We start from the raw sequence: 131,748 nt of genomic DNA on the forward strand, positions 1-131,748 counted from the left end.
TTATTGTTTCATCTTCGCATACACTGAATTTAGGAAATCCACTGAGAAGATTGCTATGGCCCTTGTTTTATCTGCGAGCCAGATGTACCGTATTTTCCGCACGACAAGGCGCACCGGGTTATAGGGCGCACTCCGAAAAAATAGTTTTTGGTCCTATATTTGACATACAAAAGACGCACCGGATTATAAGGCGCTACAATGGGAACATCGACAAAACAGTCAGATAGTTCAGTCCAACTGATTACCCCCTTAACATTCCCAAAGCTTGCAAAGATGCAAATACATGTCGAGAACACGTGCGGATGCGGTGTCCGTACGATGTCACTCAAATGCATCGTTCCATCATTCGGCAGGTTAAAGTCTTGGGATTCAAGAAATGCCAACCATTCCTTAGTTTCTATTTTCGCTCGCAACTTTACTGTGCATATGACAATAAACACTTGGAATTGAGTTTAATTTAAAAATAGACACTCCATTCCATCCATGATCTGCACCGCTTATCACAGAAACATCGAGTTCAGTCTGAAACAAGATACAGGGAAAATATATAGCCGGAGTAGCTCACCGAAGTCGTTGTGTTCAATAATAATGTGCAGCCATGGTCCTCTTATATCCGTGAGTTTAGTAAATCCAGGAGAATAAAATATTTACAAATACAGAATAGTAAAAAAATGCTTTCTGTATGCCGTCAACCATGTGCTATACGCATTCATCTTTTTCGGCCAATTGCAGGCTTTGTTTTGCCGCTTCAGCCAATGCCAGCCTGTAAATGATAAAAAGGATCCACCCCTTGACCTCCGAAAAACTTTAGCCAATAGTGATCGATTCAACTGATGATTGACACATCTTTTTCGGCCAATTGCAGGCTTTTTTTTACAGCTTAAGCCTATGCCAGCCTGTAAATGATAAAAAGGATCCGCCCCTTGACTAACGAATAACTTTAGCCAATAGTGATCGATTCAAATGATGATTGACACATTGGTTAGCCAATGAAATGCCGGTAAATAAATCCCAGCATACACCGCAGACTACTTGGCGTTCGGGGGAAAATCGAGTCGGCGGCTGCAAGTTAGACTTTGCGATTTAATATTGATCTATAAATAAGGCGCACTGTATTATAAGGCGCATGGTCAGCTTTTGAAAAAAATTAAGACTTTTAGGTGCGCCTTATAGTGCAGAAAATACGGTACTCATTAAAAGAGCCATGTCTGGTTCGCATTCCATACATTCCCAACCCCCAATCCAGGAGACGCAACTGGCCCCTAGGCCTCGACTTTGAGACCCTTTGTCTAAATATTGAGTCCGTACCACTCCTGGTGATGATCGGTCCAGCGCTTATGACGGCATTCCCGCTGGCAGCCGGGGACAAACCGAGGCCAGCCACTTCATCCCGTCTTCGCCGCCGTCCACAGATCTACCCAAAAACACATAACCCATTATCCCTACAAGAAGGGCAACATTGCTCTCAGTGCCCTACCGGCATTAGCGTGACGCAATCGTCGCTTTTGCACAGCTTGGTGACGCAGTGCAAGAAGACGGTGGACATCTTCTGGTGGCGATGCTTGACGAAACGGAAAACCTCAAAGGAGAAACGTCCCATCTGACTCCTGCCGTTCTCGAAAACCGTGGTCTGGGGGTCTTTGTAGCAGCTGCGCCCGGATAAAAAAAAGCGTTCAGAAAATCGGCGCTTTCACTGAATGAATGGATGAAAGCTCCCCTTTTGTGGTCGGGGGCAAGTGGGATTACCCCAGAAATAGGTCGTAGCGGAGTTCATCATTAGGATTCCCTGAGGGGGTCGTGTAACAGTAGTCCATCAAGATGTTCCAACTGCAAGGGACAAAACTGTCAGATGGAGATACCAGATAGACGTGCCGGGGCACGTGGGAAAATTGGAACGGGCCTTTCTTTTCCCGTCACGGTCTGGCGCCTCCGCGTCGCGTAATATAATAATGGCGGCGGCGATGCCGACAGACTTTATGAGTTATTGACCGATCAGACGAACCGTTTGTCCAGGTTTGTGGCTTTGACGGCTGCGAAAATTCGCGTCTTCAGGGCCAGGCCGGCCATCGGGATGGACAGCATTTGGTTGTACGTTGAATCCTAGAAACACACAAGAAAAATAAATAATTAAATGTATAATTTTTTTATAAATTATATTAGAAAATACCGCAAATTCCGGACTATAAGCCGCTACTTTTTTCCCAAATGTTCAGCCCTGCGGCTTATTCAGTGAAGCGGCCAATTTATGTAATTTTTCTAACAGCCACCAGCGGCGTTGGAGTTAAGATTAAGACCAGTAGAATATGTGCGCCAAGAAAGACTGCAACCTCTAAATTTATGCATACCTTGTCTGTAAAGTTAAGGTACGTTCCGATAATGAGGAAGGCGCCCTTGATGGCGATAGTTGTGAGGAGGAAGTTGAGAACGATCTACCATGAATTTCACAATTACGGTATGCTTTCTTTTAACAGACACGTTCGATGCATTGCGAGCGTGATCCTACTAGCGTGTTGGTACCTTTCAAAGGAACGGTTTGGGATGAAAGTTAGATTATTATTATTAAAGCTTTGAAAACTCTCTCGGTGTACCGTCTTTCTTCGTAAATATGTGTAACCATGTATAATATGTATTTGCAACTGTATATTTTTGTAATGTATTTATTTTAGAGATTTATTCTGTTATGTGTTCTAGGGACGAATCAAAAAGAAGGGGCAGAGCAGACGCGGGCTGATGGGAAGTGGGGTAAAGCTGAGTTACCGATAGATCTGTCTGTTGTCGCAGCGGACAATAGTGGATATATATTTTTCCCACCCTTAACTTCGGAAATATACGTTTTGTTTCATTGGATTACTTTCAACGGGACCCGGACTTACAAGTCTGCATCATACGTTAATTACGGGTATCATTTTCCATTCATGATGCTTATTGTGGTTCTAAGATTTTCTACTATTTAGTTAGTTACGATCGTGGAATTTACACCCTGGTCTGGGTTAAACTTGTGATTGTGTCATAAATTTTAATGTGTGCGCACGAGGCTTGTACAGAGCTGCGGCTTGCGTAAGCACAAAAGCGGCAAATCACTTAAAAAGTGGTGGGTGCGGTGTATAATCAGGTGTGCTCTATAGTCTGGATTTTACGGTATTTTCTACAACATGGTGCTCGTTGGACACCAGGTAGCCCCCCAAGAAAACCGGAGTAGCCCGCAGACAGGTTGATGGATCGTAGTGATTTTCAAGGGAATTGGATTTCAAACTGTAATGATGTTTTAGTGGTTGACTGACACTATTTTAAAGCTGAGCTGCGTCCTTTAAGGTGAAGGATTTTATACATTTGACTATAAAGGATTTTTTAACGATCAAATACAAATAACATTTAAATTAAAAGATATTCACTGGCCGAGCTGTGGGGCGAGGTCAATGCAACCTAGTAAAGATTGATGTTTACAGGAACAGCGGGGAACTGGGACAACGGGCTGATAAGATAATCAGCACTTCTCGACGCAGACGGCCCTGGTGACGTAGAAACGCTCGGGGATGTTTTGACCATTTCAGACATCAAGGCAAGGGGGCTTTACTGGCACGTCCATGGGAGGAGCCGGCACACCAGAAGATTGAAGAAGATCGAGAGAGAAGATCGAAAGAGAATGCTTGAGACTTAAGCGACACTGATTCGGCTGATTCGAGTTCACTTAGTTAAATTGTTTAAGAAATTAAATCTGCCCCTGTGTGGAAATGCCGGTTTCTTGCCCATATGCCGAGGCTTGAACCAGCGACCTCCCAGTCTCAGAGCGGGCGCCCTAGCATCTAGGCTACCGAGCTGGTGCGGGCAAGAGACTGGGAGGTCGCTGGTTCAAGCTTGGCCGAGTCAGACCCAAGACTTATAACATTGGTACTCATTGCCTCCCTGCTTGGCGCTCAGCATTAAGGGTTGGAATTGGGGGGTTTGGTCACCTAATCACTAAAATGGCTGCGCCCTGTCTGGCTGCGGCTGCATCGGCTCGCTACAGTTTAACTGTACGGGTCAGGTGTATCGACATTTCGTTCTGTGTGCATTGTTACAAAGAATGACAATAAAAGTAAATTCTATTTTATTCTATTCTATTCATATTTTCCCATCAAGAAATGAGCGCGCATTGTTAGGAGAATGAAGGTTGTGTTTGGTTAATGGAGCCAGATAACTAATTCGAACAATTTGGTAAACGGTGCATTTTAATATTTAATTCCTAACAAAGGTGTCCTTAAAAATTTGAAAGCTAAAAAATGTTTCTATTAAGTATGCGTTAACTAAGCCTAACTGGGTTCAAAGAGCCCTTAACTTTTATATTCCATTTTCATTTGAAAACGCACACAAATCATGTTACTCTGCCGCCATCTACTGGCATATAGTCATGATTGCAGCCTTAAGTATTTAAATCCCGCACCCCATCTTTAACTCAACTTATAATGACAACATGTAATAAATTAATAACAACATAGTAATAACATGATAAATTGTCGTTTTACAAACTAGTTGCCCTTACTCCCAATTACAAACAAAAAGTGTTTCTCAGCTTTCAAAAGGTTGGTTACTCTTGTTTTACTATAACTATGCTTCACTAAAAACGCTTATTTAACATGTTAAAACACAGAAACTGATATTGCTGCTGTTGTGTGGAACAATGAAATAGAACATATAATATTAATATATATAATATTAATAGTATAATATTAATGACGGATTTTAATGACAGATTCATGAATCAGTTACTCTTTCAATAGGACTTAATCTTCTGAATTATCTTATTTTCCGCACTGGATCATAAGGTGCTCCTTCCCAAAAAGCCTTTTTTCATAATTATTTTCAGATATAAAGTGCGCTGGACTATAAAACACATGGATTTAAAGCTACAGTAAGAGCTACCGTAGTGATTCTTTGCGCATTTATTATACATCACCCTTGTCCTTCAGCAACTCCACAGGCTCCTAATCTTCCTTAGAATCCATTACAAAATCCCTACCTCTTCGACCTCCTTCACACTGTTGCGCCATCCTTCACCCTCAGATCATCTTCCTCCCTCCATCTCACGATACCCCCTGCCCGCCTCAGCTCCATGGGGAGCTGAGCTTTCAGCCGCTCTGCCGCCCCAGCTCTGGAACTCACTGCCGCCTGACCTCCGAAATTCTGCAACCCTGTCCACCTTCAAATCCAGACTCCAAACTCATCTCTTCAGACTTGCCTATTCTTGACCATCTGTGTTACATACCACCCCCTTTTAATTCCAATGTGTTTCATTGGCTATTTATTACTTGCTTGTGTTACTCTTCGCTTATTGTTGTGTTCTACTTATATGTAGCAACCTTAGGAATCCTGAAAGTCGCTTCGAAATACAAAGAAATATTATTATTAATATTATTATTATTATCATTACTTCTGACATATAATAGTGCTGTCTTGACTGCTGATTCGGGTCACCTGCGAATGCCCCGTTGGCACCAACAGCCCTGGGCGCTGATTGGTTTCCTGACCCTTTTTAAATCCCCGGCTTCCAAGAGGAAGCTGTCTGACCGCCCTGCGAACCTACGCTTTTGCTAGGCAAGCACCGTACCCTCCGACAATCTCCTGCTCTGTTTTCTCCTGCCTGGTTACCTGTTGCCGACCTGTTTCTGGACCCATTTCCGCCCTGCTCTTCCGTCCCGGCCATCGACCTGTTTTGCCCTGTTTCCTGCCTGATACTTGGTGCCAACCTTTTTTCTGGACTCGATTACCGCCCTTGGTCCCCTGTCTTAGCTACCAACCAGCTTTCCTGCCACCCACGACTATTCCCGCTCAACACGGAAGTGCCACGTCCGCGTACCTGCCATCAGCTACCCGTGTCCGACGATTATCGGATCTTGGAAGCAAGCACTGCTCTCTTTTTCAATAAAACTGAGTTAAACGAACGCTATTGGGTCCTGTCTCCTTTTCTAGCTTGTGACAAGTGCAATGATTGATGAGTTGATACATTTTCTTCACCAAGATTGCAAAACACTGCATGCAACGGGAATCGAACCCGGGTTTCTGAAACTTAACTACGAGATGTCACAGTGTGAGGTATTCGATTTTATCTGATTTTACTCATGGTACCAGAAAAGAATGTTAGAGAGTGGAGAAACAGAATGTCCTGAAAAGCTATCAGCAAAAGCAAGAAAAGTACCACGAGGGAAACAACTCTTTCCTCTCTCTGATGAGGAATCGGACTTTCAGGACGACTTTCCGTGGCACTTTAAAAATATTGTGAAAATGACAAAAAAAATCAAATGCCTTTCTTATGTTGTCCTTTAGTTTCAGTGCTCTCACTGCTGCTACCTGGGTTTTAGTTCCCGTTGCAACGAATAACTTTGATCAAAGATGTTTTTAGATTTACACAAATACGAGAGTACAACGTAAACCCACGTGAAGTACCCATACCTGTCAACCTCCACGTCATACCTGTCGTATTTTCCCTCACAGAATACAAAATAATCGTACACCATTTTTCTTTGAATGATGCATGATGGGAAATCCCCAGGTGGCAGATGCATACGTACAGTAGCATCAAACCGCTCCCTTTGTTTGCAACGGAAAAAAAAAAACAATACCGAGATAGAGGCTACCGCGGCGAACTCGTTTGACTTGATTGATTTGCCGTCGGTGTATACCGGATGGTACCCATAATTGACAAATTTGCGTTTTTCCGTACATATTTTCTTGTACGTCGTGCACGTCTTAAAATGCATAATAAACCTACTTTGTACGGCAAAAACATACAGGTTGACAGGTATGAGTGCCACAGACAAATATATATCTTTTGCAGTTGTATCCAACATATTTTCAAGTATTTGAGGCACACTGTATTATAAGCAGTGTTCTCGTTTGCCCGCGTCCCTGCGTCCTAGACGCATTATTTTTGCTGGGGACGCATCGTGTCAAATCAACGTGCGTCCCCGGGACCTTTTTTGACACAAAATTGTCATTATCATTTAACAAAGATTTACCGCACTCCAAACTTTTCGTGAGGCAGATCCGCCATCGTTGTTTTGGTCTCGCGGTTCGAGTTTTCGTCTGCACGCCGATCTCCAGTTCAAGTTGTGTAGTTAAAGTCCGTTTCTTTTTAGAGAACCGGCTTTTTCGGCTCAACTCATTAAAGAGAGCCGGCTCTCAAATGGCTCACTTGCTTTGATGCATTATATTACGAAAGATTATGTTATATAAAGACGCTGAGAAAAAAGGAAGTATAAAAGGAGAAAATGAAAAAAGACAGGTTTATCGTGATCCCTTTTAATCAGTATATTACCAACAATAATTTAATGCAGAAAATGAATTCATAAGTTGAATAAGAAAATGCATTATTCCACTTAATTATATTTGCATGTATTTTTTCCTTCTACAGTGAACGTCCAAGCGACTTAATTTTTGAACTTTTTTTTATAATAAACCTCATTCATGTCGAGCAACTCAGTGTCTCACAACAAAATGTTCATTAACAATATATATGATATAAGGAAACACATGTACAATATAACATCTTAAACTACATAAATAAACATGTAGAAAAAAAAACGGTTTTTTTTGTATTTTGTAAGGGAAAATACGACAGTTTGTAAGGGCATGGAGCACACTCAATTTTGGGGACCCATAGATCTCTGTTGGGACCCATAGATTTTTGAGCATGCGAGTCCCCGGGACCCATCACTTTTCACAGGTAAAATGATCACTGTATAGGGCACGGTTTCTGGCCAATTTGGGGTTTTTAGATGCGCCTTATAGTCCAGAAAATACGGTATTATCAAGCACACATTTCATGACAAATAGATTTTTCAACTATCCTTTTAAAGAAACATTGTTGAACTGGAAAAGTCGAGTTATGAGGGATGAAGCAACTCACGTTGTAGAGCATGAGACTGAGCGTGCTGACGAAAGTGCCGTTGCTGTCCTTGACGGAGATGGCGACCGACGAGCTGTGGAAAAAAAAGGGGCAGCGTGTGAAATCAAGCGCCACGTCGTTCATAAACACCTGCCCCGGGAAGAATCAATACGACTTTACAATCTCGTCTCACCTCCGGGCTTTACGTACTTATACAAATAGCAAGTCGTAATTAACTCAATAGCCCTTTTCTTAAAAGGTAATTCCATTAATCGATGCTCGTATATATGTTAAGCTGTTCACTTGACAGTGTGAGATCTTTTGAAGTTAGAATGTAGGCGAGCAGGAAACTTCAATGCCGCTACAGGTACAGTGTTCTGGTTTGCCCGCGTCTCTGTGTCCTAGACGCATGATTTTTCCTGGGGATGCATAGTCTCAAATCAACGTGCGTCCTCGGGACGCAACTTTTTTGACACAAAATTGTCATTATTACCCGATTAAATTTTTTTTAAACAAATATCTACAAGTATCACTCCAAACTTTTCGTCAGGCAGATCCGCCATTGTTGTTTTGGTATCGCGGTTCGAGTTTTCGTCTGCACGCCGATCTCCAGTTGTGTGGTGAAAAGTCCGTCTCTTTTAGAGAACCGGCTTTTTCGGCTCAACTCATTCAAGAGAGCCGGTTCTCAAACGTCTCACTTGCACTTTGATGCATTATATTACGAATGGATATGTTGTATAAAGAAGTTAAGAAAAAAAGGAAGTATAAAAGGAGAAAATGAAAAAAAGACAGATTTGTGGTTATCCCTTTAATCGGTATATTACGGAGGCAGATGAGATCGAAATCGGACAGGACAGACGAGATCGATACTGGATACAGCAGCAAGATACTGGACAGGACGGGACAGACAGGATCGATACCAGACACTGGAAACACGAGCAGGATACCAGACAGGACAGGATGGACGGGATCGATACCGGATACTGGAGCAAGATACCGTACAGGACGGGACAGATGGGATCGATACTGGATACTGGAGACTGGAGCAAGATTCCGGACAGGACGAGACGGACGGGATCGATACCGGATACTGGATACACAAGCAGGATACCGGACAGGACAGGACAGACGGGATCGATACTGGATACTGGAGACTGGACCAAGATACCGGACAGGATGAGACAGACGGGATCGATACCGGATACTGGAGACTGGAGACTGGAGCAAGATTCCGGACAGGACAGACGGGATCGATACCGGATACTGGATACACAAGCAGGATACCGGACAGAGTCAAAATACACGTCTTGCAAGTGCAGAGGTTTGTTGACAGACTGACAAGGAGTGAATGAGAGCTTAAATAGGAGGGAAAACCAATCAGGCAACGAGCAGCAGCTGGCCCCAAACGAGCGGGCCCATCTGTCTGTCTGTCTGTCTGTCTGTCCGTCCGTCCGTCTGTCTGTTTATCAATAAGGAGCTCTTGCAGCAATTAGAAAGCACTTTTCTGTTTTGAGGGCTGTCGAACCTTGAATGCAACAAGTTCTAACTCCTGATTGGTTGGAAAGTAGAAAAAAGGCCAACTTACGATGCCATCTGTGAGTTATTGACCAAGTACTCCAGTGGGTAACTGCAGCTGAATTTATACAACAAACCAGGGAGGTAACTGATGATAGTGGGCGGGTCGGGAGTGTCCACGAAACCCGAGACGTTACCAATTTGGACCAGCGACAGGTTCCCATAGGCGTTGGGCCCCAATGCCGTGCTGACCTGCAGGAAAAAGCCCAAATGGTGTTGTTGTAGTCTCAAAAAATAAATATACAACATACCGTAACTTCCACACTAAAAGCCGCTACTTTTTCCCTACATTTTTAACACTGCGACTTGTTCTTTTCTTTTTTGCGAGGCACAAGATTGTCACTGTATCTTCTCAGCCGACCCAGAGCATCTGGCTTAGAACTGCCCAGGGAATCTGACTGTTCAATCAAAACGTTCCATTGCAATTTCTGCCAAGTACTTTGAATGTCAAAGTGAAGTAATTTAATGACTGCATGGGTAATAAACGCAAGTAACCATCACTAGCCTTATCCTCGTCATCTAACTTATGACGCACATGAAAGGATCACAATATTCCCACAGTCCTTATGGTGTAAGATCTCGCCAGAATCAGCGGGGAAATGTCTAAGAAAAGTCACTCATTGTGCTGTAATCAAGACACACATTTGTGTGGATGGATTGATACCAGCTTGGTGGCCTTGGGGTAGGGCGCCCGCCCTGAGACTGGGAGGTCGCTGGTTCAAGCCTTGGCCGGGTCATACCTAAGACTTACAACATTGGTACTCATTGCCTTTCTGCTTGGCGCTCGGCATTAGGGGTTGGAATTGGGGAGTTTGGTCACCTAATGACTCCCAACACATCAGTTGGGTTGGGCGAGGGGGCTGGGAATCCCCTCCTCTGTATGGATTTCCCAGAAAGAGTCAGAGAAAGACATTAGCCACCTCTCACTAGGGGGACATGGCTCTGGTATATGATATGATGGATGGATTGACTGATAGTCTGCAAAGGTGTGTGGCACAATGTGTTACTTTCCCGATTCATTTTAAAAAGTAGGAAATGGTCTTAAATGAGTTCGTTTTTATGGCTGTGTGAAGCATGCGGCTTAAAATCTGGTGCGGCTTGTACAAAAACAAAGTGGAGTTTCCCTCTCAAATTTGCGCATACGGCTTTTAATCAGGTGCGCTCTTTAGTCCAGAAATAATAGTAATCTATTGGATAATAATGTGTTTTCTTGTATTTTACCTCCAGGCTGTTGCCACAAGCTTCCAGGGTGCTGAGTCCGATGCTGAAGAGCACCACGGTGGGAAAGGTGTTGTTGTTGATGAAGCCCCGGCACTGAGTGTCGCTATGGTGACCGTTGAGAGCCAGGTCGGTGTCGGTGTAGCCGGAGAACAGGACCGGGCAGAAATTGATCTTCACCGTGATGGTTTGCACGCCACAGTACACGCTGATGTCACGCTCGCCTGACAAAACAGTCAGGCAACATATTGGTTATTGTCTTCACGGTAAAACATGAATTCATTTTGGACTTTTAAACAAACCGGTGCATTTTTAAACCATCTAGTGATTGATTCATATAAATGATTCATTTGAATATACATACAAAAATATGCAAAACGCAAACTCCTTTTCTGGAAAACGAGCCATTGAGCCTTTAATGTGTCACTACCAGGGTTGGGTAGGGTTACTTTAACTGGATTACTTTCAATGACTTTTGGATTACTCCAATACCAAATATGCTAATAAAAGACAAAAGAAACTAAATAGGAATAAAATGACTAAATTTTGTGCAGGCTTGGAAGACATGGAACGTCAAAGATGATGTTGGCAAGCTGTTTGGATTTATTTTCATTTTGTTTCTGTCGCATTTTACGTTAGTTTTGCCGGAGATCAAAGATATCAAAGCCAGGAGAGGCAAGCTTACCACGTGTTGTGAGTCATCATTTTATTCATATTTAGTCTATTTCGTCTTTTATTAGCATATTTGGTATTGGAGTAATCCAAAAGTAATTGAAAGTAATCCAGTTAAAGTAACCCTACCCAACCCTGGTCACTACAGAGTAGGACGTATCGTCATTGCCGCAAAGTTTGATTTTCAAGAAAAATATGAAAGCCTCAAGGGATTCTATGCGTATTGTATGATGTGAATATGAACAAATAGACCCTACTCTCATCCATCCATTCATTATCTGTACCGCTTATCCTCTGTAGGGTCGCGGGGGTGCTAGAGCCCATCCCAGCAGTCCTCTGGCAGTGGGCAGGGGACACCCTTGAACTGGTTGCCAGCCAGGCGCAGGGCACACCTAGGGACAATTTGGACCGGCCAATTAACATGCATGTTTTTGGAATTTGGGAGGGAACCGGAATGCAATGCAAGCATGGGGAGAACATACAAACTCCGCACAGAAAGGCTTTTAGTTGGATTTTAACCCATGACCTAAAAACTGTGCCGCAGACACACTAATCATGCCATGCCGCCCAGCCTACTCTTAACTTCGGCATAAAATTGTTTTTCCCCTGTAATTTAGGATCTGGTATCAGTTTTGTCACACCTTTGCCGCTGCCGGCTCATCGCCGAAGAGCGGTATTTTCAGCTTTTAATTTTTTTTTCAGAATACTATTGTTTTTTCCGGACTATAAGACACACCTATAATCTGCCAGAAACTTGAAAGTGTGCCTAATAATCCGGTGTGCCTTATGTACCTGGATAAAACTGGAGTTATTCATTACAATAAATGATATTGCATGTGTGAACTGTTCTATCTTTGAGTATGTAGTGAAACCAGATGTCATAATTTATGCTCTAGGAAATTACTGCATTTTCTGGACTATAAGGCGCACCTACAAATCCCAAATTGGCCATAAACTTGAAAGAGCGCCTTATACACTGGAAATACAGTGGAAAGATTGACGTTTCTGCAAGTGTCCAGCAGATGGGACTAATGCACGATAATTAACCAATGAAAATGCATAGTAAACTATCGTGGTGTCAAATCATAAATGATGTGAGGTCCCTTCTTAAGGTTACTTCACTTTCCTCATGTTGAAGTTTTTGAGTTTTTCCTTGCCCTCATGTAGGTTTTAGATCAGGGGATGGTGTGATAATAGTCTTTAGTTTGCAATAGTCTTTGATCTGTGCAGCCCTTGGAGGTTAAGGGCTATACAAATAAACACGACTTGACTTGACTTGACTCTTTATATCAAGGGTGTCAAACTCATTTTAACTAGGGGGCCACACGATGCAACAAACATTCTCTAGGGGGCCGGACTATTAGATTAGAGAGAAAGAAAAGGAGAGAGAAAGAAAGAGAGGGAAGGAAAAAGAAAGAGGGTGGGACAAAGAAAGAAAGAAAGGGAGAAGAGAGAGAGAGAGAGAGAGAGAGAGAGAGAGAGAGAGAGAGAGAGAGAGAGAGAGAGAGAGAGAGAGAGAGAGAGAGAGAAGGTGATAAACAGAAGAGATAGAAAGAGAAATAGTGAGACAGGGGGGAAAGGGAGAGAAGGAAAGAAATCTAAAGAGAAATAGAAAGAGAGAAAGAGAGAAGGGGAGTAAGAGAGAAAGTGAGAGAAAGAGAGAGGAGAGAGAGAGAGAGAAAGGAGAGAGAGAAAGGGGAGAGAGAAAGGAGAGAGCAAAAGGAGAGAGAGAAAGGAGAGAGAGAACATGATAAACAAAAGAGATAGAAAAAGAAATAGTGAGAGAGGGGGAAAAAAGGAGAGAAGGAAAGAAATCCAAAGAGAAATAGAAAGAGAGAAAGAGAGAAGGGGAGTAAGAGAGAAGGGGAAAGCAAAGGAGAGAGAGAGAAAGAAACAGATTAAAGAGAGAGAAAAGGATAAAAGAGAGAGCAAAATAAGGTAAAAAGACACAGAGCGAAAGAGACAAAGAGGAATAAAGAGGGAGAAAAAGAGAGACAGGGAGGGTGAAAGAGAGGGATAAAGAGTGAGAGAAAAGAGAGTAAGAGAGAGTAAGAGAGAGAGAGAGAGAGAGAAATAGAAAGAGAGAAGGGGAGTAAGAGAAAAGGGGAAAGCAAAGGAGAGAGAGAGAAAGAAACAAAAAAAAGAGAGAGAAAAGGATAAAAGAAAGAGACAGCAAAATAAGGTAAAAAGACACAGAGCGAAAGAGACAAAGAGGAACAAAGAGGGAGAAAAGGAGAGACAGGGAGGGTGAAAGAGAGGGATAGAGAGTGAGAGAAAAGAGAGTAAGACACACAGAGAGAGAGAGAGAGAGGGAGGGGGGGAGAAATACGATTACAGCATTTGTGAGAGGCACTTGGCTTTGGCAACATCAAGTGGACATATTTCAACCCGCTGCTCGTTTTTCTCTTGCGCTTCTCTCAGCATTGTCTCTCCTGATCCGGCCCACTGACCGCCTGTTTGACACCTCTGCTATATACCAAAAAACAGCAGCGACCGGCTGATGAATTTGCTGTATTTGAGTCAGATCAGGAGGCTTCTCCTGCTACTGGTAACTATGGAAACCAGTACTATCTGGTTCATGTAGGAGAGCAAACCCCTTTCCCTCAAAAAACCGGCCTGGAGATGGATGGGCACCGCTAGGCTGTACTTGCCCAAGACACACCACAGAAAGTGGGCCCGACAACCCAAAGTTTTTAGGGATCCGTGAACCGGGAAATATTTATACAGTAGACACCCGGGGTACAGAGACCCGGTGTGTAATAAGACATTTCATAATACTACATTGACAACATCAACCACCATTTTTTTTTTATATTATTGCCCCAAAACTGATCAAACTTTGTGTTTGTGTGTTATGTCTTAAAGATGTCTGTCAAGATGTCTGCCTGCTACTGTTCTATGTCATAAATTATGCTGGTTTGTTATTGGTTTGCATTGCTTGGCATTATAAAGATAGTGATATATTATTGGAAGAACTACCTCCCACAATGCTTTTCTCTTCATTCAGTTCAGAATCTTGTGTGCTTTGTAGAGAGTAATGAAATAATTTATTTTCTAGCATATTTATTACCTTTTGGTTAAAGGCTTGCTAAAGGGAGAAGCAAAAATATGATACGAGGTTTGGGATGATCAAGAAGTATGAAGAGGGTACACGAATTGCTACCCTTGCTAGGTTGCATAGCCTCAACCAAAAAACGATTGGGACTTTAATTGAAATTAAGGAGGTAATTATAGCAAGGACATTTTCTAAGGGCATGACAATCCTCACAAGTGGGTAGTTTTATTCTAAATCCGCCGTCGCAGTCTTCTCCCCCCCTCCGCAGCCACCTGCTACTCCACTTAACCAGTTCAAGTCCCGTCACACTTGAAATTAAAAAAGGCGTTTTTTTTCACTAATTGTATATTTATTTCTAATTGTATTCAATTGTACCCGCATATATTACACATAGTAGTACTTAAGATATACTATTTGGAGTACTGAGGGTTTAAGAGCATTAGCTAAGCATTACCATAGGTTTCTCTTCTCCTCCATACAGCAACTTCCCTTTGCAATCCCAACCTCAGAATAAATTAATGTCCTATCCCAGGAGTTTGCTGTAATAGTTGTTTTTTTCTATAACAAATATAGAAAATATAGAAGCATTTTGCTCAAAATTAGATGAATAAGTATTAGCTTTTATCATTTCTGGTGCATACACTGCAAATATATGAATTCTCTATTTTTTACTGTTTTTACTTTTTTAGCTGTTTTTTTTCTAGTAAGATATAATTATTCTATCTACAGTTTGATTTTATTATTTTATCTAGAATTTCATTCTGGAAAATGTTCCCTAAAATAAGAAAAAGTATATCTTTGTCCTTATTGTATTCAAGAAACAAGATTAAATATCTTAAAATAAGAAACAAATGTGCCATGCTAATTGGGATTTGAGTAAGATAGCTCATGAGGTATGTCAAATGTCAAATTAGGCGAAAATTATTTAATTTTTTTGTAATTAGTATCAGTATTTATGTTTCCTGTCCAATACACGGTAATATGTATCCCTAAAATGGAAATATATTGTATGTATTGTTATCTTATCCTGGCTGGAACATTTTACAATACTAGGGTTGTGATTCCTTCCTGACATTTTTTGCAATGCAGATCTCAAAAGTTCCGATTCCAAACTGCAGGATGTAATGAGAGTCGGTTTGAGCAGCAGCACTCCATCACACTGACAAGTGTGTCTTCCCATTTTCAATATTTTAATAAAAAAGGAGTGTTGGACCATGTTAAATTATTTAGTTCATTTTAATGGAATCTTTTCTTAGACATACCTGTCAGTGTGAAGCAGAGTAGTTACGTGCATATATCAAGTATTGCAATATGACTATAAAGTGTTTTTTGATTAAGGCTGACTGAGATAAATAAGAGAAAAATACTACCCACTGGGAGCCAATTTTGAGAATTGTGGGTTTTTTTTTACTATTTTTTTTTAAACCTGTTTTTCTAGTCTGTAGCTTAAAGCATGTAATTTTGGTCATTTTTAGTATTTTTTCTTAATCCTGTATATATTTGAGGAAAACAAATAATATAATTTACATTTTCTTTCTTGACTTATTCCTTAATAACCTCCAGTTTCAATATGTATACGTACTTCAAAGAGCTTGCAGAGTATTTTGTTGGAAGACGCTCAGTTTTATGTTTCTGTCTGTCAGGAGGCTATAGACGCACAGCTTAAGAATGGACTGTTTAATCAGAATGCAGAACCAAATCCACTGGGCAAATCAATGTGTGTTCTGGTACTGTGAGTAAAATTTAGTATTATGATGAGATGAACTCTGGTGCCTTTTTGTTTGTCATCTGTACAATTAGCAGTGGTAAAGTGGTTGGCACCCTCACCGCAACAATCCAAGTTGAAATAATTTCAATATGAGCAAGCGATGATTCTCTATTGATCATTGCTCAAACATAGAAGTATACCGTAGAAAATAGGTGTCTAACTCACAACCTGCGGGCCAAATCCGGCCCGGCGTACAACTATATCCGACCTGTGAAATTAGTTTATATACATCTACTATGAAAGGCTAAAATTTCAAACTACAAATCCCACAATGCAGCTACAAGACTTCTCGAAAATGTTCCTTCATCAATCGAGTTAGCTGTAACCAGACGAGAACGGCCAATTTTAAATCTATCTACTGAGAAACAACGCGTCGGCCAGTTGAAAAAAAAACGACAAGTGCATTTTTAGTCATTCTTTGGTGCGATGAAGTGGAGACGTAACGCCCAGGGACGAACTTCTATCCATCGCGATGTAACCGAAGGCTAAATGGAGAAAAGCAGGGTGACGTTTCTGTGGGAAATACGACAGTTTATAAGGGCATGGAGCCCTGGAGCTTGACAGGTACGAATAAGCAATGCATTTCCTATCTTATCCATCGTATTTTATATTATATAAGGCGCCTTTTCAAATTTTCTGCCAATTTGGGGTTTTGAGGTACGCCTTATAGTCTGGAAAATACGGTATATTAGACAGCGAACGGTCCTGAAGTTGCAAGCGATCCTCACCAGGGAAGCGGCTGTGCTGGGCAGCATCGCAATTGTATCCGTTAAACTGCGCCGAGACGGAAGCGGCACCGCTCATCAGGAGCAGGACCAGTAGGAACGACGACGTCATTCGGGCGAGACGTTTGGCCGCCGTCATCGTCTTCACTGAGTCGTCATGGCGCTCGGCGGCGTACCCCGGGTCCGGCGCTCCAAAGTGGCCGAGAGTCCGGCGGCGAATGCCCTCTGTGACCTCGATCAAAGCGATGTCTCCCCGCCCTCTCGATTCATAACGGACGCCCACCTGCCCTCTCTTCAAGGCATTTTTACGCCAGGTAGCGCCTCATTTCACCTAAAACACCCCCCCTCCCCCCAAACCCCAGTCTTTTCTGCACCTGTTTAACCGCTTCCTAGTGCCTTCAAAGCAAACCCCACCAGGGAGAAGGTGATGGGGATGAACTGGAGGGGGGTCATCACCCTCTCCTGCATTTTGTTGCAGGAATAAAATATGACGGCTCCTATTATCTCGACCGGGCTCGGTGACGGACGTGGGAACCTCGACAAATCTTTTGACGGAGCCCCGAAACCGGAGCCGGCCGGGCCCTTTCCCACTCGCCTCCGCCGTTTGTGATCATCACCTGTCAGCCGGCACAAACGGTGAGGGGGGGGAGTCGCTTATGAGTCGGACCCGGGAATTAAGCTGTCATCGGCCACCTCGGCGGCCCGCATTCACATGCGCATAATGGTCCAATGCGGAGCTGTCTGTCGGTGATCCCGACCCACAAAGCGGAGCTAAAAGGGTCTGCGAGGCCTGCGCACAAGAAAAATGACGACCAAGAGTTCATTTTACACTTTTGTCCTCTTGGCCTGGAGGTAATGTGCTTCTTTTTATGCGGTAAGATGGTAGCAGGACAAACCCTGTAGAAAGACGGCATTGCGAAAGGAACCAAAATACACTGCTACTTTTCCTTAACAAAAAAAAAACGCTCAATGGTTTGTAATTGAACTTTAGAACCTGAAGTTGCCAGGATACTTTAGAAAATCTTACCTTCACTACCAGGGTTGGGTAGGGTTACTTTAACCTGATTACTTTCAATTACTTTTGGATTACTCCAATACCAAATATGCTAATAAAAGATAAAAGAAACTAAATATAAATAAAAGTATTACTCACAACACGTGGTAAGCTTTCTCTCCTGGCTTTGATCTCTTTGATCTCCGGCAAAACTAACATAAAATGCGACAAAAACAAAATGAAAATAAATCCAAACAGCTTGCCAACATCATTTTTGCCTTTCCATGTGTTCCATTACTTCCCAAGCCTGCACAAAATGTAGTCATAGTATTCATATTTAGTTTCTTTTGTCTTTTATTAGCATATTTGGTATTGGAGTAATCCAAAAGTGATTGAAAGTAATCAAGTTAAAGTAACCCTACCTAACCCTGTTAACTACTATGTCACTCTGTTATTTTTTAATTTGGATCTATTCTATTTTTATTTTTATATTATCTTGTGTTGCCTTTGGTTTGTTGTCCTCATCCATGTCTCATTCATCTATCTATCTATCTATCTATCTATCTATCTATCTATCTATCTATCTATCTATCTATCTATCTATCTATCTATCTATCTATCTATCTATCTATCTATCTATCTATCTATCTATCTATCTATCTATCTATCTATCTATCTATCTATCTATCTATCTATCTATCTATCTATCTATCTATCTATCTATATATCTATCTATCTATCTATCTATCTATCTATCCATCCACCTTGATCATATCCCTCAAGAGGGGTGACCGACAGCAAGACAAACACAAACAATGACAAAGAAAATAAAAAAGGGAAAAAAATAGCAAAAAACACACACATTTTTGGACCATGGCCAACCCAAATGTCCAAACACCCAAACAAGTTAAGCACCTCGGCACCCAAATCGGTCATGCTTTCGTCCCTCCAGATGAAACAGGACACAAGAAAGCGGCCATGTCACTCGGGTCAGGGTGACAAAACACACTTTTGTTCAACAGCAGGGCCCGACAGCTTTCACTGGTTTACCCCTGCCGCATCATACGGGTGCCCTACCCATCCCTTAGAATGCGTCCAAACATCCCACTATTCTTTTACAACACCTCTCCACTCATTCCTATCACCAACAATCATTCATCTATACATCCAATAAACCCGATTGGGAAGTTTTAACTTTAACAGTCTCCCTCCCGTAATTACTTAAAATCGTTAAGGCTAATTTTGACCATCATTTTGTCCATAAATAATGGTTTCAAAACAAGGTGCACGCAGAGTTGTTTTGTAAGAAAAAAGCGGCAAAATACTAAAAAGGAGGATACTGACGTATTTACCTTTGGTGTGGACGCGCTTAGCAGAGACAGGTGGGCTGTGTGCATAGCTCTGCCCATCCCTACCACTCACCCGATCAAATTGCTCTGTGGGCTTGGCTGGTGTTTCTGGCTGTTTACAGTTGTTCTGTGGGTTTGCATCATAAAGTGTCTCAACTGTAAACCTAAATTGTTCAATGATCTTCCATATAAAGGATTCTGTAAACTGTCGTGGGACGTATGCCCTTTATATACTGGACCGAACCATTTTTACAATTAGCGCTACGTCAGGTATGCATGCACTACACTTGACTCCATGCTTATCAAAATTGGAATGCTATGGATGACATTTGCTTGAGTATATTTTATCTCCGAGCTATATGTATATGGATGCCTGGTCCATTGGTCAACATTTTGGAGCAAGGCAAATAAACAAGACTTGACTTGGCTATGGACATTTTGTTGTTTTGTGAACCCTTGTTTGTCACTTTGTACCTCATTTTGTTATCAAATACCATCCCTCTTTTTGAGAACACTTGCCTCTAGTTGCTGCTTTCCCCACATGGGTCCATCCTCCGCAAAACCTAACAGTACTGCCATGATACATGATCGTTTTATTGGCTGTATCCAAACTTTAAATTGGTACGCCCACTTGAGGTAGACGCCATAATTTCTGTATGTTAGTGCTCAAAATGGAGACGTTATTACACATGAGCAACTCACAGCACAGATTATGTTCATGTAAGATGCCTCACTCTATTTGAGAAATGTGTCTGGTGACACAAGTCAAGAACAAAATGTGTTGTCAGCTATGTTTATTTTTGTCCACAATGTCGGCGAATCGTTGCAGCCGGACTGCTGACGACGATGTAGAACCGAAATGGAATCCGAGCAGTTTCCGAGCAAACAAGCGAGCAAACGGGATCAGATGGCCGCGATCACATAAAATGAATGCATATGGCGAGCCCGTTAGCATCTTTCTTCTTTTACAACTCCCACCCGGCTAATGACCCATTTAGGGCCATGTGCTCTACTTCTGGGCTTGTCTTTCACTGCTTCCATGACATCAAATTACTCTTTGTTATTTGTTGTTTTAGTAGCCCTTTTGCAAGCATCTTTTTGTAAAATAGAACATTTTTACAACGTTTCTTTTCCTTCTTGAAATGTTTTCAATGTGTATGTTAAAGGATTTTATATGATTCCCTACAAGTTACATGTATTCAATTTAATGCAATAAAGATATTCACTGACTGCTTCAGTTCAATGTACAATAAAAGGTCAGGACAGGCTGTGTGGAATGCATAAATGGAAGTTGTTTTGTCTAGGACACTTCTGATAACAGGAGGCGTGGGTGTGCTGACGCAGGACGACCAGAGATTGTTGGCCTTGGCACGCCCATGGGAGGAGCCGACACACCATCATGCGGGGAGAAGATAACCAATAAGAGAAGGCTAAAGTTAGCTGCAGATGACACATAGCCAATAGCGGAATAGTAGGATGTCTATGCCTTGTTTGTTGAAATGTATAAATTATCCCGGGCAACTTGGATGGGGGCCGTCTCCTGTTTACACTTAGATCTGCTGTTAGGAATAATAAAAACCCGCCCCCGCGTGGTCCTTCCTGGTCATTTCTCTCTCAAAAAACGAGCGCACATAATTGTTGGATGAATGTAGGTCGTGTTTGGTTAATGGAGTCAGATAACTAATTTGAACAATTTGGTAAACGGTGCTTTTATAGTTAAATCCCAACAATGTTTACATTGAGGCAGTAATCTGATCAGAAAGGGAATATACCAGTATTCTAATGATGTAAAGCCATGTAAAGGTTTACAATAATCTTATTGGGGTTTTAATCCGACTGCAGTTTTTTATTGCAATGGTTGGGTTAGTTAGTTGTATCGCCAGTTCATAATGGATGTCACAGTTGTATCCATCTATGTATAGTGTTATACTATGCTTTTGTTGAGCCTAATACAAGCACATTTAGTCGACAACAGTCCTTTAGTCCTTTGATTTGAATTTTGAGGGGTGGCAGGATGGTTAAGGGACAGCCCCATGGTGCAGAGGTTCAGGGTTCAAGTCCAGCTGCCGCAGCCTCCCCGTGTGGAGTTTGTATGTTCTCCTCGTGTCTGCGTGGGTTTTGTCCCTAGGTGTGAAAGAGCGAGTGAGTTGTCTGTCCCTGTGTGCCCTGCGACTGGCTGGCAACCAGTTAAGGGTGTCCCCTGCCCACTGCCCAAAGACGGATGAGATGGGCTCCAGCACCCCCGCGACCCTACTAAGGATAAGCGGTGCAGATAATTGATGAATATACTAGGTGAGCGTTTCATGGGTTTTTTTCACAACACAGGATTTCTAGTTGTTATGCATGAATGGTGCTATAAAAATGAAAAATGAATTGTTTTAAATAGATTTGATGTTTATTGCTAATGTAATAAGAAATGAGAAAATCTTGCTTCAGGCACACAATTATTTTTAAAGGTGCAGCTCAATTGCATTTAACGGCCCATTGGTATCGAGAACCATTAGGATATTATTCCAACAACTTATCAGGCCTATGTATTATAAATAATAATCATTTTAGGAGTAATATTTTAAGCATCCTCTAAAATGTCAAAGGTTTGTTACTTTTTTACTAATACATTTACCCAAGTACAGATTCAATATAATATTTAGTTTTTTCCCTGCAAATGTGCCACAAAGATTTTACAACTTAATTCTTTTGTAAGATTTTTTCATTTCAATATGCCACTTTACGAATTCAAATGTTTATTTTCTAAAAAATATTGCCACTTGATAAAGTCACAAGCTTGGGACTTTATTCCTCGTATTCCCTTTTGTTTGTTTTCGCTCGCAACTTTAAAAAAAATGTACAATATGCCAATTCTGTGTAAAATTTCAATTTTTTTATTGTAAATTTGCTACTTTAAAAATTCAAAAATTGTTCAGACTTAATTTCCCTTAAACCCAAGTTTTATTAAGCACATACTGTAGGTGCCAATTTAAGATTTCAAATGTCAGCAATTTTTATCTATTTATTTTTTCACAGGATTGCAAATATGTTCATTACAAATTTGACATTTTATTTTCATATTTGCCACCTTTTTATCCACAAATGTGTTACTTTATGTCTCGTGATTTTGTAAAAAGGAATAAATAAAAGTATGAAAGATTAATCACTTCAATTAGTATTTTTTCTGAGAGAATGTAGTCTTTACAAAAGTTTTTTCTGGACAAAATATCCACCGGAAAAGGAATATAATTCACCAATTTATATATCATGTATTTGAGATTCTCTTTAAATTTGCAACCTAATAAATACACAAATTTTATTTTGCATACATTTGAATTTTTTAATGAAAAAATAACCACTTAAAATTCATTTTTTTCTTGAAAAAGATAATTCTCTCATCACAAATGAAAAATTAGCTACATTTTCTCATATGTTTTCTCATATATATTTTTCCAAGCAAATTATCCACTTGAAACAGTCAAAAACTTGTCAATTCATTTATCACAAATTATACATTTTCTTTCTAATTTGCCACTTAACTTGTGACGTGATTTTTTTTTTCTGAGCAAATTATCCACTTGATAAATCGACAGTTTATTCGTCATAGAGTTGTAACTTTTTTCTTCTCAAATTTGTGACTCTAAAGTTCAAAATTTGGAAGAAAAAAACTCAAAAATTCTAGTTTAGTAGTCATATAATTATGAGCTTTTTCATCACAAATTTTTGACCAAAAAGTAGAATAATTGCCAGGAAAAAAACAGCCTCCCCGTGTGGCGTTTGCATGTTCTCCCCGTACATGTATATTGGGTCAATTGTCACTAGGTGTGAATGAGTTGTCTGTCTCTGTGTGCCCTGCAACTGGCCGGCAACCAGTTCAGGGTGTCCCCTGCCCACTACTCGAAGATAGCTGGGATGGGCTCCAGCACCCCCGCGACCCTACTGAGGATAAGCGGTGCAGATAATAGATGGATGGATCCAAGAGGTTGTTTTCACTTTCTTTGCCTGCTATATGCCCCCCCTAGCCTGCCCCTTAGAAATAGGAAATCTCATATCTAATAATTTAATGTGTAACCCTTCTATGCTCAACATCTGGAGCCGGAAGCTGTCAGCTGGACATTATTTTCTTACATACAGTCAGTGTTTATTTGTACCTGTGAAAAGTGATGGGTCCCGGGGACTCGCATGCTCAAAAATCTATGGGTCCCAACAGAGATATATGGGTCCCCAAAATTGAGTGTGCTCCATGCCCTTACAAACTGTCGTATTTTCCCTTACAAAATATAAAAAAATCTTTTTTTTTTCAAACATGTTTATTTATGTCGTTTAACATGTTATATTGTACATGTGTTTCCTTATATCATATATATTGTTAATGAACATTTTGTTGTGAGACACTGAGTTGCTCGACATGAATGAGGTTTATTATAAAAAAAGTTCAAAAGAAGGAAAAGGAAAAAATACATGCAAATATAATTAAGTAGAATAATACATTTTCTTATTCAAATTATGAATTCATTTTCTGCATTAAATTATTGTTGGTAATATACTGATTAAAAGGGATCACCACAAACCTGTCTTTTTTCATTTTCTCCTTTTATACTTCCTTTTTTTCTTAACTTCTTTATACAACATCGTCATTCGTAATATAATGCATCAAAGCAAGTGAGCCGTTTGAGAGCAGGCTCTCTTTAATGAGATGAGCCGAAAAAGCCGGTTCTCTAAAAAGAAACGGACTTTCACTACACAACTCGAACTGGAGATCGGCGTGCAGACGAAAACTCGAACCGCGAGACCAAAACAACAATGGCGGATCTGCCTCACGAAAAGTTTGGAGTGCGGTAAATCTTTGTTAAAAAATGATAATGACAATTTTGTGTCAAAAAGGTTGCGTCCCTCTCTCCAAATGTGCTCGTATTAGGCTCGACAAAAGCATAGTATAACACTATACATAGATGGATACAACTGTGACATCCATTATGAACTGGCGATACAACTAACTAACCCAACCATTGCAATAAAAAACTGCAGTCGAATTTGACACGATGCGTCCCCAGCAAAAATAATGCGTCTAGGACGCAGGGACGCGGGCAAACGAGAACACTGCATACATTTCATGTTAAAGATGTCTGTGGATTGACTGTTGACATTTATTGCAGCCTGGTCATCCTGAAAGGGGGATTACCTCAGGTGCGACCCCTCTCCAGGTTTCTTCATTTTCCTCATCTTGAGGTTTTGGAGTTTTTCCTTGCCCTTGTTAAGATCAGGGGGTATTGTAATGGTGGTCTGTGCAGCCCTTTGAGACTTTTTGTGATTAAGGGCTATATGGAAAAACATGACCTGACATCAAACATCTCACAACTCTGAATCTTTTTTTTTTTGCTCCTGCAGAAAAATCATTTCAAAATCAATTGCTCCCCGCAACTTCAACAGATGTTATCGCCGACACGGAGATGGACAGGGATTTTCCTTCTCGCTCAGAACGTCATCGAAGCCACCTCGGGCCTTGATCCGTTGAACCCGACCTGCCAGTTCTCGCGCCATTGCGCTCGGAGACCCTTTAAATGCCAAAAGTCGATATCTGCGGCTGCTTTCAAGGTCTGCCGGATAACTTCACCACTCGGCGTCCCAAATCTCGTGAGAGATAACCAGTAATCTGACGCGCTGGTTTCAACACAGGAGGGAAAGCGAAGCCATCATCAAAGGCCCTGATGGGATAAAATGCTCAGTAAGCCAGAAACCTTTTGTTTGCTTGTTCTACCTTTGAGTTTTAGGAGGTGACGGAAATAGTTTATGGGTTCTCTCTATGGGTACACTTACAGGTAGGTAATCAAAATGGAAGCGGACTATTGCCAGATTCCAATTATGTGGAACCATGTTAACACACACAGTCATCCAGTTGAGGTCTTAGTGCAAGTTCTCCGAATGCAATGGGTGGCCTGGACCAGTGCTTCTCAATTACTTTGTTACGCCCCCCCCTATGGAAGAAAAAATCGTCTTGCACCCCCCATCTTTTTTTTTAACTGATCACATAATATTGGTGGAGACAAAACAACAATTTCTGTTATTGGAGGTAACATTTCACCCCAGTCCACGACCAAAATACATTTTTCGGGACATTTTTGCTGAAAAATAACTCAGGTGTCTTGTTGGCATGATTTGGTTGTAATGTCTTTAAGGTCTAGCAGTGGCTCAGGAGGTAGAGCGCCCGTCTTGGGATCAAGAGATCGCAGTTCGAATCCCGGCTCCTCCGTGTTACATGTCGAAGTGTCCTTGGGTAAGACACTGAACCCCTAATACCCCCAATAAGCAGGTTAGCGCCTCACATGGCTGCACGGCCGCTATTGGGAAATGTGAAGCACAATGTAATGCTTTGGGAAGTCTTGACTTGAAAAGCGCTATATAAATGCAAATCATTTCATTTCAAGCTTAATTTATTTGGTTATGTGCTGTCCGCTGCCAACATGTTTAACATAGCAAGCACATTGCTTGTCTCCCTCCGTGGTTGCAGTGAAGTTAAACTTCCATGTCTTAGCTTGTTTCTTTATCCTATCTATGTTTTCCTGTCACTGCATCCATGTTCAATTTTTTATATGTGCTTATTTAAAGGGTCTGATACAATTTGCATCTACACTTCACACTCAATGCCTATACTCTGTGCTTAATGCACTGCATGGACACTGAATGTAAACAAAACTCTCTGCCAATGAGACCACCACTGCGCCCTAGTGTAGTAGAGTTGCAATTTAACTTTATTCTGGGAACGTGCCTGCGGCTTCAAATGCGATGCATAGAGAAATTAGCTTATGTTTTCGCCAACAGTATTCAGAAAATACACAACAGGAGCAAAACGAGAGGGCTGACAGTAACTTTTTTCAATATGTACAACATACTCAAGATATTTCAACTTTTTCACCCACAAATCAAGTACTGAATTTATACATTCAAATTGAACAGCAGTGGAGGGTATCTATCAAAATGCTTCACTTCTTTTTCCATATCATCTGAGTCATGGTCAGGTTGTTGAAGTTTCCTTTGGTCTTCGAGGAACGATGACAAGAGAATGCAATTTGGTCCATTACCGTGGCAACCACCAATGACAGTTACACAAATAGACACATCTGTGTTGCAATCTGGTACTATTGTACAGTATGGTTGCCCTGGTGCTGCCGTTTCACGCAACACAGCGCTTATTCGTGTTTTCTTTGGCCATCTTGAATGGTCACATGATCTTAAAACATGTGACATAAACAGAACAGGGCAAAACTGAAAATGGTGCAACTGAAAATTGTGTCAGGGAGTATGGTGCTGCACGGTGTTCTGCAAGTAAAGATGTCAAAATTCCCCACGAGGTTGCCGCCAGGTGTGCGCCGGTCTTAAATATTTTTATGGCTCTTTAAGCCTCAGGCTTTTAATTCGGTACGGTTCATACAAAGACAAAATTGAGCTTCGTTCTAAAATTTGAGCATGCGGTTTTTAATCAGGTGTGCTCTGTAGACTGGATTTTATGGTATATCGCTGATTGATTGTGCAAAGGCGTTGTTTCCTTCATGCGGGATATTTCCATTCCACAAAGCACTCTGGGACTTGTAGTACAGAGAAGAATTATCCACGCAAACTCCGGTTTACCCGCAAAAAAAAAAAACCTTGTGTATTGGTTGATGTCTTCGGGGCGTTTCCCTTTCAATTTATACAACAGTTGTATCTATCCATAAACATTGTAAGTCTATGTTTTCAGCAAGCTACGTTTGGGACCATCTTGTCAAATACTTTATGTAGACGTCCAACACTGTAAAATTCGTTTCCAACCAATTCTGCGTTACCAGGGCAACAATTCCAAAGAGTTGTCAACACAGTTCAAGCAAGTCACTGACGGAATTACAAACTATTACACAGTAGTACTAAATAATAAATAAGATAATGTAATTTAAAATAAACAGAATCCCATTGTATAGTAAATGGTAATTATTTGTTTCTCATTTTTCAAGTCTTTTTGCTAATTATAGTCGACAATATTTGTTAAAGGGACAGTGTTTAATATCCATCCATTATCTGCACCGCTTGTCCTCAGTAGGGTCGTGGGGCAGTGTTCAATATTTAGTGCAAAAAAACTTTCAGTTAATAGGTTTCAGTGAAAATTGTATGTTTTTTTACTTAGTGGAATCTATATCTAGTATTAGCTACCATGTTTGTCAGGCGTCTTGCAAAAGTAAACCATTGCCACAGAGCACAGCATAGCAGCAATAGACAACACAGTGCCATCTAGTGGTCAAATATTACACAACAAGGCTTTAAAACGAGCAAAATGGTATACCTTCATGTTTCTTATTCTAAAGGCTTTTTTCTTATTTAATTTTCAGAAAACAATATTAAACGACATAGAATAGAATAGAATAGAATAGAATAGAATAGAATAGTCTTTATTGTCATGATTAGACTGGGCATTCCAGGATAAACATGTGGGGAAAAAAAAGATAAATTAGGATTGATTGACGAATTTACTTCAGAGACTGTCAAACTGCACATGTATGTATTCAAACATATGTATGTATACAAACCTAATATTTCATTTTGATTTTTTTTTCACCCAAGAATTTTGTTAAAGCTTGCCACCTAAAATGCTAATCTATTCAAAGGATTTAACAGACAGGCCTACGAACGGTTCTATGCTGCCCCACTGTGCTTGCACACTCTCACTGCACTACATGCACAGCCTCTATGCTTCAAAGATATTTACATTCATTCATTCTTTCATTCATTTTCTATCTGAGTATCGTCACGGAGGATGGAGGGGGTGCTGGAGCCCATCCCAACAGATTTAGGGCAGTTGGAAGGGGACATCCCGGACTGGAAGCCAGCCAATGGCAGAGCACACCAAGACAATAAACCATTCACATGCTCACTTATACCTCGGGACTATTTGGAGTCACTAATAAACTTACCATGCATGATTTTGGGACATAAGAGGAAACTGGAGTGCCTGGAGAAAATCCACTATGGCATGTGGAGAACATGCAAATTCCACACGGCAGGTAGCTGGAAATGAACGTAGGACCTCTGAACTCTGAGGCAAGCCTGCTTACCAGTCATCTATCATTTATTTTGCCATACATTTACTCGTCAAAGAATGTGCAAACACAACATTTTGTGGGATATAAATCAAAGTAAACAATCATGGTGTCACGGTTGCCATGGCACCCAATTGGCCCCGCCCATGTGTCACGGTTGCCATGGCGCCTAATTGGCCCTGCCCGTGTGGCGCCAGCTGCAGTTTGTTGACGGATTGGCTCCCTGTCAGTATTTAAACTCTGACCTGTCAGTCCCCTTTTGTCGGTCCGTGTGCGAATCTCTGTTTTTACACGGCAAGCCCTTTTTCACCTGTCCTTTTTTTTCCTTTGTTTTCTGCTCCTGTTTGTCTCCCGCGACGATCTGTTTTGATCTCGACCACGTCTGCTCTCCCGTCCCGAATTACGACCTGTTTTGATCTCGACCACGTCTGTTCTCCCGTCCCGAATAACGATCAGTTTTTTATTTCGACCACGTCTACTTTCCTCTCCTGGCTTTCGACCTGTTTCCTGATCCCGATCACGTTTTTTGCTCCTCTATCTCGACTACTGACCATTTTTTTTGCGTTCCCGACACCGCCATCGCTCGCCACGGACGTCCCACTTCTGTGTTCAGCGATCACCGGATCGTATGTGCACTCCTTTTCCTTCCTCCCAATAAAACTATGAGAAACGTTACGCGGGTGGGTCCTGTTTCCGTTCTGGTCCTGACACAAGGTGCTACAAGGATCAGTGGTCGTCTCCCAAACCCGAAGGTTGCGGGTTTGATACTCAGCCTTGATCATGTCGGAGTACCCTTGGGCCAATACTGAACATCCAAGTACAGTGATAGCTTGGTAAAAGACCATAATCCATTTTAAATTGATGTTCCACCAAAATGTTAATAAAGCCTGTCCCTAAATATCCAAAAAAATATATAAATTTTTACAGAATAATAATTAAACATAGCAAGATGGTAGTAAATTGTTTTTTCTCCCTCCACATATTCTTTTGATTTCAGGTAGTGAGAATGTTGGTTATCAAAAATACAGGCTGGAAACGATATACTGGTTCTTCAAATGTTTTATTCACAGAATATTCTGGGCAAAAATGAGTTACATAGAATGGCTGTAGCAGATCACAAGCAATGATGACAAAATGGCTTCCTATTGTTATTATCCTTATAGGGCGATCCATAAGCTGAAACGAAACCTAAACTTTTAGTGTTGGAAATTCCTACTGCAGAACAAACATCTGTCTAAACATGTTCTAGCCAGTAATGATATGAAAACGCTAAAGGCCACTTCTGGCTACAAAACAAAGCACAGCTTACATACTGACATAATGGAAAAGTTGTATATTCACGACTTGATAAATTAAGACGTTATTAATGAATGAATTCATGAAGTTCTGTTCTCATGACTAAATAAATGAAAACGTTATACATGAGTAAATATGGGCAGTGACACACTTCTATTGTCAGGATCAGAACAGAAACAGGACCCACTTGCGTAACGTTTCTAACAGATTTTTTGGGAAGAAGGGAAAGGATTGCACACACGATCCGGTGATCACTGGTTGCGGGGAGCAGGTCGCTCTGAACGCGGAAGTGAGACTTCCGTGGCGAGTGATGGCGGTGTCGGGAACGGAAAAAACGGGTAGAAGCGCAAAAACGTGGTCGGGATGGGAAACAAGTCGAAAGTCAGGAGAGGAGGGTAGACGGGGTCGAGATCAAAAACGGATCGTTATTCGGGACGGAAGAACAGATGTGGTCGAGATCAAAACAGATCGTAGCGGGAGACAAACAGTATAAAAAAAGGACAGGCGAAAAAGGGCTTGCCGTGTAAATAACATAGATTCGCAGACGGACCGACAAAGGGGACTGACAGGACAGAGTTTAAATACTGACAGGGAGCCAATCAGTCAACAAGCTGCAGCTGGTGCCACACGGGCGGGGCCAATTGGGCGCCATGGCAACTGTGACATCTATATTAAAAGATCGAACAAAACATCAAATCATCTTCAACCATTTACCTTAGCATTGAGCAGGGGTTTGATGGCAGAAACGCATATGCCATTCTCATTTTTTACAATCATTTTCTTCATCTTGATTGTTATTCCCATTGTTTTCCTTGTTTTCTTCCCCTTGTTACTAATTTTCTTGGTACCCCAATAAAAAGACACAATCAATTCTCGACGTGATGCTAGGCGACCAGGCAAGATTAGCCAAGATGGCCTCCCCGCTCACTCAAATACACATTTAGCTGTGTTGGGGGGGTTCTACTTTGATTTATAGTTCAAAAATTGCTCAAATTCTTCAGTAGAATACCGATTTGATATGAATGAATGTAGATTAAAATCGGTCCATTTTTTTACCATTTTGCCATCATCCGGCACAAAAATGGAGTGAGTGTGATGCATTGAGTTGCTTTGTGTAGAAAATGGTTTTGCTTTATTCATGTTGAGGACCAACTCGGTGGCCTTGGGGTAGGGCCCTGAGACTGGGAGTTCACTGGTTCAAGCCTCGGCCGGGTCATGCCTAAGACTTACTCATTGCCTCCCTGCTTGGTGCTCGGCATTAGGGGTTGGAATTGGGGGGTTTGGTCACCTAATGACTCCCAACACATCAGATGGGTTAGGCGAGGGGGCTGGGAATCCTCTCCTCTGTATCGATTTCCCAGAAAGAGTCAGGAAAAGACTTTAACCACCTCCCACTAGGGGGACATGGCTCTGGTATATATATATATATATATATATATATATATATATATATATATATACAGTGGAACCTCGCTAGTTCGTGGTTCCACTTTCGCGGGTTCAGAGCTTCGCAGGTCTAAAAAATATTCAAAAATTAAAAATATCATAAAAGATTCAAAAATTAGTAATAATGAAAAATATTAAATTAAAATTCGATATTACATTATTTTACAAAATTTGAAAACAAAATATTCAATTAGATCATAAACATTTAATTTCTCTTACCTGTTATGAAGCATTTTTGAGTGCCTCAGTCCAATCTTTTGGCTTTATTGTATGTAAGCACAACCCATTTTTTTCTTTGTTCAGAAGTGTCTGCTGTAAAATTTTAATTTATGAATGAATGAAACTTTTATTTAGAACATGATAAACGAAAGTAAAACAACAAACAGTAAAAACACATCAGCAACGACAGCTTTCTTTACCCTGTGCGGTGTGTTTTTAGCCTCCCGCTTAGACTGTGACGTCACACGTGACGTCGGTTATGAAAGGGTCTCTACTTCGCCTAACTGGACTGAAGTCAGCGCGTGCGCACCTGCGTCATATGCGGCTCAAACGGACCAGCTGCGGACAATCTGATCCACGATCAGTCGTCATAATTACTGACGGGAGTTCAGGTTTTTTTTAGAGACCTGGCTTTTTTAGCTCGGCTTCCTAAAAAATATGGCTCTTTTGGCTCTAAAACGACTCTTCAGGTTGTTTTTGTTTCTTTCACCATATATTACATTTTATTGTGTAACATAATGCACGAAATTACTTAAAAGGAGAAAGATAGAAAAAAGAGATAAAAAAACTAAATTTAAAAAAAAAAAAGAGACAAATGTTTAAAAAAAGGGGGGAAAGTGCCAAAAAAGGAAAACATAAGAGAAAGATGTAAAAATCTAGGAAAAAAAAGAAACAGAAAGAGAAAGAAAACAAGAAAAGTGGAAGACAAAAGCAATAAAAAAAGAAATGAAGTAAAAAGCAAAAAAGAAACAATAAGAGGTAAGAAGAAAGGAAAAAATATTTTAAAAAATCAAAAAGAAAAAAAATATCAAAAAAAAAAGAGAAAAGCAAGTAAATGAAGTGAAAAGCCGGGGGCAGAGAAACAAAAGAAGAAGCAAAAGAAAACCGGGATAAATAGGAAGAAAAAAAATTAGAAGAAGCAAGGAAAATAGAAGAAAAAGGTTAGGGGAAAATGAAGAAATGAAGAAGAAAAAAGCACAAAAGAAGAAAAAAGTAAAAGGCTAGAAAACAAGAAACAAAGGGAAGCAAAAAAAGTAAAAAAGAAGGGAAAAAGAAGTAAAAATCTCAGAAAAAAGAAACAAAAGAAGAAAAAAACTGCTTCCATCAGGGCAAAGACTGCATAGCCGCAAAGGCAGAACCAGCAGGCTCAAGGACAGCTTCTTCCATCAGGCTGTTGGGACCCCGACCTCCCTCCCTGAGAGAGTTGCTCACTGCTGAGTGAGCATTTTTTCATGTGTTCATGTAAATTTATGGTGTTGCCACATAAGAAGACCACTTTACCTCACAAATTACACCCGCCATTGTCTTTTTCTGTAGTTGAAAAATAAAAAGTCTGTCTTCTACCTGGCAGGCCAGGTAGAAAGAAGAGCTAAAAGTCTGCCTGTCAGTCACTAACCCAGGCATGGCCGAGGGCACTGGGTAAAAGAGAGAAAGACTGTGCTATCTCCATTAAGGGTGGGCGATTTTGGAATTTTTTGGTATTGATCCGATCCAAGTAAACATATTATCCATCGATATCAATCGATACTGATCATCTTTGCCTGAAAATCTCACGATCATTGAATAATTGAACCAGTCCCCTTTGAGTTAGTTTATAATTACGATAGAAATTATCTTTTTTTAGTTAAATAACTACAAAGCAAACTTCAACAGTATAAAAAAAGAAGTAAATATATCTCAAGATAACCGCACGATATTTTCAAAATAAAATCAGCAGTGAAAACAGAATGTAAACACAACTGATCCCATTTGAAAGTTAGAATGTATGTATGGGTACAATCTACTAACAACATTGTGATAGTGATACTTCTAATGGAAAAAGTCCCTCAGTATCGATAATATATATATTTGGATCGATCCGCCCACAAATATTCCCATTAAATAAGCGGACTTTTTACAAAATTGGTGAAGGAACAAAGTTTCGATACGGGTATAATATTACAATATACTAACAACATAGTTATAGTGATAGTTCTAATGGAAAAGGACACTAAGTATCGACAATATCGATATTTGGATCGATCCGCCCACCAAAATCTCCATTAAAGAAGAGGCCTTTTTACAGAATTGGTGGAGGAACAAAGTTTTGATACGGGTATAATATTGCAATCTACTAACAACAAGGTAATAGAGTTAGTTCTAATGGAAAGAGTCACAAAGTATCGATAATATCGATATTTGGATAGATCCGCCCCTCCAAAATCTCCATTAAAGAAGCGTCATTTTTACAAAATTGGTAAAGGAGCAAAGTTTTGATACGAGTATGATATTACAATCTACTAACAACATTGTGATAGTGATAGTTCTAATGAAAAAAGTCACTCAGTATCGACAATATCGATATTTGGATCAATCCGCCCACCAAAATCTCTATTGAAGAAGAGGCATTTTTACGAAATTGGTGAAGGAGCAAAGTTTTGATACCGGTATAATATTACAATCTACTAACAACATAGTAACAGTGATAGTTCTAATGGAAAGGTCACTCATTATCGACAATATTGATATTTGGATCGATCCGCCCACCCAAAATCTCCATTAAAGAAAAGGCATTTTTAGGAAAGTGGTGGAGCAAAGTTTCGATACGGCTATGATATTACAATCTACTAACAACATAGTAACAGTGATAGTTCTAATGGAAAGGTCACTCAGTATCGACAATATCGATATTTGAATCGATCTGCCCACCATACTCTCCATTAAGAAGCGGCATTTTTAGAAAAGTGTTGGAGGGGAAAAGTTCCGATACCACTACAATAGTGTCGATCCGATACAAGATCTTGTAGAGTATCGATAAAGTCGATGTTTGGATCGATCCACCCACCCTTACTACAAAGGGACGGCTCACTGAACCCTTTCGTTCGCGAACGGCACATCACTAGTTCCGCCATTTCCCCCCACTACTCCAGGCCCAGTTCGGCTCTCCTTTTTTCCTACCCTGCATCGGCGGCACCGGGAGGCGGAGCGGCGCTCGGCAGGCAGGCAGGCGGGGATCCGGTGTGCCACAGCGGGATGAGAGCGAGACCGAAAGCCGGGGCGGATGAACGCAAACACCGCTAGCCTTGAATGCTCGACGGACACATTGTGAACGGTTTTTGTTGTTATTGTCGGGTGATTAGCTTAGCAGTGATTTCTTAACAAACCAACGCGGCGGGTGAACCGAGGAGGCGGACGTTTTCTTTCCCGACGATCGACGCCGGTAACGGTGTTATTATTTCCTCTCCCCCTCCGGTGTTTTACCGACTGAACGAAGATGTCGGGGCAAAGCATTACGGACCGGATAACGGCAGCCCAACACAGCGTAACGGGATCTGCCGTGTCCAAAACAGTTTGCAAGGCCACTACTCACGAAATAATGGGCCCCAAGAAGAAACATTTAGACTGTAAGTATGTTATCAATGTGTGTTTATTTGTGTTATTTGAAAGAACAATGTCGACGTTAAAAGCGGGTTGTGGCTCTAGCCGCTCCGCGAGAAAGTAGGCCGCAAAGCCTGAGGCGGAGCTAACATGCTAATGCTAGCGCACGTCACCGTAATGTTAAATGGAGCAAATAAAATATACATTTCCTCACTTGTTGGGATTCTATTATCCACTTTGAAATGAATTGTCGTTAAATGACGTTATATTTCATTTATATCCCCCGTTTAGTTGTTCGCCTTCTATTCGTAGGCGACAGTAGTGGATGCTAATGACGTTAAATGATGACAATGGCTTGATATTCTAATTTAAACACTACCATTATTGCCTATATAGCGTATGCTCCGTAATCATAATATTATTTAATTTTTCTGAATAAAATATATTTATAGTAATTTTGAGTTTGCAGGTGGCACACCTGTTGTGCTCCTCAGGTGACTCCCCCAAGGAGCTACAACAACATACCCTCCGCAGATTAACACCCAAAATACAATTATAAATGGGAACAAATTGCTTTTGGGTGATGATTGAGTACATATAAACGAGTATTATGAAAAATATTTCATGCACAGGCTTTGAAAATACCTGTCAACCTCCAGTGACTAAAATTTGCTCAGGCCAAGCTATTATATCTTCTGATCCCTCCCTAAAACTGTATTTTATTCTTTGTTTTGTGGATTAAAAAAATAAGGATAAACCTTAGAGGTTCCACATAAGGAAGCCATGGCTGTCAGCCCTGAGTGCAGAGAGGTTGAACAATAAAACAAATTCCCCTGAACATCTGGTTATTCTTTCGGGATTCTATGAAATAAGCGAAAATACTTACAGTAAAACAGCTCAGAGGCTTTAAAACTACTTCCCTTTGTCGTATGGTTGCATACGGGTATGTCAAGAACTCTTACCAGGACTTTGAGGTACTTGTCATTTCAATGACTCAACTTAGCCTGTGTACTCGTCGATAAATTTCTCAAGCTTCTCCCGGTTTTGCATGATCTAGGTTGTCTTTCTATTCCACTTGAAATTTCTGAGCATGATGTTTAACGGTAGAAATAATCACAGAAATCTATGTAAAAACAATGACAGGCTTATTAATGAGACGCAAGTTTTTTGGGGTGTAGATTCCTGTTGGCTCCCCACCCCCCCCAAAAATGTTTTAATGCAAAGTTTAGCAATACCGCTTTTTTCGTCAAGATTCATAAGCATATTGTTTTTAAGCTTTGTAATTGTCTTTTTATTGGCTTAAAATGCCACCGAAATTTCCTTTTTTGGAGTTCCAAGCGTTTCATTTTATATGACAGGCTTATTGATGAGACACAATGGTTTAGTGTTGATTCCTGTGGGGTTTGCAGGTTAGTTTTTAAATGCAAAGATTAGCAATCTCTACTCACATTCGGCCAATTTAAAAAAAATAATTATTATGCTTTACTGTTTTGAGTTCCAAGCGCTCCTTTATTGTACCTCCCATGCTAAAATGAGGCAATGTAATTCTTTCTCAGTAGGTTTTTAATGGTAAAAATTTACATGGTAATAGCAGTTTTTCACCCGGTACACCCTACTCATTGGTTTGTACAGTTTGTATGATTATGACTTACACTTTGGACTATGAACCCAAATGTAACATGATTTTATTTTCTTACGAGTTATCTTTGTGTCACACAAGGGCAAGGCATGTGATTAACCTTGGTGAATCATCTCTGTTCTCTCATGAATACTGTCATAAGAAAGCCCCCCAAAACATTTTTTGCTGTGACATGACACAGCCTCCTTCATATTTATCCTCCTGCTCCTCACGTTTTGCTAGGCTCTGCAGTCAGTCACCCATGCTAACTAGTGGCCGCTTTTCACGGAGGTTAACCTGCCCTACTTTTCAGGAGTCAAATATAGGACGGCTAAAAGAAAGAAGACCAATAAACCTGTCAATCAGATCTGTGCTATCGACAGCCAGGTTTTTAAGGATAAATACACTTATGGTTGCAAAATGGGGTCAAGCAGCTTTGGCTTTCGTCCCTCAGCCAATACTGTGGATGTTAAATGATATGAGCCACTAGCAAGTGGGACAGCACATGTATGATTTACTGATCGCTGGCAGCAGCTTCTATCAGTGAACAGAAACCCGAATGCATTTTCTACGATTGTTTCCCCTTAATATTAAAAGCAGGCCATATTAGGTCATAGGTTTGACTTGTTATGGCATTCCTAAATTAAGTGAGAAGTATCAAGTCATCCCATTGTGTTATAGCAATGCTGCAGAGGAAACATTCCTAAATTCCACAAAGACTTATTTAAACATAGCTTGTTCAATTAGCCAATATTGGCTCTTCAGTAAAAGGTATTGGGCACATTTTGCCTATTTCATATATCTGCCATAACATGATTCGGAAAAATATTAACTGGGTCACACCTGCAGATCTCCGCCTTTCCCTCACCAGTTTTTTTTTTTGAACGCTAAAAAGTACAAGATCTTAATGCCCAATTTATTACCACATCAGACTTAATCCACTGCACGAACGAGATGAACGTGAACATTCCCCAACTGGCTGACTCGCTGTTTGAGAGGACCACCAACACCAGCTGGGTGGTTGTGTTTAAGTCCCTCATCACTACTCACCACCTCATGGTGTATGGCAACGAGGTGAGCAAACACGCTATGTTGGATAATCTCTCAACAACCCAGGCAGCGATGTCAAGCAGATTATGATTGCATGTATGATTAGATTAAAACATTTTCTTTTTTTTTTTGGTGTGATTTGTGCTTTTGCCTTTTGCTTGCATTTTCAGCGTTTTGTGCAGTACCTTGCTTCGAGGAACACATTATTCAACCTCAGTAATTTCTTGGACAAAAGTGGCCTGCAAGGTAGCTTTAATGCCTCATTCACAGCCGTGAGGCCAACGTGTTTTGTATGACATCACTCTCCTTTTTTGTTTGTTCCAGGTTACGACATGTCCACCTTTATCCGGAGGTACAGTCGCTACCTGAACGAGAAAGCCGTCTCGTACAGACAGGTTGCCTTTGATTTCACCAAAGTTAAGCGAGGGTAAGATACTTGAGGGGGATTTTGTTGATTCTGTCACTATGTAGTTATTTTACTGTGTATTATCCCCCATGTTAGCGTGGATGGCGTTATGAGGACCATGAACACAGAGAAGCTGCTCAAGACTATACCCATTATTCAGAACCAGATGGATGCCCTCCTCGATTTCAATGTGAGTCGAAGCCAGGAAATTCTATGTTGCCATAGAACAAAAAAGGAGGGTAGGGGGTTGCTTCCTACTGCGTACATGCTTTCTCTGAACACGACAACACAAATGTCAGGCGTGTGCAAAACGGGGCTGATTGCTTTCCTGCAGGTCAATGCCAACGAGCTGACTAATGGAGTCATCAATGCAGCCTTCATGCTCCTCTTCAAAGACTCCATCAGGCTCTTTGCCGCCTATAACGAAGGCATCATCAACCTGCTTGGTAAGAAAAAGACCCCTCTTGGATTCTCTCCTCTCCAGTTATTCACGGCAATTGTTAACCCTCTCTGCATTTCTATTAATAGAGAAATACTTTGACATGAAGAAAACCCAGTGCAAGGAAGGGCTGGATATTTACAAGAAATTCCTCACCCGAATGACACGGATATCAGAGTTCCTCAAAGTAGCAGAGGTAATTGCTGGTTGTAGGCTTTCATGCAGCGAGGAAAATCAACTCATATGGCTTTCTTTTTGTATTCTCACAGCAGGTGGGCATTGACCGAGGAGACATTCCGGACCTTTCCCAGGTAAACATGCACGCTTGCTGCTCTCGCTGTTTGGCCCTTTTTCTTTCTTGGTTACATTTTTTTAATTTTTTTTTCTAAATCTCTCCCCTGTCTCTTTATGTGTATCTGCCCATTTCTGACAACACAGGATAAAAAAAAATCCCCTACTTATGTGTATTGTTAAATGTAACGACGTCCAAGCTGTAGTAAAAAGGTCTTTGCTGCAGGTGTTTGCCTACAATTTCAACCAAATGATAAAAGTGATGTTTTGCCGCTCTGTGTAGGAAGCAACAAGTAAAATACAGCTCTTGAATGACATAATTGTTTTTTCCTGTGATTAAAGTTGCGAGACAGCCGTCTCCAGCTAATTTTGTAGTGCCGCTGGCAAGAGCGGTAGTTATCACTCAACACAGCATTAAACTCCCGCTGTGTTGATTGAGATTGATGTGGCTTTGTGTCAGCTATGTATTTTAACTGCAGTTTCAGCGTCACACCACTATCTAGGCGCTTAATCAACAGCAGTCCACCGGAAAGCCCAGTAGCGACTAAGGAAAACATTTCAGGGCGCACTCCTATTTCCTGGTTTCCTCTATTAAGTATAAAAAATCCAGAAATGGGTTTATTAGATACCTGTTGTTGGGAGTAAGCCTAATAAATTTGATAGTTTTTCATTCAGAATGAACGCGCGCTTATTTGCGTGCCGTGTGTTGGTGGCCGAATCCACTACTGCAGTTTTTTTAATATAGGATTTTGACTTTAATGTTTCCTGGCAGTGCTTTGCATGTCAAAAGCACTTGTGTATGAAATAGTAATGGTTACACGTTGTAAAGCTCTTTGAGGACTATATGACCAGGATGGAGAATGAACCCTACTTCCTTAATTTTTTTAAAGAATGCAATGCGTTTGAGGAGTCACCGATACAAATAACACCAAAGCTTTAAAACATAATTTTTAAAGGAGACTTTAATATAATTTGATCATTTTAAGTTTCTCTGGTACTGGATTGTATGTAACATTTAGTTGAGGAATACAGCACCTCTGCCTTAATTTAAAAAGACCCTGTTACTAGATTAAGTGAGTGCACTTGGGGAGCTTTCTGCTGAGTTTATGACAATCATTTTGTGCCAACAAAACAATCAAATTTGTTATGTCAATAAGGAGATCTTTGGCATTGTCGCAATTGGCTGTTATGCCCTCTTCTATGCTTTTTGCATGTTTTCCCTCTTAAATGCATGTTTCCACAGGAGGTGGTGCTTTTTACATGTCCTTTTTTTATTCTTCAGCGCCTCCTTTTAACAGTAAATAAAGGTGCCAGGTCCCCCAAAAAGTTTCAGTCTAGTCGCTTTGGCATATGGACATTTTAAGGTTATACACAGAGTCGTAGTGAAGGTGCGGCGCTTTCAGCTTTGTATTTGCTGTGCAGCTCCAATGGATTCTTCACCTGACTGTCACCACCTTTATATTCTGTATTTTTCCCCTTATCCTGCCACTTTAGTTCACAGTCTGTGTAAGTACTATCATTTCACTCTTCTCCATCTTACTTGCTTTGTTGGTGTCCTTTTGCATGCCTGCTCAGTGCCGTATCCCATGTGGTATTGTCCAAAAATTGCAAAGATGTAAGAAAAAGTCAATGCTGACTTTTTTTTTTTTCATTGTAAGGATTAAAATCAGAGTAGCTCATTTGCTGAAATAAATCTGCCTTGTTGTGCTGTAGTTGTGGCCCATATCAGCAACACGTTCGCAGTTGCTGAATTGTGCATCATCCCATACATTTGTTGCTCTCATGCGGAGTAAGTGTATGGCTAGAATGCAGTCATTGGTTGTATCAGTGGTGGCGAACTACACGGTTTAATTGTACCTTCATGTCACAGAAAGTACAATTTTATATACAGTGGTACTTTATAGGTTTATACAAGAACATAAAAAGCAATTTTACATTTTTGTACAAAATGTTGCAATCGTAAAAATTTACTAATACTAGCTTTTTTCAAATGAAGTGGAATTTTGCACACTTCAATTTTTCATCAGTGTATACAGAGAACCCTCGTTTTGTGCGGTTATCGAAGACCCGAACCACCTGCGAAAGGTGCAAATCCACTAAGTAGGGTTAGATAGATAGATACTTTATTCATCCCCGCTTGGAAATTCACCTTCATAAAAGCCCCAAGGGGCAAATTTAACTTGATATGACATCCTTGCTGACTGAGAGTCTAAGACTGTAACAAAATAGCAACTATAGATCTACGAATAATGACACGCAACACATAATTGCAGTTGAATGAATGATTTTTTTTTTTTTTTTTTTTGGGTCATTATACAAAATTAAGATGAAATTGAAGGACTTTCATCAATAGCACGCGCAGCTTCAGGTATGTGCAAAGAGCCCCCACTTCAACGCGATTGCTCCCGTCTACCCCTGTATGGTCCAGGCTTTATCACCCCCCGACACCCATTCAGAAATCTAATTTATGGGACTCGTGCTACACTGTCATGAACGTTGAAGCCCTTCAGCTTGTGTCGGCACCAAGCGACTGGCTAGTTGTGTGCTATCACCGGGTGTTAGCCAAACCGAGCGGTAGGCCGGACCTACAACCAGGGCTTTACCTTCCCTGGTGATTAGCATTTCTTTGCGTTCTTCTGACTTTCCTTAGCGTCCAATTTAATTGATTTTCTTTTTGATGTAACGAGTCGCTAAAAGTTAGACTGCTATCCTTCCTAGTTTTGTTTTGATTCAGAGATGTTTACTGCGCATCCCCTAACCGGGTGGTTGACTAACTGCAAATACCAGCCCATCAGTTGCTCACAGTCACACCAACTCATCGCAAAACGCCCTCCCTAATCTCTCTTGCTGTCTATTAGAAACTCAATGCACGATACGTTTATCAATGACAATGAGGATATCTCAATTCAAATCTGCGAAGTAATGAACCAGCGATAACCGCAGTGCAAAGTAAGGAGGGTGTCTGTACATTTCCTACAGTGATCATCCTCATTAGGTATTCTGTAGTAGTGGTTGGCAACCTTTTCTGTAGCATGGGACCGGTTTAATGGCTGACATTCTCGTGGCCCAAGCCAACGACATTAGTAGTAATAATGATAATAAGCCTAAACAAATTGTGTTATTGCTAGTCCTCTAGGGATCTGGATGACATAAGAAAATTAATTTGGTTTTAGCATCACACAATTTTACTCATGGTACCAGGTTCATTTATTTATTTATTTTTAACTGGAAGGCACATGTGATTGGTCAATAGTTGTACTGCGTGGCTTCGGCTGAGCTCATTCCCAGAATACTCCATTACGCTGCCACTATGTACAACTTTGAATGGAGCTTTATGGGAATGAGTACAGCCAAAACAACGATCGAAGATAGAGATAAGACAACGTGGTACCGTGAGTAATAAATGCAATCCCTTTTCCCATGTCAACCGCTGCAATCTAAGTTTGAATCCAGTTGCATCCAATGATAAGCAAAAGTGGTTGTTGGTATTGTTAACTGATCAACCATTGCGCTAATACGGCAATTTACCAGCATAAAATTACACAAACTTTGAGGTTTTTTAGGGGGATGGATAATAATGGATAACACAAAAGTGTATGCACGGATACATCTAGTATCGTCAAAAAGGGAAACATTCCTTTCTGTGCAGCCGGGTACCGGTCTGATGTCCAGTGGTTGTCGACCGCAGTTGTCAATGGCATGTTCCGGCTGACTTTGTCTCATGTAAACCTTTTTTAGACAATTTATTCTATTTATCATTTTCATTTTTTTTTTTCATTGGCCAAATGTGAGAGTAGTTGAGACAAAGTGGGGAGGGGAGCCATGATTCTAACATTGACTTTGGACTGTACCACTGTATAAAAAAATATTTTATATTCTGTTCATGCTTGGTTGCCCGAAAGTGGCTTTCATCTTGTCGGTGCGCGCACACACACACACAAACCTGAAGTCATGTAGGTTACAAGCGGAATGCTGACCGTGTGTGTTCTCGCCTATGACAGGCTCCCAGCAGCCTCCTGGAAGCTCTCGAGCAGCATTTGGCCTCTTTAGAGGGCAAGAAGGTCAAAGACTCCACAGCAGCCAGCAGGTATGATAATTCAACCGTCACAGCCAGTTTCCTCACCATCGCATATCATGATGCCCACATCCCAGCGTGACCCTCTGTCCCACAGGGCCAGCACTCTGTCCAACGCCGTGTCATCACTAGCGAGCACGGGAATGTCTTTTACCAAAGTGGATGAGCGGGAAAAGCAGGCTGCGCTGGAAGAAGAGCAAGCCCGACTCAAAGCGCTGAAGGTGAATTTATTAAACAGACCGTATCTCAAGGGTGGCTCTTTTCCCCACCTGCCTTCTATTGATGTGTGCCCTCCTGCAGGAACAAAGACTCAAGGAGCTCTCAAAGAGGCCATCCTTTGCCACAACGGACACGTCGCCCATTTCCACCACAGGGGGAACTATTAACACTGCTCCAAACATAGATCTTTTCTCCACGCCGAGCTGTTCTAATGGGTATCTTACTATAAATCAACCTTTTTGTTGTTTTATTTGCAAAGGGCTTATTCGAGAAGTTGTCTATCTGCCAGCCCTGCATGCATGTGATTAGCGCCTGAAATAATAAACTGATGGAAGGCCTAGAAATGCATCAGTTGAGGTGCAAACCAAAGAATTATAACAATTAATATTGATTACTAATATCCCAGACCATAAGAAATTCTAACATTGACTAATCTTTCAGTATGAGGCGGAATTCAATGTATTTTTTTTTAAACATGACGATTAAACTTATTTTCATTAAGAACAATTTATAGTACGTGTCCAAATGCCTGTCAATGACTACACCCTCAAAGTGACAGCTCAGCCCTAGAACATGACAGTATTTCCATAACTATGTCCAAGATTTTATTTTCGTTTGGTTTTAAATAAGTGAAGCAACATGTACTTTCAACTCAATTGTAAAGATGTGTATTGAGTCATTTAAGATTAAAATGTTGCATTCATTTTGCATATCATTTAATAACATTTAGTCACATCAAGCCTTTTAAAGGCAACAGTTATGCTGATGTGGCCCTTTGTGAAAATTAGTTTGAAATTCCTTATTTAGTACGCGGAAAAGTCGAGCCATCATCAGAAAACGTTCGATATTGTGAGCTATTTTTCACAGCAAAAAAAAGCTCCCCCCCCCCCCCCCCCAATTCAACTCCAATCTTTCATAAAGACAAAAATACGATATTTACTGCCAAAGCAATTTTTTAATTTTTTTTTTTTTGTGCGTGCTTTTAATCTCCTTTTTAGAGTAAATGAACAAACATGGCTTTTTCATGCTCTTCATTAATCACTGCATATCTAGATGGTAATTCTATTTATGATTTCAGCGCTGTAAAAATGGAGAGTGACTTGTTTGATCTTCAGCCAACGTTCCAGCCACCCATTCAATCTGCCTCGTCAGGGCTTCCTGTGGCGACAGCGTGGGCAGGTAGAGTGTCACCGACTAAGCTTTATGAATGTCACTGGTGTCTTTTCTGATCTGTTCTGCATGCACTCTTTCTGACGTCCACCAGTTCTTCTGTACTTGTTTTTGGTCTTTCATTTTCTGCTGTCTTTCTCTCTGCCTGCCTGTAGATCCTTTCACCTCCGCCGAAGCTGGAGACGACTCCATGCCAAACCTTAACCCTTTCCTCTCAAAACTTGTTGTCGATGCCTCTCACTTACCTGTCGTGTCTTCAGATGGTGTTAGCTTTTCCACTAGGACATCTGCTCATGAAATGTTTGGTGGTAATGACTCTCATTATGTTTTTCTGCATTGTCTTGGCTCACGAATGTGTAGACGCATGACACAGCCAGCTTGTCTTTCATGCTACTGTAGTTTGAACGCTGTCTCTGTTTTTGTTGTGTGTGTGTGTGTGAAGCCAGAATCCTAGCTTTTTTAGTGCGATTTTGTGCTTCCTATATATCAATATGTCTACTAAGGCTGTATACCAAACTGCTTTGGCCAAAAATCTTGGAAGTTTGAATCTGTGTTGTGCTGTTGTAGAGCTTTTTAAGTTGTTTTTTTTTCTTCTACCAATACTATGTTTGATTCCCTAGATCGATACAATCCCTTTATTGACACAAATTCCACCGATAACAAATGCGCAGTGCGGCTAGAACACTCCATGTCAGGTACTGCAATGGCTCTGAGTCCCTCAAACATAGCATCCCAGATAATACCCATACCATTTTAATTGTAGTGCTAGTTAACCTCGCCCAATGATTATTACTTTATTTTCTGGATTATAAGGCGCACCCAACAACCTCAAATTGGCCAGAAATTCGTAATCTGGTGCGCCTTCTATGCCAACCAAATTGAACATGCGTTGCCATATTATTATTGATCAGTCGCTACATTATATCGCAGACCACAATTGCATAACAATGGTGGCGATGGGGATCGAACTGGATAGCAGTAGTAAAAGCACTGAATGCTACAGTGACAGGTTTGTGACAAACGTTTTAAATGCATGCAGCCATAGATTTATGTATTTTAGGATGAGCAAATTGCTTACTACAATGCCTTTCTCTTTGTTCAGTCCAGAATCCAGTGAGCTTTGTAAAGACTTATGAAATCAATGATACAACACTGCATTTCAGTTGGACCACGGAACGTTAGAATGTCTGACAATATTCTCACGGCCTGGCACAATAACATCAACTATTTGGTACCGTGACTAAAAATATTGTGGTTATGAGATAAAACTTCATGTGTGGACCGTATCCCTGATGATGTAGTAGTGTGTAGAAATTGGCGCTCCCGGCTTTGAGCCTCGTTTGATTCAGGTTGCATCCAATCTTATGCAATTGTGTTCAGTGATATTCCTACTGATCAATTGATACACGAATACGGTAATTTTTATTTTTTGAGCAACCTTTGCACTTACTGGAGTCTTAATTCCATGCCTCTTGCAGTCCCGTGCGCCTTTTTGTAAGAAAAAAACCCATAGATGACTATTTTTCTTTGAGGTGCTTTTTGATCAGGTGCGCCTTATAGTGCAGAAAATACAGTATGTTCTGTATTATTTTAAACTTGGGTAATGTTAAAAATACTTATCAAGTCACTTTCCTTTTTCTGCCTGCTTGTTTGGCTTGGTCCTAAAACGGCTTTTTTTTTTTTTTTTTTTGCTCTGGTTCTTCCTCTCCTTCTTCGTCTTAATGCTTCCTGTGGCGTATCAGACTCCTTCTGTGGCCCAGTGTCCATTGCACAGCACCTCCCACACCAGGGTCCTTTCCCCACAGAGCCCTCTGCTGTAGCAGGTCTATTCAGAGGTATTAAAGGCTCTGTGTCTGTATAGATGTGTAAATCCTGCTCCACTGCTAGTGGATGACTCTCCTAGAACCAAGTCCTGTTTAAGAAGCATCACTTGTCTTGACTGCAGCTGTCCTCTTTTCATCTTTTTAAGGATACTCTGCGCCCCAGCCCCCTCCCCAGCCACCTGCAGGAGGTTTGCAAGTGGACTTTGAGTCTGTGTTTGGAGCTAAAGCCACAGGCAGCAACAGCCTAAATGCGGAAGGTTTGGATTTAATGTCACCCTTTCTAAACTTTCATTAATTTACAGCTTGATGTAATTAATGTGACAAACATGAAACTAAATTGGAGGGTGTGTCCTCTCATTTTTTATGGAAATGCAAGCTCATTCTCTCCCCATCTATTGTATGCTTTTATTTGGTCTTAATTGTGTTGAAACGGTCTTCACAAAATTCCTCCAAGTGAGCATGACAGGTTTTTTAGTAACCAGGGTGAAGCTGCAATAATGTGTTTTTTTTTTTTTACCTCCGTAGGTTGAAGTAATGTGCTTAATATGTAACTTGTATAATAGGGGAGTTAATATGAATAATATTTGTTAGCGTGAGTTCTTTAATTATGACATAATTATGTGAGTGGTAGAATAGAATTTGTCATGGCAACATTCCAAATCACCAACAAAGTGCCAACCTGATGGTGCAAGAATATTTTATAAGATAAAATGACCGTTTAAAATGATATATGTTAAGGGTAAAAGTATAAAACTAAGATTTTACATTTGTTAAAAATTAACTGCAAATTTTCTAAGCATGGTAACCAGTGTTTAATTTTGCAGTGTTAAGGTGATTTTTGCCTTGGGGTAGAAGCTGTTTTTCAATCTTAGTTCTAGACTTAATAGTCCTATATCATCTACCTTAAAGCAAAAGGTGTCATGTGATCCCTCGTCAAACCATTAGTTCATATAAAGTTACCCTTTTGCTTTTTTTGCGTTTAAAAGTTATGATCATGTAAGAAAAACGTAATCCAATGGCCAGGTTTTCAAGTAGACTCATATAGAGGCTCTAGCCTTCTTGTGGGCTAAAAGAGGACAATCCTTGTGTTGCAAGTATTCATAATGTTTTTGTTATCCTTAAAGATGTCAAAAGAAGCATAACTTATACAAGTTGACATGTTGTCCAATTTTGGGTGGTGCTACATGTTTGAATCATTGTCAACAGTCAGTAGAACTTCATTATCCACAACAAGTGTAAACACAATTTCATCAAAGCCTTTTCGAGACTGATAATAAAAGACCATGTATGTAATGAAAGGCATTTGCCCTTTTAATCTAAACATCAGTTGCCAAGTGAACAGCAAAGCCTTAGTTTATCATTTTATATCCCTCTATTTTGTCAGATATTGCTGGTGGGATCCTTAAACCAACTCTTGCCGGCTCCAATCAGATGTCCAGTCAACAACCAGAAAAGTTGGTGTCAGATGACCTTGACTCTTCCCTTGCCAACCTTGTCGGCAGTACGTATGCACTCTTTAATTTTTAATCTGTTGAATCTAATGGTCTTGTGGGTGCTGAAGTATGTGTTTTTTCCCTCAGACCTCGGCATTGGAAACGGAACCATAAAGAAGTAGGTGGCATTCGGGTCTGTTTTTGTAGGACTGCAAAAAGAATAACTAACTTGATCACCTTAATCCATAGTGACATCCATTGGAGTCAGCCTGGTGAGAAGAGAATGACAGGTGGTACCAATTGGCAACCAAAAGCTGCGCCGACGACAACTTGGAACCCCGTTTCTATGGTGATTTACTCTTGTGGTTGCGGTGGAGAATGAAAAAAGTTTCAGGCCTGCTAGAACATTTATTTTAACACCTCAAAAATACTGGATAGATCAGCCAGATATGTTTTTTTTTTCATGAATACACCTGGCTCGGAGATGAGAGACATGGTAATCCTTACTGTGACTCTACATTTTATTGTATGCCAAGTCGAAGCAACACGATAAATTATTGATTTGGCCCAAAATATATAGGACAAAGTTTTAATTACAGTATACACCAAAAGATCCCTTTTTGGCTGCACGTCTCTAAGGAATCCTTGATATAAAAGCTCGTCAAACATTCAATGTTCACTAATGCAACACCTGATAAGCCACAGAACAAACTTTAAACGCCGGAAAGCTCCTACCAAGCACCCTGAGCAATTGGGTTGGGTGAGAGGTAGTGAACTCCCCCAATCCATCTGTATTGTTGTTTGCTGTATTGTGTGACATTACAGAAGAACGGTGCATGTACCTTGTTTTGAAACCATTTACATCAAAGATGATTAACTGCAGGAGAGACCAATATTAAGTGTTATATTTGTTGGTATGTATGTTATTAAACAGAAAAATGCTTGACAGGAAAGTCCATAGGAAAACGTCTTATGTGTAGCTTTTCATCATTGTTAATATTAGCGCACACCCTGGGAACGAGGGAAAGCCAGTGCCAATCCTTTTTTGTCCCTCAGCAGGCCTTATTCATGAATGTCACATGACTAAAACCTAGAAAACAATCCAGCAGTGTTGTTCACAATCTGAGCCTTTGTGTTGTAATGTTTGCATTTCGTGGCGGATACAAAGCAAAAGGCCAGCGCCCTTAAGGTGAAATTTAAAAATGACATGCGTTTTCTGCAAAAGAAAATATTATTGTGTTTACCAACAAACGCTTGGCTTCAACTTAAAAAATAAAGAAAATACCTTATGTCACTGAACTGCAATTGTTTCCAGCATGAACATGTCCTCTACTTGTTTTCCTGTAGCCACCATCCATCATGGCCTTCCCTGCCACTACACCCACAGGCATGATGAGCTATGCCATGGTGAGTACTTCAAATGTAAAAACAGGATTCATGTATGAACGTAAAACTTGGGCTTATTTATGCATCATTATCATTGTGTAAAAACTGCTGCCCAAGCAGTACTGCCCAAATATAACTTAAACCAAAGTTAATGAATCCAAGCAAATCTGAGAATAATTGAAATTATTGGATTAAAAACTAAAATGCTAACGGCATTATTTTATTTAAAATGTATTGTAAATCTCTGGTGAATGGCTCAGTATGAACACTAAAAGTGGCTATGAGAATAAGTGGAAATATAATTTTTTACAATTAATAGTAGCTGTGCATAAAACGTTGAAAATGGAAAATCGAACTGGTTTGGATAAGAATGTTAGTAAATAATGTTTTTTTTTTTTTTTATTTGAACACTTTTTCAATTTGGCCAAAAGGGGGCGGCAGAACCCAATCGTTTATAATTTTTCCCATACTTGAAGAAATAATCGAAAAAAATAAATGCTTCTACAATGGGAGGTCAGTTTTTTTTTTTTTTTTTTTTTTTTTTTTTTAAATATTCTGTAAACGGAGGATAACACGTCGACAATGTAGATTATCTATTTTCATCTGAAACTTTCCTCACGTTTTATTTGATAACCACACAAGCACATCTTTCACTATTCGCTCTATAAGCTTTAACATTTACTACCAGCATCTGCTCATTTTTTAAGTTTCTTTTTTGCTTAAAATGTCTTATTACCCTGAAAGCTTCAGTAATAAAGATATTAAGTTGGAGGAACCACTCAAAATATATTTTTCTTTTCCCCAGAAACACTATTTTAAGCAAAATGTTATTGTTTTTTAAAATTCCTTTTCTCTGCAGCCTCCACAAATGGGATCCATGGGCATGATGAATCCACCCACTATGATGTACAGCCAACCTGTAATGAGGCCGCCCAACCCTTTTGGCTCCGTGTCCAGTACTCAGGTGGGTGCGCTGTTTTTCCTCCCTCCTGCCAGCTTTCGTTGTGTTTGTAGTCATCATGCTCTGTCATATTCCCAAGTTGGCGCAAACATGATGATCGGGTTTGAATGAGCCTCGGCTCACTCCTCAAACTGCAGATCATCTTTGTTCTTAGTTTTTTTTTTTCCCCTCTCCTCCATATATCCAACTCATTGGAATTGACATCACGGCTTGTTCAAACTAATTTCATCCCCCTCTTTCCTCTTCTCTGCGCTGGCTCTGACCACTCCTTTGGCCCTCCTATTTCCTGTGTCTGTGCGTGTCTTCCTTTGAATAGCCCTCGGCAGCCTCTAGTCCTTCCAGCCAGAGTCCTCTCCGAGCACCCGGACAGGACCCGTTTGCACACCTCTCGCTCAAGGATTTCTTGTAGAGCGTCTTTTTAGGTACAGCATGCCCCTTTCTGCTAACTGATGCATTTTGCCCCCATACACTGCATGTTTTAAACATCTATTCTTGTGTACCTTTCTTCTCTCAAACCATTTTCTTCATCCGTTTGTCTTGGTTTGCCATGCATTCTACATACTTTATTATCTGTTTTTGCTAAATTCACTGTCTTGATGATCAGGCTCACTTTGCCTGTTTTTATCATGACAGTCATGACCGACTGCTGTGATATGATTGGTTATCATTTTTTTTGAAATGGCATTATACCAGTGATTAGGTATCTATGCCGTGCCCATAACACATTTTAACTGTTTTCTTTAAATATCCATCAATGGGGTAGACTGTTGCACTGAAGTAGGTTACGCTTGCACCGTCTAGTTTAATATTAACTCGGCAACTTTTGTATGCAAGTCTGTACTTTCCAGTTGACCCAAGAGACTTACTTGACTAACAGTATTTAAGTATCAGTGTTAGAAAAAACGTCTAATTAGGGATGTGGGATTGATGAATGGCTATTTTGACAAGTGGTTACCTGAGCAACAAATCTGGAGTCATACTTTTTTTAATGGACTACAGACGCTGCCCTACTTGGTTCAGTGCTATATTTTGTATAGAATGCAAGTTTAAGGTTTATACAAGTATGTTTAAGGCTTGTATAAGTAACCTGAATCATTTTGAAACTGAGGAATTAACGTTTAATAAAATAATATACTCTATGATGTTGCAAATCAGGCTGAATGATAAAGCATAGTACTGAAAAACAAAAATACACATTAGGCGTTGACATTCTGTGGTCTGTGAATCCCTTTGAGACTCCTTGTGATTTAAGGACGTCACAAATAAACATGACTTGACTATAAAGTTAAGTTTAACCTACTTTTGGAAGAGTTGGGCGACTTCCTCTTTCGTCAAGTTCTTAGCGTGCTAGAGATGCAGTGCAGTGTGTATACACACAAACCAGGAAGTAGAAGCTGGATTTCTTCTTTGGGTGGATGCTGGGTGACCTCTCACAGCGCCACGCGGCGGAAAGAAGCACTACAGTAATGTCCTGTACTCGGATAAAGGTGCACACAATACAAAATCTAACTTGCAGTAATGTCCGGATATTTTCTGACATCCCCAAAAAATGTTCGTATGTACCGTTGTTTGTAACTCGAGATCGTCTGTACTTCAAAATATCAACTCAGCCGTAACTTGGTTGTCAAATATGCTCTATGCACAACATCCAGCACAGATGATATTGCTTCCTCATCTCTGTGCAAACATACAATAGATAAGGCACAATACAAATGACCAATAGCAGCCACATCGAATACCAAATTTTCTGTTGTTTTTTTTTTTTTATTAAAGTAATGCCTAGGCGAACCACCGCTAACAAGTGAGAGGTCCCCAGCTAGAGACCGTGCGGTAACATATGGTCAAGTCAAGTCAAGTCAAATTTATTTATGATGAACCTGGAGAGGGATGGGTGGCACCAGGCTGTACTTGCCCTAGACACACCCCAGAAAATGGTGCCCCAATGACCCTAGGGGTTAAGTGATCCAACCAATATACAAAATATTGCCTTTGATTATAAATCTTCAACATATAGCCTGAATCTAAGAACAGTTTTGCATTTATTTGCCAGAAGGCAGAGATAGGAAGGGCTAGGGGATGGAGATATTTTGGATGGCTGGATTCGTATAATTTTTACTCCAAAAATAGTATTGTAGTGTCGTTTTCAGAGGAGTGTCAAATCTTTGTCCCTTTTTAAATGGTAAAAATTGATATTTTTGTAGCGTAACCTGTATTATCAGCCGCCCTGGTTTATTCCTGGACGCTGGCTATTTCAGCTGAAAATGAAAATCTCCATTCTGATCCCTGGAAATAGTATGCATATAACTAAAGAAAATTCAATTGATTACTTCCTCTTGAATTCATGAGATCAGATTCAAGAAATGGACACAAATTTCGACCTTAAATTAAAATGTATTTAACAAATTATTTGTCCCTAGTTTTTTCCCAAATGCTAGTTTTTAAAAATATATATATATATTTAACAATCTAGGTTTCAAATCAGTATTTGGTGTAAATTAATTATACCAAACCCTAAAAATTGCTGACATAAATGCTTTTTCACTCCAACCAAAAAAAAATGGTGTTCTGTACATGGAACCTCCCTGAAAAAAACACACATTTTATTTATTTAGTGCTTCCTAGTGCTAAAAAATGTTATTCTTTAAACAAAAATAATATGATGAAAAATACAAGAACTATCATACAAAGTTGCATTTAAAAAAAAAAAACTTTTAGGTCGAGAAATTTGATTTTTGCATAACATGAAGCTCACCTAGAGGGAACGGATGTAGTTGTCCATCTTACTGCTAACGGGTACCCAGAAACGTCACGAAAAAGATTCTGCTTTTTGGTCACTTTAAACTCCGTAGTTTGTGTTCTTCCTTGCACGACAGAAAACTGCAACATCTAGTGGTCACATAATGCAAATTGTCCCTTCAATTGAAAATTGCACATGGGCCTGCAATGTTTTGAACATGGACCCTTTTTTCCAACTTGCTCGGCACTGCATGGAAGGTTACAGTATTTGTAATATTTTAGTTCATGTTGGCACGGTGCTTTTTAAATTAAGGTGTACTGATTCAAATGTGAACTACACCACACCCAAGTAATGCTCAATGCATGGCAGGCTTTATTCAACACTATAATGTTAACCAGGTCACATTCTAACTTTGCTCATCCTCTCTTGCAGACGCAGTTCATGTAACTTTGAAGCGCTCGTCTCCCTCGGATAGATGAAGCACTTAGAAGCAAAAAGCTTTGTCATCTTCCTGGTCTCCGGAGAGACATTCACGCACCTCTACCACACAGACACACTCGCATAGATTCACCAACTCACATACTACACAAATTGAGAGCTGCGATAGCTTTCAGTCATCATGGTAACGGAGGATTCCCTCTCCATTTTACGGTGTCATCTGTAAAGGTAAAATTCCGGCTGCTAGAAAAAAACGTTTATGTATTTGGTTAAAAGAAAAAAAAGTGGGTAGGGGGGGACTGGTTGTATCCGAATGACGACCTTCCCCTCAGTCCATCAATATCACGGCGTAGTGATGCTGACGACGTCGATGCCCGTTTAGTTTGTGTCTTTTCTACCGTGTTTACAGTAGACATTCCCTGTGTGTCGTTTGTATTTATTTATGATTATCGGTCGGAGGAGCTCGAGTGGGAATTTATTGTAAAATCAACAGCGCATAATTACGAGCATCGAACACGTGTGGGAGTGCTTTGCCATTGAATCTATCAAGGGGTAGAGTGACAAATAGCTATTATATAAATGACACCTATTAAGCCGAATGATAGAGCACTAAATATTGACTTTTTTCCTAACTATTGCTAGATGAGCATTTAAAAAAAAAGAAAAAAAATACACATCACAACCCCACGGAAGCGGGGGTGGCCCACCATGATACCCTTAAAACACGGTAATGTAAAAAAGGCATACTTTTTCTGAATTTAGTATGACCCTCGATGGATATCATGAAATGTTGGTCAACAGTACATAGTGCATCTTGTGCCTATATAGGGGACTTTTTTTGTTTTTGTGTGTAACTCGAGTAACACTTCACGCACCATCCCGACGATGACGGCGGGCTCCATCTTGCTTTAATAGCTCGGCACGCCATCGACTCTGCAAAATTGTCGCGGCCGCCTTTACTCTGAATGTGAAGAGTTGTCTTCATGTGGCACACATCTTTCCATTTCGCACGCGAGGCCACCTGCCCACCAGGCGGTGGCGCCGTAGGAACTGGAGGAAGAGGGACGAGAGCTGTTGATCGGCACTCAGTGTAAATATAATTAAGAAAAATGAAATGACTGTTCTTCGATTTGCAAGAAGTGAAAGATGTATGAAATATGAACACAATTCAAATGTAATTTGACTCTACCTATTAAGTCTTGATTCAGGATGATCCTCTGCACATCTCTTCTGTCATTAGAACCTGTAGCAGGCGACCACTCAAATCTTGTTTTTCTTTTTCAAATAAAGAGCAGCTTCCACAAAACTCTACTGTTTCCCTCTATTTTTTACCTTTTACCCTGAAGACATGACCAAATAATTTCACACTTAATTCAGCTGTAAGAACCATTTGTAGTTACTTTCCCTCGGTGCAATGTATAAATTTAGGTTTAACTCACTTTTGGAAGATGCGCTTCAAGAGAGTGGCCGTAAAAAAGCGATTCAACCATTTTCTCAACCATGTTTAGTTGCCAAAAACTTGAATAAAATGCAAAAAGTCCTGAGATTTTTGTGCCTTTTGATATATTTGGAATTGTGCATCGAAATGTCAGGTTTTGACTCCAAAGTGTGACCAGGTTTATACAGTACTTCCATGTCGATATATTGATACCCTGTTTTTTTTTATAAACATTTGAAAATAATTGTAAATGGAAAAATGCCCTTCTCCTGCACAGAGAATGACGTTTGACTTCTGCAAAACGTTTTCCTTTCTGTAATATTAAACTGTTGACCACATCTGATATTGTTACATATTTAAACGTCTTTGAGACAAGTCAACTAAGTCGCCACTAATACCCACTGAAGTAATTTTAACATTATTTTCATAATTTGAAACTGGTTTTCATCCCATATCCTACTCACTGTTAACGCAGTATCATCATTTGTATGGGGTAATTAACTCAAATTATTTACATTGCTATTCTGTGTTAATCATTTGTAAGGAATTGTAAAGAGAAAAAAAACATTTGTTCCTCATGCATAATGACATTTTGGAAAAACTGCACCTTTCAACTTCTCTAATTGTGCCAAATTTAATTGTCTTGCAGACAAGTTAAACAATCCTCCACTGATACTTGAGTATATTTTTACCATTATGTTTACAGTAAAAACACTATTTTTTTGCATTATAAGGGGCACTACCAATTTATAGTGTTTTGTCATCTGATTATCATACATAAGGTTCAATAGCTGCTGTAACAGTTGGGGTTTTTATCTGGCCATCCATTATGTGCACCGCTTATCCTCAGTAGGGTTGCTGGAGCCCATCCCAGCTATCTTCGGGCAGTGGGCAAGGGACATCCTGAACCGGTTGCCAGCCAGGCGTCGCAGGGCACACAGAGACGGACAACTCACCTTGGGACAGTTTGGACCGGCCAATTAACCTGACATGCATGTTTTTGGAATGTGGGAGGAAGCTGGAATGCCCGGAGGAAAGCCACGCAAGCACGGGGAGAACATGCAAACTCCACACAGGAGGTTCGATCTCATGACCTCAGAACTGTGCCGCACACGCGCCTACTACTGCGCCGCTGTGCTACCGCCGGGCTGTGTATATACTTACCATATATTTTATTGCAATGAGACGCTAATCAAAATTGTAAAACAGTATTTCCAGCAGGGATCAAACAGTGAGAGTAGTGACACTTTACCACCTGTGATACTGATGAAACGTGTGTCAATAATCTGTTATATTTGTATATGTACATAAAATAAGCGTGTACAGTATTTTTTTTAACCACACTCTAAAAAAAAATGGTGAATAAGCAGAGAAACTGTTTAACCTGTAAGAATGCACAATGCAAATCAGTGTTTCTGGCACCATGAGTAAAAATAGTGTGATAATGAGATGAGCTTTAATGCCTTTTCAAATGTCATCTGCACCACTTGTTTTGATGATAAAAGGCCTCACTGCCACACTCGAGTATGATTTATGTGGGTTATTTTTCAGCGATTGATAAAACCTTGCACTATAATTGCACAAAAATGGTAATACATACTTAGAATTACTGTATGCATTTCTAATCCTATTTACCAGGGTTAGGTGCACTTTCAAAATTCTGTCCAAACGGGGGGTTTTCAGATGCGCCTTATATTACAATAGTTTTTTTTTTAACCCCTTGCTTGATAACTGTTAACGTATAATTAGTTTTATGGGGTTATTTTGTAGAAAATCGGGCAATAAAACTTTCTAACAATACAATTGTGATACGTCATCGCTCTTTAGCGATATATTTTTAGCCACCAGGAAGTATTATAAATCATTTTACCAACTTTGCAAGCCGGATATCCAATATTATTTTAACTAAATGGAAGTTTTTTTGTTTAATTATGTGTAACTGTTGTCAATTGTGTACCAGGAGAGACGAGACAATGTGCAAGTCGCAGAACAGGTAAGATGAGTTTCACGCCCTTTTGGTAAACACTGACGACACCTTCAGGGAGCTTTCTGCAATTACACCAGTTGGTTTGGGCTTTTCTATCTTGAATAAATGCATGACCTTTATTGTTATACAAGCATAACGAAACGGAAAGGCTTTTCCTTTCAGAGCAAAAAAGATCAAAAGACCAAACTATATTACATATAATATGTGCATATTCACAGTGGCAGTTGTCTATAACACTGAGCGTGTTTTTGTGACGTCACCAGATGCAAACCACATAGTGAGGAGGTCCTGGTTCTGCACATGGTTGGTCCAGCCCGTTACAAGAGGCCTGCCCCTCTAAACTTCACACTGAAGATTAAGTTCACCCAAGAATCTGCAGCAGACCAGCCCACTGGCTCGACTTTTTCCACATACGAGCGGCAAACTAAAGCACCAAGGTAAGACTCTTTAATATTTAGCGTACACTCAGCACTGTTTTAAAAATCAACATACTGCTCTGATGCTGTGCACTATCATTGCAAGCATCAAGACAAATTTTGTCAAATTTGAGTGCATGCATCACAGGATTAACCTTTTGAAGAATAGAAGAGAATTGAGAATTGTCTTTATTGTCATTTATGTCAATGTGGTGAAACCTAGACATAGCACTCTAGGTTTGACATATAATAAAGACTTAAAAGATAAAATAAAAGACCGTCAGAATAAATAGTCAACCAAATTTTCAACGTAGTGATTACAGACTGGCCCAAGTTATAATAATCAGCTAATGGTGAATTGTAACAATAATGCAAAAGCATTAGCAGAAACACTGAATCACAAATAAGTTGCAAGATCTATATTTTCAGTTTTGCAAGCTTGTTTAGGGTGGTGATGCCCCTGGGGAAGAAACGGTCTCTAAGCCTGTTTTTCGTTTAATAATGAGTGCAAAGGGCTCCGAGTACTGTATATTCATTTCTAAAACAATCTATTATTACTCTGTTGTTACTAATTGTAATAGTAACTTATAAGAAAGTTGTAATTATTAAAACTGTGCTTAAAATAGGCACAATCCACTACTAAAATCCACTTTGCATAAGGGCTCTTAATGATTACATACACACATTATAAGCAAATTTTCAAAATAATTGAATTTATCTAGAAGTTGGTGGTACCGTTTTAGAGGATGTATAATTTTATTCAAAAAAAAATAAAAAAATTGGTCCCTTCTCAAGGTTTCTTTATTTTCCTCAAGCTGAGGTTTTTGAGTTTTCCCCTGCCCTCATGTAGGTTTAAGATCAGGGGATGGTGGAATAATGGTCTGTAATTTGCAATAGTCTGTGATCTCTGCTGCTCTTTGATACTCCTTCTGATTAAGGGCTATACAAATAAATGTGACTTGAGTCTTACTATATTCTTGGAATTAAAAAATAAATATTTTCCAGGCGGAGTTTGTATGTTCTCCCCGTGCTTGCGGGGGTTTCCTCCGGGCACTCCGGTTTCCTCCCACATTCCAAAAACATGCATTTCAGGTGGATCGGCTGGTCCAAATTGTCCCAAGGCGTGAATGAGCGAGTGAGTTGTCTGTCCCTGTGTGCCCTGCGATTGGCTGGCAACCAGTTCAGGGTGTCCCCTGCCCACTGCCCGATGATTGCTGGGATGGGCTCCAGCACCCCCGCGACCCTACTGAGGATAAGCGGTGTAGCTGAGATGAGATATTTTCCAGTGTTTGGTTTGACATCTTCCCTAAACATTTTACTCATCTTGTGAGATGCTTCGGACATAATGTGTCATAAAGAAACTGATCCATTATCTGGATCATTTCAATCCAACACCCTGGGTTGTTATTTATGAAATGACCTAATATTTTCTAGACAAAATGATACAATTTTGGGGTTTCTTTACATAAATTGACATAGTTTTAACAAAATTGTCGAGAAAAAATTGTTCAAACCTCACATTGTTTATTTGCTGTTAATAGTGTCAATAAAATAGTTTCAACCAAAATCTCTCATTTTCTTGTACAAAATAACAATTTTGTTGGATGCTTAAATGAAAGGTTAAATCTAAATCTGGTGTGGACAGTTTTTTGGGGATGTTGTACACAAATTTACGTAATTTTAGGGGTAACAACATTTTTGCTCACTTTCTTTTTACACAAAACAACAATTTTTGTTGTACTTTGAAAAATAGTTATATCTTAAGTAAAGGCAGTAAAGGTGTAATTCTATTTACATCTCGCCACTTTTTGGGTGGACAATAAACACAAATTGACATAATTTTAGTCAAGTCATATTTATTTGTATAGCACTTTATCACAAGGAGTTGCAAAGGGCTGCACAGACCATTGCAAACTACAGACTATGATCACACCATCCCCTGATCTAAAACCTACATGAGGGAAATGTAAAGCTCAAAAACTTCAACATGAGGAAAATGACGAAACCTAAAGGTAATCCCCCTTCCAGGACGACCAGGCTGTAATGGATGTTGCAATAATAAATAATACACAGATATTGTCAACATGAAATCTAGGTCATTCATAAACTATAGAATATAAGTGTGTTTTAAGCCTAGATTTAAACAGTTCCACTGAGGTTGCAGATCAAATATCAGTGGGCAGAGCATCCCACAGCACTGGGGCCCCAATGGAGAACGCTCTCAAAAAATGTTATCTTGATATGTTTGTATTTTTGAATCTGACATATTATTTACACTACTCTTTCCCCCCATTATTTTAAAAAGGCACAACAAATATAAGTTTCCCAAAATCGATCTAAGTCTATTAAATTATGTCTATGAAGGAAAGAAAAATACAGATGGAAAACTCATCAATTACTCACATTTGGTTATAAAGCAGACCTTCAAAATAAAAGGAAAACAGCTTCACTATGTAGGGTGATGAGTTTTCCCCCTGATCTAAAACCTACATGAGGGCAAGGAAAAACTCAAAAATCCCAGCATGAGGAAAATGAAGAAACCTTGAAAAGGGACCGCACGTAAGGTAATCCCCTTTCCAGGATGACCAAGCTGCAATGATGCATTAACAAACAATAAAATGAAAAATAAAATAATTAAAGTATAATATAGATTAAAAAAAGGATGACCAGGTTGCTATGGATGTAGCATTGAGAAACCATACATAGATATTGTCAACATGGTGCTAATCTGTACTTCTGTTGGTTTTGTTTTACTTTTTTGCACTACTGGCAGTTCTTTATAGCTAGCCACCCCTTGCACATCTGTTCTCCTCTGCATTATTGTACTACAGTGTTATTGTTACTGTTTACCTGACTTGTTTACCTGACTGCCCATTTTGCACATCTGGTTAGCTGCTCCTCTTGCACTCTTTGCACTACTGTAAAATACTATACATAGCCATAATTATTTAGTATATTATTAGTACTCAATACTCCAACTCAATACAACATTTTATTTATATCTGTACATTCAAGGAAACTGTGCGGGTCAGATGTATCGACATTTCGTTCTGTATACACGTGTACTAGAATGACAATAAAGTAGATCTGAATCTCTGAATATAGGTCAAAACATGCTTCTTTTTGTTGTCACATATTTTGGAATAAAACAACTTTCAAAACAATTGGATTGACGATAGATCAAAAATCGAATGATATGTGACCCAAGTGTTTTCAGGTTAACACAATACAAAACAAGCATTGTTGTGGGACTTTTCTATAGGAAGTCATATCTTTTGATAAAAAGACCCATTTTTGCTGTTCTCTTTTACAGCATGATCTCCTTTTCTGAGGTTGTTTTACATTATTTGCCGTACTTTTAGGTGTAACAGCATTTTTGCTCAAGTATTTTGTACAAAACGCTAAAAGGAACCACTTATATTTTCATAAAGAGACCCAGTTTCGGGGGTTTTCTTTCCTGTATGGCGCACTATTCCGGGACTTTAAACACTTGTTCGCGAGATACTCCTAGTTTTTTAAGCAACCCAACATATATTATGATTTTCTGAATTATCTTTTGAATTTCTGTCAGTTCTTATCTGAAAGGATATTCTGTATTAAAATATTGTCTGTGCAAATATTTGAAAAGCTCGACAAGGCTCATTCTGCAGCCAAGACTTGTTCGATTGAAATATAAGTTCCGAAGTGGGTTCTACAGAGACTGAGATACACATGCCACGAATCCGAAATTGTTTTTTTTTTTGATGCTTCAGTTCGACTGTCAAAACGTTTCATGTGCTCTGAATTCCAGCGAAATTTGCTTGAAAGGAAAAGTTAGCAAATGTGTTTAGTGGCTGGCAGCTCTACACAAAGTCTTATTTGTCATTTGCTGCAAGACTTTGAAGCCTTCTGTGCTTTTTAACTGATTTCTTCTCATCTTGCGTTGCTTAACAGTGTTTTAATGCTATATTTTTGATTGCTTAGTAATGCAATTATGGTTTAATGTGCCACATTTTTGCTTGTCAGGGAAGAACTGCAAATTGATCTGTTGTCTGGTGTTGCTATTCATGGGCATAAATTAACATTTTTTGTTTGATTGTATAAACCCCTATCAGCATCACTCCCAAATTTAATTTACAATTTTCTTTTCATGCTTTTCTGTGCTCAAAACAAGATGTTGAGTGTTAAACTCGGTTAATTCTCCCCACGCCCCCAGTTCTCAATAAATGTTATAAAATACGGTTGAGTTGTAAGCAATATGACTTTTGGAATTGAATTGCCTTTATTGTCATTGACAACAACGTTGTAAAACATTCCTTGCTATGAGATGAGAAGACATGGCACTCCAGGGTAGAGAAAAGAGAAAATGAAGATAAAAGAATGTCAGTGTAAATAGTCAAGTTGAGTCAAGTCATGTTAATTTCATAGCCCTTAATCACAAGGACTCTGAAAGGGCTGCACAGACCACAGAAAATTGCAAACTATGCATATCCATCCATCCATCCATCCATTATCTGCACCGTTTATCCTCAGAAGGGTCACGGGGTTGCTGGAGCCCGGCCCACCTATCTTCGGGCAGTGGGCAGGGGACAAACTGGTTGCCAGCCAGTCGCAGGGCACACAGAGACAGACAACTCACTCGCTCATTCACACCTAAGGACAATGTGGACAATTAACCTGACATGCATGTTTTGGGAATGTGGGAGGAAACCGGAGTGCCCGGAGGAAACCCACGCAAGCACGTGGTGAACATGCAAACTCCACACAGGAAGGTTTGATTTCATGACCTCAGAACTGTAACGCACACGCCCTAACCACTGCGCTGCCATGCTGCCCCAAACTATGCACAATTAAAATTAAAATATGAAATAATTAAATTCTAATATCACATAGAAACGAAAATAAAAAGGATGACCAGCTTGCAATGTATGTAGCATTAACAAACAATACACAGATATTGTCAACATTAAATTTAAGTCAAATCATGTTTATTTGTATAGCCCTTAATCACAAAGAGTCTCAAACCATCCCCTGTTCTAAAACCTTCATGAGGGCAAGGAAAAACTCCACCTTGCAGGATGATCAGGCTGCAATGGATGTTGCAATAACAAATAATACACAGATATTGTCAACATAAAATATAGGTTATTCATATGCTATTGAATAGAAGTGTGTTTTAAGCTTAGATTTAAACATTTCCACTGAGGTTGCAGATCGAATCTCTCGAACCTGTGGATCTTTACTTGGCTCTTGGGATCACTAGTAGACCAGCATTTTCAGAGGCTCTGGACCGGGAACATAGGGGGAAATTAAATCTGAAATATATGAGGGAGCAAGTCCATGCATGATTTTGTATACTACCAACAGAACCTTGAAATCACATTTTAAGCTAACAGGGAGCCAATGCAGGTTAGCTAAAATCGGGGTATGTGATCAAACTTTCTTAGTTAAAGGCCTCGCTGCAGCATTTTGTACCAGCTGAAGGCTTTTGATTTTGCACTTCAGAAGACCGGAGAGTAGTGCATTACAGTAATCGAGACGGGAGGTAACAAACGCATGAATTATTATCTCCACATCCGACTGAGACAGCATTGGTCGAATTTTTGCATTGTTGGGAAGATGGAATTAAGCTGTTCTTGTAAATATTTTGAATTCTTAAATAGACAGAAATATTTTCAAGCGGGTGCTGGAAGGCTGGCCCAAGTTGTAGTAATTGTCCAATGTACAAGTGCAATAACATTAAGCAGCAACAAGAATTCCCAAATAAGTCAATAAATAAAATATCAATGTGGATTAATATGACACATGAATATTTTCGATGAAACATCAAATATATTTAAATCATTAATATTTGATGTTGCTCAATCTTTTTATAACACACCTTTAGATATTACATATTTGTAAGACCAATTATTCATCATTTTACATTGTTAAAATATATTGTAGCTTTCTAATTGTGTAATTTAGTAAATTAGATATTCAATTAACGGTTGGTACCATGTAAGAAAAAAAAACAAGAAAAGAAAATTGTGTAAACACAACCTTTTCATACTTTTTTTTTCTTAAATAAAGATTATTTACATTTATAATAACACATCTAATATAACTACTATCCATTTAAGTTTTATGTTGTATGCTACTGGTCCTAATATTTTAATATCCTATGCAAATTAATGGACACATTTAAAAAAGTACATCAGATTAAATAAAATTCTGATTACTGGTGTTTCTTAGGGCTTATTGTGTGTTTTTTAATAGTAATAGTTAAGTTCATCTATTTGTCCCCCCCCAAAAAAAATCAATGAAAATGAACAAAAACAAGCAGAATCAGGGAGGTCTTATTATCTCGCCCCTTTTTTAATTATACTGCAATTGCAAAAGAATTGAAATCATTAACATCAAAAACAGCTTTTAAAATAAAAAGAAATGTTCATAGAATATGGGCAGGTTATACAGTCAGTTCTTTTTTCTCTCAATCACATTATTGTGGTGCCCATAAGCACCAGGTAGCCCTCCGAGAACACCTAAGTAGCTCACCAGTGATGGGTTGTTATGATTTTTCAGGAATTGTTTTTCCTCATTTAGCCTATTTTAACCCGACTTCTAATAATTACATAACAACATAAGTTATTTCAGAAATGCATATCAAATTAGTAGCCTTTGGCGCTAATCGGTAACAAACAAAAATAGCTCTTGGATTCAGAAGGATTCACTGAACCGCCAGGGTCGTCAAGGAACCACTTCCTGTGGTGTGTCCTGGGCAAGCACAGCCTAGCAGTGCCCATCCCTCTCCAGGCTGTCTTTTTAAAATTGGGGTTTGCCCACCTACATGAACTGGATAGTACTGGTTTCTATGGTCAACAGTTGCAGGAGAAGCCTGATCTGACTTGGATACAGCACCTTCATCAACTGGTTGCCGTTTATTTATTATTTTTGGTGTTAAGCCTCATCCTGCTTTTCAGAGAGAGATACTGATACTATATCTTAAACCATTAAGGAGAAACTTTTGTCCTGAATTTTTAAGTATTGCATCGTACAATGCAGTAATCAAATGCCTCACCCCCTTGTACTCTTCCAGGTGTTTCCTAACCTGTCCCCCGTTGTAGGAGGTAGGGGAGGACATCGGGAAAGAATGATCGACCTGAGCTTCCTGACGGAGGAGGAACGCGGCGTCATCATGACCGTGCTCAGGAGGGACGCCCAACTCAAGCAGGCTGAGGAGCAGAGAATCAGGTTCCTTATTGTCTACCCCACATTTTGGACTAAAAGCCGCTACTCTTTTCCTACTTTTTAAACACCTCGACTTTGAATACACTGTGGCGTCTCCCTGGAGGGTCACCTCAGCCGCCGCCTAGCAGCTGGCTTAGAACTGATACAGGCCAGGGGAATTTGAGTGTTTGAATAAAACAAAGCATTGCGATTTCTGCCAAGTGCTCTGAATGTCAATGTGAAGAAATTCAATGAAGCGCGGATAACGGCGAGTAAATATGACTCCGTTTGTTAGCCAAATGCCTCGTCATCTAATTACTGGCGCGCATGAATGGATGAACACGAGAAGTGGTCTTGGCATTATCAGCGGGGAAATGTCTAAGGAAAGTAACACATTGTGCCGCGATTAAGACACTCCTTTGCAGACCCTGTCTGCAGTTGTCAATATCAACTAACTAGCGCATTTTAGTATGGCACCAGGTGACTATTTATCCGGTATATTTTTCCGAATTAGTCACTTGCTGCCACACTAAAATATTCAATATTGGCCACAACTACTAGTTAGAAAGATTCCAAGAATTCTCATTTAAATAATATTGATTAGATAGATATATAAATAGATAGATAGATACTTTATTCATCCCTGTAGGGAAATTCACACTTCCAGCAGTATCCTTTTGTTGTTTATTAACAGATTTACAGGATGGCCTCGAGGGGCTTTGTTGTAGTTTAGCCACAGCGGAGTGGATGACGTCACACGCTAGGCCAAAAGTTCGATGTCCCTGCAGCAGATGGAAATCTTTGTGCCCAGGGTTACACCACCTCGTGTTCACGTAGATAGCGACTCCGCCTCCTCTCCGCTTCCCGCAGGCTTTTGTGTCTCTGTCTGCCCTAAGAGCGCTGAAGCCGGGTAGCTCCAGGTAGCTTGCTTGTAGATCGCTGCGCGTTCAACATTAAGCAGTGTTCTAATCGTTGCACACTCTTACTTTCCTAATTTTTAAAAAAAGTAATAAATGGACATTTATTTTTATAGCTGTTTAAGTCTGCAGTTTAAAATCCAGTGTGGCTCGTACAAAGACACCATAGATATTTGTTCTTAAGTTTGCCCATGAGGCTTTTAATGAAATGCGTTCTGTGGTCCAGAATTTACGGTAGTTTTTTTAGCGAGGGGCTTTGAAAAATCGTCCCACAACCTGCAAGATTTTGTTTCTACAGCCGTATAGTAGACTTAACAATGTGGCGGCTGGGAATGTGACTTAAAGTACTGTGTTAACGAACACGTGGGTGGAGGAGAGGCCGGAATGGTTGGGAATGAGAGGCTCATGGTCCGACACACAGGAATGTCAAATATTAGCTTTAATAGCCAATCACTGCGTAGGTGGCTATGTTGTTCACATTTGTTACTGTAGTGTAGGTTCACTCATTTCTGAGAGAATGAATTTCGAGGGGCAAGAAAGCATTATTGACTGAAAGGTTTCGGTTGGTATTTTTAAAAATATTATTAATTGGAAATAACGATACCTTGAACCAGGGATAGCCATAACCCATACAATATATATTTTCTAATGCCAGCCTTTTTTTAAGGTATCAACACTTGCGATGATGGCCGATACCTCCCAGATACCGAGAGATCAAGATTCTCAAACAATATATTTTCCAATATCATCCTTATTTTAAAGATCTGCACTGTCGCTGATGGCCAATACTTGCCAGTCTTATTTTAGGGTATCGACACTTACTTTTCTGATATTGGCAATCTGAACAGTGGCAGATACAGATATTGGCTACCTCTTTACTGGCCGTTTTACAATCAAAATTTAGAGCTATCGCGGAGAGGTACCCACGCCCATTATCTGTTTTATTACAAAAATGATATCCACTACTATTTTTTGCTTTACAATACTGTAAGGCTGTAGAGGGATGGGCATCACCAGGCTGTACTTGTCCAAGACACACCACAGGAAATTGTGCCACTACAACCTGTGTGGTTAAGGGATCCAAAGCAACCAACCAACTATTGTTTAACTTGTTTTTAATAGAAAAAAAATGGATTTGCTTTATTTTAAACTATTTTTTTCATTTAAAAAAAGAAAAGCTGATACACATATGAAAAAAATCCTGACAATATCTATATTTAATTTGGAAGATTTCTGGTTTTCATTTTAGTTTAAAAGTATGTATTAAACAAATAGAACATGGGTCAAACCCTAACCATAGTAAAATAAGAAAGATAATCTGGATACAAATAAGAAAAAAAAATCCTGATATTAGCACTGTATTAGATATGGCAGACAGCCATATCGTACTTCCGTTTAAAGTATTTTAATCAAGGTCATGAAATAAAGTAAAACATAGTATCTAAAATAAGAGTATTTATTATATTTTCTCAATCATGAAATATATGGATTTTTCTGTGCTTGATGAAGGTTTGATTAAATTCCAAAAGGCCCTTGCATTGTTTTAATTTTTCATGTTGTTTTTGGACCAAAAAGTTACATACATTTTACCTTGGCTGCCATTGACTGTTATTGATGTCAAAGAAGCTTCCATTTACAGGTATAAATGTCAAAGATCTATATTAGCTGTGCTTTTAATGAAGTTAAAGATCAATTTTAGCTATGCTGCTATAGGCTGCTATAAATGTCAAAGATCCGTTTTATCTATGCTGCTATAGACTGCTAAGACGTCAAAGATCTGTTTTAGCTATGCTGCCATAGACTGTTGTAGAAGTCAAGGCTCCATTTTAGCTTTGCCGATTTCCACGTCAAAGGTCCACCTTAGCCATGCTTCCATTATCCGTTTTAGCTATCCTGCCATAAACTACCATAGACGTTAATGATCTATTTTAGCTATGCTGCCATTAACTACAATAGAAGGTCAGTTTTAGCTATCCTGCCATAGACTGCAATAGATTTCAAAGATCCATTCTAGCTATGCTGTTATAGAGGTCAAATATGTTAGAGATCAATTTTAGCTATCCTGCCATAAACTACTGTAGTTTTTCCTTCTTTTTTTTGTGCTTGTTTTGTTCTTTTTTTCTTCCTTGTTTTTTTTTCTTCGCAAAACGTTGGGCAAAAAATGCATAGAAAAGTGGTGCTGTATGGTCACTTTAAATCACCATGATTTGTATTCTTCCTTGTGATTTTTTTAGCTAGCACTCGTTTTAATTCTCAAGTTTTCTTCATTTTCCTCATGTTGAAGTTTTTGAGTTTTTCCTTGCCCTCCTGTAGGTTTTAGATCAGGGGATGGTGTAATAATAGTCTGTGGTTTGCAATCATCTATGGTCTGTGCAGCCCTTTGAGACTCTTAAGAGCTATACAATTAAACATGACTTGACTTAATTGCAAGAATACAGTGACTTCTAGTTGTCAGATAATACACAATGTCCCTTTAGTTTTTATATTGTGGTCGGGCGGCCTCAAACTATCGTCCTAAGGGCCGCAAGTTGGAGACCCCTGCACTATTGGTTGTGTGCAAGGGTATGTCCCATCGAGGCCTTCGGAATGTTTTCCACTCCAAGCGGGATTCAAAGTTCACCGAGTAGCGAACTTAAAAGCCTTTGCAAGAGGAGCGGCACCAATGTGAGAAGACATCACGCTCCTCATCAGTGTTTTAAGTGGAGGCGGTAGGCCAGTCAGTTCTCTCGCCGTGCATGCGTGTAAGAGGATTATGACGGCATCTCGTAACAACGCCCCCCAACCCTTTTCATCACATGACGGCGCCTTTCGCTGATTCGATTTACCCTCCACAGAGATGTTTGCCACTTATGTGACGATTCAATAAGAATCTCCGCATTTCGGCCTGGGAAGATTAGTGTCGGGTGTCAAATACAGACAAACGCGGTTAGGGGGATTAACGCGTGACAAAGGGGGGTTTTCAATGGATGTATGGAACATCCCAACTAATTCTCTTTTGTTAGGAGGAAGTTGTGGTCAATATAATAAAGGTGCTCAACCCATTCACGCTCCAATGCCCAGTGTGATAGTGAAAGTGCAACTTTGAGTACAGTGAACCCTCGCTATAAGTCAAGTCGTGTTTATTTGTATAGCCCTTAATCACAAGGAGTATCAAAGGGCTGCAAAGACCACTGATCATTACAGACTACAGACTATGATGACACAATCCCCTGATCTGAAACCGACATGAGGGCAAGGAAAAACTCAAAACCTCAGCTTGACGAAGAAACCATTAGGATGACCAGGCTTCAATGGATGTTCCAAGGGTAAAAACAAATAATAAGCTCACATCGTCAACATGAAACATAGGTCATTCATAAACTATAACAAAAATGTATTTTAAACCTAGATTTAAACAGTTCCATTGAGGTTGCAGATCTAATCTCAGAGGGCAAAGCATTCCACAGCACTGGGGCACTAATGGAGAACGCTTTCGAGGCTGCAGATTTCTTCTTGGCTCTTGAAGTCACAAGTAGACCAGCATTTTCCGAGCGGAGGTTCTGAGCAGAAACAGGGGGGGAGGAAATCGGAAAGATATGAGGGGACAAGTCCATGCATAATTTTGCATCACACCATTAGAACTTTAAATTCACATCTTAACTTGACAGGCACCCAAGGCAGGTTAGCTAAAATCTCTAATAATATAATCTACAGATATACTATGATGCACTTCACAACAGGGGTTCCTAAACATTCTGTGAGGGCCACATAACTTTTCCCCTCTCTGATGAGGGGCCAGGGTCAGTTTGTAACATTAAAAGTGTGACAATTGCAGGAGTGTCTAAAAGTCAAAATTGGTTTTTCAGAAAGCCACGTTCAAATCACCCTCCCTAGTTTTTTCATAGAACAAAAGTCTGTCAATAATAACACTATTTATGAAATAAATAATAACCAAATTAGCACTCTGCATTTTTCACAGAAATAAGTCTATAGAAACTAAACTTTTTGTTGTGCAGTACACATTCTTAACATCTCCAAGTTCAACTTAGTGGACAGAGCACTAGACCGCAGGTGGAGACAGATGACATGTAAAAAGGCAGTAGATTTTGTCTCATCATCACACTATTTTTAGTCACGGTAACAGAGATGAATGTTGATTTTGTGGCGTGTTTCACTTGTTTTAATGACAATAGATTTGAAAAGGAAACAATCCTTAAAAAAAGCAAAATTAATTTAACTAGAAGAAAGTAAATAAGTTTGCTTGTTTTTAAGGAAGAAACGCATACAAGATTACAAAAAAAAACATACATCCATCCATTATTTGCAGCGCTTATCCTCAGTAGGGTCACGGGGGTGCTGGAGCTCATTCCAGCTGTCTTCGGGCAGTGGGCAGGGGACACCCTGAACTGGTTACCAGCCAGTCGCAGGGTACAGAGAGACGGACAACTCACTCGCTCATTCATACCTAGGGACAATTTAGACTGGCCAATTAACCTGACATGCATGTTTTTGGAATGCGGGAGGAAACCGGATTGCCGGGAAAAAACCCACAGAAGCACGGGGAGAACATGCAAACTTGACACGGGGACGCTGCGATAGATGGACTTGAACCATGGGGCTACGTGCTAACCACCCAGCCACCGTGCCACCCTTAATTTTAACTATCTATATATATATATATATATATATATATAATGATTTTATTTTACTCAATAATTGAGATCTAAGAACTTGAAATAAAACATGCGTCAAACAGGCAAAGATTTTTATATTTGTCTGCTATTTCTCTACTCAAATTAGAAAAAATAATCCCTGACATTGTAAAATAACTTATCTAGACCTTTGCTTATCTCAAAAAACATCAATCGACCTAGATTAAAAAAAAAACTCGAAATGAGCAAAACTACAAACTACATAACCAATGCTAGATAAATGTGCTTATTCAAAATTTTCTTTTTTGGACTAGAAAAATTAAAAAATATATATTTTGAAATAAAACTTCAGCTCAATTGTTCTGAAATGTGCTTACTTATTATTATTTAGATTTTTTCCATTAAAATTTTGTTTTCTCGAAAAAAAAAGCGCCTCCCCAAAGAAATAAAAATAAAATCAAACTAAAATTGGACTAAAATATTTTGCAGTGTATTATAATGTAGTCATCATTTTTTTCCCATTTTACTTTATTTTGGACGTATATATTTACTACATTTTAACCTATTTTTCTATTTAAAAAGAAAAATAATACTTGAAAATAATCCACTACTACATAATTTAAATAATCTCCTCATTTTAAGGATTTTTTTCATTTAGAGTTTAAAATATAGAGAAACAAGATGAGAGCAATGTTTAAAAAAAGCAGTGTATTTAATTTTAATAAACATTGAGTCATTGAAAAGTAGTGTGGGCTTGGTATGCCGATTCTATGTCCACGTTTTCTTTTTTTTTTTTTCCTTTTATTAATCCCCATTGTTTTATCCAGGTAATTATTCTGCACCCTTAGTTTGATTTTAATAGTCTCAAAAAAAAACTGAAATAATTTATTCTTGGCCACCAGAAAGCTGGAGAGCATCTTGAGCCGTGATTCCTCTCTCGACTCCAACTGGAAGTACGTGACGGGCCAGTGGTTCTACGAAGCCAAGTCTCGCAGACATCTGGACAAAATCCACGGTTCTGAAATCATTCTGGCATCCATGAAGCAGAGGAGAGCTTCAGGTGGGCTCCTCAAGTGCTTGTAATACCAAACAGGATCCTTCAAATGTTTGTTTTTGGTTGCAGAAGGATCTTATAGACCGGAGAGACCAAGACCACCAAACAGTTCGAGTTCTGATGTGGTGGCGCCAAAAAAACCTGAAAGATGTTTGACCACGGAACAGGAAATGAAGTACGTGTTCACTTTTTTTTTTAACTTTAACCTATTAACAATAAATATTGTCTGGACTACAAGGCGCACTGGACTATAAGGAACACCTTCAAAACAAATATTACGAATGATTGGCGCACCAGACTATAAGGCGCGTGGTCAAGTCAATCAAGTCATTAAATTGTATAGCCTTTGCTTCTTTTCCATGTTTTTGCTTTTTCCTTTAGCATCATTGCGCGCTTGGGTTAAGCAAAATATTTTGTTTATTATGTCGCAGGGTAGAGAAATGCTAAACATGGAAAAAACAGTATTCTACATTTTAACGTGAAAACATTATAAGCTATGCACGCTGTAACCTGGGTTCTACTGTACTAAAGTTTTGCATTATCTTTTTACCTTCTAAGTTTTTGTTTTGTTTTTAAAAGTACCGTATTTTCCGCACTATAAGGCGCACCTAAAAGCCTTTGTTTTTTTCAAAAGCTGACCATGCGCCTTATAATACATTGCGCCTTATATATAGACCAATATTGAATCGCATGGTCTCTGAACTAAGACAATCAGTCGCCGACTAGATTTTCCCCCGTAGGAGAAGTAGTCCGTGGTGTATGCTGGGATATATATATACATATACCGGCGTTTAATTTCCTCACCAATGTGTCAATCATCATTTGGTTTCGGTCACTACTGGCTATAGTTATTCGGATGTAAAGGAGGCGGTTCCTTTTTAGAATTTACAGGCTTGTGCTAAAATGGCATCAAACAAAACCTGCAATTCGTCGAAAAAGATGTGAATCACAAGTTAGGTTGATCTACGGCCTGGAGAATTTTGTTTAGTAGTCTGTAGTTGTAAACAGGACTCATGGAGCTAAACAGACAGCTAGCAACAGGCAACCTCCATTGATGCGGAGATGCTTCTCGGCGGATTTTTTTCTTTGTCGGCATTGTTGCGTGTTTTGGAGTATGTAAAGATTTTACAAGGGCAGCACGGCAGCGCAGTGGTTAGCGCTTGTGCGGCACAGTTCATGTCATGGGAACCTGTCGTGGGTTCAAATCCAGCTCCGGACTTCCTGTGCGGAGTTTGTATGTTCTCCCCGTGCTTGCGTGGGTTTCCTCTGGGCACTCCGGTTTCCTCCCACGTTCCAAAAACATGCATTTCAGGTGAATTGGCCGGTCCAAATTGTCCCTAGGTGTGAATGAGCGAGTGAGTTGTCTGTCCCCGTGTGCCCTGCGATTGGCTGGCAACCAGTTCAGGGTGTCCCCTGCCCACTGCCCAGAGATGGCTGGGATGGGCTCCAGCACCCCCGCGACCCTAATGAGGATGAGCGGTACGGCTAATGAGATGAGATGAAAGATTTTACACGGTTGGATTTACTACACTCACGGATGTAAGAGGACCATGGTTGCGTACTATTATTGAATGTGAATGCTGCTAGATGCCTTTGGTGAAGCTACCCTGGCTTTATATTTTACCGGTATCTTGTTTCATTCAGAATGTTCTCGATGTTTCTGTAATGAGTCTATTTTCAAATTCAATTCAAAGTGTTCGTTGTAATATGCACAGTAAAGAACCACGTTTCCCTGCACAATTAAATTCTTAATTTAGGAACTTAGAAATGGTTGGCATATCTTGAATCCCAAGAGTTTAATCTTCGTAATTCTATGTGGAATGGCTTATTTCAGTGATTGGTGACATTGGTGACTGAGGAGATCATTTCTTCTCATGCCATGAGGCTCTTTAACTCCACTCGGGGGAGTAAAAGCCCACATTAAACCCCACCCCTTCATTTGCATATTATCCCATTTTTATTACAGAATGTATTTTATATAGCACTATTTAAATATTCTATATCAACACGTTATATAGGGTATTTCTGTATTCTCTTTATTTTATTTTATTATTATTTTATTTTCAACACAAGGATACTGCTGGAAGTGTGAATTTCCCTACGGGGATGAATAAAGTATCCATCTATTTATCTATCTATCTATCTATCTCTCTCTCTCACTCTCTCTCTCTGTCTCTCTCTCTACATCTCTCTCTCTCTCGCTCTCTCTCTGTCTCTCTCTCTACATCTCTCTCTCTCTCTCTCTGTCTCTCTCTCTACATCTCTCTCTCTCTCGCTCTCTCTCTGTCTCTCTCTCTACATCTCTCTCTCTCTCTCTCTCTCTCTCTCTACATCTATCTATCTCTCTCTCTCTCTCTCTCTACATCTATCTATCTCTCTCTCTCTCTCTCTACATCTCTCTCTCTCTCTCTACATCTCTCTCTCTCTCTCTCTCTCTCTCTCTCTACATCTATCTCTCTCTCTCTCTCTCTCTCTCTACATCTATCTCTCTCTACATCTCTCTCTACATCTATCTCTCTCTACATCTCTCTCTCTCTGTCTCTCTCTACATCTATCTCTCTCTGTCTCTCTCTGTCTCTCTCTCTCTACATCTGTCTCTCTCTGTCTCTCTCTCTCTACATCTCTCTCTCTCTGTCTCTCTCTCTCTACATCTCTCTCTCTCTCTCTCTCTCTCTCTCTCTCTCTACATCTCTCTCTCTCTCTCTCTCTCTCTCTCTCTACATCTCTCTCTCTCTCTCTCTCTCTCTACATCTATCTCTCTCTCTCTCTCTCTACATCTATCTCTCTATCGCTCTCTCTACATCTCTCTCTCTATCGCTCTCTCTACATCTCTCTCTCTCTCTACATCTATCTCTCTATCTCTCTCTCTACATCTCTCTCTCTCTCGCTCTCTCTCTCTCTCTCTCTCTCTCTCTCTCTCTACATCTCTCTCTCTCTCTCTCTCTCTCTCTCTACATCTATCTCTCTCTATATCTATCCCTATCCATCTCTATCTATTTTACAGACACGTATTTGTTTCTTTGCGAGCTGTCGGAATGTTCAGGGGTTAATAAGTTTGACTTAACTATCTGACTGTTTTGATGACGTTCCCACTGTAGCGCCTTATAGTCCGGTGCGCCTTATATATGGAAAATACATGGCAAAAAACTATTTTTGGGGGGTCCGGTTATAATCTGATGCGCCTTCTAGTGCAGAAAAAATGATAATGCACCTTGGTATCTCGATCTGGTTCCGCATTGCATCCAAAGGATCAAACAGACGAAGCGTGAATTCTCTTGAGAGTATTTGTTCTGCTTGAAACCTCTCCCACACTACCTGTGCACGTGTGTTAATGTCTCGTGACTTGCCACGAGTAAACAAAGGGGGGCGCCAAAAGATGAATATGTGATTTTTTACGATGGGCAATTCTGCTTTTGCCACAACCGTGCATGAGTTCCACTGTTTAATTCAATAGAGAGCTCGGCGCCATTGCCCCTGAAAGAGGAATGCTTTTGTTGTGACGTGGCCGATTTGGAGCGAATAAGCAATCCACAAAGGCAATATTTAGATATTGTGATCATTTTAAAAAATCTAAATTGGATAATTACTCTACTCGGAATGTTTTGGAGAATTTATTTTCATGTCATGGGTTAGGTTTGATTGTTTAAGTGGCACTCGCAAGACTTCAATGAGGCTTCTTAACAGAGTCAATATTTGACTTTTTTTTCTCCCTTGTGCTAACACGACATTTGTCAAAGCAAGCCTTGCTTTTATCACTTATATGAATTCACTACTCCTTACAGTGCCTTCTGTATTCCTCCGTGTAGTTCGTTCAGTAATGTTATATTAGAGTCGGGCAATGAATCGAATGCATTCGATTAATTCATCGAATTTGACAGTTACATTTGAAAAACTCAAAGCTTGAGCTGATGATAAAACAAAACAGTTTATTTATTTTTTAGAATTTTTTTTTGTCCAGTTTTTGCTCAGTCTGCTTCACCTTTGTGTGAAAACGACTTTAAACCGTAATTAATATAATTAATCCATCATTTCAACAATAGACATGTTTTAAATTGCTTATTTGTGAAATCATTCAATCAAAAATATGTTTAATTCTTAAGTTGCATGGAAAAAATGTTATAGTGTATTTTGTATAATTTAGATCTATTACTGACTATAAATGGCTAATAGTTCATTGTTTTTGTCTATTATGCACTGTGCTAAAATTTGAAAATGTTCTGTATCAGGAAATTACTGCAAGGAATTTAATTGTTCAATTTGGATGATTGTGCTGACTATCAATTAATAGTTGCTAGACAATTAGTTTTGGGTTTTTAGGGTTGTTGTTTTTTTGCACAAGCAATAAACTTTCTTTTCATTATTTCTAATCAGTTATTCGTGTCTTAAAGCGGTTCACACAATGATTTTTGTACTCGGAAATATCTTTGAATAAAGGTTTGTGGATTGACGTGTATTTTTTAAAATTGATAAAAATCCAATTCGTCTAGACTGCTAAAAACGTTATTTTTGTGCTAAAATGCCTGTTATTCTATTATATTTTCCCCTTCATAAAGATTTTACTCATCCAATTACATAATGCAACATTATGACTTCATTATTATATAACATGATAGCGCAAGTTTTGCTGGATGATGGAAAAAAAAGTGAGAAAACCTTTCGGGAACCATAAAATAGAAGAAGCAATTCTGTATTTGGGATTCCTGACATACAGTATTCATCATTTTAGGAGAAACCTAGGTTTGGTCAAATCTACAGTATACAATAATATTATCACATTTTCTTTACAGTTGTACCCAAAACGATCTAGCATCAGCGGTTCATTCCCCAAGAATGGTAAGGTTGTTCATTTTAAAATGCCGGGAAATAATTATTTTCCATAGTCATGTTTTGCTTTCCTTTCCAGACTAGACAGAACCCCTTTAATCGAGCTTCCCTTGTTGTTGTCGATCCTGAAGAGGAGCCACCAGAGACAGGTGAGCTAACTCTTTAGCTTTTTTACAGTAACCCCGGGATATGACATGAAATCCGTCCTGAGTTGGGATTGCAATCTGAATTTGCTGTATAGCGGACGCTAGAAACCTATGAACTAACTAAGTGTTTTTCAACCAGTGTGCCTGGGAACACTAGTGAACCGTGAGACCTTGGCTAGTGTGCCCCTGGAATTTTATCTTTCCAAAAAATCAGTCCATTATTCAGTATTTTTGCTTTCTTCAGATGAGGGACCGTAATAGTCATCCATATCAGCAGGTGGCAATAGATTTTTACATACTTTTTATATACAAATTATCTGCTCATGAGGTAGCACAGTACATTTAATAACTTAATTTGTTTAACAAAGCGGTTTAAGATTGCACTGTAAAAAATAAAAACATAAATAAAGCGCATCATTCTTTTTTATTTCAAGTATTATTTTCTTCTTTTTATATACTAATTATCTGCTTATGAAGAAGTACAGTGAAATATTCGACAGAACTTCATTTTCAAACATTTTCGACGGACGGTGTGCCTCAGAACTTTTTTATACATAAAAGTGGTTCAAAAAGGGTTGAAAAACACTGAACTAACTAATGCCTTCCAACCGCCATAATTCTACTGTATATTCATTGGGCTGCAAATCTCGTTTATTCCCTGTCCTTAGATCCCACCTCGTCTCTGATGTACGGTTCCCGTGGTGGGAGTAGTTTCACCTCAGGGACGTCAATGACGTCCGACAGCTCCTTATCAGGCTTCAAGCCCATTCCCAAAAAGAGAACGTTCGTCTCAAAGCGGACCACCAGTCACTCGGACAGCAGCAGCGCAGCCCCGACGACTCGGGCAATCTCTTCTTATGTCTCGCCAGCGCCGAGACAAAGCCCCCACGACCACCAGAAGTCCAGTGGAAGCTCCAACCGTTCTGAAAGAGAAGTCGTGGTGTTGTCCCACACGTCTGCTTCATCTGAGCTGCTCCTTTGTGATTCTTCTCAAGTTGTATCTCGTTCCAGTCTTGAGGGAAACCGAAAGCCAACTTTTGTTTCAACTGACAAGTGAGTGAAAATTATTTTTAGTCGTAAAAAATACCACAAAACCGCCGTAGTTTACTATTATCGGCTCAGGAGGCAAAGTGCTCGTCTTGGGATCAAGAGGACGCAGGTTCGATCCCCGGCTCCTCTGTGTTGTATGTCGAAGTGTCCTTGGTGAAGACACTGAATCCCTAATGCCCCCGATAGCAGGTACAGTGGAACCTCGGTTCTTGACCATAATCCTTTCCAGAACCCTGTTCGAAAACCGATTTGTTCGATCGCCGAAATCATTTTTCCCATTAAAAATAATGTAAATCGTTTTAATCCGTTCCAACACCCTGAATGTTTACCTTGAATGTTTAACGTAAACATGAAGCTAACCCAGGCTAATCGTACGTTCGCGTTATCGTAATCTACCGTACGAAAGATGAACATATAAAAATAAAAAAAAATCAGGTCGTTTACAAGTCATTTAGCACCCGGGTCTCCACAACAAGTGGTGAGCGGTTCATTGGAAAGGAGGCTCCGTTCCAACACCCTGAATGTTGGGCTCCGTTATACACCCTGAATGTTTACCTTGAATGTTTAACGTAAACACAAAGCTAACCCAGGCTAATTGTACATTCGCGTCATTGTAATCTTCCGTACGAAAGATTACGCTAACATGACTGGTAAAAATAAAAAAAAGGATAAAGAAAATAATCATGAATAGGATTTCTTACCTTTGTGGTGGTCAGCAGAAGGCGCCGGTGGACGGTGGGGAGAGGGATGGAGGAGGAAGGAAAAATATTATTCCCTAGCAAGATCAGACACTCGCACACCTTCATATTTTGCTATTATTTCTTTCTTAAATGCAATAGTTGTACGCACTACTTTTCTTTTTTCACCTGTAGCAACTTTGCTGCTTGCACTGACTCTCTTCAGAGGCATAATTAGGGGCTAAAACACTTCGTACACCTATATTAAAAGCGAAAGCAAAACGAAGCACGTCCGCACGCGATAACAATTGGTCACGAAAAGAGCGATCTACACCCGTACGCCGCTCAGCATTGCACCCTAGCGTACAAACTCACGCATTACCGGCGTTCGAACTCCGATTTTTTGACTGAACAGTGAAGCAAGAATTTCTCGAAATTTTTGGTCGGACTCCGATTTGTTCGAACTGAGAGGCGTTCGAATACCAAGGTTCCACTGTAGTTGCTGACACTGCTAACGATTGGTGTGTAAAAGGGAGAAGTGTGAAGCACATTGTTAAGCTCTTTGGGAGGTTCCATGTGAATTTGATTGATTTTCAGAAATCGACTTTTCCAAAGACATTTTCTGCAGGCATTTCAGAATCAAGGATTTTTTTAAAAATGTATTCACCGTACAGAATTGCATTTTGGCTTCATGCCCACTTCTAAATGTTGTTAAAACAAGTAATAATCGCTTTTGCTCATGTAGAAATTTTGAAATTCATTTCCAATAGGGTAAAGTTTCCAAATTGTTATGATTTCGCGACATTTGCATCCCCCCAAAAAAATAACCGTTTCATTTATCTGTCATATTCCCAGAGGTGACACAGAACAGTTGATCCAAGAGAATTTCCCCCTGCCTGAGGATCTGACAATGGGAAGAAACCAGTATCCTGAGCCAGTAGTTGGCGGCAGTGAGATGTCATCATTGAAGGAGCCAGATTGGCAACGAACTGCAGGTAAGTTTTTATAGGTGCAATGATTGTAAAGCACAGCAAAAGCTGATCAGATGCCCTTTAGTTATGCAGTCCAACATGTTAGTTTGTAATAAATATAAATGAAAAAAGACTTGGTTACAGTTGAAGTGGGTTGGAAGATTTTATTTAGACAAGATTCAAAACTTTTAAGGTTATCCCTTAAACTATATTATTCTAGTTTCCTTCTCTCCAACAAGTATACTGTAATCCCTCAATACGTCGCACTTTGTATTCTGCCACTGTAGTGCATCACCGGTTGAACATTTTTCTACGATCTATTATCCCCGATCACATATCGCTGCAAGCAGGGGCCAGCAGAAGGCACTTGTGTTGGTATGCGTGTTATTCTGGCCTGCCTTAAATTAAATGCACGGTTTTGCCCGCGATCCATGTTCTCCGGGCGAGTATTGCTAAGGGCAGGGGTAAGCAAAATGATGTTTTATAGTTCCGCCGCTGATGCGTGCTGTTGTGCTCCACCTAAAATGAACGGTTCTATTTTGGTCATGATCTGTTATCCCTGGTCGACTATTGCTGAGAGCAGGAGCTGGCAGAGTGCTTTTTTAGATCATTGAATTGTACCATTGTGGACCGCCTGAACTGAGGTTCAGTGTTTTGGCCGCAATCCATTATCTTCAGTCCAATATTGCTTCAAACATTGACAGAGATGGCGCATTTGTATCATGCATGACAGCTCTTTTTCTGTTCCTTCCACCTAAAAGAAAGGAGCAGCCGCGCTGCCGCAATCCATTATCTCCAGTCGACTATTTCTGCGTGCGGGGCTAGCAGATTGCATGTTAAAATTGGGGAGGGGGCTACTTTGTGGTTTTGGGTTTCAGGACCCTATTAAAGGTGATAAACGAGGGATTGCAGTAGATTCATTACCTCTCATCCCAAGTATGAGAGTCACAAAAATTCGGGGATAGCAAAGGTCAGGATCTGTAAAAGTCCGAAAAAGTTCACTCACCTTCTCAAACCGTCTATATTGATTATCTTAAATGGTAACAAAAATGATAATATACCTCGCAACCAAAGCAAAGGGGATTTTCTCTCTTGAGACTCAGCCTGCACTAGGGTAAGGGAAAGCTATCTACCTACTCTTAATCACTTTCCTCTCCTGGGTGACTTTCTCTGTACTTTTAGAGCCTCCGATATCCTACGACATCAATTTCATTGATTCCTCTGATCGTAAGACACCGAAGAGATCCCAACCGAAACAGTCGCTCAAGTTGATCACACAACCCTCCAGTCCAACCGGCAATGACGAGGACTCTATCTCGAAGGTGCTCGAGTGGTTCACCCGAAGCACGGACAGCCGTGATTGGCTGAAAAATGAGGATAAATCTCGTGCGATAAATAAGTCAAAAAATGGAGAGATCTTAAAGAAAGATGCGACTACGTCCCCAGAGGTGATAAGGAGTGAAAAAAATCCAGAAGATAATGGCAACAATATCTCACAGATGAAACCGCTCTTGGAGGACAGTAACAAACAGACTCAAAAACCTGAAGACGAGGATGTAACAAAAGAAAAAGATGAGATCAAACCAAACATGCATTCCGATGTGTTCTCTAACAAGAAAACATACATTACAAATCCCGTGAATGGAATTCAGCAGGAGGGCTCAAAGCTTGAGCAAGACTTGGGGGACCCTACATACCCTGAAAGCTGGACCGCTAATCCCCAACTAGCTGAGAGAAAAAAATCAGACGTCGAGCTTTTATTTGTGGAAGAACTAGCACCAAAGTCACCTTTGAGGTCATGTCTAGATTCTAAAGGAGACTCTTTAGGTCAATCAGACACTCTACACAAATCCAAAGAGTCAGAGAAGACCTCTTTGCCTCGAAGCAACAGATTTACAGACCTCAAGACTTGTAAGGATGAAATGAGCATCTCCAAACCAATCGTGAATTCTAGCGAAAAGCCCAAAACGAACATTTCAGATAGTCCTCAAATCCCGGAAAGACAAAACCGTCCTCAGAAGGAATGCACAGCAGAGAAGATCAAGCAGCTCAAATCTTTCTGGGAACAAGAAGCAAGCAAACCTTTGACTCAAGGCAGTAAACCGAACGGAATGCGAAGCGCAAAGCTGAACAAGAGGTTCACCAAGTCTGAGTTTGACTTGCGGGCCATTGGACACAACTCAGGCAGCAATGTAGAAGACTCATACAGATGCGATTCGACTTCTTTGCCAGCGAATCAGAGATTTGATCAAATGTCCCCGTCACTTGGACGGAGCCGATCACAGTTTAGCAGTCTGTTGGATTTCTGGGACGAAGCTAGCACGGACTCAAAGTCCAAAAGCCCCAAAAGACAAGTCAATACTTTGCAACCACCTCAGGAACTTGCACCTGAGCCACACTGTTTGTGTCCTGTTCAAAAATCTCAGACCTCAGTTGTTAACAAAAATTACCCCCAGGAATCAGGTCTGCCTAAAGAACCCAAAAAGATCTTGAAAGACTCAAGCTGCGAAGACCAAGACGCGAAACCACCGCTAAGTGTAACAAAACAGCTTCATTCTCCCAAAAAAAGGAAAGACAGCTTCAGCCGCTCCAGCAGTCGCGGTAGATCCTTGCGTCGATCCACCAGCATGTTCGCCCTCCTCGACCCGGAAGAACCGGATCTGAAGATCCAGGTCAGCCCCGTCCACTCCCAGAGCAGGAAGCTGAGCAGCGATCGTTCTCGGGACGGGACCGAGACCCCCCTGGCGAGGGCCTTTGTGCCACGGGACTACAGTCACTACTTGGGGATGGAACACAAGCCGGGAACGTTTGCCCCTGAGAATGATTCTGAAGATTTTGGTGGGTCTGTGAAGACCAGTACTCCCGCTGGATCCGAGAAACGTGATTTTAAGAGCCCCACGACAAGCCCCCGCCGCTCCAGGGCAAATTCTAGCAGCACACATGCAGATCTTTACTCACTTGTAAGTTGCATGTTCTAAACCTGATCTAACTTCTTGTATACAGTAAACTCTCGGGATACGACCTCCCCGCTTTATTACATTTTCGGTTTATGTTGTAGAATAAAATGTTTTTTGTCCGCTTTTTTACGATAATTTCACCATACTACATCAACAACTAATCATACAGCGTAACCAAAAATGTATAAAATTTAAACTTTTTCGATTGTATGGCGAGTTACATCTAAGATGCCTGCCAGCTATTGGTTGACGTCATATAAGACGCTGGTCTGCTATTGGTTTGCGTTATGGCATCAGGAAAATACCGATAAGCTTACGGCCGAACTACATCCCACAATGCCTTTCTTTTCAATCACTTATCACGAACATGTCCAGATGCCTTTGGACGAACTACCTCCCACAACTCCTTTTACTTCATTCAGTTCAGAATCTTGTGTGCTTCGTACAGACTTTGTGAACATTCGCTTTGAGTCCCAAGGCTTGCAACGATGCTAAAGGAAGAAGCAAAAATATGATAACAGTGGAACGAAGCTTGCAATTATCAAAATATAAAAATGAAGTAGGCACATGAATCGCTACCCTTGCCAAGTTTGTTAGGCCATACCAGATTGATGATTATGACTATTGTTAAAAAACTAAGGCGATTAAAGCAAGGGCATTTTTTAAAGGCATGACAATACTCGCAAGTGGATGCTTCAAAACGGTTTCATTTTGAATTCACCGTAGTGTTTGTTATTTAAATGGGGTACATTGGTTTGGAATTCATTAGCTAATAACCTTATGTTTCTATCTACCGTTCTACTTTCCGATGCCCACCTCAGAACATATTACTGTCGAATCCCAGGAGTCTTCTGTATTTTGAGCTTCTATCGCCATCTAACTATTTTCTCTTCTGCCTATCTTGTTTAGGCCAAGGTGGGGTCTGTCCTATCTCAATCTGGACACCATGGACTGGTGAACAGTCCTTCACGAGACACTTATAGAGACAAACTTACATTCACGCCATCATTTGGCAACAGAAATCACGGTGGCTTTATGAAAAGTAAGCAAGCAAACTCTGCTTTCTCATTAGTAACTGCACTGATAACTACGTTTACATGCGAGCAATAATCAGATTGGAAATGGAATATCAAATTTCAGGGGGAATTCCAATTAAACATGAGATACATTTTTTGCAAGATATGCTCGTACGTGCCTAGCCAAATCCCCATGGGTTTACACTACACGTGGATGGATGCAACTGTCACATCCAGTGTATATCAAAGTTCCCGTTTACATTGCTTTACATGATCTGAATACAGGCTATAGTCCGTTTCCAATCGAGCTATTGGCTGCATGTATGACTTTTATTTTGGTTTATTCTTTTTTGTTCAACTACCTCGAAAGACACAACAGGAATAATGTTGAAGATGGACTTGTTGGTACATTGAGTAACAATATCTCAGGTTGAACATTTGTTGAACAAACAAGGGACACCTTACTGTATCCGTGTCTACGTTATCTTTGTTTGCCGAGGTCGGTCCATTGTCAACACCCGCCGACTTCAACTGTTTGGCTTGTGGGCTTGGAAAGTTCTTTAAGACTAGTAGCGCTAACCTTTTGGTTTGTTTTCCCTCCACATCCGTTACTTTGACAACTACTATTAATAAGGTATAGATCAGGGATCAGCAACGAGGTGAAATTTTATTTCTAGTTTGCATGGTTCTTAGTGGTTAGCGGAGCCTGTTTTAATCCCACTTCTCGTAATTACAACCAGGTAATGACATAATAGTAACATGGTAGCAACATAGTAATAACACATATGTTTTCACTTTACAATATCTGACTGGTAGCCCTAGATGCTCATCGGTAATAAAAAAGTAGTTTTCTGCTTAATAAAGCTAGTGTAGTTTGATACCTACCTCCTGCTGATGATCAGGGTTCGAGTGTCTTTGATCCCAGTGGTAACCATAAACTAAGAAAATTAATTTCATTTATATTATATCTGACCTGACACAGCAAGAAAACATATAATAAGCAGTGTCTGAAATAACGTCTCCCCGGGGCTTGCATCTTTTACGTCGGGCGTACAACTTACAAAACGTCCCCGCCCAGGTGGCCGACAACTTTTTCAATAAAAAAAAAACTTTCTTTTTAAATATTTATTTTTTATTTCTTTAAATCAAATGTTTACGTTATTCTGATTTCAAAATCTTTGTCCGGTTTGGAAATTTCGGAATTTCAATTTCGGTTCGTTTGGCAATTTGCATACTCGGCAGCCAATCAGAAGCCTGTATCGAATAACTTCGTGCTTGCGGACTTTCCCGAGCGTTATAAAGGCGTGCATTTGCATATCGTTTTCCAAATTAGACGCACAGAGAACGCAAGAAAAATGGAGAAGTGGTTAGGAATCAAGCCAAAACCTCAGCCCTAGAAGAAACATTCAAAAGAAGCTAACAAAATTTATGACGCTACGAAATGTAAACGTACATTAAAAGCATCGTGGAAAGAGGAGTTCACGTGGCTTGTAGCAGACGACGCAACGCAAACATTTCATGAATGAAGATGAGTAAATACAGCTAAATACTGATGGCAGATGGAAAACTGCGATGTCATATACATGCAATGAATTATTTAGAATAAACTTATTTTCAAGTGTTCTTCTGTTATATATTCTGATTATTAATCCTTAATACTTTGCAACAATGTTTTTTTTTTTTTTTTGCGATTAGCCGTCTTATTGTGTTTCAAGTTGTGAAAAATGAGGCAGGCAACTTTATGGCTGGGCAGGCAACCTTTCAGAGTTGCCCTGGTGTCCGCATACTTTTTGTCACGAGTTTCAGACACTGTAATAAGTCTATAAAATGATTACAAATACACTTGTGGGGGAGCTGAATCTCCTTGCACATGTTCTATCACCACCTACTGTAGTTGATGTGCAATTACACTATTGTAATATGACCCCAGCCCCTAATTTATAGGAATGTATGTGTATTGATTAGCTACGTCCAAACAGCTTTGAAAAAGAACCAAAAAACAAGTCTATTTTTCCGTTCTTTTTTGTAGAAATGATTTAATTTCACTCAAGATAAAATAATGATATTATTGAATTAGGAAAACAAAAGGCAACTGGACTGCAAAACATGTTTTGCTTCTGGGTCTGTTTTCGGGTGTTTTTAATTTAATTTAAAAAAGAAGAAGAAGAAAAAAACAAGGATATAAAAACAGAAAAAAAATAATGACTAACCATCAGTTCAGTTCACGGATTCCTTAACTGCCTGGGTCGTCGAGGCACCACCTTTTGTGGTGTGTCTTGTGCAAGTACAGTCTGGTGGCGCCCACCCCACTCCGGGCCGTTTTTTGGGGGGTTCGGCTTTGCTCCCCCACATGAAACGGGTCGTAAAGGAAGCATCCTGATTGGACCTTCATCATTTGATCGCTGGCAATATCTAAAGGGAGAATCCAGGATAAAGACTCCCAAATGAAGTAACTAATTTGTGGAGAGGGAGCGTCCCCCTTATAATTTAACACCAGAATCCTTGTAGTGAATTCAACCTTCGAAGAAATTAAGATGATTTACTTTTAAAATACACTTCAATTCAAGAAGAAAGCAGTGATTACCGTAATTTCCGGACTACGAATCAAACTTTATTTTTTAGAATGGCCAGCCCAGTTATGTATACTCCGGAGCACCTTTTACAAAATACCCATAAACTATTTAAAACAAATACATTTCCACAACAACTTTAAAAAAGTTACATACAAGATAATCATTCGCAGATACAAAATGTACCTAGCCTTGCCAATTTTTGTGTAGTTAATGACCGTTTCCACACATTAATTAGCGCCCTCTTTTTTCACGTTTTCAGGCAAAAATGGCAACGACGAGGATAACCCGGTCAGAAAAGCACTGCGGCGAGCAGAAGCCCGTCCGAAAGGGCTTGCTAAAAGCATGGAGGACCTGGTGGGTTCTTTATCACCAGGTGAGTATGATCATCAAACCTTCTCACTGTTTGATATTTTCCCTTCCCCTTCTGAGGTTACGTTTATGATTTTTGACAGAACGAGAACGAAAACAAGAGCCAAAAAATGGCATAAGGCAAACTAATAAAGGTAAGAATATACATGAACAGTAGACCCTGGGATACGGCATACCCACCTTACAGCATTTTCACTTTACTATTTAGATTAGAACGTGGTGTTTTTCCCGACCCCTTTTTCCGACATCTTCGACACTGCAATGTGATAAACTGCGATAACTAGGTTAATCGCAAGACACTGCGGTTTTAAGAAGTTATAGTTCCATTTTGTGAGTGATGGATTCATACCTGTCAACCTCCACGGCTCCATGCCCGTGCAAACTGTCGTATTTTCCCGTACAAAATACAAAATAATCGTACACCGTATTTTTTTTTTTCCGGAATGATGCATGATGGGAAATCCCCAGTAGTATCAAACCGCTCGCACGCTTGCAACGAAAAAAATGATACTTCCGCGGCAAACACCTTTGACTTAATTGATTTGCCGTTTCGTGATAGTCGGTGAATACCGGATGGTACCCATCATTATCAAATTTGCGTTTTTCCGTACAGATTTCCCTGTATGTCGTACTCGTCTTAAAATGCATAAAAAACGTATTTTGTGCGGCAAAACCGTACAGGTTGACAGGTATGTGGATTGTTTGGCCAGCTAGAACTGTCACTGTTGAGGTTTGAACGCGCCGACCAATGAGAGGCAAGTTTTAACGGCACTAGACAATAAAAACGAGGCAAAGATTGCAAACAGCACACCATGATACACCTGTGAGCTGACAGCAACCGTAACAAAGCTACCCAGAAGAAGGTGCTGTTTCATAAGGTAAAAGCATCACAATAGGAGTTTCTGAGTTTTTAACAACACAGTGGCGGGTCATTTTTAAGTACAGTGGAACCTCGGTTCTCGACCATAATCCGTTCCAGAACCATGTTCGAAAACCGATTTGGTCGATCACCGAAAATCATTTTTCCGCTTTAATCCGTTCCAACACTCTGGATGTTTACCACGAACGTAAACATGAAGCTAACCCAGGCTAATCGTACGTTCGCGTTAGCGTAATCTTCCGTACGAAAGATTATGCTAACATGAACGTGTAAAAATTAAAAAATCAGGTCGTTTACACTTCATTTAGCACCCGGGTCTCCACAACAAGTGGTGAGCGGTTAAAGGACAAAGAAAAAAATTATAAATAGGATTTCTTACCTTTGTGGTGCTCAGCAGAAGCCATGCTGTATGTATAGCAAGATCGGAAACTCGCACACCTTCTTCATATTTTGCTATTATTTCTTTCTTAAATGCAATAGTTGTACTCACTACTCTTCTTTTTTCACCTGTAGCAACTTTGCTGCTTGCACCGACCTTCTTCCGAGAAATAATTAGGGGTTAAAACACTCCGTTCACCGATATTAAAAACAAAAGCAAAAAGGAGTGCGCGCTCACGTGACAACAGTTCTTCACGAGGGGTGGGGGCAATCTACACCTGTACGCCGCTCAGCATCGCCCCTAGCATACCAGCGTCCGAACTCCGATTTTTTTGAACGAAAAGCGAAGCGAGAATTTCTCGAAATTTTTGGTCGAGAACCGATTTGTTTGAACTGAGAGGCGTTCGAAAACCGAGGTTCCACTGTACTCACAAAAAACAATACTAGTACATAAAATGTACTCAGAAAATTTGCAATATTGGTCTGAAAAATAGCAATCGTATTTATTAATTTTTTTTTTTTTTTTTTTTACAAAATCGTGCAGGCCTACTACCAAGGGTTCGGAACTAATTACCATAGGTTTCTATACCCCGCTATACAGCAATTTCACTTTCTGTTCCCAACCTCAGAACAGATTGAGGTCGTGTCCCGGGGTCTACTCCATAATACATAAACCGTCAAACTGATATCTAATGTCACCATTAAAGGTCCCATCATCCCTCCCCCGTCTATGCGCTTGCTCTCGGACGAAGAGCGCCTGAAGAAGATGAGCCAATCCGTGCCCTCGTTTATGCAGAGGGAGGTAAAAAAAACACAAAGCTTTGCATGTCCCTGCATGCTCAGCTTTCCCAAGCATGATGCATGCACGTATGTTGCAGGACGAAAGCAATCTTTACGAGGATATTTTCCTCCACGGAAGACGCTCGACGGATTCTCCTCCCGATTTGGCCTCTGTGTCGTCTGTATGTCACACTCACTCACCGCTTGCCGCTCATACTAACTCTTTGTTGATTTATACATTTTGATTATTGTCCCGTCTAATAGTCAATGACACGGTTCACGATTCCGTAAACCTAATAGTTAATGACAACTTTTGGAACTCTTCACTTCACTCTTGGGCACAGGTGTGTGATAATTTGACACAGCCGTGTCCAGTTCAAAACGCCAGTTGGGGCCCACTGGTGATCGGAGGTATGCCAGACCCTAACGACCAAAAGTTTTTTACCTAATGTGAGAGACATTGGAATCTTAAATAAGATGTCCCTGGCGAGAGTTGCCTTCATAAAAATGTGATTTATCGATTAATTAAATGATATTTTCATCATAAAAGAGCTTAAAATCACAGGATATGTGTCCTTTAAACTTTGACTTGGCTTGAATGACTCGATCATGCACAAAGAGCTGATTTTCTCGTGTTTGGCAACCGGCAGTTGAGCGGGAGCGTGACAACCATGTACAGCGGCGATTTCGGCAGCGTGGACGTGCAAGGCAGCATCCATTTTTCTATCAACTACGTGCAAAAGCTCAAAGAGTTCCACATCTTTGTGGCCGAGTGCCGCGACTTGGCGGCCGCCGATCCCAAGAGAGGCCGCTCTGACCCGTGAGTTCATTCTAGGATTCTAGAAATTTTACTCTGTTCTTTAAGATGGTTGAAATTGATATGAAAATGCTCATCCTTTTTAGAACTACTCAAATCATTTCCAAATCAGCAAAATGAGTACATCAAATGGCAAGGAGCTAATATGCTTTTCATACTTGGACAATGAGAGCGCATTAACGACAGACCACTTGTTTTCATAATTGCAAAACGAAACATACTGAACGAGTTGTTTTTTTTTGTATAGTAATATTTTAAAATATTTGGAATAAAATGGCAAAAAAAAGAGGTACAGACGCTCCCCTACTTACGACCATTCGATTTACGTAAAAAGGTAGATACAAAGATTTTTTCCGGGATGTCAAAAATCATCTGGACATTGCTTTAAGTTAGATTTCGTATAGTGTACACCTTTTTCCGGGTAAAGGACAATACTGTAGTGCATTTATCCACCACTACCAGCGTGTGGCTCTGTGAGAGGTCAACCATCATCCACCCTGAAGAAGAAATCAGCTTTTGTCTTCTTCGTTCATTTGTAAATATTCTATACTGTATCTCCAGCGCGCTAAGTACTTTGACATTTTTATTGTTTAATATCTCGTGCATCCATTCAGTACAGTTGGTGTAAAGAGTAAAGATGAGGGGAAACCATTTGTTTTGAAATGAAAGTGTAATAAGAAAGCTTGATGCGGTTGAGAAAATGGTCGGAACGCTTTTTTTCGGCCACTTTTTACCACGGAGGAGGACCTCTTGAAGCGCATCTTCCAAAAGTAAGTTAAACTCAACTTTATTTATCTTTATAGAGCATATTATTTTATGAAATGTTTATTTTTAAGTACAAAACAATACAGGTTATTTATACAAGCCTTAAACATACTTATATAAACCTTAAACATACATTCCATACAAAATATAGCACTGTAGCAACTTACTAACAATCGTCCGGAATATTGTTCGTAAGTGGGGCAGCGTCTGTATATCTACACTTCGGCATCTACTGTTGCTCACGTGTTGATGAATAATTGTATACAGAAACGTTTGTTTTATTTTCCCAGCTATGTGAAAAGTTACCTGGTTCCTGACAAAAATCACTTGGGAAAGAAGAAAACATCGGTAAAGAAAAAGACGCTTAATCCGACATTCAACGAGATCCTCAGGGTAAGCGCACACGCTTTGATTTTGTGCAGCATAGTACTAATTTTCAAAAAGATAAAATAGTTTTTCTACAGCATTATTTTTATTAATAATTCCATTTCAGATATAATTCCTATTTTTGAAAAAATAATTCTTAAAATCAGGGAAAAAAAATCTTCCATGCTATTTTTCTAATTTTAAACGTGAATTGTAGTCTTTACCAAAACAGATCAGTCCAAAATGTAGTCAAGTGAAGTCAAGTTTATTAGTACAGCCCTTAATCACAAGAAGTCTCAAAAGGTTCTACACACTACAGACTATTACTTCACCCTCCCGTGATCTAAAACCTACACGATGGCAAGGAAAAACTCAAAACCTAAGCATAATGAAATTAAGAAACCTGAGAGGGGCTGCACATAAGGTGATCCCCCTTCCATCAACAAACTATACACAGACATCATCAACAGGTCATTCATAAGCTCAAGAACAAGGGGTCGGAAACTTATGGCTAGCGAGCCATATATGGCTCTTTTCATGAATACACATGGCTCGGAAATAAAATGAGACTTTCGCATTTTTTCGGAATGCTTAATGCTGAGCCTACTGTCATAAATGCAATGCCAAGACAATAGTCATCCACAAGGGGTTCGGTCCAGTATATGTAGGACAGAATTTTAACCACAGTTTACAGTTAGGGTGTTTGGCTGTGAATTGCTAAATAGAAGCTCATTAGACAATTTAGGTTCACTGTTGAGGCACTTTACCATGAAAACCCACGGAACAAACTATAACCCAAAACAAACGTTTTACCAAGAAGTTCTAGAAATACACCTGGAGCAATTTGGTTGGGTGAACGGTAGGAATGGGTGGAGCTATACACAGGACAGGACACGCACACTCTTTCCCCTTTGCCCAGTTCCATCTCCACTGAAGGTAAATACGTTGGAATCCTTGTTTGCAGTATTTTGTGACGCTTTTACAAAGGAGTTTTGCTTACACTATGTTTTAAAACCATGATTTAGAACCAAAAAGACAGACTAAACTGCGTGAGGGAGACGAATTTTAAGTGGTATATTTATTGTGATAAGGGACACATGCTCTGTCCTTTTTTTATAAATTGTATTGATTTTATCAAATAATCAAATGTCACACTGTGAAATTAAATGCGCTGAAGAATTGGCTTTTGTCCGGAGAGGGTTCGGCGGTTATATTGAATTTTGCCTTAAAATATATGGCGTGGCTATTCAGTCTTTTCAAGATTGAGGCGCAGGACGTTAAGTGACTTCCATTTTTTTAATCTCAGTGAGATGGGCCTTCAAATTTCCACACCAGTGAAGCAGATTCCTCCATTGGAAGATACAGTTGAGTAATAGAAATTGATATTGGCTAAATTATCTGCCAATCTTTATGTATGTATGCATTCATGCATCCATCCATTATCTGCACCGCTTATCCTCAGTAGGGTCACGGGGTGCTGGAGCCCATCCAAGCTGTCTTCGGGCAGTGGGCAGAGGACACCCAGACTGGTTGCCAGCCAGTCGTAGGGCACACGGGGACAGACAACTCATTCACATCTAGGGACAATTCGGACCAGCCATTTGACCTGACGCGCCATTTTTGAAATGCGGCATTGCATGAATATTTGTTTTGTTAGTGTATTTATTCGTGTATTTGAATGTGTTAATTTATGTATTGAATCATGTATATAGTTGTTTATTTAACATGGGGCCTAATTGAGTATCTATGTGTGCATCTTTTAATTATAATAGTGTATTTGATAATTTATCAATTCCTGTGTTCAATTGTCTGTTTAAATATATATTTGTTGTGGAGAGCAGTGTATACACCAGGGGTCACCAATGGGGAGGATATGAAAATGTGATGAATGAAAAAACTGTATAGGATTTCTTTTTTATACTGGTAGTACCTATTTTCTAACTGGTATACATTATCTTGATCAATTCTTGTGAAAAACAAAATATTTTTAGAATTATAGTGTCTATTTTTCCTTTTTTGAGTGTTCAGCAATTTATTGAGCTCCTTTTTTTTTACAATTTTTGACTATTAATTAGAAGCAAATCGGCAGATTCTGATTTTAAAAAGGTTATTGGCCCTTGTCATACACAGTAGTGCCCACTAGCACCAGGTAGCCCCCAAACAACACCATAGTAGCTTGCGGACTGGTTCTAAAAATATAGCCCACCAGTGATGGGTTATTGTAATTTTCTATGAAATTTGATTTATAAATGGCATGCTTTTTAATGGATGACTGAGTCTATTTTGATAATTACAAATTGTTAAAAATATTTTAAAATACTAATAATAACCTGGCGATAACATCATAATGGCGTAGTAACAACATAGTTATAACACTATAAGTTATCCGTAAAGGGTTGGAGACTCTGTTGCTGTGGAGCGTAGTATTATCACTACCATAACAATTTTGCTGTCCTTTCTTCCAGTATCGAGTGACAATAGATTATCTGAAGACGCAAATGCTGGTTCTCTCCGTGTGGCATCACGACACCTTTGGCCGGAACATGTTTTTGGGGGAGGTGGACGTGGAACTCGCCAAGTGGAACTTCGACCACACGCACATGAATGACTTACCTCTCAAAGCACGGGTAACTACATATATTACACACATAACACACACGTACTGCACACGTATTACGCAAATACTGTACAGGTATTACGCACGTGTTACACATGTACTGCACATGTACTGTGCACGTATTGCACTCATACTGCTTACGTACTGCACAGATACTGGACGCGTAATATGCACACACTGCACACATATTACGCACATACTGCACAAGTATTCTCACATGTTACATGCGTACTGCGCCCGTACTGCGCCCTTACTGCGCCCTTACTGCGCCCGTACTGCAGCACACAAATTATGCACATACTTCACTCTTATTTTGCGTTATCCGCGTACTGTGCAAGTACTGCGCATGTCCTGCACACATACTGCGAACGTACTACGCATGTACGTAATGCGAACGTAATGCAAACGTATGGCACTGATAATGCGCACCTACATCGCACATACTGTGCACGTACTGCCCACGTACTGCACGCGCATACTGCACTTGTACTGCCCACGTATTACGCAAATACTGTACATGTATTACACATGTACTGCACACCTACTGCACACCTACTGTGCACGTACTGCACTCATACTTCACAGATACTGCACGCGCATTACGCACATACTGCACACATATTACGCAGATAATGCACACGTATTCTCACATGTTACACGCGTACTGCGCCCGTACTGCACTCATATTGCTTACGTACTGCGCGCACACTGTGCACATACGGCATACGTATTATGCACATACTGCACACGTATCACGCTTACTGCACACATACTGCGCACGTACTGCACTCATACTGCTTACGTACTGCGCTCGTACTGAGTGCACACATAAAGCACACGTATTATGCACATACTGCGCCGGTACTGCGCCCACACGGCACTCATACCCCACACATATGGCACACGTAGTATGCACATATTACGCACTTATTACGCACGTGTTCCGCCGTACTACGCCCGTAGTACGCCCGTAGTACGCCCGTACTGCTCTCATACTCTGCCCATACTGCGCCCGTACAGCGCACATTTTGCACACAATCTGCTATAAGTGAAGCTACAATGTTGATTTAGTAACATGCTTTGTTTTTAATTTGTATTTAATTTGAATTTTTCCCACTCAACACTAAATCAGGTCTCAGGTAAACAAAAATATAATTTATATATCATACTATCTACCCTACTCCACCCATGAAATTGAATTTGAATCATTCGCCACCTCATGTTGAGAGCAACAGCTGCACACAAAAATACTGCCCTGTATTTCGATATATATATATATGTATGCATTGATAATAATAATATCAGTCCGATAATTGTCATCTTCATGTTTTTTAGACAAGAGCGAATTTGGCGCCTTCGATTGGGCGAGGAGAAATGAGACTGGCTGTACGTTTTGTGCCAAAGTTCATCAGCAGTGGAGGTATATCACTAAAAATCATGACTAAGTTGTGTTGGGGGAAATATCCTTGGAAATCAATTTCTAAATGTTTAAGTGAAAAGTCTTTATGTATTTAAGCGATTATTTTCGGGAAATAATAAATAAATAAAGACCTTAATAAGATGGAATAATAAATACATTTTATTCTTTTTATTTTTAAATTTAGTTTTTGACATTAACTTGGATGTTTTCATTCATGTCACTTCATGTTTCTTTGTGCCAAAAGGGGGCAGTTCCGTTCCCAGGTCAGTTGTGGCCATATGCTGCTTGCAAGAGGCATGGACTGACCCTATACATGGATACAACTATGTCCTTTTTGCCATAGGGCCTAAATTAATAATAGCCCAGAACCAATAAACCAATACACATGATAATTTTTTAGAGATTAACCCGCAGTTTGTGTGTCTCAATTGTCTCTGTACTACAAGTCCAGTGTGGTTTGCAGCATTAAATATGGGCGAGTGAAACTGCACGTGATTAGTTGTGTTATGTAGTAAGACATTGCAAAAGTTGGTCTAGTCCCCTTTGGAAGGATATCGCTGGCTGGAGATGAAAGAAGGCTTTGTTGACTCAGCTCAGGTTGGTTGGAAGGAGAAATGAATATTCTAAACAATGCTACATCCATCTATATATGTGTGTGTGTTTAATAGTATGATCTCACTATTGCCCTCTGCCTTGAGGCAAGGGAATTGTGTGCCTCACTCTGCATCAACAGACTCTCAGCACATATTATAGACATTCGTAATAATTGAGTGACACGACTAGAGAGGTTAAGGAATGAGGACGTAAGGAGAAGAACTTGCGTGGTGAGAGTGCTTGCTGAGAGGGGATTAAAATGTTCTGAGATAGTTTGGACACATGGAAAGAATGGAAGATGGCCGTTTGACTAAGAGTATGTAGTGCAGAAGTCAAGTCATTTTTATTTGTATAGCCCTTAATCACAAAGAGTCTCAAAGGGCTTCACAGGTTATAAGACAGACTATTTTTTTCAGACTATTATTACACCATCCCCTGATCTGGAACCAACACGAGGGCAAGGAAAAACTCAAAAAACAGAAGTAGTGATTCTTGTAGCATTTTACTCTTTTTTTCTTTATTATTGTTTCTTGTTTTGTTTTTCCCTTTTTGCCTTTATTTCATTTTCATTTTCTGTTGTTTCTTTTAAAAAATGCATCGATTACATAAGCCGCATGGTTGAAAGCTTGGGAAAAAAGTTGGGCTTATAGTCCAAATTTGGAGCAGGGCCGGATACTGGAGCAGTGCAGTGTTCCAGCATGACAATGACCCTAAACACACCTCTAAGATGACCACGGCTTTTCTAAAGGGGCTATGGGTAAAAGTAAAGGACTGGCCAAGCATGTCTCCAGATCTCAAACCAATTAAACATCTTTAGGGCATCCAGATGTGGAAGGTGGAGAAGCACAAGATCTCAAATATCCCCCGGCTTCTCCATGTTGTCAAGGGGGAGTTAAAGAGCATTCTGGTGGCAACCTGTGAGCCTCTGGTGATATTCATGCCCAGGAGGATTAAGGCTTTCTGCAAAATCATGGTGGCCAAACAAAATATTGAAACTTCAGGAACTTTCACTTTAGGGTGTACTCACTATTGTCATGCGGTGTTTAGTCACTAATGGTGCTAATAGTTTTTTACATTAGAATGAAATCTCTACAGAAATGTTATTAATTTTGGGACATACTGTATATGTGAGATGTTTATAAAAAGTATATCTTTGACGATGTGACATTATCGTGAACAATTATGTCTTTTCATTTACATTCACTCAATGTTAAAGATTCTCGAGATGTCTCCAAATGTTTGAATAATCTCTCCCTTCATGGTTTTAGCAAGAGAAGTCATGACCACCGGCGAGATTCACATCTGGGTGAAAGAATGCAAGAGCCTGCCTTTAATCCGAGCCGCCATCGACCCTTTCGTCAAATGGTAAGCGCTTCATCGCTGTAAATTTTGAGCATCGGTGCGGTCATGTATCCACTCCTCCGTCCCCGCCAGTTGCGTGCTGCCCGATACTAGCCGCAAAAGTCGGCAGAAGACTCGAGTCCTACGGAGGACGGCAGACCCGGCCTTCAACCACACTATGGTCTACGACGGCATCCGGGAGGTAGACCTGGCGGAGGCCTGCGTGGAGCTTACTGTATGGGACCGGGACAAGCTCGCCAGTAACCTCCTCGGAGGCCTCAGGCTCGGAGCCGGCACCGGTACCTATGTTTATCCTTGAATTAAATAGGAGAAAGACAAGCATAAAAATAAGGAACTCATTTTATGTTTTTTTTTTCTTTTACTGCTCTTTTTAGAGGGACATTATATAGTATTTTGCGCCTCCTATTGGTCAAAATTGTCATTTAAAAAAACTAAAACGATATTGGTTTATATGATGAGCAAAAACACAAACTATTATGGGCAGCACGGCGGCGCAGTGGTTAGCGCGTGTGCGACACAGTTCTAAGGTCTTGGGAACCTTCTGTGTGGGTTCAAATCCAGCTACTGGACTTCCTGTGCGGAGTTTGTATGTTCTCCCCGTGCTTGCGTGGGCTTCCTCCGGGCACTCCAAAGTGCATGCATTTCAGGTGGATTGGCCGGTCCAAATTGTCCTTAGATGTGAATGTGCGAGCGAGTTGTCTGTCCCTGTGTGCCCTGCGATTGGCTGGCAACCAGTTCAGGGTGTCCCCTGCCCACTGCCCGATGATTGCTGGGATGGGCTCCAGCACCCCTGCGACCCTACTCAGGATAAGCAGTGCAGCTAATGCGATGAGTTGAGATGAGACACACTATTATAAACTATCGTGGCTGTGCAAAGTCGGGTCCTTTGTTTGAGGTGCCGTTGAAAAGTATATGCTTATAATGCCAAACTGAGTTCAAAGAGCCTCTATGCTTTATTTTCCATTGTGCCTAGTTTACTTTTTTCATTCCTGTTCGGGGTGAATTAAAACCCCTCCAAAAAGAAGAGTTTATTTGAGTGCGTTTGGGAAAATCCCTGAAACTCATGTGTTACTCTGTCGCCATCTTCTGGCTTCACAAGTCATTACTGCAGCCATAATTTTCCAAGTCCCTTTAAATAATTGTTGATAGAGAAATGTGTTTATTTTACACTACCACCTTGATTTGTCTTGGTTTGTTTTTTGCTTTTTTTTTAATTCAGTGAAAATGTTTATTTAAAAAATCATTAATTTCATAACATGAATTGACTTGAAAAGCGCTATATAAATGCAAAACATTTACCATTAAATCGAAAGTATTAAAAAAATATATATACTTGTGTTTCTAGTCAAAATAATTACTCCTATATTTTTGTAATGTGAGTTATTTAACTGCTCATTTGAAGGATGACTTTTCATGTTTTACAAAATAAGTTAAAGGTGGGGTGCGTAGTTTGCGGTGTCCTTAAAATGATTAAAATAAAATCCTATATCTTCTAAGTATGTGTTAACAATGCCCAACTGAGTTCAAACAGCCTATATTTCTTCCCCAACATTGGTCACCTGGCCACGAAACGCTGAAGGGGAGTGAGGTCGGGGGGCTGGCATGTTGGTGGTTTTCTTCAATTGTAGGATGAAAATGGTGAAAGTAAGAAAACGACTGTTTCAAATCCCAAACCCACAAAAAGATTAAAAAAGAGCTCATTCAATCAGCCAGAAGATGGCAGCAGCAAGTTGACTATTTTGAATTGACATACACCTCCTTTACAAATATCTTACATTTAAAAAAAGGTGAGAGTTAAAATTACCTAAATATCTTAATGTTTAGGTAAAAATGTATTTTGGGGAAAAAAAATAATTGGTTCTGGTCCCCATTAACTGCGATGAGTGAGGTGTTATAGTACAACGGTTAGAAGAACACATTTTGCTCATTTTAAGTATTAATTGGAATTTTTCAGAATAGCCTGTCATTAATAACAAAGCAGTGAACATTATTTACGAGTTTAAAAGTGACACTTCAGGATAAAGATGTAATAAAAGACTTAAATGTGTAAAATAACAATTAAAAATGAACAAGCCTAATATTCAAATGTTGCTATAGAAGCATATAAACAATCACTTTCACAAAGGAGAACGTAAATCTTAATGTGTCTTAAACCTGGCTTAATAAGCACAAAACAAAAATAAAGTACAGAGTGGGTGGTCCGTTAAGACAATCTGATTTCTCAAGAGAAAAACAAATAAAATAAGCCAAAAGCTAGAAAAATTGCACATGAAATAAGCAAAGCTTTCTGCAGTTTGGGCAAGAGGTTTCCTTTCTTGGCATAAAATAGTCGGTGGGGAGGAGGATAAAAAAATCGACATTAGCGATACTAAGTAAGTACTTGGATCGGACCGATAGTTTTGTCCTGGGATAAATACTTCGCTCCTCCTTCTCTATGTATCTAGCACAGCCCTTCTCTCTCTCACCCAGCGCCCTTGGACACCCTATGTACTTGCCTTTGTCGCTGAGATGCAAACATTCAGCACCTCTCTTTATCCTGCCTGTCAGGCGCAAATGAGGGCCGAATCCCACACACCTACCAGAAACTACAAATGATGGAGTCAAATAGGAAGTGCAACCTTGTGGACATTTTGTTCAACTACGGAAAAGCACAACGCCGGTTGTAATCTGTGAGCTGATGTGGTCTGCTACTGTGGCAACGCCATCAATTTACATAAACACACGATTTAAAACCGCTCATTTTGCAGAAGAGCAAAGAGCTGCAACCAGAAAAGTAAATGTTACTGGTGTTAGGAATTAAATATTAAAAATGTACTGTTTACCAAATTGTTCAAATTAGTTATCTGACTCCATTAACCAAGCACCAGCTGCATTCTCTTAACAATGTGCGCTCGTTTCTTGATGGGAAAATATGGACAAGAGACAGGCATTTCCACACGGGGACAGATTTAATTGCTTAAATAATTTAACTAAGTGAACTCCATCGAATTAGCTGTATTAGTGTCGCTCGAGGCTCCGTCAAGCCTCTTCCCTCGATCTTCTGCCTTTCTCGACCCACGTCTCTCCGCAAGCTGGTGTGCCGGCTCCTCCCAAGGGCGTGCTAGGAAAGCCCCCTTGCCTCGATGTCTGAAATGGTCAAAACATCCCTGAGCGTTTCTATGTCACCAGGGCCCCTCTGCGTCAAAGTGTTGATTATCTTATCAGCACTTTGTCCCAGTCCCCCGCTGTTCCTGTAAACATCATTCTCAACTAGGTTGCATTGACCTTGCCCCACAGCTCAGCCAGTGAATATCTTTTGCATTTAAATGTAATTTGTGTTTGATCAAACAAAATCCTTTATAGTCAAATGTATAAAATCCTTCACTAGACAAAAACCATCAATCCGTTCTACTTTAGTTGTCTTGTTGAACTTGTTATTAGTGTATTTTTTCCCGACTGTTGTATTAGAAATATCTCTATTTTTCTCTATACTTTTTGCAACGAAGATTTTTGATAAAAATCTAATCCATTTTAACCGCCTAAAGAAGAGTTCAATTATTCATGATATTTCCAAGCAAAAAGTATTGGTTTCGGCTCAGTTTTGGTAAATACAACTCTGTATTTATCGTATTTTCCGCACTATAAGGCGCACTGGGTTATAGGGCGCACCCCGAAAAAATAGTTTTTGGTCCTATTTTTGACATACATAAGACGCACCGGATTATAAGGCGCTACAATGGGAACGTCGACAAAACAGTCAGATAGTTCAGTCAAACTTAACATTCCCAAAGCTTGCAAAGACGCAAATACGTGTCGAGAACACGTGCGGATGCGGTGTCCGTACGATGTCACTCAAATGCATCGTTCCATTATTCGGAAAGTTAAAGTCTTGGGATTCAAGAAATGCCAACCATTCCTTAGTATCTATTTTCTTTTTCGCTCGCAACTTTACTGTGCATATGACAATAAACACTTGGAATTGAGTTTAATTTAAAAATAGACACTCCATTCCATCCATTATCTGCACCGCTTATCACAGAAACATCGAGTTCAGTCTGAAACAAGATACAGGGACAATATAAAACCCGGAGTAGCTCACCGAAGTCGTTGTGTTCATAATAATGTGCAGCCAATGTCCTCTTATATCCGTGAGGGTAGTAAATCCAGGAAAATAAAATATTTACAAATACAGAATAGAAAAAAATGCTTTCTCTATGCCGTCAGCCACGTGCTATACACATTCATCTTTTTCGGCCAATTGCAGGCTTTGTTTCGCCGTTTAAGCCAATGCCAGCCTGTAAATGATAAAAAGGATCCGCCCCTTGACCTCCGAATAACTTTAGCCAATAGTGATCGATTCAACTGATGATTGACACATCTTTTTTGGCCAATTGCAGGCTTTGTTTTGCCGTTTAAGCCAATGCCAGCCTGTAAATGATAAAAAGGATCCGCCCCTTGACCTCCGAATAACTTTAGCCAATAGTGATCGATTCAAATGATGATTGACACATTGGTTAGCCAATGAAACGCCGGTAAATAAATCCCAGCATACACCGCGTACTACTTGGCGTTCGGGGGAAAATCTAGTCGGCGGCTGCAAGTTAGTTGGAAAACTTTGCGATTTTAAAATTGATCCATAAATAAGGCGCACTGTATTATAAGCCGCATCGTCAGCTTTTGAAAAAAATGAAGGCTTTTAGGTGCGCCTTATAGTGCGGAAAATACGGTACTTGGATCAGATCAATACCAAAATCGTCAGTATAGCCTACCCCTATTTTGATCTTTGAGCATCCTGTTACTATGTCAATGCATACATTTATTGTCAATCACCGTTCAGGTCGAAGTTACGGCTCTCCGGTGGACTGGATGGACTCCACGCCGGAAGAGGTGGCGCTGTGGGAACGTATGGCGGCTACGCCCAACCAATGGGCGGAGGACGTGCTACCCCTCCGCATGATGAGTTCCGCCAAAACCGCCTTCAAATAGCTTGAAATACCTTTATGTCTTTGTACAGCTCCACCGAATAACACTTGGAAATACCCGAGTTGAAAAACTTCTTGATACTAGGCCGACAATGAACAAACGATAACAATGAAGTAATACACCCCCAGGATAATATAACTATCACAACACGTGCTAAAAGTATCACATACAGGTTAATAAACAGTTTTTCCCTTTTTTCCTTTAGCGATTTGTAAAAGGTAAAATATACAAATATTTTACAAAGAGTATTTTACATATTATTTCCAGCGCTATCCTTTATATTATCGTCACTAACATGGGGTTACTACACGATCGTTTTGTATGTGTTAAAAGTATCAGATAAGTATCAGATATTCATGAATTTAAACTTTACACTCTTAAACAAAAGGATACATTGCGTATACAGCCCTACTTACAAACGAGAGGCGATCATTCGTAAGTTGAATTTGTAAGTTGCTTCAGTGCTATATTTTGTATGTTTAAGGTTTCTATAACTATGTTTAAGGCTTGTCTAAGTAACTTGTATTGTTTTGTACTAAAAAAAATAAAGATTTCATCAAATAATATGCTTCTTTAAAGTTAAGATTAACCTACTTTTGGGAGATGCGTTTCAAGAGGTCCTCCTCCGTGTTAGAGAGTGTCCGAAAAAAATGACCCGACCATTTTCTCAATATATTTTGTATGTTTAAGGTTTATATAAGTATATTTACGGCGGGTATAAGTCATTGTTTTGTCCTAAAAAAATAAAGATTTCATAATATAATATGCTGTTTAAAGATAAATAAAGTGAGGTTTAACTTACTCTCGGGAGATGCGCTTCAAGAGGTCCTTCTCTATGGTAAAAAGTGGCCGAAAAAAAGCGTTCCGACCATTTTCTCAACCGCATCAAGCTTTCTTATTCCACTTTCATTTCAAAAGAAACTGCTCGCTTCTTCTTTACACTTCACACCAACCCTATTGAATGGATGCACAAGATATTAAACAATAAAAATGTCAAAGTTCTTATACAGTATAGAATGTTTACACACGGACTAGGAAGAGGAAACCGGGTTTCTTCTTCGGGGTGGATGCTGGATGAGCTCTCACAGCGCTACACGCCAATAGTGGCAGAAAGAAGCACTACAGTACTGTCCAGTCCTCACAAAAAGGAGCACAATACAAAATCTAACTTACAGCAATGTCCGGATATTTTTCGACATCCCAGAAAAAATGATCGTATTTACCATTTTTCGTAACTCGAATCGTCGTAGGTTGGAAAGCGTCTGTATAAAAATGTTTGCTTTACCAAATTCTTTGAAGATAAAGGTAACCAGTATTACAAATATAGGTACATAAAATAGACATATCTCCAATTTGTTTTTTACTTTGGGACTTTTTGCACAACGTTTATATTGTAAAAAAAAAAATGCAACAAATATATTTTTTAATATTTGACAAATTATTCTGAGCGGTATAACTGTCCTGTAAAAACGGGGTTACACAACATGGCTGTTTTGTATGTGCTAAAAGTATCAAATTTTTGCTTATTAGTTAACACCAGAGCATAATTTGCTGTCATAATTTTCGGATTTACACTCCAAAACAAAAGGATTCATTAAGTATATAAAATGTTTGCTTTTACCAGATTATTTGAAGATAAAATTAAAAAGTAATGCACATACCATTACATAACATCGCTGTCATGTAAAAACACATATCTCCAATTTATTGTCTTTTTTTGCACTTGTGCAATGTTTATATTGTATAAACTACAGCAAATATTTCTTTAAATATTCTACAAATGATTGTGAATGATGTAATTGATCTCGTCTTCATTTTATGACGAAATATATGCCGATTAGTCAAAGCTATGACATTATTTTTACATGTTATCATATTCATAAAAAATGTCTGGTTTCACCCAGAGGTGGGTAGTAACAGAATACATTTACTCCGTTACATTTACGTGATTAAGTTTTGCGACATTTTGTACTTCTAGGAGTATTTTTGAATCCCAGTACTTTTACTTGAGTAAATTTGTGAAGAAAGAAACGGTACTTTTACTCCGTTACTTTAGACAACATTGAAGTTGCTACTTCGTTACTTCATAAATCCCCTCCACATATGTATGTGTCTGTCTGTCTCCGCTAAGGCCCATTTATTTTGACGCAGAACTTTGCCAGGCTCTACCATGTTGAACCAATCAAACGTAGCAGCCTCGTCACCTGACCTTATTCAACTTCAGCTCTATGTTTACGGGTGAAAAAGATGGAAAATGTCGCTTATCCATACTGATTATGAAAACACAGAAGAGGAAGGCCCCACATCAAAATCATGTTCCTCTTGAAAAGGCTAGGAAACACCAGCTAATATATGTAATGTCTCTCCAAATTCATGGGCTAGCTTGTTCTTCTGCTTGCAGAGCCCGTTAACATAAATATCGGGGCTTTAAATGTGCTACTTGATGCTAAATGTGCTTCATTTATTGATTTGATTTCTACTATTTTTATTGTATCGTTTATTAAAGCACTTGAATTCACGTTGTTTAATTTCATCTACGATTGATCATTTGATGATCTGATTGGTCGTTTGATTAAAATCAACTACAATGTCGTTACAGTTTCATAGTAGTTGAAAAGGGGCTTGCCGTGTAAAAACGGACATTCGCAGACGGACCGACAAAAGGGGATTGACAGGACAGAGTTTAAATACTGACAGGGAGCCAATCTGTCAACGTGTTTCTGCTGGTGTCCATGGGCGGGGCCAATTGGGCGCCATGGCAACCGTGACAGAAGCTGACACCACACAATGTGGCCAATTGGGTGCCATGGTAACCGTGACACCCACCTCTGGTTTTACCAAAATTCTTGAATAAACATGAATATGCCTACAAATAAATATTGTCGCTGTCATGTGAAAAAGACATCTTTTGTGCCATTTTTGCAATGTTTAAAACGTAAAAAACACAACAAATATTTATTGGAATATTTTACAAATTATTGTAATTGATGTGATTAATTTTACTTTTTTATATATATAACATATTTCATTAAATGTCTTAAAAAGATTGATATAATAGAGTTGTATAATAAAGAGTAATATGATAATATAATAAATTGTATGTCTATGTCTATTTTACATGACAGTCAATAAGTATCTCTAATATTTGTTTTACATTTTGTAATATTCCCAATGTAAACTGCAAATAGTACATTTTTTTAAATGATTTTGAATCCTATAATTGATGTTTTTGTTCTTTTCATGTAAAGACGTACCCCATTTTTTTGTTTTTGTATATTTGCTTATATTTCTTTGACTATTTTACAAATTATTGTAAGTGATATAATTAATTTTACGCTTTTTTTTAAATGCAAGAACGTATTCCATCATATACCTTGAATTATAGAGAGTAATATAATTAAACGTATGTCCATTTTACATGACAGTGACCATAAGTATCTATTTTCTTTTTGTCATTTTAAATTTTTGTAATGTTTACAACGTAAACACTGCTAAGAGATATTTTTGGGAATATTTTTTGAATGGTTTTGAGGTCCTATAATTTATGTCTTTGTTGTCTTCATGTGAAGAGTTATTCCTTTTGCCAATATTCCATTGACTATTTTACAAATTATTGCGATTGATATAATCAATCTATCTGCCACTGTCATTTTAAAGACGCACTTACATTTTTTGTTATTTTTTTAAATTTGCATTGTTTGCAATGCGAAAAAAAAATCGAAATATCATGTAAAATACATGTATCCATTTTTTTCCACTTTAAAGCGATTATAATTAAAATAAAAATTATATTGCTCACAATTTTTTGTAAAATATTCAAAGGAATACGGTACAGACGCTGCCCTACTTAAGAACGAGACGATTGTTCTTGAGTTGAATTTGTTCGTCAATTGCTTCAGTGCTATATTTTTTATGTTTAAGTTTATACGAGTAACGTGTATTTTGTTCTAAAAATAAAGATTTCATAAAATAATATGCTCTATTAAGATAAATAAAGTGAGGTTTAACTTACTTTTGGAAGATGGGTTTCAACAGTTAGGCTGCTTCCTCCTCCGTGGTAAAAAGTTGCCGACAAAAAGCGTTCCGACCATTTTATCAACCGCATCAAGCTTTCTTATTCCACTTTCATTTCAAAAGAAGCGTCTTCTTTAGACTTTACACCAACCATATTGAATGGATGTACGAGATATTAAACAATAAAAATGTGAAAGTTCTAGAAAGAAGAAGCCGGATTTCTTCTTCGGGGTGGATGCTGGGTGAGCTCGCACAGCGCCGCACTCCGGTTGTGGCGGAAAGAAGCACTACAGTACTGTCCTCTACTCGGAAAAAGGTGCACACAATACAAAATCAAACTTACAACTATGTCCGGATATTTTCCTGATTTTTTTTTTCCGAATCTACCGTTTTACCAAAGTCGAATGGTCGTAAGTAGGGGAGCGTCTCTACTACATAAATCAAAAATAATGTAAAAGTTGTCTTCACAGTTTTTGTGAGTTAACAAAAGTTGTACCCCTTTTAAAAAATTGCTTTAATATTTGATATTTTAATTATATGACGAAACCTTTGCACTTTAAACGCTCAATCTTTACAATTTAACAACCCATCTTACAAGAATTTCTACACCTCAAGCTCATCGTGCCATCCGTCCATATTTTTTGTTTATATATTGGAAATTTACCAGGTAAATTTCGGAAACTTTCAACAGCTCGGAAATTTTTCAAATATTGGGATTTTTATTTTGACAAATTCTTTTTAACGATATTTTATATTTTGATTCACAATTTCACAAGGAATTTATGAAATCAATTAGTTGTTGTTTTTACTGCTGAAATCAGCCTCTCAAAGTCTATTTTCAAATAAACATTATATTTCACAAAAAGTTATTTTTTTCTGTGTTTTTTTTGTTCATTCTGCCAATTCTTATACTGTCAGCATTGCAGCTTTTAGACGTATGTGGATTATAAATCAAGACTTTATTTGCAATTGTTATTAATAAAACAAAAGACAAAGCAATACGTCCTGAATATTTCCAATATTTCCCAAAATTCCGGAAAATTTCCCTAAATCGAAAATTCCGGGAATTTTGCAACCCTAGTGTTGATACACCCAGAAAAAAAATCAGAAATTCTCCAGAATGCTCCAAAACACTTTATAGTATTGCAGTAACGGTTGTACGATGATTGCATGCATGTGACGAACGTTAATAAAACTTCAAGAAAATACATCTTTCTGTTTACAGTTCTATCAAGTGGATTCACTTGGGAAGTACAAAATATAAAAGTATTTGAACACAATGAATTACACATTAGGGATGCACCAAAAATGTTTTTGCAGAATGAAAAATGTTGTAATAATGCCTAAGGTGAGGCGAGCCATTTGAAGCTAGCTTTCCCTCGGGGGCCGAGTTAGTGCTAGAGAAGGTAGAAGGCCAAGAACTGTGAAACCGGAACTCTCCTAACATAACTTTTTTTCCTCACAAGTTTTAATTAGCCGCTAGCCGGACTTTGGATAATATTAACACCCTAACACTTCAAAGCTAACATACTATAGATGAGACAGTTTAATTCGGAATTCATGACATTAACTCTGTTCCTACCCTAAGTTGATTGGCTGGTCGTAAGCTATGTCCTGTAAGTTAAGTTTAATTTACTGTTATTATTATTTTACGTGTCTGTTGCATTAGACTACAGCAACTACCGCACCAACATCATCATGGATTTCTCCTACTCCTGTTTTCTGGTCACTATTGATTCTTTTGTCTGTTAAAAGTTAAAATGCCCCAAAAATATTTACAGTACTTGCATGATTTAGAGCAGGGGTGTCAAACTCATTTTAACTCGGGGGCCACACGATCGAACAAACATTCTGTCGGGGGCCGGGCTAGTGGATTAAAGAGAAAGAAAAAGAGAGATAAAGAAATAAGTGAAAGAGGGAGGGAAAAGGAGAGAGGGCAGGACTAAGAGAGAGAGGGAGAGAGCGTGAGAAACAAAAGACACAAAAAGAGAAGTTGTGAGAGAGAGAGAGAGAGAGAGAATGAGAGAGAGTCTTTGTTCGAGGCACCTTTCTTTGGCAACATCACGTTGACCTATTTCAACCTGCAGCTTGTTTTTGTTTTTCTCTTGCGCTTCTCTGAGTGTTGTCTCGGAGGCCGGATTCAATCCCTTAGCGGGCCTAATCCGGCCCGTGGGCCGCCTCTTTGACACTTGTGATTTAGAGTTTCAGTCACTCAATAGTTTTACTTTATCACTTTGGCTTTACACTGTTTTTGTTTTTGTTTTTGTAATTTTAAGAAAATATATTACCGTATATGAAACACTTAGAATTAGCATCTAGTAGTATGCCATTTTATGATGTATCATTTTATATCATGACTTTTCTAACAAGTCGATGCAAGATAAGTATTTAATCTATACAGATATTTATTTTTGCTGTTATATTTTTGGTTTTCGGTCAAGCATTTTTAGTTACAGGCCCAAAGATTTATTCTGGTGCATCCCTAATAAAGAAAAATTTAAAAATTGTTTGATTTTTCAATAAGGTGCTTTTGAACAATGAAAGAATCTTAACATAGAAATGGAAATATATTAATAAAATAATCTAGAAATCAATTCTAAAATCTCAAAACGGCCAAAAGGACAATATTGGTGATGACCGACACCATCACGTTGCTGCAGCAGCTCACTGACACACCTGTAAAATAAAAAATATATCATTTTAGTTGAGAAATATTTACAGTTCATATATACTAATATATATATATATATATATACACACAGTAAAGAAAATAGGTGTTTGAAAACCCTGCTATTTTGCTATTTCTCCCACTTAGAAATCATGGAGGGGTCTGAAATTTTCATCGTAGGTGTATGTCCAATGTGAGAGAGATAAACTAAAAAGAAAAATCCAGAAATTACAATGCATGATTTTTTTAACGATTTATTTGTGTGATACAGCTGCAAATAAGTACTTGAACACCTGAGAAATCGAATGTTAACATTTGGTAGAGTAGCCTTTGTTTGCTATTACAGAGGTCAAATGTTTCCTGTAGTTTTTAACCAGGTTTGCACACACTGCAAGAGGGATCTTGGCCCACTCCTCCTCACAGATCTTTTCTAGATCAGTCAGGTTTCTGGGCTGTCGCTGAGAAACACGGAGTTTGAGCTCCCTCCAAAGATTTTCGATTGGGTTCAGGTCTGGAGACTGGCTGGGCCATGATAGAACCTTAATATGCTTGTTACGGAGCCACTCCTTGGTTTTCCTGGCAGTGTGCTTGGGGCCGTTGTAGTGTTGGAAGACCTAGCCACGACCTATCTTCAATGCTCTGACTAAGGGAAGGAAGTTGTTCCCAAAAATCTCACAATACAAGGCCCCAGTCATCCTCTCTTTAATGCAGTGCACTCGTCCTGTCCCATGTGCAGAAAAACACCCCCAAAACATGATGGTACCACCCCCATGCTTCAAAGTAGGGATGGCGTTCTTCAGCTTGTACTCTTCATTCTTCTTCCTCCAAACATGCCTCGTGGAATTATGACCTAAAAGGTTTATTTTAGTCTCATCTGACCACAAAGCATTCTCCCATGACTCATCTGTATCATCCAAATGGTCATATGCAAACTTAAGACGGGCCTTGACATGTGCTGGCTTTGCAGGGGAACCTTTCGTGCCATGCATGATTTCAAATCATGACGTCTTAGTGTATTACCTACAGTAACCTTGGGAATGGTAGTCCCAGCTCTTTTGAGGTCATTGACCAACTCCTGTCGTGTAGCTCCGGGCTGATACCTCACCTTTCTTAAAATCATTGAGACCCCACAAGGTGATATCTTTCATAGGGCTTCACTCCAATTGAGATTGACCTTCATGTTTAGCTTCTTCCATTTTCTCCAACAGTGGACCTTTTTTCACCAAGCTGCTTGGCAATTGCTCCGTAGACCTTTCCAGCCTTGTGGAGGTCTACAGTTTTGTCTCTGGTGTCTTTGGACAGCTTTTTGGTCTTTGCCATGTTACAAGTTTAAGTCTTACTGGTTGTATGAGGTGGACAAATGTCTTTATTCAGCTAACGACCTCAAAACGGTGCATCTGTTTCAGGATGATACATGGAGTGCAGGTGGACGTCTAATGGGCGGACTAACAGGTCTTTCAGGGTCAGAATTCTCGATGATACACAGGTGTTTACAGCTGTATCACATAAATAAATCGTTAAAAAAATCATGCTTTGGGATTTCTGGAATTTTCTTTTTAGTTTATCTCTCTCACAGTGGACATGCACCTATGTTGAAAATTTCAAACACCTCCATGATTTCTAAGTGGGAGAAATGGCAAAATAGCAGGGTGTTCAGATACTTTATATTTAAATAGTTGAGAAATATTTCTAGTTTTTATATTCAAGTATTGTTATTTTAAACCCAAATCAAACACATTTCCATCCTTACTGTGAGGAGCTCCATTTGTGCGGATATCCTCTGAAAAGTAGAGAAAAAAAAACGTGAAATCAAATCCATACAAAAAATTTGATACTTGAACTGAAACCGATACACACCTGCGGTATTTTCGGCCACCAGAATGGCTTGTGAGGTGACCGTAGCGTTAGCTAGCACGTCCTCCACCTCTCTTCGTCGTCTTCGGGTGCTTGGACAGACCTTATTAAAAACAAACGTGACAAAATAAAGATTGCATGTTTGCTAGCTTCAAGGCTACTTCCTGTTTTAGTGACAACTTAAGGGTTTTAGGTGAAATTTGTGTTTCAAGTGAAAAAAACTACAGCATTCCCTTCATTTTGGTGGTAAATCCATTTTATAACCACCCTCATTAAGTGCATTTCGGTGAAGTTGGAATCGTACATACAGTCGTACCTCTACTTACAAATGTTTCTACATACAAAGGTTTTAGGTTACAAAGTACCTGACCGGGAAAATATTGCCTCTAGTTACAAAGTCTTTTCAGGATACAAAATAAAAATACAGTACAGTTCGCTGTGTCATTCGCCCCTCCAAGAGTTATTCCTGTCAACTGGCGCGTATGCGTGAATCTCAGCATGCTCTTCGTGTCCCCTTTCCATCTGTAAACACCTGGCCTCTACTTACAAATGTTTCTGCATACAAAGGTTTTAGGTTCCAAAGTACCTGACCGGGAAAATATTGCCTCTAGTTACAAAGTCTTTTCAGCATACAAAATAAAAATACAGTACAGTTCGCTGTGCAATTCGCCCCTCCAAGAGTTATTCCTGTCAACTGGCGCATATGCTTTACTCCCAGCATGCTCTTCATGTCTCCAGTTAAAGTTAACAGTTAAAGGAATATTTCTCTTATTTTCTTATTCTTTGTTTTCATTACATTACTGTATGTGACTCTCCTTTTATGTTTTTCTAATAATATAAAATCTGATTACATGAAGTTTTGAATGTAATTAAAACATCCAAGGCTACGTATTGATAAAATAATGATCTCACCGTACGTAATTATGTCAATTGGAGGGGCATTCTCAAGTACAGAACATAACACAAATTTCTCACTTCTTTAGATTTCTAACAAGTTTAGCAACCTCAAACACTGTCGTCAGAAACTGGTGGTCTCAGATGTTGGCGACCACGCCCAAATAGGTCAGGCGTCTCTGGTCCATATAAAAAGGGGAGCTGATCGATGGCTCGTCCTCTTTTCTTCTGCTTCACATAATGTTCTCTTCAAGCGGCCATGCGGGCCTGCACTTCGTCCTTAAGCTAAGCACGTGGACCACACATTATGACCATCCAAGGCACGAGACCAAATCTCCCCGCAACGACGAGTAAGAGGACGATTTCAAATGTAACACCATGTTTGCTGGTTCTTGGGAATGAGCGTTTTTTTTCTGTACAAGGAAATTAACTAGCATTATAGAGGGAAACTTTCTTTTTGTGCTAGTAACTTTTGTTGTAGAAAATAAACTTGCATTTGTAGAATAGATTTGCATACATTTAGAAAGAAATGTAGAAAGACTTGCTTACAGTTGGGAGAAATGTTGCTTACATCTCGGGAAGGTCTCGGCGGACGAATTAGTATAAACAATCATCCTTAAGGAAGGACAAGAGATAACGGCAAAGGGCAAGGTGACATAAACTTAAAAACACTTCCAAATAAGGACGGAACCCTGGGCATGTACGCCTTCAGGCGTGAAAAGGGACGGGGCCAAACCAGGTACACGTGCTATGTTGAAAACTATAAAGACCCACGCATATCTGTGATTCGCTGAGTTTCTTGTTGAAATTGTGTATCAAAAAAAAAGAACTCCCTCTTGCGTCATTTGATTCCTGCATTTCTTTGAACACGTATGAGACAATTCAACAAATTGGTCTTATCTTCAACACTTTCAGCGCTCGAAAACTAACCTCCGGCGCCTTCCCCTCCCTTTTTTTCCCTATCATTAATTTTCTGTGTTAATAAATTACTTTATGTATGTTATTCTAATCGGCCTGGTTCTTTGATTCCATTTTCTAGGGTTTAGTAATTCATATCAGAACTCAAAAGAACTAAAGTGATAACATAAGTTAATTTTTTAATCAGTGTAGGAAATTCTTGCATCCTTTAGAGAAAAAAAAGGGAAATTTCTTTCCTGACTACGGTAAAGAATAATCTGTTACAACTCTAACAATTTTCAGAATTAAAGTTAAAAAAAAAAACTCCAACAGTTATATCCATCCATAGATAGTGTAAGTCCTAACTTCTGGCAACCCAGGTACAGTACTTGTTAACAGACTGGACACACTCTTTTGGAGTAAACAAACACAGTACTTCTTTGATTTTTGTGGTTGACATGAAAGAAATTATTTTTTACTTATTGTCAAAAGTTAAAAGCAGAATCTACGTCTATTTGCTCGTACTTGCCCCCCCGATTGGTTCGCTTGCAAACGGCATGTATACGGGTTTATTCGATGCTGTCCTTAGTTTTGAAAACATTCCATTCTCTTTGCTCCAATCAGTGTCCAGAAAGCAGATCTCTGATTGGTTTGAGTGTAAAGACGCTTGTAAAGTGACGGAGTAATTCTGTGAAATACGTGTAAATAGACAATAATCCACATAGCACAAAATACCAAAGAATAACCCCGAAAGAAAAACTGTGATTCGTTTTTTAAAATGTTCATAGTTATTTGTTAGCTAGCAGGCTAACTTCAGATTAAGAAATTTCCAATGGACAAGTACTGCTGCTTTGCTTATTTTCCTTGTAAACTGGTTACCTTTGAATAATTATTTTGAAACTCACTGGTTTTAGAGCGCTACACGAAGACACTTCACAAAGCCTGGTGACGCAATGTAGGTAGAAGGTGGACACGGTCCGGTTTTTGTGCTCCACGAATCGAAAGGCCTCAAAGGAGAAGTACGCCGCTTGGGATTGGCCGTTGAGGATCACCTCCGTCTGCCCGTCCTGAGTGCATCTTGGGAGAAAAATAAATAGTTCAACGCAGGAAGTCCACATCAGGTTGAAATGAAACGCCTTCGGGTGCCTACCCGACAAAAAGGTCGTAGAAGGAGTCGAAGTCGGGGTAAGGACTCGTGGTGGCGTAACATCGATCCAGCAGAACGTTAAACCTGTGAAGTACCTTTTGTTTTTTCCTTGTCCTTTTAGCGACAGTGCCTTGTAAAATTATTGCCCCCCCATAACTATTTCACATATTGCCATATTTCAGGCTTCTAACTTGAAGAATCAACAAAATGTGAGACACAATCGTGAAAATAAACCAAATTTATTCAGTTTTTTATATCGTGCTGACAAATGAAAAATTGCCCCCCTTTGAGTTAATACTTTGTACAACATCCATTTGCTACAATCACATACACAAGTTTTTTGGGGACCGTCTCTAAAGGTTATGAATATCTTGAAACTGAAGTTGTTGCCCATTCTTCCTTACAAAACTGTTCAAGTTTCTCAACCCTTGGACGCATGACCTAACAGTTGATACACTTTTCCATGAGTGGGGCTGAAAATTCTACCTACCTACAGACCTACCTACCTACCTAACTAACTACCCTCCAGAAAACCCAACCTACCAACCTACCAGAAAATCCCAACCTGCCAGCAAAACGAAACCTACCAACACACTCTATTCAACAGCAGGGCCCGACAGCTTTCACTGGTTTACCCCTGCCGCATCATAGGGGTGCCCTGCCCATCCCTTAGAAATGCGTCCAAACATCCCACTATCCTTTTACAACACCTCTCCACTCATTCCTATCACCAGCAAAAACATTGAAAATGAGTTAAAAAATTAATAGCAAAAAAATGAAAATACTAATGGCATCATGTCTTAAACATGTTTTTTCTGCAGTGGTTAGCACATTCGCATGACTCGTCCAAGGTACCCGGTTTGAGACCAGGGTGAAAACATATGTTGGCCTGGAGAGGGATGGGTGCCGCCAGGCTGTACTTGTCCGAGACACACCATAGGGAATGGTGCCCCTATGATTCTAGTGGTTAAGGCAGGGGTGTCAAACTCATTTTAACTCGGGGGCCACACGATAGAACAAACATTCTCTCGGGGGCCGGACTAGTACATTAGAGAGAAAGAAAATGAGAAAGTGCAAAAGAGAGGGCGAGAAAAAGAGAGAGGGTGGGACAAAAGAGAGAGAAAGGGAGAAAAAGAGAGAGAGAAGGAGAGAGATAAAAAAAGAGAACGTGAGAAACATAAGAGATAAAAAGAGAAATAGTGAGAGGGGCAGAAAGCGAGAGAAAGACAGAAATCCGAGGAGGAATAGAAAGAGAGAAGGAAAACAAGAAACTGAGAGAAAGAGAGGAGGGGAGAAAGAGAGAAAGGGAAAGCAAAAGAGAGAGAAAGGGAGAAAGGGAAAGCAAAAGAGAGAGAAAGAGAGAAGGGGAAAGCAAAAGAGAGAGAGAAAGAGAGAAAAAAGAGAAAAGGAAGAGAGAGAAAAAGAGAGACAGGGGGAGTGAAAGAGAGAGATAATGGTTGAGAGGAAGAGAGAAAGAAATACAAGTACAGCGTTTGTGAGAGGCACCTGGCTTTGCCAACATCAAGTGGACATATTTCAACCTGCAGCTTGTTTTTCTCTTGTGCTTCTCCGATTGTTGTCTCGCGGGCCGGATTTAATCCCTTAGCGGGCCTGATCTGGCCCACGGGCCGCCTCTTTGACACCTGTGGGTTAAGGGATACAGCCAACCAACCTAGAATATGACAATATTACCACCTTTTTTTAATTTATATTGTTTTTGAAGAATAAAAACCCATGGGGTCAATTTTCACCCCACTTATGCATCCATTATTTTGTCAGTTTTAAACCATTCCATTGTAGATTTTACTTATTTGTTATGGTTGTTGACCTGTTACAACGTGAACCTGTGTCCCATTCTTTGGTCTTTTACAGACTCCAACAGATTTTCTGCTTGAATCGCAATGTATTTGGGTCCATTCATCTTCCCATCAACTCTAACTTCTTCAAAGCAAACCCAGAGCTGATGCTGCCACCACCATGGTTGACAGTGGGTATGATGTTTTTAGGGTGATGTGCAGTGTTACTCTTATACCAAACCTAGCCCTTTGCATTCAGCCCAAAACATTAAATTTTGGTCTCATAACCAGAGCACCTTGAGCCGCATGTTGTGTCTCCTATGTGGCTTCTTGTAAATGCCAAACAGGCTTTTTTTTATCTATTCCTTTAGAAAGGACTTTCTCCTTGAGACTCTTTCATAAAATGCAGATTTATGCAGAGTATGACTAATAGATGTCTCATGCACAGATTGTCCCACCTCAGTTGTGTGTTTCTCCAGGTCATCCAACGTGATCATGGACCTCTTGGTTCCTCCTCTGATTAGTTTTCTCCTTGTTTGGGTCAAATGTTTAGAGGGAGGGCCAGGTAGTGGTAGGTTTGCTGTGGTTTTAAGCTCTTTCCATTTTTAGTTTATTGCTCGCACAGTGCTGTGGTAGATGTGTCAATATTGTGAAATGTTCTCGTATCCTATCCCTGCTTTAAACTTGTCCACAACTTTATTCCAGACCTGTGTTATTTGGTCTTCTTAATGCTGTCATAATGCATTTAAATTGAGACTTAATGACATACAGGTAGACTCTTTTTGCCATTGTTAGTCGTTTAGTTCAACATTGGATCACTCGAGAGTCATGAAAAAACTTCTGTAGTCCGTTGACTGAGCTGACAGAACAAGTGGCCAACATTTTTGATCAAATATTTTTGAAATGTAATAAAAATGTTGTAATATCCTGGTTCCATGACACGATTGTGTCTCACGTGTTCTTGGAAACTATTTTCTGTTTTTTAGCTTAAAGTTTGAAGCCTGAAATGCGGCAATATGACCAAAGTTTGTTTTTTTCAACACTTTTACTAGGCACTGGATGACTTCTCTTATCTTGTTTCGGTAAAGACTGTTTTAGGTACCTGTCAGTTAAGTTGGTGGCTCGTACAGCGACGTAGATTTTGGTCTTCAGTTGGAGTCCGGTCTCCGGGATGGAAAGCATGTTTTGGAACTGATCATCCTGAAAAATGAGATATCATCCAGTTTGTCAGATCAAAACAGAAAAAAATGAGGTTCGGAGTTCTCGGAAAACTTTCTATTTGGGTCATCAGACACATTCGATACCCAGAACCTAGAACTGGAGCTCTCATCTTTCATATAGTTCCGCATAGAAAATGGAAACAATGGGTGATAGCTCATATTCCTTCCATCGTGAGACCAAAATATAGGACATTGAGCAGAACTGATCTAGGTCACAAAGGGAGGAGCTTCTCTCAAATCCCAAAGATACCTGAACTATCAAACCAATGGAAATTTTAATTAAAAAAAACATTAAAAAAATTTACATTGTGGAATCCACGACCAACCTAAGGTCTCAGCGATATTTGCCTGGCAACTTGCTGCCACACTGTGCTCTGTGGCACTGGTTTTCATTTGCATTAGACGATACAGTGCCATCGAATATTACACACTGGGGCTTTAAAGGAAATTTGACTTTTGTCATCTCATCTCATCTCATTAGCTGCACCGCTTATCCTCAGTAGGGTCGCGGGGGTGCTGGAGCCCATCCCAGCACATTGGAAACCCACGCAAGCACGGGGAGAACATACAAACTCCGCACAGGAAGTCTGGAGCTGGATTTGAACCCACGCAGGAGGTTCCCAAGACATGAACTGTGCCGCTCATGCGCTAACCACTGCGCCGCCGTGCTGCCCATTTGTCTTTTGTGCCTATTCAAAATTAAAGATTACTTTATTGCTTTATTTATCTGATCGTACTGAAATATATTTTTCTGTCCCTTGGCGTATATCTTATTTTTTATATGGCCCTTCCATCCATTTGTCTTTGAGAACACTGTTATCAATAACAGTCCTTTAGTGTGACATAATTTGAGCTGGTACAGTGGAGTTAGCGGGTAGATGCAGAAGGGCAGATGAGACTAATTTTAAAACTTCCACCTATGAGGAATGTCATGCCCTAAAAGATTTCTATGTTTTAATCGCATACCTGTCAACCTCCACGGCTCCATGCCCGTACAAACTTGTATTTTCCCTTACAAAATAATCTTACACCTTTTTTTTTTTCCAGAATGATGCATCAAAGCAAGTGAGCCGTTTGAGAGCCGGCTCTCTTGAATGAGTTGAGCCGAATAAGCCGGTTCTCTAAAAAGAGACGGCCTTCCTTTCACTACACAACTACCATGGAATGATGCATGATGGGAAATCCCCAGGCAGCAGACGCATGCACACAGTAGTATCAAACCGCTCGCTTCGTTTGCAACGAAAAAACGATACCGAGATAGAGGCTACCGCGGCAAACTCGTTTGACTTGATTGATTTGCCGTTTCGTGATAGTCGGTGTATACCGGATGGTACCCATCATTGACAAATTTGGGTTTTTCCGTACAGATTTTCTTGTACGTCGTACTCGTCTTAAAACGCATAATAAACGTACTTTGTACGGCAAAAACGTACAGGTTGACAGGTATGCAAAAATTCAAGATCACTGACAGAGCCATAAGAAATTATTGCTTTATTTATCTGATCGTATGGGAATATATTTTTCCGGCCCTCGGCGTATATCTTATATCTTATTTAGCACTTTCATCCATTTGTCTTTGAGAACACTGTTATCAATGAAAAATGAAATTGCATTGCCCTTTAGTGTGACATAACTTGAGCTGGTACAGTGGAGTTAGCGGGTAGATGCAGAAGGGCAGATGAGACTAATTTTAGAACTTCTGTCTGTGAGGATTGTCATGCCCTAAAAGATTGTTTATGCTTTAATCAGCAGCTTATTTTTAATGATAGTCCCTATTGTCCATTGGTTACAGCCAGGGTTGGGTAGGGTTACTTTAACTTGATTACTTTCAATTACTTTTGGATTACTCCAATACCAAATATGCTAATAAAAGAAAAAAGAAACTAAATATGAATAAAATGACTCAATTTTGTGCAAACTTGGGGAGTAAGGGAACACATGGAACGGCAAAAATGATGTCGGCAAGCTGTTTGGATTTATTTTCATTTTGTTTCTGTCGCAGTTTATGTTAGTTTTGAGATCAAAGAGATCAAAGCCAGGAGAGAAAGCTTACCACGCGTTGTGAGTCACAATTTTATTCATATTTAGTGTCTTTTGTCTTTTATTAGCATATTTGGTATTGGAGTAATGCAAAAGTAATTGAAAGTAATCCAGTTAAAGTAACCCTACCCAGCCCTGGTTACGGCCTTCACCATAATTTTCGATAATTGTAAGCTACGATTCCATGGTTATCATGGTTTGTTTTCCATCTTTCGACCAATACATGAATATAAACCTTACCTCGTATAAATCCAAGCTCAGCGTGCTGATGAAGCTGCCGTTGTTGTCTTTGATGGCCACATTTACCCCGGAACTGGAAAGTAGTTTGGATTTTGGAAATCACAGCTCCACAATAAATTACTTCAGCTCAAATACGTCATACTCACACGCCCAGCTCGGTGTTATTGAGGATATATTGCATAGGATAGAGGCAGGAAAACATATAGTGAAGTTGCGGCCTGTAAGTAATCATGCCGGCCGACGGGTCGATGGAAGTGACGCTGCCGGAGATGTTGGCAAACTGGACGTTGGAGAAGTCGGCGAACTGTCCAGTACCCACTTGAGTGATGATCTTTAAAAGAAACGATACCTTCTGATCAGTGTTCACTGTGATTTTCCAGGGGTCTGAGCGTTCACACAAAGTCGGTGAGCAACGCTTGAAACGACAGTGAGCCACCGTAATCCCAAGTGTGGCAAGATAATTCATGATCAAACATGTCCAAAACTTGACATCACGTTACATTTTGCTGAGTCTCCGGCAATGCAAAATGATTTTTCTCTTTTGAATGAATTGACTCAAGTAGTATTGCAAAGGTTGTATGGCCTACAAACGTCGTTTGTTTTTACAATTCTTTCACAAGATATCCATTTCTTTTTTTTTTCCTGATATGTTTTGTCGCATAATATTAATATTTTTGGGGGCTTATTTAGTCGGTTGTAAGATACAGAACTGTACTTAATCACATTTTTTACTGGAAGTACAATGTTGGCAACAAGATTCACTTGATATAATTATTTGAACGCAACACAAACGTTTTCTTCTTTTTTTCCGTGTTTTTATTCTACTTTTCAAAAAATTCCTTTAAAAAAAATCTCATTGTGTTTATATTTTCCGAGCTGTTACTTTTTTTTTTGTTCTCTATTTACTTTTGTCCTACATTTCTTTCTTTTCTTTTTTTTTCTGGCTTTTTTCTAAAATTTTCCTTCTTTTTTTCTCTTACTTTTGTTTCTTTTTTTCTCAGCTTTTCACTACTTTTTCATTTTGGTATTTTTTTTTTCTTTTTTGTTCTGTCCCCCCCTTCTTTTAAGACATTTTGTGCATAATTTTACTTAATATTTGGTCTTTTTGGGATGAAAGAAGCAAAAACAACCCGAAGAGCCGTTTAGGACCCGAAAGAGCCGGTTCCTTTTAGTGAGCCGAGCCGAAGAAGCCGGTTCTCGACAAACTCTACTAACTTTACTCAACTTCGTTTTACTTTGACTCGACTTCAAATAACCGCATTTAGGACACAACGTCAGGGGAACCCGTGTATTTTTACCTTTATGCACTGTAACTTTGACTTAAGTCGCTTCTTAATAAGTAATTTTGAGCCCTCTTTTTTGTGCGCTGGCTAGATTTTCTTGTGCGCAGTTTAGAGGGAACACTGCTTCTGATTAACAAACGCCCCGGGGTTGTGTTCAGGAACAACCTACGTTGAAATCGTTCCCGCACGTCGTCACAGCGCTTTGGTTGATGGAGAATGTGAAATTCAAGACGGGCGGGTCCACGCTAAAGTCGGCCACGCCGAAACATTCGGCGTTGTTCTGCTCGTTGTTGAGAACCATGAGGGTCTCGTTGTACAGAGCTTGGTAAATGGGGCAGAGGTAGATGCTCAGGTCCATCCGGTCGGTGCCGCAGTACACCATGATGTCTGAGTTTTCTAAATCGGAGATAATAGAGCGTTACTTGAAACTCAATACACACAAAAAAATCTACTGTAATCCCTTGTTTAACGAGACCAGAATCCCCCCACGATATGGCAAAATCGGCGAATCAGCCCACGTTGTTTTTAACATGCGCTCTTCTAGCGCACACTTGCAGAAATAGTGTGCCAGGGATAATGGATTGTGGCTGCAGTTCATTTTACATACCTGTCAAGCTCCAGGGTTCCATGCCCTTACAAAATACAAAATAATCTTACACCATATTTTTTTCCAAACGTGTTTATTTATGTAGTTTAACATGTTATATTGTACATGTGTTTCATTATATCATATATATTGTTAATGAACATTTTGTTGTGAGATACTGAGTTGCTCGACATGAATGAGGTTTATTATAAAAAAGTTTAAAAATGAAGTAGCTTGGACATTGACTGTAGAAGGAAAAAATAGAATTAAGTAGAATAATACATTGTCTTAAACAAATTTTTAATTCATTTTCTGCATTAAATTATTGTTGGTAATATACTGATTAAAGGGATAACCACAAACCTGTCTTTTTTCATTTTCTCCTTTTATACTTCCTTTTTTTCTTTAACTTCTTTATACAACATTATCATTCGTAATATAATGCATCAAAGCAAGTGAGCCGTTTGAGAGACGGCTCTGTTTAATGAGTTGCGCCGAAAAAAAACGGTTCTCTAAAAAGAGACGGACTTCCTTTCACTACACAACTACCACCGAATGATGCATGATGGGAAATCCCCAGGCAGGAGACGCATGTACCCTGCAGCATCAAACGGCTCGCTTCGTTTGCAACGGAAAAAACGATACCGAGATAGAGGCTACCGCGGCGAACTCGTTTAACTTGATTGATTTGCCGTTTTGTGATCGTCGGTGTGTACCGGATGGTACCCATAATTGACAAATTTGCATTTTCCCGTACAGATCTTCTTGTACGTCATACACGTCTTAAAATGCATAATAAACATACTTTATACGGCAAAAACATACAAGTTGACAGGTATGATTTTATACCACATGAACACGCATTACTCATATTTTGTTCTCTCTGTAATAGTCAACTGGGGATAATAGATTATTGGAAAAAATAGCGTAGATCGAAGAAAATGCACTGTGTTCTCGAAAATAGTTGACCAGAGATACTAGAGTGCAGCCATGCAGTTGCTGATCCTTTTATGGGGAAAGAACTGAAGAATATAGCCGCCACGCATGACACAGATTTTGCTCTATCTGCTCCTGCTCTCAGCCATTATCAACTGGGGGATAATGAATCGAGGCCAAAACAGTGCAGTTGAAAAATGCACTCTGTCGGCCCAAGCTATCAGCAATAGTCGACTGAGGATAATGGATTGCAGCTGCACAGGGGCTGTTCATATTAGGTGGAGAAAACAGGAAAAAAGAGCATGAAACAAATTTGTTCTATCAGGTCCCACGGCATTTTTTTGGCAACCCGTACCGAAAAGAGATGCACCCAGCCGGGTTCTGCTCTCGAGAATGGTCGACCGGAGATAATAGATCGTGGCCATATAGGGTCTGTTCTTTTTATGCAGAGAGAACAAACATGACATAAATTTAAACTTGGGCCCCACTCAGCAAAAGTCAACCAGTGACAATGTCTTGAAACCGCAAGTGGCCAGTTAATTTTGGGCGAAAAGAACAGGAAAACAGCCATCGATCATAAAATGAATTTTCTCTCTCAGCCCTAATTCTTAGCCATAGTCAACTAGTGATAACGGATCGTGGCAAAAACAGTGCAATTAATTTTAGGCACGCCACAACAGCATACTTCGGCAGCTCCAACTAGAAAAAAAATATGTGCTCTGCTGAGTCCTCTTGGAGCAATAGTCCACCAGGGATAACTGATTGTGTCGGCATGGTTGATGTTCATTTTAGGCATAAAGAACGGAAATGAGAGCTGCCACACTTCACACTAATTTGCTTAAACAGGCTCCACTCTCAGCAAAAGCCAACGGGGGCTAATGGATCAAGGTGAATGACAATGGCACGCTCCAGTGGCCCAAACCGAAAAAAATGCACTCGGCCTCTGCTATCAACAATAGTCAACCGGGGATAATCACACATGAAAGAAATTTGTTCTCTCAGGCCCCACTCTCTGTACGAGTCGAATGGGGATAATGAATCACGGACGCATGGCGGCTGTTCATTTTAGGCGGAAAGAACAGGAAGAGCAGTCACACATTACAGAAATTTGCTTCCCCGGGCCCCATTCTCAGCAATAGTCCACTGGGGATAATGGATTGTGGCCAAAACAGCGCAATACATTTCAGGCGGACCACAATGGCATGCTCCAGCAGCCCTAACCGAAAAAAAAACCCCTTTCCTTTGTTCCCTGCTCTTGACAATAGTTGACTGGGGATAACGGATCACGGCCACAAGGGGGCTGTTCATTTTAGGCTGAAAGAACAGAAAAAAGAGCCTTCACACATGACAGAAATTTGCTTTCAGGCCTCACTCTCAGTAATAATTGATTGGAGAAAATATCTTGCAGGCGGAAAGAATAGAAAAAAAAAACAGTCGGGCATGACAGAAATTTGCTCTCATGGTTCCCACAGTGCAGTTCACTTAAGGCGGGCTAAAATACTATGCTCCAGCAGCCTGAACCGAAAAAAAATTCACTCTGCTGGCCCCTGCTCTCGGTCAATTCGGGATAATGGATTTTGTGCCAAATGGGGACCAGAAGCAAAATGTGTTTGGGGGAAATGGATGCAGTTTGCTTATTTGGGTGGACAGAATGGCAAAAAAAAAAAAGCCTCCAGGCCCAACAAAAATTCAGCAATATGCAATCGGGGATAACAGATCGCGGAATATTTTACAACCCGCGAAGCACAAAGTTGCAAAGGATTACAGTGTCAATGCAATCCAAACCTCCCTTACCTGGTGCTCTGTTTGTGCTGCTCGTGGCACATTCCGCTGGAATCTGACCCTGGGTTTCTAAAAAAATGAATTGGCACACAAGCAGCACCAATCGTAATTTCCTGGACACAAAACATTCCAGTTAATATTCTTTGTGAACGTTAAGGGAAAACATTTACACACCCATGAAAGTTAAAGACCATTCGAAAAGTAGCAAATTTACGCTTAACATTAAACATTGAGTTATTATTACGCTGGGTAGGAATAACACATATTTTTGTAAGAATTAAAAAAAAATGTTTATGGCCCCGTGCCAATGAATGTGGATTTAAGACCTTTCAAAGAATCCACTTTTGCATTAAACATTGTTGATTTTTTTGTTACACTGGACAGGAATTAAAACGTTTTTATATGACTTTATATCAATATTGATTTAAGACCTTTCAATAAGTATTATTTTTTACTGGCATTATATCTATAGAGAGAAAGAGATAAGGCGATGAAATGTGTTTTATGACTCCACACCCATCAAAGATAATTTAAGACCCTTCCGAGTATTATTTTTACGCAGGGTAGAAATATCACATAGAAATAAGTGTTTATTTTAATTAACACCCATTAATATTGATTTAAGACCTTTCAAAGAGCATTATTTCTTTAATGGCATTACATCTATAGAGAGAAAGAGAAACAGAGAGAGACGGAGCGATGAAATGTGTTTTATGACTCCACACCCATCAAAGCTAATTTAAGACCCTTTCGAGTAATATTTTTACACAGGGAAGAAATATCACATAGAAATAAGTATTTATTTTAATTAACACCCATTAATATTGATTTAAGACCTTTCAACGAGCATTATTTCTTTACTGGCATTATATCTATAGAGAGAGAGAGAGAGAGAGAGACTGAGCGATTAACTGTGTTTAATGACTCCACACCCATCAAAGATAATTTAAGACCCTTCCGAGTATTATTTTTACACAGGGTAGAAATATCACATAGAAATAAGTGTTTATTTTAATTAACACCCATTAATATTGATTTAAGACCTTTCAAAGAGCATTATTTCTTCACTGGCATTATATATATAGAGAGAAAGAAAAACAGAGAGAGAGACAGAGCAATTAAATGCGTTTTATGACTCCAAACCCATCAAAGCTAATTTAAGACCCTTCCGAGTATTATTTTTACGCAGGGTAGAAATATCACATAGAAATAAGTGTTTATTTTAATTAACACCCATTAATATTGATTTAAGACCTTTCAAAGAGCATTATTTCTTTAATGGCATTACATCTATAGAGAGAAAGAGAAACAGAGAGAGACGGAGCGATGAAATGTGTTTTATGACTCCACACCCATCAAAGCTAATTTAAGACCCTTTCGAGTAATATTTTTACACAGGGAAGAAATATCACATAGAAATAAGTATTTATTTTAATTAACACCCATTAATATTGATTTAAGACCTTTCAACGAGCATTATTTCTTTACTGGCATTATATCTATAGGGAGAGAGAGAGAGAGACTGAGCGATTAACTGTGTTTCATGACTCCACACCCATCAAAGCTAATTTAAGACCTTTCTGAGTATTATTTTTACACAGGGTAGAAATATCACGTATAAATAAGTATTTATTTTAATTAACATCCATTAATATTGGTTTAAGACCTTTCAACGAGCATTATTTCTTTACTGGCATTATATCTATAGAGAGAAAGAAAAACAGAGAGAGAGAAGGAGCGATTAAATGCGTTTTATGACTCCAAACCCATCAAAGCTAATTTAAGACCCTTTCGAGTAATATTTTTACACAGGGTAGAAATATCACATAGAAATAAGTATTTATTTTAATTAACACCCATTAATATTGATTTAAGACCTTTCAACGAGCATTATTCCTTTACTGGCATTATATCTATAGAGAGAAAGAGAGACAGAGAGATTAAATGTGTTTTATGACTCCACACCCTTCAAAGCTAATTTAAGACCTTTCCGTGTATTATTTTTACACAAGGTAGAAATATCACATAGAAATAAGTGTTTATTTTATTTAACACGCATTAACGTTGATTTACGGCCTTTTAAAGAGTATTAATTTTACTCTGCGTAGAAAGAACACGTGTACATGTAGTATTTAAGACTGCTTAAATGACCCCATGCCCTTGAATGTTGATTTATGACATTTTATAATGTTTACGCTGGGTAAGAACAAGATCAATGAACAAGGAAACAAATGTGTTTTTATGACTCCTCAACCATGGTTTTTGATTTAAGACCTTTCAGAGAAGATTGTTTTTGCACTGGCTAGGAAAAACAGGTATACATATCGGAATAAAACTAGTTATATGACTCCACAGCCCTGAATTTTGATTTAAGACCGCTCAAAGAGCACTACTTTTACACTCAACTTTGAACATTATTGAGCTTTCTCTACGCTAGGTAGGAATAACGTAAACGTGTAGAAATACAGTTTTTATGACTCCACACCCCTGAAAACTGATTTAAGACCCATCAGAGTATTATTTTTGCACAGGGTAGGAATATCACACAGAAATCAAAGTGTTTATATTAATTAACACCCATTAATGTTGATTTACGACCTTTCAAAGAGTATTAATTTAACCCTGGGTTGGAATAACACGTGTACAGTAGGAATAAAGAGTGTTTATATGACTACACACACATGAAGGTTGATTTAAGACCTTTCGACAAGTATTACTTTTACGCTGAGTGGAATAACACTGAGTGGAATAACACGAATATGACTCCACCCCCTCGATTGTCTATTTAAGATGTTTCAAAGATAATTTTTTACCAAGAGCATGAGTAACAAGTATACACACAGGAATAAATGTGTTTTATGACTCCAAACCCATGACATTTGATTTACGACTTTTCAACGAGTATTACTTTACACAAAGTTGGAATAAGCACATAGAAATAAAAATTGTTTGTATAACTCCATGCCCATGAATGTTGATTTATGACATTTTAAAAAGTATAATGTTTACGTTGGGAAGGAGCAACACTTATGCACATAGGAATAAAAAGTGTTCAGATGACTCCAAATCCATGAATTTTGATGAATGTTGATTTATGACCTTTCAAAAAGTATTAGTATTTTTTGTACCTGGACAGTTTAGAATTGGTGATTTTGCCGTGTTTAAAAGCGATAACATCAAGATGAAAATATATATATTTTTTATAGATATGAAGATCGGGTCTTATATCACAATGGAAAAGTAATTATTTTTTGGGATATTTTTGTATTTGCAACATGTAAAATTTTGCTTTTTTTCTCATTAAATCCTCTTTACCCCAAAAGTTTTTTTTTATCAACTATTCCATCTCCTTCTACTAATACTTTTGTTTTTAAACAATATATTCTCAGAATTTTTTTGTAAATATTCCTTTTAATTTTCCCAACATTTTATTAAAAATGGCTTTTTTTTCACAAAGTTAAAGTATCACATTTTAAAAAAATATAATTCCTCAGAATTTCTTAAACAGTTTTTCAAATAATTACTAATATTTCTTCCTCCATTTTTTGCCATAGTTTTAGGATAAAAACGCAGAAATTATGGTTCACCTTTATTATAGCTAAACTATCCTTTCAAAATTAAAGCTTTTTTTTAGTCATATTGTGTTCATTTGTTCCCCCTTATCCATTATTTTCTTGAATAATGAAAAAACACTTTTTTTTTGTTTCCTTTTTGTTTTTTTATTCAAAGTTTCAAATTAATTTATTATAAAGTATTGCATACTAGGAGCTACAAACTAATGTCAATAAACTACATTTTCTTCTGTAATTCAACAATTCCACGATTACAAGTACTAGCGGTGCCTCACCTGAAATTTCTCATGTTGCGTCCTCCTGTCGTGGCACACCTGAGTCCGTTTTATAGGGTCTACCTGAAGGGGGCGTACGTCAGGGAAGTCCAGACAACAATAGTGCAACATGATCCCGACTTCCACTGCATAAGTGTCCGCTTCGCTCGCGGGTGATATACAGTCGACGGTGTGTTTACTTTTTTTTATGTGGTCCAAATATAGCCCCGAAAAATTGGTCTTTTCAAGGTCCAGAAAAAGACATTTTTTCAACTCGCTTTCCGATCGGAATAAAGACATCCCAAAGAGAAAACAAGCATCTAAAATTGGGTTGTGTTCAGCCCAATGAACTAGGAGCAAATTTAGACAAAGAGCTGACAGACTTTACCCACATTTTCTTAAACAAGAACCACTCTCAGCAATATTCAACTGGGGCTAATGGATCACAGCCAAAACAGTGCAGTTTGTTCTAGGTGTACCACAATGGCACGCTCCGGTGGCCCGAACCGAAATGCACTCGGCCTCTGCTCTCAACAAAAGTCAACCGGGGACAATCACACATGAAAAAAATTTGCTCCCTCATAAGATTTGAATGGGGATAATGGATCACAGACGAATGGGGGCTGTTCATATTAGGCGGAAAAAAAACAGGAAGAGCTCTCACACATGACAGGAATTTGCTTGCCTAGGCCCCATTCTCATCAATAGTCGATTGGAGATAATGGATCACGGACGCACGGATGTTCATAAGAAACACATGAGAAAAATTTGCTTTCAGGTCCCACTCTCAGCAATATTAGAGAAGAGAATAGTCGAGAAAGTAGCTTGCAGCTAATGGCAGTTGTTCATTTTAAGCAGAAAGAATAGTAAAAAAAGAAGTCACGCATGACAGAAATTTCCTCTCTTTGGCCCTACTCTTCGCAATAGTCGTCTCTGGATAATGGGTAGCGGCCAAAACAGTGCAGTTCACTCTAGGTGGCCATGTTTCAGTTGCCTGGACCGAAAAAAACCCAGCACCTCTGCAATCCCCTGCTCTCAGTTAATTGGGATAATAGATTATGTGCATAAAAGGCAAAATATGTTCAGGGAAAATGGATGCAGTTCACTTTTTTGGTGGACAGAACGGCCCCCAAAAAAAATCTGCCAGGCCTGATAAAAATGCAGCAATATGCAAATGTGGATAATGGATCGCAGAATATTTTACAACGCGTGAAGCACAAAGTTGCAAAGGATTATAGTATAAACACAATCCAAACCTCACGTACCGTGTGCTCTGTTTCTGCTGCTCGTAACACATTCCGATGGAATCTGACCCTGGGTTGCTAAAAAAATGAATTGAATGAATTTGGACTTCCACTTTTCAACCCAATAAATCAGTCTTGTTGACTAAATAGAGATCTAAAATTGGGCGACCCATCTAACCTCTGTCCAAAAGCTGTTGTTTTTGTTTACTTATGTGGTCCAAATGCAGCCCCTAAACCAGGTTTTTTTTTAACAACTTGTCAAAAATATTTTTTTTTAATTCTCAATTTTCAACTTTAAAGTAGGGATCTAAAATTGGGTTGTGTTTAGCCCAACTAACTTGGAGCTTTTGTTGGAATTAGTGGAGAGGTGTTGTAAATGGATAGTAGGATGTTCGGACGCGTTCTAAGGGACGGCAGGGCACCTGTATGATGCGGCAGGGGTAAACCAGTGAAAGCTGTTGAACAAAAGAGTGTGTTTTGTCACCCTGACCCGAGTGACATGGCCGCTTTCTTGTGTCCCGTTTCATCTGGAGGGACGAAAGCATGACTAACTCGGGTGCCGAGGTGCTTAACTTGTTTGGGTGTTTGGACATTTGGGTTGGGCATGGTCCAAAAATTTCCGCTTGTGTTTTTGCTACTTTTTCCCTTTTTTTCCCTTTTCTTTAATTTTGTATGAGTTTGTCTTGCTGTCGGTCACCCCTCTTGAGGGATATGACCAGGGTAGGTAGGTAGGTAGGTAGGTAGGTAGGTAGGTAGGTAGGTAGGTAGGTAGGTAGGTAGGTAGGTAGGTAGGTAGGTAGGTAGAAAGATAGATAGATAGATAGATAGATAGATAGATAGATAGATAGGTAGGTAGGTAGGTAGGTAGGTAGGTAGGTAGGTAGGTAGGTAGGTAGGTAGATAGATAGATAGATAGATAGATAGATAGATAGATAGATAGATAGATAGATAGATAGATAGATAGATAGATAGGTAGGTAGGTAGGTAGGTAGGTAGGTAGGTAGGTAGGTAGGTAGATAGATAGATAGATAGGTAGGTAGGTAGGTAGGTAGGTAGGTAGGTAGGTAGGTAGGTAGGTAGGTAGGTAGATAGATAGATAGATAGATAGATAGATAGATAGATAGATAGATAGATAGATAGATAGATAGATAGATAGATAGATAGATAGATAGATAGATAGATAGATAGAATTTGGACCGATTTAAGTCCAACTGTCCAACTGCCCCTAAAAAGTAGTAATATCTCGAAAGGAACCGCTCACTTTCAACCAAAAAAAAGACATGTTATGGAAATAATTGACATCTAAAATTAGGTTATGTTTGGCCCATTCAACTTGGACCAAATTTACCCCCAAAACTTGGAGCAATTTTAGTCTAAAAGAGGTTTGTGATGTTTACCTTTTTTCATGTGGTCTGAATTAAGGCTCTAAAAAGTTGTCTTTGTAATGTCTTGACTTGACTTTTAACAAAAAAAAGACATGTGATGGACAAAATTTAAGTCTAAAATTGGGTTGCGTTTGGCCCATTCAACTTGGAACACATTGACTCCCAAAACTTTTAGTCTAAAATCGGTTTGTGATGTGTACCTTTTATAGTGTGGTCTGAATTAAGCGCTTAAAAAGTCGTCTTAGTAATGTCTTGAATAAGAGCTCCCACTTTTAACAAAAAAAGACGTCTGATGGACAAAATTGAAGTCTAAAATTGGGTTGTGTTTGGCCCATTCAACTTGGAACAAATTTAGTCTAAAAGTAGGCAGTTTGTGTTTGGTTTTAACATGGTACACGTTTACACCCCAGATATTCGCCTTTTCAACATTTGTTAAAGGACCTTTTTTCAACCTTAGAAAGATGTCTTATGGACAAAATTGACGTCTAAAATTGAGTTGCGTTCGACCCAATAATCTGGACAAAATTTAGTCTTAAAGCATTCGGTTTGTGTTTGTTTTCAACATTTATACCCTGCATATCAACGTTTTTAAGGAGACCTATTTTCAACTCTTATTTTTCAACTTTATAAATACGTCTTATGGACAAATTATACGTCCAAAATTGGGTTGTGTTTTGCCCAATAATTTGGACAAAATTTAGTCTAAAAGCAGTCGGTTCGTGTTTAATTTTAATATGGTACACATTTGTACCCTTAATATTCTAATCAACGTTTGTAAGGAGACCTATTTTCAACTCTTATTTTTCAACTTTATAAATACGTCTTATGGACAAATTATACGTCCAAAATTGGGTTGTGTTTTGCCCGATAATTTGGACAAAATTTAGTCTAAAAGCAGTCGGTTTGTGTTTGATTTTAATATGGTACACATTCGTACCCTAAATATTCTTATAACGTTTGTAAGGAAACCTATTTTCCACTCTTATTTTTCAACTGCATAAATATGTCTTATGGACAAAATATACGTCCATAATTGGGTTGTTTTTTGCCCTTTAGAATTGTCAACATTTTGTCAACCAAGTAAAGACGTCTTATGGACTAAAACTAGGCGTCTTTATGACGCATTTTCAATCTTTGTTTAACCAGTTTTTTTCCGGGTGGTTTAACAATAATCAACACGTCTTCATTTCCGTGTCAATCAATATGTCTCCAGGGTTGGGTAGGGTTACTTTAACTGGATTACTTTCAATTACTTTTGGATTACTCCAATACCAAATATGCTAATAAAAGACAAAAGAAACTAGATATGAATACAATGACTCAATTTTGTGCAGGCTTGGGGAGTAACGGAATACATGGAACGGCAAAAATGATGTTGGCAAGCTGTTTGGATTTATTTTCATTTTGTTTCTGTGGCATCTCATGTTAGTTTTGCTGGAGATCAAAGCCAGGAGAGAAAGCTTACCACGTGTTGTGAGTCATCCTTTTATTCATATTTAGTTTCTGTTGTCTTTTATTAGCATATTTGGTATTGGAGTCATCCAAAAGTAATTGAAAGTAATCGAGTTAAAGTAACCCTACCCAACTCTGCTGGTGTGACTGACAGGCAACTCTCCCTACCTGGCCTGCTGCTGCATCATGCCTGGCAGGCAGAAAAGAAGGCCAAATCAATCCATCAGCAGTGTTGGGAATAACCCTGTTATTTTTTCAGTAACGGGGTAATCTAACTCATTACTTTTTCCTGCCGTTACAACGCTGTTACATTACTGAAGGTCAAAAGCGGTTCGTTACTTTGAATGAAGCGTTTTTTTGCTCTTTTTGGGATCATGTCACCATTCAGAATAGCGAAAATGTATAAATATTTTAGTTTTTGTTTTCTGTGTTTTTCATAGTTAAGGTTTAAGCAGGGATGGGTAGGGTTACTTCAACTGGATTACTTTCAATTACTTTTGGATTACTCCAATACCAAATATGCTAATAAAAGACAAAAGAAACTAAATATGAATAAAATAACTAAATTTTGTGCAGGCTTGGGGAGTAACGGAATACATGGATCGGCAAAAATGATGTTGGCAAGCTGTTTGGATTGATTTTCATTTTGTTTCTGTGGCATTTGATGTTAGTTTTGACGGAGATCAAAGAGATCAAAGCCAGGAGAGAAAGCTTACCACATGTTGTGAGTCATCATTTTATTCATACAGTGGAACCTCGGTTTTCGAACGCCTCTCAGTTCGGACAAATCGGTGTTCGACCAAAAAAAGAAATTCTTGCTTCGCTGCTCGGTCAAAAAAATCGGAGTTCGAACGCCGGTACGCTAGGGTGCGATGCTGAGCGGCGTACGGGTGTTTTAGCCCCTAATTATGCCTCCGAAGAAGGTCAGTGCAAGCAGGACAGGTGAAAAAAGACAATTTGTTAGCAACTATTGCCTTTAAGAAAGACATAATAGCTAAATATGAAAGAGGTGTACGAATTTCCGATCTTGCTAGTGAATACAGCACGGCTAAATCTACTATCAGTACGATAGTAAAGAATAAGGAGGCTGTGAAATCGAGTGATGCGGCTAAGGAAGTTAGCGCTATAAGCTAGCAACTGCCGCAAGTTTTGGAAGAGGCTGAAAAACTTTTGAGGATTTTTCTCTCCCCACCGTCCACCACAAAGGTAAGAAATCCTATTCATAATCCTTTTTTTATTTTTACACGTTCATGTTAGCGTAATCTTTCGTACGGAAGATTACGCTAACGCGAACGTACGATTAGCCCTCTGTTAGCCTCATGTTTACGTTCTTGCTAAACATTCAGGGTGTTGGAACGGATTAAAACAACTTTACATTACTTTTAATGGGAAAAACGATTTCGGTGATCGAACAAATCGGTTTTTGAACAGGGTTCTGGAACGGATTATGGTCGAGAACCGAGGTTCCACTGTGTTTAGTTTCTTTTGTCTTTTATTAGCATATTTGGTATTGGAGTAATCCAAAAGTAATTGAAAGTAATCCAGTTAAAGTAACCCTACCCAACCCTGTGTTTCCTTTCGGAAAATTTAAAAAATACCGTATTTTCCGCACTATAAGGCGCACCTAAAAGTCTTAATTTTTTTCAAAAGCTGACCATGCGCCTTATAATACAGTGCGCCTTATATATGGCTCAATAATAAGTCGCAAGGTCTCGCAACTTACGCAACAGCCGCCGACTCGATTTTCCCCCGAACGTGGAGTAGTCCGCGGTGTATGCTGGGATTTATATACCGGCGTTTCATTGGCTAACCAATGTGTCAATCATCATTTGAAGCGATCGCTATTGGCTGAAGTTATTCGGAGCCTCGGATAGGCTAGAGGGCCATAACAAACCCTGCAATTGGCCGAAAAAGATGACTGTGAGTAGCAAGCTTGCTAAAGTACGCCATAAAGAAACATGTTTCATTAGTCTGTATTTGTAAATATTCTACTCTCCTGGATTTACGACACTCACGGTTGTAAGAAGACCATGATTGCGTATCATTATTGAACGTGAGAACTTAGGTGAGCTATGCGGCTTTATATTTTCCCGGTATCTTGTTTTAGAACGATCTTGATGTTGCTGTGATGAGTTGAGTGAATTCAACTCAATTCCAAGTGTTTATTGTCATATGCACAGTAAAGTTGCGAGCGAAAAAGAAAATAGAAACTAAGGAATGGTTGGCATTTCTTGAATCCCAAGACTTTAACCTTCCGAATGATATTTGAAATTATGCATTTGAGTGACATCGTACGGACACTGCATCCGCACGTGTCTACGACACGTATTTGCTTCTTTGCAAGCTTTGGGAATGTTAAGGGGGTAATAAGTTGGACTGAACCATCTGACTGTTTTGTCGACGTTCCCATTGTAGCGCCTTATAATCCGGTGCGCCTTATGTATGGGAGATATAGGACCAAAAACTATTTTTTGGGGGTGCGCCCTATAACCCGGTGCGCCCTATAGTGCGGAAAATACGGTACGCGTTATACATAACTAGGGACCTTTCAAAAGATCTGGTGAAATCATGGGAAAGCCGTTCTCGGACACTGCGAGCCAAAAACAACAAACAAAGTAATGCGAAACGCCACATCCTCGCAGGTTCTTTTGAAGCCATCGAAACAGCGCCGGGTGACGTCTCGTAATTGACACTC

The 131,748-nt window shown here is 39.5% G+C and overlaps 4 protein-coding genes across 16 annotated transcripts in view; 2 read left to right on the forward strand and 2 right to left on the reverse strand.

The window, feature by feature from the left end:
* The window catches only part of zpld1b (zona pellucida-like domain containing 1b), a 17,866-nt gene extending 853 nt beyond the window's left edge, over positions 1–17,013 (reverse strand). The window contains exons 1-8 of the mRNA XM_088345738.1: positions 16,878–17,013; positions 10,658–10,878; positions 9,447–9,628; positions 7,883–7,955; positions 2,003–2,100; positions 1,747–1,827; positions 1,478–1,649; positions 1,309–1,414 (exon numbers count right to left, since the gene is read on the reverse strand). Of these exons, the coding sequence (XP_088201864.1) occupies positions 1,309–1,414; positions 1,478–1,649; positions 1,747–1,827; positions 2,003–2,100; positions 7,883–7,955; positions 9,447–9,628; positions 10,658–10,878; positions 16,878–17,013 (1,069 nt within the window). The remainder of the gene's footprint in view (positions 1–1,308; positions 1,415–1,477; positions 1,650–1,746; positions 1,828–2,002; positions 2,101–7,882; positions 7,956–9,446; positions 9,629–10,657; positions 10,879–16,877) is intronic.
* A 17,068-nt stretch (positions 17,014–34,081) lies between these two features.
* On the forward strand, positions 34,082–53,940 carry picalmb (phosphatidylinositol binding clathrin assembly protein b). Of its 13 annotated transcripts, XM_088345181.1 has the most exons (24): positions 34,082–34,614; positions 37,138–37,280; positions 37,427–37,502; positions 37,581–37,683; positions 37,759–37,852; positions 37,997–38,108; positions 38,191–38,297; positions 38,371–38,412; positions 39,887–39,898; positions 42,394–42,479; positions 42,565–42,688; positions 42,768–42,901; positions 43,765–43,865; positions 44,012–44,164; positions 44,477–44,551; positions 45,599–45,691; positions 45,826–45,936; positions 47,064–47,180; positions 47,260–47,290; positions 47,362–47,461; positions 48,460–48,519; positions 49,358–49,462; positions 49,776–49,881; positions 52,629–53,940. In XM_088345181.1, the coding sequence occupies exons 1-23, from the start codon at positions 34,485–34,487 to the stop codon at positions 49,866–49,868; spliced, it is 2,202 nt and encodes a 733-aa protein (XP_088201307.1). In that variant the 5' UTR covers positions 34,082–34,484; the 3' UTR covers positions 49,869–49,881; positions 52,629–53,940. The 13 variants fall into 13 exon arrangements, with proteins under 13 accessions (XP_088201307.1, XP_088201311.1, XP_088201309.1 ...); XM_088345185.1 differs by lacking the exon at positions 45,599–45,691; XM_088345183.1 differs by lacking the exon at positions 44,477–44,551.
* A 9,622-nt stretch (positions 53,941–63,562) lies between these two features.
* On the forward strand, positions 63,563–99,985 carry sytl2b (synaptotagmin-like 2b). The gene is made up of 20 exons (XM_088344935.1): positions 63,563–63,687; positions 70,114–70,271; positions 70,335–70,440; positions 75,053–75,098; positions 75,169–75,238; positions 75,904–76,288; positions 77,818–77,957; positions 79,116–80,893; positions 81,800–81,932; positions 84,739–84,852; positions 84,932–84,982; positions 86,814–86,908; positions 86,985–87,068; positions 87,537–87,706; positions 88,759–88,861; positions 91,300–91,461; positions 92,787–92,871; positions 94,734–94,830; positions 94,900–95,105; positions 99,644–99,985. Exons 1-20 carry the CDS (start codon positions 63,587–63,589, stop codon positions 99,790–99,792), a joined length of 4,233 nt encoding a protein of 1,410 aa, XP_088201061.1. The 5' UTR covers positions 63,563–63,586; the 3' UTR covers positions 99,793–99,985.
* Positions 99,986–108,183: 8,198 nt separating this feature from the next.
* LOC148358836 (zona pellucida-like domain-containing protein 1) lies at positions 108,184–121,270 on the reverse strand (the record flags this gene model as incomplete). Its single annotated transcript, XM_088344936.1, has 9 exons — positions 108,184–108,251; positions 108,329–108,428; positions 111,022–111,193; positions 111,267–111,347; positions 114,162–114,259; positions 116,560–116,632; positions 116,706–116,890; positions 118,012–118,238; positions 121,159–121,270. Coding segments are annotated over 9 exons (1,116 nt in total), but the record flags the coding sequence as incomplete, so codon positions are not given.
* Between the last annotated feature and the right edge of the window lie 10,478 nt (positions 121,271–131,748).

Source organism: Urocampus carinirostris, chromosome 10 (genome assembly GCF_059441175.1).
Source record: "Urocampus carinirostris isolate Australia breed hairy pipefish chromosome 10, RoL_Ucar_1.0, whole genome shotgun sequence".
In the NCBI taxonomy this organism is placed as follows: domain Eukaryota; kingdom Metazoa; phylum Chordata; class Actinopteri; order Syngnathiformes; family Syngnathidae; genus Urocampus; species Urocampus carinirostris.

Coding starts and splice junctions, on each gene's coding strand:
- picalmb (XM_088345181.1), top strand. CDS start 34,485: ATGTCGGGGCAAAGCATTACGGACCGGATAACGGCAGCCCAACACAGC. Junction 38,298..38,370: donor AGTTCCTCAAAGTAGCAGAG/GTAATTGCTGGT, acceptor GTATTCTCACAG/CAGGTGGGCATTGACCGAGG. Junction 47,291..47,361: donor GGAAACGGAACCATAAAGAA/GTAGGTGGCATT, acceptor CTTAATCCATAG/TGACATCCATTGGAGTCAGC.
- sytl2b (XM_088344935.1), top strand. CDS start 63,587: ATGATCGACCTGAGCTTCCTGACGGAGGAGGAACGCGGCGTCATCATG. Junction 77,958..79,115: donor AGATTGGCAACGAACTGCAG/GTAAGTTTTTAT, acceptor CTGTACTTTTAG/AGCCTCCGATATCCTACGAC. Junction 84,853..84,931: donor GGTGGGTTCTTTATCACCAG/GTGAGTATGATC, acceptor GATTTTTGACAG/AACGAGAACGAAAACAAGAG.